At 48.7% G+C, this 115889-nt stretch overlaps 41 protein-coding genes across 41 annotated transcripts; 23 read left to right on the forward strand and 18 right to left on the reverse strand.

The window, feature by feature from the left end:
- The first annotated feature begins 5723 nt into the window (after positions 1 to 5723).
- Positions 5724 to 7205, forward strand: COCSADRAFT_42016 (uncharacterized protein). Its single transcript, XM_007707816.1, has 3 exons — positions 5724 to 6090; positions 6484 to 6626; positions 7080 to 7205. The coding sequence occupies exons 1-3, from the start codon at positions 6067 to 6069 to the stop codon at positions 7153 to 7155; spliced, it is 243 nt and encodes an 80-aa protein (XP_007706006.1). The 5' UTR covers positions 5724 to 6066; the 3' UTR covers positions 7156 to 7205.
- Positions 7206 to 9385: 2180 nt separating this feature from the next.
- On the forward strand, positions 9386 to 11562 carry COCSADRAFT_185915 (uncharacterized protein). Its single transcript, XM_007707829.1, has 3 exons — positions 9386 to 9720; positions 9771 to 10883; positions 10997 to 11562. The coding sequence occupies exons 1-3, from the start codon at positions 9673 to 9675 to the stop codon at positions 11342 to 11344; spliced, it is 1509 nt and encodes a 502-aa protein (XP_007706019.1). The 5' UTR covers positions 9386 to 9672; the 3' UTR covers positions 11345 to 11562.
- Positions 11563 to 14413: 2851 nt separating this feature from the next.
- On the forward strand, positions 14414 to 17289 carry COCSADRAFT_185916 (uncharacterized protein). The gene is made up of 4 exons (XM_007707830.1): positions 14414 to 14911; positions 14962 to 15045; positions 15106 to 15646; positions 16753 to 17289. The coding sequence occupies exons 1-4, from the start codon at positions 14813 to 14815 to the stop codon at positions 16953 to 16955; spliced, it is 927 nt and encodes a 308-aa protein (XP_007706020.1). The 5' UTR covers positions 14414 to 14812; the 3' UTR covers positions 16956 to 17289.
- Positions 17290 to 18523: 1234 nt separating this feature from the next.
- On the forward strand, positions 18524 to 20070 carry COCSADRAFT_42022 (uncharacterized protein). Its single transcript, XM_007707817.1, has 5 exons — positions 18524 to 18614; positions 18677 to 18889; positions 18952 to 19246; positions 19297 to 19455; positions 19518 to 20070. Exons 1-5 carry the CDS (start codon positions 18588 to 18590, stop codon positions 19919 to 19921), a joined length of 1098 nt encoding a protein of 365 aa, XP_007706007.1. The 5' UTR covers positions 18524 to 18587; the 3' UTR covers positions 19922 to 20070.
- A 129-nt stretch (positions 20071 to 20199) lies between these two features.
- Positions 20200 to 22121, reverse strand: COCSADRAFT_176742 (uncharacterized protein; the record flags this gene model as incomplete). The annotated part of the gene is made up of 6 exons (XM_007707831.1): positions 20200 to 20599; positions 20657 to 20745; positions 20798 to 21350; positions 21411 to 21471; positions 21518 to 21541; positions 22109 to 22121. 6 exons carry the CDS (start codon positions 22119 to 22121, stop codon positions 20200 to 20202), a joined length of 1140 nt encoding a protein of 379 aa, XP_007706021.1.
- A 752-nt stretch (positions 22122 to 22873) lies between these two features.
- COCSADRAFT_49934 (uncharacterized protein) lies at positions 22874 to 23086 on the forward strand (the record flags this gene model as incomplete). The annotated part of the gene is made up of 2 exons (XM_007707826.1): positions 22874 to 22984; positions 23045 to 23086. Coding segments are annotated over 2 exons (153 nt in total), but the record flags the coding sequence as incomplete, so codon positions are not given.
- A 642-nt stretch (positions 23087 to 23728) lies between these two features.
- COCSADRAFT_104187 (uncharacterized protein) lies at positions 23729 to 25302 on the forward strand (the record flags this gene model as incomplete). Its single annotated transcript, XM_007707832.1, has 4 exons — positions 23729 to 23843; positions 23974 to 24782; positions 24829 to 25002; positions 25057 to 25302. The coding sequence occupies 4 exons, from the start codon at positions 23729 to 23731 to the stop codon at positions 25300 to 25302; spliced, it is 1344 nt and encodes a 447-aa protein (XP_007706022.1).
- A 109-nt stretch (positions 25303 to 25411) lies between these two features.
- COCSADRAFT_154939 (uncharacterized protein) lies at positions 25412 to 27318 on the reverse strand. Its single transcript, XM_007707833.1, has 4 exons — positions 26363 to 27318; positions 26184 to 26310; positions 25937 to 26129; positions 25412 to 25890 (listed from the first exon to the last, which is right to left on the reverse strand). The coding sequence occupies exons 1-4, from the start codon at positions 27183 to 27185 to the stop codon at positions 25441 to 25443; spliced, it is 1593 nt and encodes a 530-aa protein (XP_007706023.1). The 5' UTR covers positions 27186 to 27318; the 3' UTR covers positions 25412 to 25440.
- Positions 27319 to 29092: 1774 nt separating this feature from the next.
- On the reverse strand, positions 29093 to 32509 carry COCSADRAFT_204499 (uncharacterized protein). The gene is made up of 4 exons (XM_007707834.1): positions 31159 to 32509; positions 30597 to 31108; positions 29969 to 30547; positions 29093 to 29908 (listed from the first exon to the last, which is right to left on the reverse strand). The coding sequence occupies exons 1-4, from the start codon at positions 32468 to 32470 to the stop codon at positions 29228 to 29230; spliced, it is 3084 nt and encodes a 1027-aa protein (XP_007706024.1). The 5' UTR covers positions 32471 to 32509; the 3' UTR covers positions 29093 to 29227.
- A 247-nt stretch (positions 32510 to 32756) lies between these two features.
- Positions 32757 to 34073, forward strand: COCSADRAFT_42025 (uncharacterized protein). Its single transcript, XM_007707818.1, has one exon. The coding sequence runs from the start codon at positions 32812 to 32814 to the stop codon at positions 33733 to 33735; it is 924 nt and encodes a 307-aa protein (XP_007706008.1). The 5' UTR covers positions 32757 to 32811; the 3' UTR covers positions 33736 to 34073.
- A 500-nt stretch (positions 34074 to 34573) lies between these two features.
- COCSADRAFT_280750 (uncharacterized protein) lies at positions 34574 to 35335 on the forward strand. Its single transcript, XM_007707835.1, has 2 exons — positions 34574 to 34914; positions 34975 to 35335. Exons 1-2 carry the CDS (start codon positions 34667 to 34669, stop codon positions 35228 to 35230), a joined length of 504 nt encoding a protein of 167 aa, XP_007706025.1. The 5' UTR covers positions 34574 to 34666; the 3' UTR covers positions 35231 to 35335.
- A 2454-nt stretch (positions 35336 to 37789) lies between these two features.
- On the forward strand, positions 37790 to 39166 carry COCSADRAFT_49663 (uncharacterized protein; the record flags this gene model as incomplete). The annotated part of the gene is made up of 2 exons (XM_007707825.1): positions 37790 to 38449; positions 38963 to 39166. Coding segments are annotated over 2 exons (864 nt in total), but the record flags the coding sequence as incomplete, so codon positions are not given.
- Positions 39167 to 41148: 1982 nt separating this feature from the next.
- On the reverse strand, positions 41149 to 42631 carry COCSADRAFT_104259 (uncharacterized protein; the record flags this gene model as incomplete). The annotated part of the gene is made up of 3 exons (XM_007707836.1): positions 41149 to 41345; positions 41422 to 41667; positions 41731 to 42631. The coding sequence occupies 3 exons, from the start codon at positions 42629 to 42631 to the stop codon at positions 41149 to 41151; spliced, it is 1344 nt and encodes a 447-aa protein (XP_007706026.1).
- A 762-nt stretch (positions 42632 to 43393) lies between these two features.
- COCSADRAFT_42028 (uncharacterized protein) lies at positions 43394 to 45376 on the forward strand. Its single transcript, XM_007707819.1, has 5 exons — positions 43394 to 43771; positions 43829 to 44077; positions 44147 to 44880; positions 44938 to 45067; positions 45121 to 45376. The coding sequence occupies exons 1-5, from the start codon at positions 43439 to 43441 to the stop codon at positions 45241 to 45243; spliced, it is 1569 nt and encodes a 522-aa protein (XP_007706009.1). The 5' UTR covers positions 43394 to 43438; the 3' UTR covers positions 45244 to 45376.
- Positions 45377 to 45654: 278 nt separating this feature from the next.
- COCSADRAFT_42029 (uncharacterized protein) lies at positions 45655 to 48017 on the reverse strand. The gene is made up of 6 exons (XM_007707820.1): positions 47727 to 48017; positions 47186 to 47671; positions 47098 to 47128; positions 46845 to 47041; positions 46230 to 46782; positions 45655 to 46157 (listed from the first exon to the last, which is right to left on the reverse strand). The coding sequence occupies exons 1-6, from the start codon at positions 47883 to 47885 to the stop codon at positions 45979 to 45981; spliced, it is 1605 nt and encodes a 534-aa protein (XP_007706010.1). The 5' UTR covers positions 47886 to 48017; the 3' UTR covers positions 45655 to 45978.
- A 798-nt stretch (positions 48018 to 48815) lies between these two features.
- Positions 48816 to 52151, forward strand: COCSADRAFT_104215 (uncharacterized protein; the record flags this gene model as incomplete). Its single annotated transcript, XM_007707837.1, has 7 exons — positions 48816 to 49004; positions 49070 to 49871; positions 49983 to 50272; positions 50322 to 50574; positions 50646 to 51310; positions 51377 to 51544; positions 51615 to 52151. 7 exons carry the CDS (start codon positions 48816 to 48818, stop codon positions 52149 to 52151), a joined length of 2904 nt encoding a protein of 967 aa, XP_007706027.1.
- Positions 52152 to 53392: 1241 nt separating this feature from the next.
- COCSADRAFT_176750 (uncharacterized protein) lies at positions 53393 to 55193 on the forward strand (the record flags this gene model as incomplete). Its single annotated transcript, XM_007707838.1, has 6 exons — positions 53393 to 53561; positions 53624 to 53709; positions 53770 to 53914; positions 53973 to 54037; positions 54110 to 55058; positions 55114 to 55193. 6 exons carry the CDS (start codon positions 53393 to 53395, stop codon positions 55191 to 55193), a joined length of 1494 nt encoding a protein of 497 aa, XP_007706028.1.
- Positions 55194 to 55406: 213 nt separating this feature from the next.
- Positions 55407 to 55859, forward strand: COCSADRAFT_165766 (uncharacterized protein; the record flags this gene model as incomplete). Its single annotated transcript, XM_007707839.1, has 2 exons — positions 55407 to 55743; positions 55795 to 55859. The coding sequence occupies 2 exons, from the start codon at positions 55407 to 55409 to the stop codon at positions 55857 to 55859; spliced, it is 402 nt and encodes a 133-aa protein (XP_007706029.1).
- A 433-nt stretch (positions 55860 to 56292) lies between these two features.
- Positions 56293 to 58270, forward strand: COCSADRAFT_185928 (uncharacterized protein). The gene is made up of 2 exons (XM_007707840.1): positions 56293 to 56562; positions 56629 to 58270. Exons 1-2 carry the CDS (start codon positions 56320 to 56322, stop codon positions 57958 to 57960), a joined length of 1575 nt encoding a protein of 524 aa, XP_007706030.1. The 5' UTR covers positions 56293 to 56319; the 3' UTR covers positions 57961 to 58270.
- Positions 58271 to 59179: 909 nt separating this feature from the next.
- Positions 59180 to 60699, forward strand: COCSADRAFT_42033 (uncharacterized protein). Its single transcript, XM_007707821.1, has one exon. It carries the CDS (start codon positions 59300 to 59302, stop codon positions 60482 to 60484), a length of 1185 nt encoding a protein of 394 aa, XP_007706011.1. The 5' UTR covers positions 59180 to 59299; the 3' UTR covers positions 60485 to 60699.
- A 47-nt stretch (positions 60700 to 60746) lies between these two features.
- On the reverse strand, positions 60747 to 62471 carry COCSADRAFT_185930 (carbohydrate-binding module family 35 protein; the record flags this gene model as incomplete). The annotated part of the gene is made up of 4 exons (XM_007707841.1): positions 62012 to 62471; positions 61608 to 61962; positions 61384 to 61555; positions 60747 to 61317 (listed from the first exon to the last, which is right to left on the reverse strand). The coding sequence occupies exons 1-4, from the start codon at positions 62360 to 62362 to the stop codon at positions 60747 to 60749; spliced, it is 1449 nt and encodes a 482-aa protein (XP_007706031.1). The 5' UTR covers positions 62363 to 62471.
- A 1053-nt stretch (positions 62472 to 63524) lies between these two features.
- On the reverse strand, positions 63525 to 64445 carry COCSADRAFT_104236 (polysaccharide lyase family 3 protein; the record flags this gene model as incomplete). The annotated part of the gene is made up of 2 exons (XM_007707842.1): positions 63525 to 63987; positions 64039 to 64445. 2 exons carry the CDS (start codon positions 64443 to 64445, stop codon positions 63525 to 63527), a joined length of 870 nt encoding a protein of 289 aa, XP_007706032.1.
- A 1308-nt stretch (positions 64446 to 65753) lies between these two features.
- Positions 65754 to 66661, forward strand: COCSADRAFT_280890 (uncharacterized protein). The gene has a single exon (XM_007707843.1). It carries the CDS (start codon positions 65806 to 65808, stop codon positions 66634 to 66636), a length of 831 nt encoding a protein of 276 aa, XP_007706033.1. The 5' UTR covers positions 65754 to 65805; the 3' UTR covers positions 66637 to 66661.
- Positions 66662 to 67624, reverse strand: COCSADRAFT_280891 (uncharacterized protein). Its single transcript, XM_007707844.1, has one exon. The coding sequence runs from the start codon at positions 67473 to 67475 to the stop codon at positions 66687 to 66689; it is 789 nt and encodes a 262-aa protein (XP_007706034.1). The 5' UTR covers positions 67476 to 67624; the 3' UTR covers positions 66662 to 66686.
- Positions 67625 to 67956: 332 nt separating this feature from the next.
- COCSADRAFT_280894 (uncharacterized protein) lies at positions 67957 to 68832 on the forward strand. Its single transcript, XM_007707845.1, has 2 exons — positions 67957 to 68328; positions 68466 to 68832. The coding sequence occupies exons 1-2, from the start codon at positions 68038 to 68040 to the stop codon at positions 68655 to 68657; spliced, it is 483 nt and encodes a 160-aa protein (XP_007706035.1). The 5' UTR covers positions 67957 to 68037; the 3' UTR covers positions 68658 to 68832.
- Positions 68833 to 69208: 376 nt separating this feature from the next.
- COCSADRAFT_54721 (uncharacterized protein) lies at positions 69209 to 69835 on the reverse strand (the record flags this gene model as incomplete). The annotated part of the gene is made up of 1 exon (XM_007707827.1): positions 69209 to 69835. A coding segment is annotated over one exon (627 nt), but the record flags the coding sequence as incomplete, so codon positions are not given.
- A 177-nt stretch (positions 69836 to 70012) lies between these two features.
- On the reverse strand, positions 70013 to 73860 carry COCSADRAFT_42038 (uncharacterized protein). Its single transcript, XM_007707822.1, has 3 exons — positions 73615 to 73860; positions 73321 to 73514; positions 70013 to 73257 (listed from the first exon to the last, which is right to left on the reverse strand). The coding sequence occupies exons 1-3, from the start codon at positions 73680 to 73682 to the stop codon at positions 70094 to 70096; spliced, it is 3426 nt and encodes a 1141-aa protein (XP_007706012.1). The 5' UTR covers positions 73683 to 73860; the 3' UTR covers positions 70013 to 70093.
- Positions 73861 to 74708: 848 nt separating this feature from the next.
- Positions 74709 to 77202, forward strand: COCSADRAFT_280921 (uncharacterized protein). Its single transcript, XM_007707846.1, has one exon. The coding sequence runs from the start codon at positions 74812 to 74814 to the stop codon at positions 77047 to 77049; it is 2238 nt and encodes a 745-aa protein (XP_007706036.1). The 5' UTR covers positions 74709 to 74811; the 3' UTR covers positions 77050 to 77202.
- Positions 77203 to 77312: 110 nt separating this feature from the next.
- Positions 77313 to 79203, reverse strand: COCSADRAFT_42040 (uncharacterized protein). The gene has a single exon (XM_007707823.1). It carries the CDS (start codon positions 78970 to 78972, stop codon positions 77356 to 77358), a length of 1617 nt encoding a protein of 538 aa, XP_007706013.1. The 5' UTR covers positions 78973 to 79203; the 3' UTR covers positions 77313 to 77355.
- Positions 79204 to 80180: 977 nt separating this feature from the next.
- Positions 80181 to 81568, reverse strand: COCSADRAFT_176763 (uncharacterized protein; the record flags this gene model as incomplete). The annotated part of the gene is made up of 2 exons (XM_007707847.1): positions 80181 to 80231; positions 80297 to 81568. 2 exons carry the CDS (start codon positions 81566 to 81568, stop codon positions 80181 to 80183), a joined length of 1323 nt encoding a protein of 440 aa, XP_007706037.1.
- A 677-nt stretch (positions 81569 to 82245) lies between these two features.
- Positions 82246 to 82569, forward strand: COCSADRAFT_31689 (uncharacterized protein; the record flags this gene model as incomplete). The annotated part of the gene is made up of 1 exon (XM_007707815.1): positions 82246 to 82569. The coding sequence occupies one exon, from the start codon at positions 82246 to 82248 to the stop codon at positions 82567 to 82569; it is 324 nt and encodes a 107-aa protein (XP_007706005.1).
- Positions 82570 to 83878: 1309 nt separating this feature from the next.
- Positions 83879 to 84676, reverse strand: COCSADRAFT_104241 (uncharacterized protein; the record flags this gene model as incomplete). Its single annotated transcript, XM_007707848.1, has 2 exons — positions 83879 to 84403; positions 84464 to 84676. 2 exons carry the CDS (start codon positions 84674 to 84676, stop codon positions 83879 to 83881), a joined length of 738 nt encoding a protein of 245 aa, XP_007706038.1.
- Positions 84677 to 85792: 1116 nt separating this feature from the next.
- COCSADRAFT_351130 (uncharacterized protein) lies at positions 85793 to 87331 on the reverse strand. The gene has a single exon (XM_007707849.1). The coding sequence runs from the start codon at positions 87290 to 87292 to the stop codon at positions 86147 to 86149; it is 1146 nt and encodes a 381-aa protein (XP_007706039.1). The 5' UTR covers positions 87293 to 87331; the 3' UTR covers positions 85793 to 86146.
- Positions 87332 to 88661: 1330 nt separating this feature from the next.
- COCSADRAFT_54926 (glycoside hydrolase family 18 protein) lies at positions 88662 to 90192 on the forward strand (the record flags this gene model as incomplete). Its single annotated transcript, XM_007707828.1, has 4 exons — positions 88662 to 88791; positions 88859 to 89610; positions 89763 to 89850; positions 89909 to 90192. Coding segments are annotated over 4 exons (1254 nt in total), but the record flags the coding sequence as incomplete, so codon positions are not given.
- A 3923-nt stretch (positions 90193 to 94115) lies between these two features.
- Positions 94116 to 96043, forward strand: COCSADRAFT_42041 (uncharacterized protein). The gene has a single exon (XM_007707824.1). It carries the CDS (start codon positions 94294 to 94296, stop codon positions 95854 to 95856), a length of 1563 nt encoding a protein of 520 aa, XP_007706014.1. The 5' UTR covers positions 94116 to 94293; the 3' UTR covers positions 95857 to 96043.
- A 1120-nt stretch (positions 96044 to 97163) lies between these two features.
- Positions 97164 to 99523, forward strand: COCSADRAFT_129961 (uncharacterized protein). Its single transcript, XM_007707850.1, has 2 exons — positions 97164 to 97603; positions 97658 to 99523. Exons 1-2 carry the CDS (start codon positions 97253 to 97255, stop codon positions 99422 to 99424), a joined length of 2118 nt encoding a protein of 705 aa, XP_007706040.1. The 5' UTR covers positions 97164 to 97252; the 3' UTR covers positions 99425 to 99523.
- A 2715-nt stretch (positions 99524 to 102238) lies between these two features.
- COCSADRAFT_204519 (uncharacterized protein) lies at positions 102239 to 104176 on the reverse strand. Its single transcript, XM_007707851.1, has 2 exons — positions 104040 to 104176; positions 102239 to 103985 (listed from the first exon to the last, which is right to left on the reverse strand). Exons 1-2 carry the CDS (start codon positions 104131 to 104133, stop codon positions 102445 to 102447), a joined length of 1635 nt encoding a protein of 544 aa, XP_007706041.1. The 5' UTR covers positions 104134 to 104176; the 3' UTR covers positions 102239 to 102444.
- Positions 104177 to 104492: 316 nt separating this feature from the next.
- COCSADRAFT_104239 (uncharacterized protein) lies at positions 104493 to 106476 on the reverse strand (the record flags this gene model as incomplete). The annotated part of the gene is made up of 2 exons (XM_007707852.1): positions 104493 to 106366; positions 106434 to 106476. 2 exons carry the CDS (start codon positions 106474 to 106476, stop codon positions 104493 to 104495), a joined length of 1917 nt encoding a protein of 638 aa, XP_007706042.1.
- Positions 106477 to 106970: 494 nt separating this feature from the next.
- Positions 106971 to 108729, reverse strand: COCSADRAFT_280969 (uncharacterized protein). Its single transcript, XM_007707853.1, has 3 exons — positions 108368 to 108729; positions 108121 to 108318; positions 106971 to 108074 (listed from the first exon to the last, which is right to left on the reverse strand). Exons 1-3 carry the CDS (start codon positions 108441 to 108443, stop codon positions 106978 to 106980), a joined length of 1371 nt encoding a protein of 456 aa, XP_007706043.1. The 5' UTR covers positions 108444 to 108729; the 3' UTR covers positions 106971 to 106977.
- A 1508-nt stretch (positions 108730 to 110237) lies between these two features.
- On the reverse strand, positions 110238 to 111265 carry COCSADRAFT_104266 (uncharacterized protein; the record flags this gene model as incomplete). Its single annotated transcript, XM_007707854.1, has 2 exons — positions 110238 to 110286; positions 110340 to 111265. The coding sequence occupies 2 exons, from the start codon at positions 111263 to 111265 to the stop codon at positions 110238 to 110240; spliced, it is 975 nt and encodes a 324-aa protein (XP_007706044.1).
- A 766-nt stretch (positions 111266 to 112031) lies between these two features.
- On the forward strand, positions 112032 to 113614 carry COCSADRAFT_351145 (uncharacterized protein; the record flags this gene model as incomplete). The annotated part of the gene is made up of 4 exons (XM_007707855.1): positions 112032 to 112078; positions 112147 to 112881; positions 112939 to 113008; positions 113048 to 113614. The coding sequence occupies 4 exons, from the start codon at positions 112032 to 112034 to the stop codon at positions 113612 to 113614; spliced, it is 1419 nt and encodes a 472-aa protein (XP_007706045.1).
- Positions 113615 to 115889: the final 2275 nt, after the last annotated feature.

Raw genomic sequence — 115889 nt, forward strand, 5'->3', positions numbered from 1 at the left:
CAACTATAGAGCTACTCAAGATCCTACCCACTATCCTCCTTAGCTGTACGCTATATAAGGAGGCTAGGATAAAGATGCAGGAGGCGAGCAAGGACCCCCTATCGCTAGCCTTCCTGCTAAACACGAGCGTAGGCATACAGGCTACTATTGCCTTTATTGAAGAAACTAGGGCTGCAACACAGGCCTGGCACAAAGGAAACCTCGAGAACTAGGGCAACACCTATACTAGGTGGCCTCGCCCTACACCCACCCTACCTCTCTCTTTTACCCGCAAGACCCCCTTCTACCTCCCTCTAGACTAGGCTACGAGCCTCACCTCGATTTAGATAGCCCCCTCCCCCACCTACACCAAAGTGATAGCACTACGTAGATACTTGCGGGCCTAGCCTGCACGTCTTATATAGCCCACCGGCTGAGACAGGACGTAAAACCAAAATAATAATAATAATAATAATAATAATAGATCTAGGAGACACCAAGATAATAATTAGCTACAATTAGTTACTAAAGCACAACCCTACCATAGATTGGCAAAAGAAAACAATACTTAGCAGAGAACCTATGCACAAGGTTGCTAGAGTACAACACGAGACACGCCCAACAAATCAGCGCGCAACCCAGAACAGGAGATTCGGCATGATCTCACCGCATAAGATCGCGAGAATCTATACAAAGAACCCTTAGAGCATAGAAGTCATTTAGATACGGTAGATCGCGACCACAAAGGAAGGATCGGTACCACAGTTAGCGATTCTAACAGAATACCAGACGGACGAGTTCAGGGAACTATTCGAGGAAAATAAAGCAACAGACTTAGCAGAACACCAGGATTGGGATCACGAGATCATCCTAAAGAAAGAAGCGAAGTTAAGCCCAGGAGGAATGTACCCTATAGCGCCCGAGCACGATACTAAGCTGCGGGATTACCTCCAAAAGAACTTAAAAAAGGGATTTATCCGACCGAGATCAGGCCCGATAGCCTCACCCATTTTGTTCGTAAAGAAGCCTAACAGAAAGTAGCAACTATATATCGACTTTAGGAGGTTAAACAGCGTTACTCAGAAGAACTAGTACCTCTTACCACTTATTACGGAACTTATAGATTAACTCTAGAGAGCTAAGTAGTTTACGAAGTTTAATATTCAGGAAGGATTTTACCAAATCAGAATTAAAGAAGGTTACGAATAGATAACAGCGTTCAAAACGAAGTACGGACTCTTTAAGTACACGGTTATACTATTCGGATTAACGAATACGCCGGCAACCTTTTAATTAGTTATTAACAACGCACTCCATAAGTATCTTAGAATCTTTATTACCGCGTATCTAGACGATGTACTAGTGTACTCCAGCGGCACACGCGAAGAATATATTAAGCATATTAAGAAGGTTTTACGAAAGCTTAAAGAATATAAGCTATACCTTCAACTAGGAAAGTATAAATTCCACACATAGGAAACGGAATTTCTCAGATTCATTATATCAACTAAAGAAGTAAAAATAAACCTAAAAAAGATACAGACTGTACAGGAATAGCCAAAGCCCAAAATAGTTAAAGACATCTAGTCCTTTTTAGAATTTACGAATTATTATCGAAAGTTTATTAAGGATTATTCAAAGATTACAGCACCCCTTATAGAAGTAACAAAAAAAGAAATAAGTTTTAAATAGAAACAGGAACATTAAGAGGCTTTTAATTAAATTAAGCAGATATTCCTAAAGGCACCAGTACTCGAGATGTACAGCCCTCAACGACCCACTAGAGTCAAGACCAACGCGTCTAACTACGCACTTAGAGCTATGCTATCATAGCAGTACCCAGATAAAAAATAGAGACTAGTGTTCTACCATTCACGAAAGTTCTTAGGAGCAGAACTCAATTACGATGTTTACGATAAGGAACTACTTAGAGTAGTTAATGCCTTTAAATAATAGGAAGTATACCTATTAGAACTCCCCGACTAGATTAAGGTTTTTACTAATTACCAGAACTTAACAAGTTTTATAACAACGAAAAAACTCAACCGACGACAAGTGCGATAGGCAGAGATGCTAGCCCAGTTCGACTTCAAGATCACGCACCGCGCGGGAACGCTTAATGAAGCAGCAGACGCTTTAAGTAGGAGGTCTAATTTGCGCGAAGAGGGTCATAAGAAACTACATAACGCCTTACTTAAGAAGATGCCCAATAGCAGTCTAAAGTACAACTAGCCGGAACTAGCTAAAGTAGCTAAGGTGGCCGAGCAGATAGAAACGCTACAACAGTAATAGCAGTAGCGAGCAGCTAGCTGGCAGTTTGAGCCCAACAAAGCAGGCTCCGACGAACTATTGAACGACGAACGAGAGTACTGAGATATAGTTTCAAAGAATCGAACATATATACCTCCACACATAAGATCGAGTCTTATATAGAAACTGCATAAGTTCTAAGAGTATGGACATACAGGAATCGAAGAAATAGTTAGACGACTAGCTAAGGTGTTTATAATACCACGTATACGTACGAAGGTGCAGGAAATACTAGGTAACTATTTAGCATGTCACTAGAACAAGCCTAAAAGACATAAGCCCTACGGCCTATTACAACCTCTACAGCCACCGTCTAGACTATAGATAAGTATAATGATGAACTTTATAGTAAAGCTCCCGAAATCGTTAGAACTAGAATTAGCCCGATTTTACGACACAATCTTAGTAATCGTGGACTAATTAACTAAGGTAGTAAAATTTATGCCTATAGAAGAGACTATTACGGCAGATAAATGCGCGTACGAAGTTACCAAAGCATTAGTATCAGAGCATAGAATACCTAAAGAGTTCATTACCAATCGTGATAAACTATTTACGTCTAAATACTAGAATACATTCCTAGTAAGGATAGATATTAAAAAGAAGCTTTCGATAAGCTTTTACCCCGAAACAGACGGCCAGACGGAACAAACGAACTAGATATTAGAACAGTACCTACGGATATACGCTAACAAATTATAGGACAACTAGGTAGAGTTACTACCAACAGCGCAATTAGCCTACAACAGTACGAAATCAGCAATAATAAAGCATTCGCCGCACTACGCGAACTATAGATACGAGCTAATTACTTAGCGAGATCTAAAAGATATTAAAAGTATCGCGATAGGAGCAGACGACAAAGCAAGGCTTATGCGAGAATTACACGAAGAATTAAGTAAGAACATAGCTTAACAGAACCTCACGACATCCAAAACAGCGAATAAACTAAGAATTAAGAGACTAACCTTTAAGAAGGGGGACAAAGTTTTCTTATTACGATAAAACCTAAAAACTAAACAACTATACAGAAAATTAGACAACCTCCAAATAGAACTATTTAAAATCCTAGAGGAAATAGGAAAAGTAAACTATAAGTTAAAACTCCTATAAGATATATAAATCCACCCTATCTTTCACAAGAAACTCCTAGAACCAGCACCTCTAGATACCAAGCTAGTAACAGACATAGAGCTCAAAGACAACGAGTACGAGGTCGAAGAAATTAAGAACCTGCGGAAAATCAGTAGTTAGTAGAAGTACTTAGTTAAGTAGTAAAGATAGCCCGAAAACCACAACACTTAGGAACCTAAAAGAAACCTAACAAACTACAAGTCACTAGTACGTGAATACCACTGAAAGCACCCAGAGAAGCGAGGGGAAGCCCCTTGAAGAGGAAGGAATAATCAAAAGAAGAATCGAAGAAGTCAGCCTATAACCAGCCCAGATTAGCTAATAGTTCGAATAGCAGTAGTTCGACGATAGGAAGGCCCGTACTAAGGGCAGAGTTCCCCTCGGCCTACTCTTTCACCCGGTCTTAAAGACTTAGGATAGCATGATCTCAATTAGCGAATTCCCGCTCCCGCGCCTTAACCTCCAGAAGCTTACGACGAAGACGGGCGGTCTCTATCGCGGCCTAAAGTTAACATTCCTCAGCACGAGCGATTTCGAGACGTTTTTGCCGCTTTTTAGCTTTAACCTTCTCCTACTCTTCCTCAGACACGAAAAGACTATACTTAGCAGAAATAGAAATACAACTAGTATAGCGACTAGTTACTATATCCACGAAATACTAAAGATTCTTCTCTTCACAACATTTACAATAGAAAGTTATTTCGCGACCTTATTCCCTTATACGGTCAGCACGGGCCCAACATTAAGAAGTTAAATTCTAAGTACAGACGCGGCGGTTCGACTAGATCTTTAGCATAGTTAGGAAGGCTACAAGGCAGAGACGGCTATAATAAGTGGACGGGCTCTAACCTTATATGCAGCCGGCGTCTCAACACGCGGTACGGGAAAACGATATTCTAGAGTATCGAGACAATAGCTCTAAGAGGGGAGGTAATGTTATAAGTAACAAGAAGGATTCTCTCCTTAACAAATAACGAGATAGCTGAAGGCCTAAGGACGTCCACGTCAGAAGGTAATGATCATCGCGGGGCGAAGATCACGTGACTAGCTTCACGCCAAGACCAAGTATCCCGCGCTAGTATGTGAGGACACCCTCACACGTGACTAGATGTCTTTAGGGACTTCAGAAGATACAGGGATTATTTCGTGAAGACCGTGAAGCCAGGACTAGAAGCAATGAGGATATAAGGATAGATGGATTTCATTATTACTCTCGTTGTGGTCAACTCAAATTGTACTTTCTTACTAGTTACTCAACTTCACAAGATTAATACTTGTTAGTCTATTCGATATAGATTAGGAATTGTCAAACCTATTGTTATCTATCTTACAAGCACGCCCACTCCACTGCATCGCCAGACAACTACCTCACGGCGCTATTCACATATCCTTACTCGCCCTAACCCGGATCGAGCTTAGAGAAGTATCAGCACCCAACCCCGTGTAACACTACTACTTTATATAGATAAGGGGCAAGTTCTTAGTGTTGGAATAAGGAGGGTGCTACTTGTTCTATAGCTAGCTCAGAGGTAGAGTCTGTAACGATGTTACACTCCGCCAAGTATCGGACCAATCCCAGAGCCGGATCGGAGGTAGTATTCGCCGCCCTCTTCATCAACCACTCGTTGTGAGGTCGGATCCGATTCGGATCCGACCAAGATAAGTATATAAGGAGACACTCCCTGTAGCTAGCTCTGTAGACTTTTGATATCCTTTCGTATAAGGCCTATAGGTGTCTACTCGAATCAAGGCTCGTTTGATGTCCCACGCACTCCCATATGCCTCTGAGTGACACTACCGCCGATACTGATCCGAGTAGTCTTGCCTGCGCCGTTACAGAGTCGTCTACTTGTCTAGCGATAGACTCAGAGGTAGCGAATCGATAGGTTCTAGGATGAAAAGAGAGAAATGCTAGGGGAGAGAGATTGAAGAATTGGATTGGTCCGATCTTATCTGGTTGTCTGCACTAGTGGCCTGCTCTGTGCAATCTGCTCTGGTTTCTATCTACTAGCTATTCTACTACTATAACGTGCGGGATCAGTAAGCTGGCCGGAACAGTAAGCTGGCCGCCCCACCAAACTTAACGCGACGCTCTACACAACAACCACAATGCCGCGACAACAACGTTCTATACAGACTTCTCGTGAAGGTAGAATAAGTCTTGCTATGGCGTCCTATCATAATAATCCAAAACAATCTATCTACTCTCTCGCGAAAGCGTACGACGTGCCAAAATCGACGCTCCAGACACGCCTCCGCGGTATTCAGCCACGATCAGAGGTTCCGTCTACTAGGCGTAAGCTATCACCTGTTGAGGAGCAGTCTCTTATTTAGTGGATTCTAGAGCTAGACCGACGAGGCTTTCTACCCTATATTATTGACGTGCGACGAATGGCAGACGCGTTACTCGCTGCGCGTGGCTAAGATCCACCTTCACAACCTATAGGCAAGAAATGGGTGTCACGCTTTATCTAGAGCCAGCTAGAGCTTCAGACAAAGTGGAGTAGGCGACTTAATAGCTAGCGTGCCTCCTGCGAGGATCCTGTCGCAATCGCAGCCTGGTTTAAGCTAGTAGAGGAGACGCGCTAGGCGTACGGTATTCTAGATCAAGACATCTACAACTTTAATGAGACTGGCTTCGCGATGGGCGTCGCTAGCACGTCTAAGGTAGTTACTAGCTCTGACAGAGTTGGTCGCGCAGTTATCGTACAGCCAGGCAATCGCGAGTAGGTGATAGCTATCGAGTGTATTAATGCATCTAGCTGGTGTCTTCCACCCTTCGTGATTCTATCTGGTAAGGTCCACTAGGATATTTGGTATCGTAACCTTCTACTAGACTGGACTATCGGCGTCTCAGACAACGGCTGGACGATAGACGAGCTAGGTATAGAGTGGGTGAAGCACTTCAACTAGTATATAGCCGCTCGTACGGCTGGAGTCTATCGTCTTCTTATTCTAGACGGCTATAGTAGCCACGCTACGCTAGAGTTCGACCAGTACTGCACAGAGAATAAGATTATTACTCTCTGTATGCCGCCTCACACGTCGCACCTCCTCTAGCCTCTAGACGTAAGCTGCTACTCCCTTCTTAAGCGCGCGTACGGACGCGAGGTCGAGGAGCTCGCCCGCCATGGCGTCTACTATATTGATAAAATAGACTTTCTTACAGCCTATGCACGGATCCGGCCGACTATATTTACGCAGTAGAATATCTAGGCAGGCTTCTAGGCGACAGGTCTTATCCCTTCTTGTCCAGATCGCATCCTATCGTCGCTAACTGTCGTCCGAACACCGTCTCTATCATAGACTACTGTAGATAACAACATTGTAGCGTAGACAGTAGCGCAGATAGAGACACCACATACAGTAGCAGAGGTTCAGCAGTAGCTACGCTATCTTCAAGAGTAACTACAGCGGCAGCCAGAGAGTCTAATAAGCGTCGCGATACGCCAGCTCGCGAAAAGCGCTCAGCTTGCGATGTAATTAGCAACAATACTTATAGAGGAGAATAAGAAGCTACGTATAGAAAACTAACGTCAACGATAGAAGCAGAGTTAGCAGCGTTAATATATAGCTTCTAGTAGAGTCCTCTAGGTGTAGTAGGCTCAGCAGCTTACTATAGAGGCAGAAAGGGTGGTTATGGAGGCTAGCTAGAGCCAGGCGGGTGAGAGACGCCAGCGCGCGCCGCCAACGTGCACGAAGTGCCACACTCAAGGTCATAAACGGACTTAATGTAGACTAGAACAGACTATCTTAGAATAAAATATAATTATATTATCTCTTATTGTTGTGGCTCAATTGTGCAGAACGTCGCGTTGAGTTTGGTGGGGCGGCCAGCTTACTGTTCCGGCCAGCTTACTGATCCCGCATGTTATATATTAGCTATACTAGATTCTAGAAGAATCTATCTAGTAGTAGATTACGTAGCTATAGACGTAATAGATAGATGAATTGTATAGGGATTGGTTGACTAAAGAATCCGAGTATAACGTGCGGGATCAGTGAGCTGGCCAGATCAGTAAGCTGGCCGCCCGAAAACCCACCAAAAATCGCAAAAACCGACCCCTGCAAATTTAATAACGCGTAGATGATAAACTCTATAAATCTAATAGTAGCCTTCTCTACTTACTTTAAAGCTTTAGGCTTAGTAGATAAATATATAATCTTGTAAACCTCGAGATCTAGTGATTTAGGGGCCAAAACTTAATAAAATCTTAATATCTTAATTTACTTAAGGTCTGTTTGTCGGGAATCTGAATAGGAGCTTTAAAGTAAGTAGAGAAGGCCACTATTAGATTTATAGAGTTTATCATCTACGCGTTATTAAATTTGCAGGGGTCGGTTTTTGCGATTTTTGGTGGGTTTTCGGGCGGCCAGTGTAACGGCGCAGGCAAGACTACTCGGATCAGTATCGGCGGTAGTGTCACTCAGAGGCATATGGGAGTGCGTGGGACATCAAACGAGCCTTGATTCGAATAGACACCTATAGGCCTTGTACGAAAGGATATCAAAAGTCTACAGAGCTAGCTACAGGGAGTGTCTCCTTATATACTTATCTTAGTCGGATCCGAATCGGATCCGACCTCACAACGAGTGGTTGATGAAGAGGGCGGCGAGTACTACCTCCGATCCGGCTCTGGGATTGGTCCGATACATGGCGAAGTTGTAACATCGTTACAGCCAGCTTACTGATCTGGCCAGCTCACTGATCCCGCACGTTAGTGCTGATTACCCGGATTATGTCAGAGATTAGCTGATTAGCTTATATCTCTAACACTTAGGAGTCTAGGTTAAGAATATATCGTATAATAGTTTGCTCGTTAGATTTAGTTAGCTTCTAGCAATTTAGCTACGTTATAGGTCGAAAGGTAATTTCTTAAAGCCGCTGAGAGATCTACTAATAATAGACGTTGTAGGCTGCTGCAGCGCGTCGAATGCTCTTAAACTGGCCTATATGATAGGCCTAAATAGCTAGAGTAATTCTACCTTCTTACTAAGTAAATATCACGTTCTATTGTTAAGGCATTGTCTTTCGTACGTGAAGTTCGCGATACCAAGAAAAAGTAGCACACTCGGTGGGGTAGCACACTCGGTGGTGCTTTACGTTATAGCTTAATTGCGTATAATATTAGGTCAGGTGGGGTGGGGTGGCCCACTTACTGACCCCGCACGCTAGTTAGTTAATCGGTCCGACTTACGTAAGCAGGGTAAGTGATCACAAGCGAGGCCTTAAGTTCGATTCACAGCTATTTTTGCCCTTTTTTGCCCCACTTTTCTTTTATCAATCTTATCAATCTCATCAATCAATCTGGCATATACTTAGCTTGATTGATAAGATAATTTATATAGACTGGATTGGCTTGATTGATCTATGTATTTAGTCCAGCTTAATTGTTGGTCTCAATCTGGATTGATTGTTGACAAGTCTGGTTCGCGTGACGCAAGCCTGGAAGAAAACATGCTCTATCCGCGCCGTCAGTTTGACAAGAGAGGAGGACTTGACCTTGCGCGTACCGATGAGGCTTTCGCACTCCTCTACCAATACGGAAAGGACCTGTTTTCGTTGAGGACATGGCCGACTGAAGTTTTGCCGGTCTGCAAGGTTGAATCGACCTTGTGCGCCGCGAAGTTTGGTCCGGGAGCGAACATGTTGTCTAGAAGCTGGCAACATTCGTCCTTCGTACCGGCTTGGCGTTGGGCACAAGAGATTACCTAGGTGTAGGTACGCCGATCGTGGGGTAGAATCGAGATAGAAGCTTGGCGTGACCGGATGGCTAGTAACGACATCCGGTTGGGAGCAACGGCGCGTGGCTGAGGACGGAAGCCGGAGCAGCCACGATCCGACCCTAGCATTCCCAGCGGAGGTTTTGGCGGATGTAACTCATCGAGGCTAGCGCCCCGCGAATGACTGAGATCCGACCGTTATGCCTGGTCGTCACCACTAAATCGCTTTCTTGTGCACTAATAGGGGTCCACCCAAGATGTCAAAGCGAAACGTTGGCAGACATCATCCATGTCTGTGGAAGCCATGGATGAAGAGACAGGGTATGAAGTCTAACTAACTACCCAGGGGGGTTTTCGTCGCGGAGTATCTATTATGTCGTCCTCCCGTGCGAAGTGATATGGCCATTATTCGACACACATCCGCATTGCATCTCACGCCGTGTATTCGAGGACCAAGATCCCCGTCTCCAAAGCAGCTCTCGAATAAACTCTACATTTACTTGCATCTTCGTCATTTCGATCGAGATGTCCTATCAGCAGGCAGCAGCAGCTGTGCTACTTTTACTCGAGATTGTACGTGTCTTCATTTCGATTATGCAGCTACCTCCTAATAAATTCCGCAGAGCGTCGTCAGTACATTGGGCATTGCAGTCTATCGGCTCTTCTTACATCCTCTTCGCAAGATTTCGGGACCGAAGCACCTTGCAGTTTCTGGAATCCCGTATATCGTTGAGAACAATCTATTGGGTATTTTCGCCAAAAAGGTCCTGAAGCACCATGAAAAGTACGGTGACATAGTCCGTACTGGGCCTAACTCGATATCCGTCGACGGAACTATTGGATGGCCTGAGGTCTATGGACACAGTCGTGGCGGTCGACCCGAATTTCCTAAATGGAAGCCCTTCTTCGAGCTCGGAGACGCGTCTTATACTTCAATCTTCACGGCCAATAGAGAGGACCACCGACGTGAACGCCGTATCGTGGCACATGCATTCTCGGATGCTGCAATTAAGGGACAGGAGGCGCTAATCATGCAGTACATTGACAAGCTCTTTGATCATTTCCGGAAACACGCCGAGCAACGTATACCAACCGACGTTGTCAAATGGTACAACTTTACGACTTTCGACATCATTGGAGACCTGGCCTTGGGGGAGTCGTTTCACTGCCTAGACCAGAGCGATTATCATCCGTGGGTCACGATGATCTTCGCTGGCATCAGAGCCAGTTCTCAAATGCAAGCATTGATGAAGTTGCCGTACCTGAGTTGGATCGTAAAGCTGCTGATCTCCAGGGAGGACATGCAAAAGCGACTTGATAACAGGCAAATGAGTCACGACAAAGTAGAGCGAAGGCTAGCACTTGGCCCAGCACCCAACGATCGGAAAGACTTCATGACGTACATTCTTCGTCACAACGACGAGAAGGGCATGAGTCATGCAGAGATCTTGGGCAACTCCGAAGGCTTCATTGTGGCTGGCAGCGAGACTACAGCTACTACACTTTCGGGCTGTACCTACTACCTGTCGACAAACCCGGTGGCTCTTGAGAGGCTTCAACAAGAGGTTCGGGCGGCCTTCCCTACTGAGAGGGATATAACGATGCTGTCCACTGCGCAACTCAAATACCTGCACGCATGCATTGAGGAGACTTTGCGAATTTATCCGGCCGCTGTGGAGACGCCTCCACGTGTGTCTCCGGGTGAATACGTAAACGGTCAATATATTCCCAAAGGCGTAAGTCCCTCCACATCACATTGTCTGCGGTCCGTCATCCAGGAAAGGATGTAATGGGCCGACTCTCAAAGCTATTTAGGACGAATTGAGCCATGGCTAACAACACCTTCTAGACTATCGTCACAATCTTTCAGTGGGCCACCCACCACAACCCCAACAATTTTGTCCAGCCCGACTCCTTCATCCCAGAGCGCTGGCTCGGTCCTGACCATCCTCACCATGACCCGCAGTTCAACGCCGACAAGAAAGCAGCACTCCAGCCCTTCTCTTTTGGTCCACGGAACTGCGTCGGCAAGAATTTGGCCTACAACGAGATGAAGGTCATTCTTGCTCGTCTCGTGTGGAACTTCAACTTTGTGTTACAGCCCAAAAGTCACGGCTGGCCGGATGAACAGAGGGCGTTCATCGTTTGGGAGAAGGGGCCGTTGTGGGTTCAGCTGAAGCAGGTGGAGAGAGGCTAAGGGCGTGTGTTTGGGGTTGCTCGGGATGTGGTATATTTGTTGTTGGGTGTCGATAAGTTATCTTTTGTTAGTAGTGCGACGTCTTATTCGATGGTGTGGTTGCTTTTGGGCTGAACCTCCTGTGCGAGATGCGCCAAGCTTGTATTCCACTCCTCAGGTTCTGTAGTAGAAAGCAAATGTACAGATTTTAGACTGCTACTTTCATTCTTGACATGGATCATAAGTTAATGTAGTTCACAAGCAATCGAGCTACCTAAGTGAATAAGGCAAGCAACCTACCCAAACGTCTAATGTCAATCCAAGCGTGCCGGGACGCAAGGTGTACCGTGACAGCTTTCGCTTTGGAGCCTCGCTATCTCTTATTTGAGAGATTATCGACCTATATTCGGCGTATTATATTCTGGGCCCAGTTCTCTTCCAGCGCATCTGCCTCCGGTACGAATTTTCGCGATGTTGCCCTGACAGTTATTCCATGGAGAACAAACCTTTGTTCCATTTGTGTGGCCCGCGCTCTTGGTTTGCAGGGGGCTATTATTATTATTATTCCATTATAATCCTGTATCAGCCGTTGGCTATGTAGGACTTTGGCCTAAGGCCGTTCTATCTAATTATTTATAATTTGGTACTTTATGCTGTATTGCGTGACTACGGTGCTTCGGCCTTTATCTAGCTGCGCTATTACTAGCTTTCTAGATGCCTAGTGCTAAAGAGTAGTTTAGTAACAGGGAGAGATGTAGGGCAGCTAGGCTGCCTTCTAGCGAGCTGTCTTAGGGGATAGGAAATAGTACTAATAAAATCCAATTTGTTCTTCTTCGTCTTTCTTTCATGTTATTTCTTTCTTATTTTTATTCTTTTCTAGCCTTCCTAGCCTAGGTGCTACTTTCTTGTTCCTATCCTCGTGCTAGTAATAAAAGCTAAAGTAGCTTCTATACCGCTCGTGGTATGGAGTAGAAGTGAGAGTTTAAGTATTTTTTAGCCTAGAGTCTATTTAAGCTAGTTTCTTTCTGCGCTATAGAAGCCGTAGTATAGAAGTAGATGCTCTACTATTTACGCTCTCTTATAGCTACAAAGATCTATCTCTCTTCTATTTACTCTCTTTAGATAGGAGTTAAAGTATCTATGTCCTATCTTAAGGGAGTAGAAAAAGCTTGAAATATCTCTTTTTGTGCCTCTAGAGATTACAAGTTAGTGTAACGATGTTACAACTTCGCCAGGTGCCGGAATAATCCCAGAGCCGGATCGGAGGTAGTATTCGCCGTCCTCTTCATCAACCACTCGTTGTGAGGTCGGATCCGATTTGGATCTAACTAACATAAGTATATAAGAAGACACCCTCTGTAGCTAGCGCTATAGACTTTTAATATCCTTTCGTACAAGGCCTATAGGCGTCTATTCGAATCAAGGCTCGTTTGATGTCCCACGCACTCCCATATGCCTCTGAGTGACACTACCGCCGATACTGATCCGAGTAGTCTTGCCTGCGCCGTTACAACTTAGAACTATGAACGTATGTTAATGCATACTCGTTCAAACGCCTTTTCACTCTTAATATGTAGCAAGAGTTTATACATATATAGTTTGTAGTAAACTTTTTTAACAATAAATGTCTACGTAGTGTCTTGAATATTAAGAGATCGTTCTTGTTTAAGAAACCAAAGGTTAAATTATGTTGTTATTCTAATTTTAGCGAAGTTCGGCCTATTGAGCATGTATACCGGAAACGCAGTCCGATGCTGTGGCCGCATATTAGGGCTGATACGGTATTAGGTCGGTTGAAGCGGAAATTGGGAGAGAGAGTAACCCTAAGCGATTGGCCTTTGAACGTGTTGCGATACTTTTTGGAGAATGGTGAGGAAGCTGTAAATAGTAAGGCGCTCGCATCACCGCACTCACACCCTCGTGACTTCTGCCTAAGCCAACCATATGTTCGCAGCGTTGCCGATTATTTTTGGCTGAAATTGGCATGCGTCCAGACTGTAGGCGTGGCTGACAGGAAGATTTCTGGTACCGTTTTATTGGTGTGGTGCTCCCAAGGTAGCAACTGGAACCACAGAATGGCTAGCTCTCTCCACCGAGATCCTTAGTTAGACAAAGAAGCAATAAACCTTGCATTTCGCATATGAGCCATCGTTTCTAACGATAAGATCTAATTAGCTGTGAAGTCGCTACCTGTGCATCTGGATGAGAGTGGCTCCATAACATGTCATCACTCAGGTGTGCAGCGGAATGCGGCACTGCATAGGCTGGAGGAACTCCAGCCCAATACTATCAAGCAGCTAGCAAAGAGCATGGTGTTGCCTATAGTGGACTATGCATCGCCGATACAGTATCCGCTGGCGACGCAGGAGCCGATGCAGCTCCGACTCTCTGCTCTCTGCCCTACAGATTCAAAGACAAGGGTGTGGTAGGTGTGGGTCGTCCACCCACCCTGCTTATGGTGGTAATAGATGCCAAGGGTTACTTTGGTCAGCTTGGTGCTATTTTGCATATGTAGAATGCCCCCGCATTCGACATGCGTAACTTCTACCATTGTCACATCATCTTCCTAGCCCCACACCTCCAGCCATGGACAACCGTAAGGGTGTTAGTGCTGGGGAAGAGCCAAACAAGAACGAGAGATGACCATCAGTTTATGAAGTTAACCGTAAGTCCGGAATCTCCATCAAAAGCTTGTAGTCAAAAAGCGATGGGCTAGCTCATACTTCTAACACACATCTTCTACAAAAATGATTTCTCCACTAGAAATTCTAGCTTGTACATAATATATGTAACTTCGTAGAGCTTTAGAATTTATATGGGCGGACATCCAACATCATGCGCCAGGTGGAGAAACATGTTACGTTAGCTGTGTTGCTGAGTCAACTACCGTATGAGAAGGAGCTGGGGGTACGCATCACGCGAAGGTGCGCATCACACGAAGGTAGCTCCACGTATTCTTCGCATCGCTGCTAAGTCTCGCGTATCTTTCGCATTGCAATTGCGAACTGGTCAGAGCTGAAGATTTAGAATATGCGGAGATTTAATTGACGGGATCCAAAAGACTGAGCTGATTGTTTAGAGGCTAGCCAGCTGAAAGGTTCAAGACCCAACCGAACGCGCGAAGGAATCAGGAATCACTCAACCTACTGTACGCTAGTAGTATGCATTGGATGGATTCCGACCAGACTAGAGTTGTCGTTCTATTCATGGAAATGTTATCAGGAACTTCCACTACTCCATGAAAAGTATGCGAGCGGACTCTCCGACCCAAAGTTTTGCAAATTAAACTAAACCTAGAACAGACCAACGTAAATGTTTTGACTCTCGCGTTGGCTATTCCAATGCGAGATTGTGGCTTCATGGAGTCTCTGGGGGCCCTTTATTCCTCGTTGAAAATCTATAAAGTGGTGCATTCGCATTGCGGTTCTCGATACTCAACTCACCTTAACATCCTTGCATCACAACCCAGTTGTAGATAACATCACCAAAATGCGCTTTATCATTTCCCTCCTCGCTCTTTCGGTTGCTGCGAAAGCAGCAGTCGTCGTTCCTCTTGAATTGAGAGCAGATATTAAATGCTCTACCGGTGTAAGGCACACAATCACACTGGTTAGACTTGGAACTCAAATATGCAATAGGATGGCGATGGTATCTGCGTGCAGGACGAGAGTACCTGCAAGGGCAGTGTCGTTGATGATGGTTGCTCCACCGCCGGATTTTCGGTAAGAATAGCAAACAAAACAACGTTTATCAGCAAACGCAACTGCTAATCCATCCTTCAGTGCTGCGTTCCTCCTGATGCCAATGATACAGGGGATGATGGCGACAACGATGGGGGAGATGAAGGCGTTGGCCCTGATGATGGCGACCACATACCCGACGATGATGACAATGAGCCGGCCATTACGGCTCGCGATTCCTCTCCCTTGCTCGTTCCGCGCAAAGACACTTGCAGTGTAAAGGTCTACAAGTTCGCTCTAAAGCAACGCGGTGTTCCATACAAATGGGGCGGAGGAGACTGCAATGGTCCTACCAGAGGCGGATTTGACAGCTCCGGTCTCACCAAGTACGCCGTGTGCCAGGCGACCAGCAAGAGGAAAGTCCTGCCGCACAGCGCCTGGCAGCAGTACAAGTCCAGAAAGTGCAAGCACATCAAATATGCCAACCGCCAGAAGGGCGACCTGGTCTTCTGGAGCACGAAGTCGAGTGGAAGGTGCACCAAGGATTCGTCGATCAAACATGTGGCCGTCGTGCAGAACGATAGGTATATTATTGTTGCTGGAAAGAAGGTCAAGCGCCAGAGGATGTGGTCGGGCCATGGCGGTTTGTACAAGTGCAATTATGTTGCGAGGTGCTGCTAGGTTTGTGATAGGTGAGAAGAGATTGTAGGGTTTCTGTTTGTTTTGGCTTCTTAGGGCGAGATGTTTACCAATCTTTTTTGTCGTCTTTTGTGGTACGTTCTTGTTACAAAGCTCACCTGCCACTCATTTAGCACTTATTCTTTAGTTTTATGTATAGCTCATGCGTCGTAGTATTTTAAGAATTTGATGTGTTACAAGCGCTTTACAACTCTTCATTTGTAAGAATCTTGACACAGATGCATGGCTCCGCGCTGCACAATGACGTCGCTGCAACTAAGATCTCAACATGAAGCTAAAGTTTCTTGTTGGGGAGGCATGTTCGGTCAGCTCCACCTATGGCTTCAAAAGCGGCCGCTCGCTACCAGCGTAATGCCAAGTACCATTGTCGGCGCCGTCCTTTCCATTGGCTGAAAGGGAAAATCGCTAGAGTTGCGGCAGAAATGTGGTTGATGAAGAGCGCTGCAGATATCCCCTAACTAGATATGGACCACAGTGTGTGGGCTGCTCTTGTTTGTGTGCTTGCTTGGCATGGGCCAAGGTTTCTCTGTGACTTCGGTTCGTCAACATCCCATGCCTTGTCATCTTTCGTACTGATCTGGCCATCTCTGATGGTCATCGACATGACGTTCATCGATTAGCGCCCCAAAGCCATTGCAGCTTTCTGGTCGATAACGGGCTTCATCGGCATCATTGCCTTATTCCTCGTCCCTCTCCCGCTCCCCTTTTGCCTCCTTCCTATCAATTGGCCACTGCAACGCCCAAATCCTCTTTTGCTTCCTTAACCCACTCATCTTCTGGGTCCTGCTCGCCTCCGCCTTCAGCTTCGCCGGCATGATGTCCATCGGCCCAACCTTCGCCCGCGTCCTTATTGCACCGCCCTGCTGATCCCTTCCTCCCTCCTCATCCACGTCAACAACGCCTCAGCCGTGGGCACCCTCCTCGCGTATCCGCCCGCCGGTCTCCCCGGCGGCAAACTCATCAAGCGCCTTGTCAAAATATAAAAGACGTGCTAGAAGTAGAACACTACCTAACCACCTACATCGTTCCCATTCTAACAGGCAACGCAAGCACACTCGTTTACGGCCTCGCAGTCCTACAAGTACCACTTCGCTATCTACTACCTCGCCTACGGCCTCAATAGCCTCTCATGGGCATCCCTCTCCATCGCGAATACAATGTGGGTCACCGAAGCGTTTCCGCAGTGGGCAGCACCCGCGGTGGTAGTCGTCGGTGGCAGACTTGCCAACAATCAAGCCATCAAGCCGGTCTAACCCAACATGGTAGCGATCTAATTTATACAGGCTAGCGACTTACTATATCCGGTTAGAATGTATGCACGGCTGCTAGAAGCTGACAAGGAAGGGTGCTTACATAGCGGCGAGATCAAACTTTGGGCCAAGCTACAGTGGGACAAGGTCGGTTCAATAGACGAAGGTCGCAAGGCCATAAACACAGTTCTAGAGCGTCGTTGCCGAGCATCCATTTCAGCAGCCTTATCTAGAGGTATAAAAATATTATTTTCTTCGTTAAAAGAAATTTACTTAGTAAAACACGTGATTGTATCACGTGTCCTCTTCACACCGCTTAGTCACGAAACCTTATTCGTACGAAGGAACCTAAGGCAAGAGTATAAAGCGAGAGACGTCGTACGATAGCTTTACTTTCTTTATCTTTCTTCTTCTATAATATAGGTTAATGCACTCTCGTTCGAAGGCCTCTTCGCCCTTAACAAAACTAAACTAGGTAATAATTAAGCTTAAAGAAGTAAGATTGGGTATCACTCATAGTATTATTGAAGGTTCTTTTTCTCTAATTATATAGTATAGGTAACTAATATCTAGTATAAAAGTATAAAAGTGCAGTATATCGAGTAGAAGGGTTACGATTTTTCGTCAGAAAACCGTCGACATTTTCTGCCATCTTGAATCTTGCTTCAGGGGTAATACAACCTATAACTGTGACCCTCGTAATACAAGTCGAATGTTTGCTGCGTTCGTGACAGCACCCTGGGGCAGCTTGGGGCCTTGTTGCACTTAGCTATCCACAATCCAAGTGCCTGGATACTTGGCGTGGCTTGCGTCTGATTAGAAACCTTGGCATCGCCTCCCTCTCTATCTAGGGGCTATCGTTACCGTGCAAACGTTGAATGTCATGCATTTGCATGACTTCACTGGCATCTGACGTGCACCCGAGCGGGCAGCTTGTGGCTTTGGCAGCGAGGTAATATTGCACTATGCTATAGGAGTTGAACTCAAGATCGCCATGCAGCTAGGGGCAATCATGCCAAAATCTGAGCCTGAATCCCATGTCCTGAATCTCGAGTCAGGAATCTCGAATGCTACACCTTGATTTCTAGGTCTCGACTTTGCCACCCGCCTTGGCATGCCCGTCCGTCTCAGGGGCTGGGAACCGCTGGAACGCCTTAACTCGTAAGATAAGGTCTCTTGCAAATGAAAGCAGGCGGGCTCATCAGGAAGCGTCGCAATACACTATAATTGGGCGCGCTTGCGTGCTCGGGTAGAGTAGCTTCCAGCTAGTATGGCGTAATCCACAAACTCTATTCCCCACTATCGAATCGGCTTTCGCGCCCAGCCAGATGCACGGCCGCTGCCTACACCTACCGTTGGAGAAGCGAAACACTAGGTTATTAGTAATTCTGCTATGGAACACAATCACCGCGGCTTGGGGAAGCGGGTACTGAGACCGCAAGGCCGCGCTCTCTAAATGGCTCATTCTTCGGCACCACCAGCGTGAATATGTGCTATATGGCTACCAATCATGCGTGCCCAAGTCGATCCTATGGAACCTACAAATACCCACTTGTTACCACCTCTCCGGGTGCAAGTGGCTCATTGATGGACACCTGATTGAAATAAGAAACCCCAAACTGGCGTCTATCCGCCATGTCGATCGACCCGACTAGTGTTATCGTACGTTTAATTATGCCACGTGTATCTAGCATACACTTTTTTCTATTTCTAATGCTGTCAAGGTCATTGAATGGTGTTTGTATGTGATAAGCATCATGCTTGCTGGTTGTCGGTTTGGGGTGCACATTCGGAATAAGACAACGTCAATGTTCATAGCCGACATGTGGCTTGTCCTTGCCGTTTTGAACTGCACTGCGTTGATTGCTTGCGACACTGCGACATACAGAGCAAATGAAATGAGTAACTTCATCTCACCTTCGGAAGATGTTCGCAGAGTGCGTGTTCTACTGCTTCTAGTTCGATCCTAAAACACACAAAGTGCTAAAGCTACGAGCAGCTCCGATACGCCACGATATACTTATTTGATGGCGGGCTATTCGTCCCTAAATTCAGCATGCTTGCGTTCTATATACGCATCATTCCCGCGACGTCGCCCAAGATGCGCAAAGGGCTGTGGGCAGTGGTATGTTTTGTGACAGCATCAGCTATCGCAGCTTATGTCGCCATTACTTTTTGGTGTGGTACTGACATGGCCGTCAACTGGTCCGACAATCCTGAAGCTTGCTCTGCTTTCAGCGCAAAGCCACTGGGCCAGCTGACCTGGTCCCTCAATATCATCTCCGAGATTTTCAGTAAGTATGCACCCAGACACTTTGCTATTGACACTGATGTTCGATGACAGTATTCTTCTTGCCACTCCCGGTCATCCAGAGCCTGAACCTCAGATATCGACGCGAGAAAGCGGGTTTGCTTTGCATGTTCATGCTTGGTAGCTTGACTATCACGTCTAGTATTGTACGCTTTGCCGTGCAGGATCTTGTCGTGAACAATCTGCCGATGTGTAAGCGATGCAAGGTTTCATCTTATAGAATCCTGAAAGCTAATTCTCCTGGGTTGATAAAGACATTCTCGCTATGACCGAATATACCATCTCCATCATGATCATCTCGTGCCTCTCGCTTCGTCCTCTTCTCCGCAAGATCCACCGCATTGCCACCGACAGCGGCCAAGGTAGCTCCCGAACGCCACCCTTCTCCCGCTCAACCAAAGTCTTCTATCGTAGCAACGCGGAACACCACTGTGGCGTCACTAGTGCCCAACTCTCCTCAACCTGGCGAAAGGGCCGGCCCAAAGGCCCGGTGTACATCGAAGGTGCGATAACGGAGAATGGGTATGGTAGCGAAGTGGAATTGACGGAATTGGAGACAGATCGAATATATAAAGCTGGAGAAGTTATTGCAACAAGTGAAAGAGATAATCTTAGCGTTAGCGACAACGAGAGGAGTAGCGTTAGGGGTAAGAAGTAGCCTAGTTTGGATCCTTCAACGCTATAGTTTTAGCAATATATAACTAACTCTGCTACTAATAGCATTGTTCTTCAATTATCAGAGTTGTTATAGAACATTTGCTTACTGGAATATTTCTACTAAATTTTATTACTACCTAGCTTAACAAGCTAAGTTAATACCTATATCAAATCATGAATGCTAACTTTGTGGTATTGGTAGCATCTTTCTCTAGTAAAGTATAATTGATTTTAATATACCTAGCGATGAATAAATCTGTCTAGTTCTTATGCGGATACCTACGGCAGATCAAGTACTCTCATTTCCTCCTCTCGTTGAGTTTGCCGATTAAGATCAAGTTCGTCCGTTTTATACCACTTTAGCCTATCCAGCGTCTTCGAAAGAGCGACAAAGTCATCGCTTGTACGAACCCACATCCGGCGATTGATAAGCTTGAAGATGACGAATAGCACAAAGAAGATGATGGGGCTCGCGTAGCCAATCGCGACTTTTGAAAATGTGACATCTTTATCCCACCATGTCGCGCTGCAGAAAGCGAAGACGATAACACAGCCTGCAATTGCAGCGATGGCAGGAAGCGGTTGTAGGAAAGCAAGTACCGTGAATGGTCGGTAAGAGCCGTCGCTACGATCGAATTGTTGGTACTTGTCGACAAGATTCTTGTCGCAGCGTTTGAGCCTGTGTAGATTGTTAACGGAGCTTGAGATGTGGTGAAGCGTAATGGGCTTAACGAACCAGATGTAGTAGCGCAAATACGCAAAAGATATGGCAGCCCAGACAATCAGGCAGCTGACACTCGCAGAAATCTGGAATATCTCGATGACCTTGGTTAATCGTCAGTCTAGTCGTGTTACTACCTGACTGGTTGTAACTTACATATTGTACTGCATATCCGCCTTTCAGACTGAGAAATGGCAACCATATAAACGCGACTGCTGAGAAAACCAGGGCACGAGCTGGGACTCCAGTCTTTGGCACTACCACAGAAAAGCTATGCAAGAACCTACCCAGCCAGTTCGTTGTCGGCACATCCCTCGCGATACCGTAAAGTGTTCGCGATGCGACGTAGAGTGAGGTATTACCAGCTGATATGACGCTAAAGATCATGGCACCATTCAAAAACCCTGCTAAACCTTTTTGCCCATAGTTCCAGAGCGCAATTATGGCGAGACTGCTGGAGGTCGGATCCTTGAGGTTTTTAGTATCTCTTGCATCGTCCCCTATGCCGGCATAGATCAATGGGAGATGCCCATTTTGCCATGAGACGTTGAGGCACTGTCCAAGTAGACATAAAAAGTATAGCAAAAGTACAATGTAAGCGATTGACTGAGATGGAAGCCTTAAAGAGTGAGATGTGCGTGCTTCGAATGCGGTTACGGCGACGGTTTCGATGCCAAGGAAACCAAAAGCGATCATGGGAATCACATAGCTACCTGGAGTTCAGCTCTATAGATTCATGATACACATTATCAGACTCTGGAACACTTACGCGAGGGCGCGGTACTTGTTGGTAGTGAAAGTCTTATTGTGTTCAAAGCCGGCTTGTATCGCTGCTCTAATTAGCACCCGCTTATAATACTGAATATGGAGACATACGTCCATCTCCAGACCAAAAGCTTTCTATTGTATGTTAGACAATGTGAGATTGGCTGAATATTTTTGACGTACGTTGCGCAGCAATAACATAAAGAACGATAGTGGCACCAAACACAAGCATGATCTTGAGGATGCCACCAATAGCCTCTATCCATCCGAAAGTCCCAACACCGACGAGGTTTATGGCGACAAGAACTCCAGGTGTGACAAAATAGAAAATTATGATCTGCCAGACCTGCTTCAATCCCCAGTATACAGCTAAGTTCGCCGCTGCAAGGTTTTGCGTAGCAAAGATTGAGGAGTATGTGAACCTATACAGATATCAGCGCCTTGTTCTAGACCAAAGCTTGTTTAATCTCTACCAGTATGCGATACCAACCGCCCATGCGAGGTCCTCATCTACGAAAGCTCGCACGTATTCGACGATCGCGTTTGGGGCGGGAAAGAGCTGGGTTAATTCGCTCAAGCCTTCGGCAACACAGATTGCAATTACTCCTGCCATACTGAGTCAGGTTTCCATGGAGAAAACGGTATTTGCGGAAGAGGGTGCCACACCCATAATGACCAGAGCAACCAAAGCTCCGGCCGGGCCAGCGACCTCCATCGCAGGACCACCATTACTGAAGATACCGCTACCTATTACGGCGCTAATAACAATGAACTGTTCGTAGTTATGTCAGCCGGAGTTTCAGAGCGATGAAAATCTAAACAGGTATCGTACGAAGATCATCCATCCCTGGAGATTTTGACTACGCTACGTCAGCCTTTTACTTAAGCACTAAACCATCTACATGAATGCAACTAACTGTAATTTCGGCTGATTGTCCTGAACAGGCATGATTGCAGCTCCTTGCACCAGCTCCAGGCGTCAAAAGAAGCTGCTGGGAAGTAGGGTTGATATCACGCGCATGAAATTGCAGGGCAGTCTGGTTATCTAGCAGCCTGGTCGTCAGACTTGTCAACAAGCAAGCTGAGCCAAGCTGAGCATCAAGCTTAGTTTGGATTGATACCACAATAAAAGGGTATCAGCGTGGCTTGACTTGGCTCAGCTCGATCAGCTCAGGAGCCGGCTTGCTTGTTGACAAGTCAGCTGGTCGTCCTCAGCTTTAGAGGGCTTGGCCAAGCTGAGAAATGCTGAACTCGTGGAGGGCGCAATGGCAACCTCCACTCGGCTATGTTAAGCAGCCTTTCCAATAGTATGGCTCTCTTCCTGCAGCCTGCTAGGAAGGACTCCGCTACGGAAGTCATAAGGCAGACAGGATATAATACAACAGGGCAGTCATGGATACCACACGCAAAACCATCCGAAGCACTAAGGCGCTTTCCTGAACGATTTGCAACTTTTTTCGCACTATGGTCCTCAACATCATCGAGCCTGCCCAAACGCGGTACATTCTGGCCGCAGAGGATTTAGAGAACTTCCTGAAAGAAAAGTTTGGCGAAGGGAATCCGGACTACGACTTTAAAGTTGAGGTATGCGATAAGACCAAAAAAGACAAACCAGGTTCATGGCTTACTGTCGCGCAGCATGTATGTGATAGGTGGACCTTCGAAGCGCCTGAGAAAGTAGACCCAGTATGTATAGTTGTCTGTTTCTTTATTAAATTCTAATCAAGCCTCAGGAAGACATCTTGTACGTATTGCATTGGAAGAACATCAGTTTGTTCCACTAAACAGCTTTACAGGAATCTCATTGATGAAATCGAAGCAAGAGGGTAAGAGCTGATGGGCAGCGGCGCAAGAGTTTGTGGCTGAAGTGGATCTGCGATAATGCCTGAAAATCGAGTTGCTTAATTGTTTGTTTCCCCGCTGAGATGGTGTGTGTAATGGGCCCATCAGAATAGTTCTACCTGTTAGCGAAACATAAACTTTTAGTGCGGCTGAGCTGCGCCCACCATCTGCAAAACAGAATTCGCCCCTGGGCTAGGCCATTATGTGATCATGGACCTATTAGAATGGTTATACTTGTTATCGAAGCATGAAATTCTAGTGCAGCTGAGCTGCGCCCGCCATCTGTGAGACGGGCTTTGCCGCTGGGCTGGACTACCATGTGATGATCATGCTGCGACCAAGCTGAAATCATGATTTTGACCGCGGCATTGCTGTGCCTTCTTTCTTGACTAGTTTCAGTGCACTTTGCGAGTTGAATAATTGGACTATATATCATTTTTTAGCTTCAAGTGACGACTGCCTCATCCAATTTTGTGTATAATGTCACCAGCCAGATCACAGCCGCGTGTCTGGCCGTGGAATTTCTCAAAACCGAAAGTCCTCTTGAAGGATGATTGTACTGCGGTAAAGATCAGAATAACAGATATTGCGAAAGGTTAGGAAATGCAAACGTTAGTAGATCGTAACAAGCTTACCCATCTCAGATTCGTATATATCAATACTTCATACATCACCAAGCGAGGCTGAGAAGGTGCTCAGTCGTAAAGCCCTCAAACCAACGCGAGTCCGTATCATGTGCGTTGACCTAGAATTTAATAACCGCCTTCTCATAATGACAACGCACAGCTCAATCTACTCACGCAAGACTATATCAGCTCTGGACATTACAAACAGTCTTCTGGAGCATATCTTCGAACAATACCGCATTCCCTACGATTTCGCAGACGTTGTAGCCTCGTTTGGACAAAATCCAAACATTGCAGAAGGGAGTAGTAGCAACACCGCTATCCGTGCCAAATCCCCAGGTGATTGTAACCTGAGTTACCAAATCCGTTACGTAGAGCAAAATCAACGTGGTGGACAAGATCCCTGGTCCTTTCGACATACAGGGGTATTCCATCGCTACGATGAGGTTGACACTATTGTTTTATTACATCCAATTCGAGCTCCACCTGTCGAGACAGTGATAGCAGCCATGGAGACGGATCCTGTGGCACGAGCAGAGTTTTGCAGTAATCCTTTCCTCCTGCACACCTGGCTCTTTCGACAGTATTTCGATAACTGGCGCTGGTACTTTCGCTACATCGGAGAACTTTTCGCAGAGGAGAATAACTTAGCCATGGTCGTGAAGCCCGAGCACACCGAACCGAGCTCTAGCTTCCTTCGCGTTCAACAGTTACGCAATATCAACGACTTCATCATCTTCGCACGCGCGTGCTGTTCTGGTAATTTCGTTTTGATGGAACAATTTTCAATGGCATCGTTTGAGCCGTTGAGCCAGCTGGAGAACCTGAGCGCGCACAAGTGTAAGATGAAAGGATATATCGAGAGCGCAGACGTGCTTAAAGGAAGAGTGCAGAATTTGATCGATCTCGTTAGTACTGTGAACACATTACCTAGACAAAGCTAAACGTAAGCAGATTGGGTATACTCTGACATTGCACAACCAACTCGAAGCCGCGAAAATAGACACCGAGTTACGGAACCTGACTGAGGGGCTGAAAAAGCTTACCGAAGACACTGTTGACGATAGTGCGACTGTGAAGATTATAACCTTTGTATCCGCTGTCTATCTACCTGGAAATTTCATTGCCGTGAGTATTGGACCCACTTTGTATATCTGAGACTATTTATTAACATCGAGCTAGTCAATTTTCGGTATGAATTTGTTTCTTTTCAATCCTGTCTCTAAGAGGCTCCAGGTCTCTCCGGACTTTTGGATCTTCATTGCTACTTGGCTACCACTCATTGTCATGACTGGCGCCGTATACGTGTTCATCTTGTACATCGATTCTAGAATCAAGCGCAAGCCATTCCGATGGCCTTTTCAAGGGAAGCCACGTAGCAATTATACGACATCTTGTTCAGAGAAGGGAAAGACTCAGTCAGGATAGGGGGTTATCCACGATCTCTCGTGATCCTTGTGTATGCAAGTCGCCGGCTCATTAACATCTATCAATATCACATATGTAAGAAGGTATTGTAAATATAGAAAAGCAATTTGTGAGAATTTGAATTATATGTTTGAAACCCTATCTCTGGGCTTGGGTTTGTACTCCCCTAGCGACAATTGGGATGAAGATGACTTTGTTCTCCAGCATACAAAGAATGATCACAAGATTGTCAGTATCCGGCACTGGCACGACTCTCATCTGAGTAATTTTATCAGCAGATAATCTCCACTCCAGAAGGGGCTTCTTGGCTGTATCTTCGATGGCTTGATTTCCACTACCAGCAATACGGTACTCTCTGATGCGAGTATGCCAATAACCTTTTTCCACCACCAGCAGTGAATGATCCCCAAAGATGCAAGCTGCCACAGTATCTGCTATTATCTTTTCCATCCTGGGAAGTCGTTCGTTGTTTCCGCGCTGCGTGCTTCGGATTTGGGCAGGAAAGAAAGTACTCCCAGGGACATGGATAATGCAGCCTTGGTAGCTATTGTATGGGATTATCTTTACTTCTGAACTTCCTTGCTGTCTCTTGAAACTGTTACTATTTATCTCTTATGAAGAACTTGGGTCTTACTGATGCATAGCTTCCTTGAGAATCTGTGGGTTGAATCAGTTCTCTTGTAGCTTCATAAATCAGCCAAATATGTAAGCGGTCGTCTGGTCGACCAAATGACCATGCGTAGAGAACACTCCCATCATCATTGAACCTGGCATCAGTAAACGTTTGGTTCCCTGTTGACAAAATGGTCTCGCTGCTTGAAGTATCACTATAATAAGTCAGATTGGCTGTTAGAATGGCATTCAGGATAGGGACAGCTGACTTCAAATTGAAATAACATATAACCTTGGCACTCACAAGTGCTACCGAGCCATGATAAGAGATGGCTACACTAATAAGTGAGGCAAGCCATTGTTTCATTGTCGAGTCCCAGACCTCATAATCGCGGTCTACTCCTCCGATCAAGACCTGCATTAAATCGTCAGCCTGGATCAAAATGACTCAGATGTGGTACAACTACATGTTTTATCCCTCCAGTTTGATTACCCCATACCACAAAATTATAGCCTGCCTGGACGATGTGTTTCCACACCGGGACTGGCGGGAGTGAAAAACAACGGTCAAATTGAAGACTTGAATCTTTCAAAGATACTTTAAAGAGAAAAACTGTCTGGTGGGCATCTTTTGGCTGTGTGACAAGGTAGGCCAAGCATTTCCCAGATGTGCAGAGTGAGATAGAATGAATTGTTGACTTTTGTAAGTTAGGAATGCCAAACTCTACGAGATTCTTTACGTCACGCTCTTTGTTTTGATCGATCGTGACTCCGTGAAGGTCGGCTCTGGATGTTTTACCAATAGACCGATAGAACCTATCTGATTGATTGTCGTAAGAAAATTCACTTGCTTCACCAGGGCTTATGGTGCTAGCTGATCCTCGGGTCGAGTCGTTGCGACGAGGAGTCGAATGTTTCTGGCCATGAACATAGTGTGGACGAGTTTTTTGTCCAGCAGGAGGAAGAGGAGGTGATGGCCCATGCTGTTGCGTTTGAAGCGAACCTATCTCGTGAAGAGGTTGTTCTGGGAAGTTTGGAGTGCTATTGTAGGGCATGGCTGCACCGTTATCGACCGATTTGTCATTTTTGCCCAATACGGGTGTGATCAGTTGGATGGAAGGTGACCGCTCTATTTCTCCTGGTTTTGGTGCATCAGATACATCTAAGAGAGGCGGATCGAAAGTACGCTGAAGTTTTGACTGTTCTAGTGGACAGTTTTGGAGGGTATTAGGTTCACGAGCATGGGCAACGTGATATGCGACATGCTTCATCTTCTTGACCAAATGTTCAGCTCCAATCCTTCTTGAACCGTCTACCTCGAGAATATCACGAATGGTCTGAACACAGCAGTCGATAGTGCTGTTTAGATGAGTAGATATTGTAGGCAGCTTGCGCAACCATTTGTCAACCCCAGAACGAAGACGATAGGACTGTCGGATCTGTGCACCAAGTTTCCCGTTCACCTGCAAAATCTCTGTACACTCTTCGTAGAAAAAATCGTTTTTGGGTCCGTTTTGTCCCCCCCGAGCATCATCCATGTTCGGGGTTTGCTTCCGACTGTTCCGGAACTCTTCCACAGCAGCTCTTCGACCTAGCGCAAAGCTAAGAACCTCGGCAAAGATGCAACCAAAGGCCCAGATATCTCCTCTTCTTCCTGCGCTTCTTTGGTCCGTCTTTTCTGTCTCTGGAGGTTGATAAGCTCCTGGCGGACGAGCAGGAGTCGCTCTGAATGTAAGATTTTCAAATGACCCAAGGTCGGCAGAGGCTGCCTCGTCATCTTCCGTAAAGGTTGAGATGCCAAAATCTGTGAGTATCCACTTTCCTACAGACGAATTCTCTTCCCTATCAATGAGAATATTATTTGGCTTCAAGTCCATATGCGCAAAGTGAAAGTGCCTTTGAGGGTTCACCGCAAAGCCCTTATGAAGCCATTCAAGGGCATCGGAAATGTAATACATTTGATCGCATATATCTCGGAGTATTGTTGCTGACTTGATTTTTGGGAAGAGTAACTTGAAGACGTATAGTGCTTCGCCCGAATATGAGTAGCCTTCACGAAGGAAGAAGTCGAGGTCAAGGTGGTCGGCCCATGGCAATAGAATGTGATGTTCCTCCCTGTAAAATAGAATCACCTCATGTGTCCGGATGTGACCATGGGATCTTTTGCTACTCTTCAAGACTTGCAAGTTCTCCAGCTCGCGCTTAGTCTCGCGATCTGAGAGATTTGAGGGATGGAATGTTTTGCAAGCGACGAACTTGACCTGCTATTGTTAAAGGAGCCTCAGGGGTGTCTGATAATATTCTTACTTGGTGATTCTGATTCCCATTCAAGGTATTGAAATAGAATGGCGATATTCCTTTCTTGTCGACTTTTCCATATGCACCCCCAAAGACACCTTCGGAAATTACTTCGAAAGGAAGTCGGCGCTGGTCGTCGATAGTTTTTATGTCTAGGGACTCGAATAGCTGCACCTGCATCTCTTGTGAGTATTCCATGCACTACACGGAAAGGTACTTTGGCGCACCGGTGTGAACAGAAATTGGGAGTTGTAGAAGTTTCGGCAAAGAGCAAGGTCTCCAAAGGGTGGTACTTGGTTGCCCCTAAATGGTAGGCTCGAGTCGTCATACAACAGGTCTCCTCCCTTATTAAAAAAACTGCCCGGGAAGCCGTCCAAGAAATCGTCAGCATGGATGAAAACAAGGATTGACAGGAATCGCAACAAGTGTCCCATAATAAGCTCGACTTGTACCGGCGTCAAAATGGCCTGGAAGACACACTTGAAGGTGTCGTGGCCAGACCAGACTTGCTGGATGTCTTGATATCGAACATAGTCGTTGTTGAAGCTGCTATGGTTTTGAGTGTTCTTGACAAGTTGATTCCTGATCCAAGTACGCGTTTCCCTTGCGCTCGGCATCATACTCGGTCACGCTTTCACGTAATACGGACCGTGACTGAGGAAGGATGAGGGGATTTAGAGAAGTATCGCTATCAGCACCTCCCAGGCAGTGGATTAGGCATCAGCTCGAGCTGAAACTCCTGCAGCTTGTGGCGTCCAGCTGTGTGCAAACATTCGCCAGAACCCTAGATCCGGCTAGATCCGATAAGTATCGATTGCGCCACCTCGGATAAGGATCGCGTCGCCGATATATAGCTCGTCTTGACGCTACGTGATGATTTCGATAGGTGGAGCTGAGGATAGCTGCACGTCGTTGCTGTTTTTATTATCTGCTAACTATACTTCGTGGTTTTAATAAATCACGGATAACTATCTTCATACAAATACATGTTTGAAGACTGAAGCTGGAGTAACTTTCAAGACCTAAAAACTAATTTCCTCCTGGAAATCAGTTTGTTCGCCACGGTCACGATGATGTCACGTTTAGCATCCTTGTCCTTACCCTCACCTTCCCTTGGTGCCGTCTCGAAAGTATTCCAAACCTCAATATACTTATGATCGCTGTCCTTGGTGGTATAGATTGCATGAAACGCTTCCGCCATGCGATCACGCGTTTTCATAGCTTGGAAATCCTCCAACGTGATGCCCTTGCCCTGCTGATTCGTCACATTGCGATGATAGACCGAAAACTGCACGCAATATAGTACCAGAGCAGCCAAACCTGCCGCCAATGCTGTCGCGACGCTCGAGCCGCTGACTAGGCTGCACTTCTCAAATGGCACATTGCCAGGCCGGTCTTTGATGACCCGGTCGCCAGGGAAGATGAAGTCGACATGCGAGGCCCGAGTCCAGCGCCAGGCGGTGCCCCATGCTGTCGCGGCACCGATCTTGAAGCGTGTTGGGTTGGCAGCTGGATGGCTCCCATCGGCGTCGGTAGCCTGGTCGTTGGCGGAGCAGAAGAGGAGAATGTTCTTCTTAGCCGCTTCGTCGAGAGCAAATTCGAGCTTCCTGATGTCGGCTTCGTTGTCAACCGTCTTCTCAATCGTCCACGACATAGAGATGATGTCTACGCCTCGGTCGATAGCTGCGCGCACGGCCTTTAGGAGGGCGACTAGTTAATTGGTGCAATAGAATATGCTCACGGGTGTTGAACGTACCTTTTCGGCGCTCTTAGCTGTGATTTGCCGTTTCCCTTGCTCTTTGGCACTATACTCATCGAGCCGAAGAACGTAAAGCTGGACCTTGGGACAAACTCTGCAGATCAGGCTCGCCATGACGGTGCCGTGAAAGCCGCTAGTTGCCCAGTATGGCGCGTTAAGATTATTTTGGTTGCGGAAGCTGCGGCCTCCAATCACTTTGTCGACTACAGATTGCTCGTTGATGTCTAATCCATCGTCGATGAGAGCTACCGTGATTGGCCTCGGCTCAACGCCATTCAAGCGCGAAGTATCCAGATCGACGTTCTGAATGAAGGTTGCGAACTCATCCATGCACGTTAGCCACTTATGTTGATCCTTATGTTGCTCTTGTGCGGCCGTCAGTCCCTCCCCGAATTCCGTCTTCTTCAAAGGCAATGCATCTCGCTGGACTTTGATTGTCGGTGGGAGTGGTTCTTGGTTCTTGGAATCTTTGGATTGCTTGCTTTCGACGCTTTCGATGAGTAGGCTTCTGTTGTACTTCAGTCTTGCGCAAAATGCATCTAAGTTTCGTTTTTCCCTCGCTCTTGTCTCCAAACCCTGCATACTAGTCAGCGTTTGAGCCTTTCTAGACTCTGAACATGCGCACCTGATTCGCATACAGCACAACTGTGTCAAGCTTTTTCAGTTGGTTGAGGCCCTCTGACTCACTCCAGCTGCGCAAAACAGCATTGTTTCCGCCCCAGTAGAGGTTCACTTGACTGACACTCGGGGCAGCTTTTGCTATGACCTCGGAGCTGAGATCAGTTCTCTGCCAATCCCAAACCTTGAGCACCTCAATTCCCTGAAGAGCTTTTTCAATGGTCTCGTCACTATGAGACGGCTCTTCGCTATCGTCAATGTACAGATTGAAGATTCGCTTTACGCCCTTGCTACGAAGCCAGTCAAAAATAACCGTGTAGTCATCACGACCTTTGCCCGTATCCTTGGTAGTAGACCTTGAGAGAAATTTGGAAACCGCAGCTGGAGGTTTGTCTACCCGGATGTTGGGAAGCAACACGTATTTGAGAGTATCTTCGAAGTTGACGTAATTCATCTTCTGCAGCCTCTGCAATGAAACGAGGGGAGGCCCATCAGCCAATGACCAGTATAATTCCTTTTCTGTCGCGCCTTTAGTTTCATCCAATGTTCTTCCCCACTGATGGGCTTACCTTGGACTGGTCCGTAGAGAAATGAAACAATACTTTCATGATCTTCTTGTGTTCCCATATAATATAGCTTCAAGAAGTCTCGAATTGCATTTGCCGTCGCCTCTGTGACCACTTCTTTATATTTCGATATCTTGTTAGTGCCCAAGGCCGGTGCCTTGGATAGGGCAGGCGACATTGCCACAGATAATTTTCCGCCTGGCTTAGATTCATCCACATGGGTACTTCTTGCGCCAGTCGTGTCGAGCCTTGTAGGCTGGCGCTGAATCCCTCGCATTGGAAGATCTTGCTGCTCAACCGCTGGGTCCTTGTGTTTGCCCTGCGGCTGTTCCTTGGAGCGATTGAGCTGGTACGTCGGGACTGGACGGATTTGATCTGGGGCTTTTGGCACCTGTTGTCCTCCTGGTACACTTTTAGAACTTTCCTTCGCGTTTCGGCTGCTGGTTACGGTCTTGTCGCTTGGCCTATTGCCGCTTCGTTCTTCTCTTGTGTCTTTAGCCCCAGCTTCAGCCTTCTTCGCTGCTCGCCTCGTCTTCTCGTGGTATCGATACACTGAGAGCCGACACGGATCGACGTCGGCGCCCACGTTGACGTTCAGAGCAGCGTCGCAAGCGTTAACTAGTGCGCGCACGACATCCATTTGCGATTCTGTGCAGCGCTCCCACTCGACGGCAATATGAAGTGGGGTTTTGAATTCGTTGTTCTGGGCTTCCAGCGTCTTAGGATCGCGCACTCGTTTGATGAGCTTGAGGGCAATTCTGCGCGCATATCTATGCTTGCTGAGCATGGCTTTATGAAGGCAATTGTTATTCTTTGAGTCCAAAAGCGCCAGAACGACATCAATATTCCCCTTGGCGTTACAGGCATCGCACATGTACTCCACGAGTTTAGTGATGCCGCCTATAATAGCCGCCTGCAGTGGCGTGGTGCCCGCACCGTCCGTTTCTTCCATGAGGTGACAATGTTGCTTGATCACATGTTCCACGAGCGGCTTCAGCGCACTCGCACTGTCCTTTCCTGCCTCTACAATCATGTGCAAAATGTTCCTCGGATTGTGGTCGTTTGTCCTTTGGTCAAGGTAGTTGTATTCGTCCGACTTGCTGGTGATGGTTTTGACGTTCAGCTTGCCTTCTCTGAAGCCGGCGATGATGCGCTCGAATTGGACTTTGATGTCTTGTTCATGCTCTTCTTCATCCTCACTTCCTGACTCACTGGAATCCCCCTCCTTGTCAGTCTCGCTTTCGGCAGCCTTGTCAGTATCATGTTCCTCAGCTATCTCCAATTCATCAGGTTCTTGTAGGTTTGTGCTTTCCATGACGGGCAGGATACAGCCTGGTATGATGGAAGTTTTGTTGTCCTACTGGCAAGCAGATAGATGGGCTGGGAAATGGGCGCATGCACACATTAGATGGCGCACTGCAGAGCTTGGCCCGATGCAGGCAGCAGGCGAAACAGCTGCCAAAATTGTGCTTACGCTTTAGCGGCGGGGTAATCCTCGGAATGGGGCATAGCTGATGTGATAGGGCTTATGACTAGGAAAACGGCCCCCACACAGCACAGCTTCCTTTGTAAGTATAGTTATGACTTGATTTGACATATTTATCTCTGTTTCCTCCCGGAAGGAGCCTTGGCCTTCATAAGCATTTTAACGCGACCATGGCACAAGTTTCCAACAACGACCTCGTGCAAACAGAAGAGGAGTACGAGGATGACGATGACGACGACGATGTTTTTAATATTATGTTAAGTCCTGGCGGCGACGAAGGCAGCTCATTTCGCACCAAAAACGACCCGTCAGCGCCTTACCAGCGTACCAATGTTACCGAACGTAAAGGGGCATTGGACATCCGCTGCACCTGTCTGGACGTGATTCATGGCCTCGTAAGCCCCGATGCCGACGAATTTGCGACACTGATTATTCTCAACTTCCGGTTCGACAGCCGCAAGACAGCAAGGCGCATTTTAGCTGTGAACATCACCCTCCAGTTTGCACCTGAGAAACACGGTGACCCCGAGCCCGAAGTGTTTCAGATTGAACCCTACGATAGTATGGTTATGGTTCAGACGACACAGACGGAAGAGAAGAAAACCACGGCGGGCGTCAATCTGGGGGCACCTCCGCTTGTTGGTGTAGAGTTGGGGGCGGAGTTGGGCTGGGAACGCAGCGTCAACCGAGAAACCACAGATGCGACAAAAGTGATCGGTTCGATTGATCTTTTGGGAAGAACTTATGGGAACGCGGACAGCGCATCTTGGTCGCTTATTGAGAATAGTACTACCAAGACTGGCGTACCGTCAACAATGCGTACGGCAATCTTGTTGAAAAGGCAGGACAAGAAACCTTTTCGTTGCGATTTCAAGATAGAAGCCAAGGTTGACCCTAAAAGTTCTATGGAGAGGAGCTTTCAACGGCTGTTTGGGGGACGATCTAATGATGATCCTCTACTCTTTGATCCACAGCTGCCTCCTACCAACAAGTTGCAGACGTACGATCTCACCGCACTTGGATCTGTGGACCTGGGCAGTCTCTCGGGCGTGACTTTCCAAAGTGTGCTTGACTCTGCAGTAAAGCATATTTAGAACAGTTTGACGCACAGATCCAACGTAAATACTAGATAAGACCTTACCAAAGTTTAAAGGTTGCAAAAACATGTTGGCTGTATCAAGTGATTCTTTCCTAGTCCTGTCTATACATCAGTAGCACTGTTTGGGTTTCCTATTTTTAGCATGATCACACACATCTGGTTCATAGTTCGGGTTATGATTTGCGTTATGAGCATACTTGCCATACTTCTTACTTTTTTTCATCATTAATAGCGCTGAAATAGCTACATACAACACCTGGAGCCGCAGCTGTTCCCATATACCATTTATGTGGTTTAATGGTGACCGTGGAGATTGGGAGACGGAAATACGAGCTTCATGTAATCGAAAGCAGGCCAGGAATCGTAAATCGGTGTGTTGAGTATATATCGTACTGAAAGTGGTGGGGGGGGGGGGGGGGGCGTTGCCAGCAGCCACAGCTTGGGGCGTCAGCAGTAACCAAGTTGAGATGTGCCGGCAGGCGCAGACTTCCTTGTATCACCCACTAGATAATGACTCCATGTGCTCTTTACGCATTCAAAGTGGGGGGATGCTGACATATTAATCGCTTACATGACCATTTCCCCTCACGAACAGGTCTTCCAGCTGTGGGCCGAATTCGAAGTAACTTAGGGTGCTGTAGGTCCAGTTAGATCCTGCATTAGGCATCACGCGCTGACGAGTTTCCGCCCCAAACGGCCCCCAACGGCCCCCCGCCTAGGCATGGCTGGATGTAGATAAGGTTCCACAGGTGTAAGTGCGGCTGTGCTGCACGCTGCACGCATGACTCCTACCAAGTGACAAAAGTTGAGCCTGGAGGCGCACATCAGCCCCTCGCTTCGCGCTTCGCTGTTGCGATTCCCAGCACAATCACGCCTGTTGGACCAACGACCCCCATTCTGCGCGCGGAATTTGGATCGGGGAGAAAATGGCCAGCATCGCATCAGACGATGATGGCCATTCTTCGGCAACATCACCATCATCGTCATCAACAACAAGCGACGAGCACGACACCTCTCCTGCTGAAGATTTTGACCCCGTGCCAGGCACCGATGCCAACGGGCGGCGGAGCAGCGTTGCAGATGTAATCGACCCGGTTGTCGCGGAAGAGGAGGAAAGCAGCAGCGACTATGGGCTTGATGTCAGGAAATATTCTGTATTTGAAAACGAGTTCGAGTAGGTCAATTTGGCGAGGCTTTTGCATGATGGGCGCATATCCATGTTCTAACTAAGCAGCGTTGTCACTATCCACGGTCTTCACGGCCACCGCGAGACAACTTGGCAAGCGCGGGATGAATCAAAAAGAGATACAGTCCTTGGACTGGCGGGCTTCCAGTACGAGCAGAGCTTCCGTTTGATGAACTATGGTTACGATGCTTTCAAGACGCTTTCGAAAGAGGGTATCACTAAAGAGGCATCAAAGTTGCTGCGTGCGGTTGCAGGGGCAAGGGAAGAAAAAGACAAGGTATATATCTTTTCTGGGAGGGGGTAGAGTGAGGGACGCAGGCGCGCATTTATTGATAATCTTCTTGTAGGATTCGTTCCGCCCGATAGTCTTCGTTTGCCATGATATCGGAGGCACGATTGTCAAACAAGTAACAAAGGCCCTTCACATGGAAAGTATCAGCCAAATGACTGCTTGTAGGCTTTGTATCAATCCGTCATGGATCCAGAATATGCCGACATCGCCGAGTCCACCAAATGGATTGTATTCAACCCCTTGAGGCTAGTCAATTTTGTGGTACTTGGCTGACTACAGCAACTCAGATATTCATCGGCTACCCACACAGATGGTATAGCGTCTTGGACATGGAAGAGAAGATTGCACGGCTCTTCTTCTCGGGTCCAAAATTACCTAAGGGAAATTCGCTACTTCATGTCAAAAGCCTCGCAAGGGCCGTCATCGAATGCAACCTGGCTTTCGTGGAGTCCAAGATTCTTCTAAACACCGAGATCCTCAGTGTCCGATCTACCCTCACGGACCTAAATGAATGTGTAAGATGCTGTACATATGGCACTACTGAACCATCTCGAGTTGACTCTGAGCTTTCCAGATTTTCAATGAATTTGACGCGACACTCGGGACTGGATTTGAATTTAAATACGAATTTCCTCAGCCACATGTAGCTTTAGCCTGCGCAGAGCAAATTTCGGAGTGGAAATCAATATTTGAAGAATTTAAAGATCAGCTCAAGCTAGGTAAGGTGAATGAAAGCTGCTGAAGGAGGGAAAATGATGCCAATGATTGAACTAACATTGATCAGATCAGGGAGTGATGGAACGAGCAGAGGTATCATCATACATGAACGCACTTGTGGCACAGGCGCCTCCGGTCCGACCAGTCGTTTTCAACCGGTATCCGAGAAACCCTCTGGCCAACAACCAACAATACATCAACTGGCGGGCGAGCACCGATTCTAATGTTTTGATTATCCATGCGCAAAGGCCGAAGCCAGGGCTTTCTGGATCCGTCTTCGAAGAGATTGTGAAGAATTCGTCAAATGGCGGAATTTGGAGCTACTTCTCATTTGATGAGGGTGATGACCGGTACAAGGATACATGGGCATTCCTTTCGGCCATAGCCGCACAGTGGGTAAGGGCTGAGGAGGTTCTCAAATCCAGCTTTGACTTCCAAAATGACATGTCTCGCTTTCTGGAACAGCGCACTCTTGGCGAGAACGACTTTCTTGTGTTATTGAGCAGGATTCGATACTTCTATAGCAGTGGAGAGATGGTGTTTGTGCTTGACAACGTCGATGAATGCTCGGACAAGCTCTCATCGTTCTGGCGTTTGGCAGCCGAAATGTCCGAATCACGGGAGAAGCGATGGAAATTCCTGATCATAACCAAGTCGATTGACTCGCTCGATGAGTGGCTGAAGGGCTCGCCGACAATTGTACTCGAAGATGAATTCTCACTCGAAGATGTCGATCCCCGTGTCAGGGATGAGATTGACTACACATTGCATCAGCTCAATGCCAGATACGCATCAACACTACCAATCGGTAGATACCGAGACGATCTTTTGAGGAAATGCGGCAATGATATTGGTCTGACCCGGCTACTCGTTCAAGATGTCCAGAACAGCCCATCTTTAGATACTCTCACCAACGCCTTGGAAAGACTTCCAGAAGTGAGTTTGGGAATTCTTTTCCGGAAGGCTATGGGCGCCATACCTGAAGCCAAGCGCAGTCTCGTGGCCAGGGCTATTACCTGGCTCGTATTTGCCTTCCGGCCGCTTAGTATTGGCGAACTGCGCTCAGTACTTGACATATCTGAACAGACGCAAGATGCAGATGGTATGGGGGCAATGAATGCGCTGATTGGCATCCCTATCTTTGATTTCTCCAACCCGCACGAGGTGCGCTTCCAACATGCAGAGCTAAAGAATCTGATTCTTCAGTGTGACAGCGAGGAGTGGTATCATGTCCAAGCCAATGCACACGAAATGATGGCAGAAGTCTGTCTTGCGTTCCTTGGCACCACTGGTGCCCATGATAGCTTGAACACGCTGTGTGAGGTTCGACATGGCATTCTGTCAACACCATGTGTCGGACCGCGGGTAGATGTAGCCACTTACGCTGTGTGCTATTGGAATCGGCATTACCGTCTTGCATCCAACAAGAGCCGGTTGATAACGCAAGTGGTCGAGTTTTTCAAGAGCAAGGCAGCTTTCCGGGGTTGGCAGATGGCACACTGGTTCATGTCGAATCCATTTTCTCGGGTGGATCGCACCTATGTTTGCCCCCTACCGCTCGTGGCTTCCATGGGCCTTGAGGATGTATATGAGCGATGGATACAAGACAACAACATGTCCGAGGCGGAGCAAAAGCTGTGGCTTCCGTATGCTGTGGCCGAGGCGGCAAGAAATAGACATGGCAGTTTGGTGCTCCACTTGTTACGGTCAGTGGAACTGGACAGGGCAACGGCCGAGTACGTGCTCGACGCAGCTTGTTCGGGGGGAGACGAGGATGTGCTTGTGAAGGTTGTGTCGCACATTGGCAAGACGAGAGTGCCATCATTCACATGGCCGGCCTTTGTCGTCCGGCGGGCGGCATGGAATGGCCATGCCAAGACTGTGCAGGCTCTGGTTGATGAGGGTGCCGACATCAATGGCAGCGAGGGAGCGCCGTTTGGGCAATGCTCTCTGTACCTAGCAGCACGCAATGGCTACGCCGGGGTGTTCAAGCTGCTGGCCATGCACGATGAAAGCCTTGTGACGGCGCGCGACGAGTACAACAATTCGGTGCTGAATGCGGCGGCGCAGCGGGGAAATGCCGACATGGTCAGACTGCTGCTCGAGAAGGGGGCTCCGCCCAACGCAGACGACAGCGTAGCCCTCAGCAGTGCATGTAGCATAGGCGCGCACGCCACGGTACGCGTGCTCCTCGAACACGGGGCGCAGACGGAAACGAGGCGTGACGACGATGAGATGTGGCCGCCGCTGCACACGGCGATCCAAGAAGGCGCGTGGCGGTGTGTTCAAGAGCTGCTTTTGTTCAAGAGCGACGCGAACCACGAATGCTCAGGCGGCACGCCGCTGATGTTTGCCGTCAAAGCCAAGCGGCTCGACATGGCGAAGCTGCTGGTGGAGCATGGGGCGGATGTGAACAAGCGGCACGACGAGCAGACGGCGACGGCGCTGCAGATGGCTGTGGCGCAGGCGGGCGGGCTGGCCATGGTGGAGTGGCTGGTGGGCCAGGGCGCCGACGTCAATCTGCGCACCAACGAGAGCTCGCCGCTGTTTGGCGCGTGCCTGGCAGGTGACGGCGACATGGTGCGGCTGCTGCTGGACAAAGGCGCGCGGGTGAATGAGGTGTGCAACAGTGTGTGGACGCCGCTGCATGGCGCGTACAAGAGTGCCGCCGTGACGCGCCTATTGGTCGACCAAGGTGCCTCGGTCGATGAAGTCGTGGGCGAGAGCGGGCGCTCGCCGCTGTTCCTCGCGGCCGAATGGGGCCAGACGGACGTGGTGGCGGTGCTGGCCGAGCACCATGCTGACCTCAACCTGCCCTATCGGCCCGCCGCTGCCGCTGACGATGCCGACGTCGAGCTGCTGTCCGGCTTCACGCCGCTGCTCGCTGCGCTCAAGGCCGGCTATGGCGACACGGCCAGCGTACTGCTCGAGGCCGGCGCCGACTTCAGCATCAAGCCGACAAGCGGCATCCATCCCGTCTTATACATCTACACGACGGAGCTGCTGCGCATGGTGCTCGAGTTCCAGCCCGATCTTGCCCTGACCGACCGCGACAACGACACGGCCCTCAACGCCGCCCTGGAACGCGACACAGTCCTGCTGGCCGACGTCAAGCTCCTCGTCTATGCCGGCAGCAACATTGATACCACCAACGCGGCCGGCTTGACGCCACTGCACAAGGCCATTGACAAGGACAAGCTCGACATTGTGCGCTTCCTGCTCAAGCGCGGCGCCAATGCCAACATCCCTGCCCGCAACACCGACGCCCCGCTGCACCTGGCCTGCTCCAAGGGCTCTCCCGCCGCCGTCCGCCTCCTGGTTGACGCTGGCGCCAATGTCAACCTCATCGCCTCCTACTATGGCTCACCCGCCCAGGCCGCCTGCCGCCGCTCGTTGGCTGTCGGTTTGCATCGAGAGGATGCAGAGCGCACTATTCTTGATGTCCTGCAATGCCTCGTTTCCGACACCACCAGTACATTCGATGTCAACGCTACCGGCGGGCTCCACGGGTCGGCCCTTGCCGCCGCTAGCTACTACTCCACCGCTCCAGTCCTGCAGTTCCTGCTCCGTCTCGGCGCGACGACGGACACGTGCGACCAGGCCGGCCGCTACCCCATTCACCTCGCCGCTGTTGGACCCACCACGGCCAACTTTGCCGTCCTGCGTGACGCCAACGCCAATCTCTACACACGTGACAACGCCGGTCGCACGCTTGTGCATTTCGCCGTCGTGAGTGGGAACCTGGATCTGCTCCACTGTGTGCTGCAGGCTACCGATAGCCTGCTCCATGAACCCGATGCCGACGGCTGGACTCCGCTGCACTACGCCGCTAGGGGCACCTACCACCGCTTCTCCGACCTCGTCGACCAGGACATGCGGGAACAACGCAAGCATGAATTTGTCGCCTTCCTCATTGACCAGGGCGCTGATATCTGCGCCCTCACCGTTGGGCCTGATGGCAAGCAATCGTCACCCCTCAAGCTGGCCAACTATCATGGTGCCAAGCAAGAGACTTTGCACCTGTTAACGCCCCAGAACAACGTCAATAACAACAGCATGGCATGGGATCAAATTTCTCACCAGTCAAAAAAGGCCTTTGATATATGGCCGTATTGTTACTGCGATGGTTGTCTCTACGTAAGTTTAGTCCTTCTTTTTTTTTATACAAAGACACTCATGCCTAGCTACAGAAGGTCAGCGGCTTCCGCTACAAGTGCAGAGACTGCTATAATTTCGATTTTTGCTACAAATGCTACGCCAACAGACATGTGCTGCATCCACATCACGAATGGAATACCATGGGCCAGGAGTTTGAAGACGAGCCGGATGCTCAGCCCGACTCAGCTAACCAAGACCCGGACACCGATGACGACCACACAGACTCGGATAGTGATGGTAGTTCTAGTAAGGAGTCCACTACATAGAGAAGAAGAAAATTGAATAAATTGTACAGAATAACAAATATTCTATATTGATAAGTTATTTGCTTTTCCAAGTACCTCAAGTATAAAATGCTAAGTCATCATCATGCTAGTGCCATGTTTAGGTATTTGAGGTAGGAAATGAAGTCGCCGTGTTTGATTCTAGATGCACCCTCATAAATCTTCCAGAGGCAGTCCATGAGTGCTGCGAAACACATGCCTGCCGCAGCTTCAAACACTTGGTCAAGGGCGTCTTGCGATATCGGCAATGCACTCTTTTTCAAGACAATCACTGCGACGTCCTCATGAACGTTGCGTAAAGCTGCTTATATAGCCGAGGTGATCATGTCAGCTGTGAGGGTTTGCGATGGGAAGTCAATGATGAGCTGCGCAATGTGTCCATGGCCGTTGGCACATGCAGCTTGCAGTGGAGTAGTATTACGTCCACCTTCAATTATGAGATCAGCGCCTAGCTCCAGTAGACTATCCACCACACGGATTTGACCTGCAACTGAGGCCCGGTAAAGACCAGTATGTCCACACACATTTTTGGTTGACGTCAAAAGATGACATTTTAGACTGAGTTTCGATGGCAAATTCGAACCCATACAAGCATGCAGTGAAGAACGGCGTGGCGTTTTCGCTACCTTCCACTCACGCATGTTGTTAACAAGAAAACGTACCTACGATCCCAAACCTATTGCCCAACGTGGATATGCTAAGATTATTACATGGGTCGACCGGTGAAGGAAACACGCTTTATGCAGCACTGAGATATTGCTAGTCAGATATTTACAAAACCTTTGGGCTCAGCAAGTCTAATTCCTCTCGTCTTCTCTTCGCTTGAATTTTATTCGCTGGATTGGCAATGAAATGCTGCTCGTACTCGATAACAGGTAGTCGACTTGTTCCTGGCTCATAGCGGAAATCATACTTTAGGATATAAAATGCTATCAAGACTTTCAGCTGATCTGAGACGAAGAATCGACCTATGTATAATCAATTAGACCCCACGCATGTGTTGAAGAGAGAAATTGTGAGGTTGTGAGTCCTGAATCTACGTACCTGGACACGCATGTTGACCATGACCGAACTGGAGATGCTCCGCCGACGTCGTGACGAAATGGAGCCCGCTTTCTTTGCTGGTTTGTTCATGTCGACGATGGAATCTGTAAACATCGAAAGTCTCGGGATTAGAGAATGCGCTTGCGCCTCTCGTGTGGTCGTCGGAGATTAAGATGAGACCTCCAGCGGGGAGAGTAGTTCCGTCAGAGAGGGTGATGGTTTTGGAGACATAGCGTGTCATGGGCGCTATCGAGAACATTTAGTAGAGAACATTTTGTATGTTCCATCGCATGGATTTTGTATGCATACCTGAAGCTAATGGGTGAACACGTAGCACTTCTCGGAGAAACGAATCCATTAGTCTGAGCCTCTGCAGCGCCGACCTCGTCCACCCATGTTCCGTCAAGACCTCAATGAGCTCACCGCGCAATGGCTGTAATATTTCTGGTGTATCGCAAATTTGTAGTAGGCAACGAGTTATTACCTCGGTTGTAGTGTTCATCGCAGCGAGACTGAGCAAAAGCTGGCCGCCGGTGAAATCCAATGGCCTACCTTTGGCTACGTCGAGCATCCAGGCAAAGCAATTGCTGGCAGCATTCTCCGTTAATTTTCCCGCCTTGTTACTACCCTCTTTCCGCTGATTTATTATCTTTTGAGCTTCTGGCTCTAGGAGTTTTCGAGCGTCCTGAACCTGCTTTCGCAATTGTCGACAAGGCGGAAGGATCTGATACATGAACGCCCGAATGAAAGTCGGGAAAAAGTTCAGCACAACACCATTTCCAAATATTCGTATGGTATACTCTTTCGATATAGCAAGCCAGTTATCGTTTCTAGCGAGTTGTTCTCCAACAAAAACATGCCCCGACACGCGAGCGGCGATATCTATCGAAATATCCTTAATGTCGAAGCTCTCCCAGTCGCTTTTCTCCCCCAAAGTATGTTCGACAGCACGCGAAGTCTCGTGCACAAGAAGTCCGGTCAAAAACCCTAAACTCGGCGTGAGCTTGGCATTGATGACATCCAGCATCAACCTATCATCTCTCAACCCCTCTCTCATGCCTTCAAAGCCCGCATACTGCGTGGGAAATTCTTTCTTCTGGCCCTTGGAGAGGCTGAGGGCAGGGTGATTACGCAGTTCGTGGGAGAAGCGATTAGGCACGACAATTTTGAAGCCTGCTCCCGAATGCACTTGGAAGCAGCCTGTCGTCATGCGCCGACCTTCCTGCATGAGAGAGTTGCCGTAGCGCAGAAATTCGGGGGGCTTCAATTGTCGTGGAAGACATCTCCACAGGCCTTTTTCGAGCGAGGCAATGGGTATGTCTGGAAATGGCCGTTGTCCAGATTTGGATAAGACGTAATATAAGATGATACCAGCAATAGCGATACTGATGGCTGGCGTAAGTTGTAGCTCAGAGGTGACAAAAAATGATTTTAAGGCCATTATCTTTTGGGAGGCGGATTCAAGAAGCAATGGTTTCTCAACCGTGGGAAGTTGTAGGGTTATTTTAATGCTGTAGCTATGCGTGATGCCTCGAGCGTCCTGTTCCGCCGTTGCAAGTCCGTAATATCAATCTATTTATGAAGGGTAAGTTCACCACAGACTAACGCAAGAGCTAAAGTTAGCAATGCTACCGGTGACTCGTTAGTTCCATCTGTGGATTCGTATCGTCGAATCACCGTACTCAAATAATACTGCCGGGCTTTCAACTGCCCCATGTCTGTATTCGTAAAAACTTGTTCCAATAATCAGAGAGCTCTAACTGGTAGGGATCTTAAATGATAAAACACAAAGAAGAAGTAGAATAACGCCGTCGGAGTCCGTAATCGTCGTGCTAGTGTCACAGCGCGGAAGTAAACTAACAACTTCGGAGTCCGTAATTAAAGTATTAGCGTCACGGTGCGGCGGTACGCCTCTCATAACCGGCCCGAATCGTACTACACAGTTACTACTACAGTGAAATTCTTTACTTCTTCCAATCTCTATTCCCACGTAGAGCACTTCGCGTACAATGCTATTATGATTGTTACTAGGGTCGCAAGGCCATTCCTATTACAAGGCCTTCAATCTTTCTACAGCTCCTCAAGCGCTCTACCTCCAACGAAAGCAAGTTACTCAAGCGCAACAATTAACAGACTCTGGAAATCAAAGGGAGAACTCTCCGCCCGAGTACCAACAGACCAAGTCATTCCATTCCATGCACTAGACGATGGGTATGTCAACCGCAATGTCGTCATGGAGGCTAGTTATCGTTTTGACGATGTTCTCGACGTCAATCGACTCCGATTGGCCTTGCACCGTCTGATGCAACGAGACGGTTGGAAAAAACTCGGCGCCAGGATCCGCCAGAATGCAAGTTCTCAAAGCGGTGTTCCTTCTACTCCGTTACGTTTTGTTGATCGTATCTAGAAACAAAAGAAGCTTGAATACATTCTCCCTTGTAAATATGACGACAAACGACCCCCTTTTTTATGGTTGCATGAAAAGTTCGAGCAGAGCATAGCTGAACATCCAAAGGCTTCACAGCTTCCGAGAGCAAGTCACACGCCAAAGATCCATGAGGATCCGCATCTTATGCAGTCGTTTTTGCACCATTCAGGCCGTCCAAGAAAGCTGGCAGATTGGCTCAACAGCGATAATCCTCCATTGTCGTTCAAAGTACGTATCTACTTGGTATCGCATCGTTCATATCACGCTTGCATTGATTCTGAACAGTTTTTTGTCTAGATTCTATCCTTCCAAGATGCCACTATTCTTTCTATCAGCTGGCCCCATTGTGTATTTGACGGTATAGGAAGAGCGGCATTCATGAATGCATGGCTTGCTGAGCTGAATGGCCTCGCAATTCCAGAGTTCGTCGGCTTCGATCACGATCCTATGAGTCTGTTGATTGGAGAAGTTCCTGGAGAGCGATACGTTCTGAGATCTCAAATGCTGACTGGCTATCGACTATTTTTCTTCGTGCTTAGGACGATATTTGACCTTATACTGCAGCCAAAATCTGAGCCTCGAATCCTTCAAATCCCAGATCGATTCTTGCAGAAACTGAAGCAAGAGGCTGTTGCAGACTTGAGTAAGGAACGCAAGGGAGGCGATGCTGTATTTGTGAGTAATGGGGATGTTCTGTTGGCTTGGTGGGCACGCACAGTGGTGTCCTCACAAAATCTGGCTGTTTCGCGTCCTGTCGCAATCGGGACCGCGCTGAACCTAAGAAAGGCTCTGGAAAAGGACCTTCCAAGCGGCACTTTTGTAGGGAATGCTGTCAGTACCGCCTTCGCGTTCCTGACAGCCCACGAACTCGCAACAATACCGTTGGGCAGTATTGCACTTCGAATACGGCGAGCTATCCAACAGCAGCGAACCACTGAGCAAGTGAAAGCACAGTTGACTTTGATGGACTTCTATGGCCGCCAGCCGCTTGCAGGGCCGTGGAATATGTTGCCGCTAGTTCTCTCTCAATCGTGAGTCTTAATCCACCTCAACTTCTTTCTGGGCACAACTAAGACCTGGTATTACAGAAATAGTCTTGGTTTCTTCGACCTCGACTTTTCGTGCGCTGTTGTTCGACAAGGTCTTCCCAATGATAGAAGGAGGAATCAGGTGGGAAGACCGTCGTATATTCACCTGACTCATCAGCTGAACGGTATAGTAAGTTGGTCAACCGGAATATGTTACTTTTCGATGCTGATCATCCATAACAGCCTGGAAGAAATGCAGGAAGTGTCCTGGGCAAAGACGCAGGCGGGACCTGGTGGATTTATTTCGACCTTCCTGTTAAAGCTTGGAAGGGTGTGTATCAGAAGCTAAGAGCGCTAGAAGGCTAGTGTACGAGAACAGTAATAAGCTGAGCATCCCTTAAAGCCCAAAGTGACGCTCTGCACAACCGAGCCCCAATGACACAATAAGATTAATAAGATTAGATTTGACTGAGATATATAATATATTGGTTACCCCTCAACCTCGCGTCCCCTCGTCAAGGAGAGAAACTTTCTTGTAACCTATAACAATTTCTCGGACTACTGCATTTAGTCAACTCGCTCCAATCTGGGCTGACTTAAGAGAAGCAGCTCCGCCCTACATAACGTCCAGAAGCATTCATTTCCATGTATATCAAATTACTACATGCAAACAACTCTCACATAACTAAGCTTGGTGAGCGTGAGGAGGCAGCTTCAAGTGATCACGCAGGCACAAAATATAGGGTGATTCGATTATCCGCGACTTCTACAATTGCGTGCGCTGCGTCAAGACTTTCAATTTCAGGCATGAAGCGAAAAGCTGGCATGTTAAGCTCAGTAGAACGATCTGTTAAGATAGTGTCCCAACTACCTAGTCAAGATGTTATGCACAGTTGGGATAAAGAGAAGAAGAGCATTTGAGGCTATCCTACTTTGTAGAAATTAGCAAACAACTTACATACTCTCATCGAATGGTAACCCCAGCACCGTTCAGTTATGGTTGCGGTTTCCCATTCTTTAATTAAGATTCCCGGCTTATGCAGGCAAGGAGCAATCCGCAGCAAAAATAGCTTGAAATAATCCCTATGAACCATTGTGGAATCAGGTTGCCCAGCTGCTCTGCACCGGCACCAGCTTCACCATGAAAGGTGGCTTCTCCCAGACCATATAGACCTTTTGGTCTGACCAGTTCGCGTCGAAGCATGCTTCCAAGTTGAAATGCCACACCAATCGCGCAATCACCAATTTCAGCTCAGCATATGCCAAGTTCCGCCCGAGGCCTGTAAAAGTCACATTTAGTACATGTTTATCGATCAATAGAAGGAGAGGTGATTTTGAACAAAGCAACCTACAATCACGTGGTCCAAGTGAAAACACTCGCGCAGCTTCCCTGAGGTCGTGACTATAGAGCGGATCTTCTCCAGTCCATCTCTCAGGAATATAGCTCTCCGCATCGTAGAAATTGAGGGCACTTTTGCACGCCGCGTAAATGGGGATTCCGACTGCCACATTCCCTGGCACCTGAAACCCATCGATCACTGCGCCAGTAGCATTTGTGTATCGAGGATGTGTGGCGGGAGAAGGCGCTTGAATCCTCATAGTCTCTTCAACACAACCTAGTAGGTATTTGCACTCATTGACGCTGGACATAGTTATCTCTGCTGAGCATGTGAATTTAGTGCGGATTTCTGCCGTAAGCTTCTCTAGCGTCCTTGGATTTGTTAGAAGCTGGAAGACTGCATGTGTGAGAACTGTCGCTAGTGTTTCACTTCCTGCTGCCATAAGGAAAGAAGCGTTGGAGTCGAGTTGGTACATGGTCATTCTGCCATCTTTATATTCGTCAATCAGCTTTTCCATAAAATCTGGAACCATTGGTCGTGAGTTTAGGCGGTAATCCACTTTTTCCTATAATGGGAGTGTAGGTATTAGTGATACAGCATCCTGTGCAAAGATTTGAAGTTATGTACCTTGCTAATTGCTTGAATGGTTCTCACATTCGACCGCAGATTCGTACTGATACCGTAGAGCAAGAATAGAGGTTTGATGAAGATTGGTAGCCGCTGTGCTGCTTGCATAAGAGCCATGAATCTAGCGAGCTTGGGGACTAGTTCGATCCAAGAGTGCACATTGCGCGACTCTAGACAATTGAAAGATTGTCCGTATGCTGGGTGTCGTTAGACTTGGTCACTGTTTGAGTAAAGAGTCTTGTTTGTGACATACTCAAATATGCAATTACATCGAACACAAAAAACTGCAAATCATTGTTAGTCAATACGACAACCATTCTGATAATATCTCCTTAACCCACATTGACCCAGTCCTTGAGGTCTAAAACAGACTGCCCATCTTGACACTGGTGTCTGAGGGTATTCATCAAGATATCAAGATACTTCTGGATTACAGCTTCCTGCTTTTGCAACGAAGAATTAGAGAAACCATGTGCTAGCAGTTTCCGAAGATGGGCATGCTGTTCCTGGTTTGAATGAAGTAGTGTCGGCTCACCCATTCCTGAATAATACTTCTTATCCTTAACGAGCTCGTCCTGACCGCGTCTTTTCTGTCCATAAATTTCTGTCCAGGCTGCAGGACTAACGAAGGTGAGTTCGTTGGGCGCTACACGCACTACTCGGCCATATCTCTTATGCATTTCCAGCATGTCCTGCGGTGAGGTGCCTCGCAGTAGGGAAACAACATACGGCCAGTCCGACGCAGCTCTCAATTTGGGGCCTGGAAACTTTCGAAGCGGGTGAAGGTAGATGTTGTATATAGCGAGAATGCCATAGTATAAGACTATCTTTAAATAATTTGTTATCTACGGTGCGATCAGAAGCGCAGTATTCGAGACCTACGATAAGCGTTGCGTAGATTACAGTACTTTTCAGAGCTGAGGTCAAACGCACGACGTTGGACAAGTTGTTCGGACCTGCTAAATTCACAGTAGCGAGATTTCGTACAGGAAATTTGCTGTCAAAGTTAATCGGGTCGTCGATATGTGTACTTTGTTCCATAGTTAAAACCTGACAGTATGTAGAGGTCAAGTCAAGTGGTAGGGTACGGGCTTGAATAACTTCTATTCTAGCATTGACGTTTATCAGCTTCAATTATAAAGCGACAGAATGTAGATTTAAGCAAGAAAAGTATGGTAATGTGGCGAGTGGAATAACTTTGATGATACTTGAGTACTGGATGAAGTAGTTTACAAAGTCACATACCTTAGCTTCTTTCCTAAGAATTAGCGTGCAAGCTAGATTCCACGATATTAGGTAACAGCCTAGCCACTTTAGAGTAAATACTAGGTACGTTGATAAATGGGCTAGGCATACCCAAGCTTGGGTAGCGGTTAGAGTCAGGGTTATATACAGGGGTGGTGCATGAATGGACGACTAGTGGAAACCTTTACATTAATTAGCTCAATGGGTTCGGGATCCGTAATTATATGGGGAACACCAAAGGAGTCTAAGAGAAAATATATCAACAGCTTCGGAGTCCGTAACCTTATCGCGGATAGCAAAGGGAGCTAGGAAGTAGACTAACAGCTTCGGAATCCGTAATCTTAGTACCGGAATCTAACTACACGCCCGTCAACAGCCGAAGATGCTATTCTCTACCAGGGTTACGTGTGTTGAAGGGGCTTTTTACTACCTCGGCTAAGAGTTTGTTGTCGCACTTGTTCTTCTGCGTTAGCTCGAGACTTTGAAGTATTCAGAAACTCCCACACCGCTTCACTCGCAATAGGGTTCGGATGTTAAGGCCCGCCTCCGTTCCTATAAAGCATATAAATCCTAGCAGCATGCAGAGCTAGCAGTGAGAAATCTTTAATCAATACACTCACATGCTTATCATATGCCCATAAACTTGAATTAAGTTTCGTGTTACTATCTGCCACTCCGTACTAGGAACGAACTTAAACACTCTGGCATACTTTCTCTTTACACATGATGGCCAAGGCACTTTCTGAAAGTTTGCCTGTGGCAGAATCCTCAACTAATGGTTTCCACTCAAACCAGGCACGGGTAACGCCTGCATTGGCTCGAGGGCTAGTCGAACGGGCATTCGCATCTTTCGACACTAAGTATGGTTTTTCGACTGCAAGTTGCCAGGTGTACGACACCGCTTGGGTTTCAATGGTATGTGAAAACATCTGCGTTTCCATCCCAATAATTCAAACGCTTCTTCTCACAGCATCTTGTAGGTCAAGAAGACAACAGGTGCAGATGAGACATGGTTATACCCTGAATGCTTCCATTATCTCCTCCGAACACAGAGTAGTGATGGTAGCTGGGGGACCGATCCTGTGTCTCAAACGGCTGGCATTCTAGATACCGCAGCTGCTTTACTAGCTATCCTTAAACACGCTTCAAAGCCACTGCAAATTCATGATTACTCCAGTAGCGACCTCGACAGTCGGATATCTCGTGCTACTCAGGCCCTCGACAGACAGTTGAACGCTTGGAATGATTTGGTATCCACGAATCACATTGGAGTAGAACTGATCGTGCCTGCATTACTCAACTATCTCCGCGGGGAAGACAGTCGATTGCAGTTTAAGTTTCAGGGCCAAGACGCACTTACAAGAATGTATGAAGAGAAATCCTCCCGTTTTCGACCGGAAATGCTCTACAGCACGCGTCCATCGTCAGCTGTCCATTCGCTTGAAGCTTTTGTCGGACGGATTGACTTCGATAAAGTCTCGCACCACCTATATAATGGGTCTATGATGGCCTCACCCTCCTCGACTGCCGCTTATCTGATAAACTCTACAAACTGGGACAATGAAGCTGAGGCCTACCTCCGACATGTTATAAAATCGGGCATGGGTCATGGCGATGGCGGAGTTTCGGGCACCTTTCCCATTCACTACTTCGAATTCAACTGGACCTTAGCAACGCTGTTACACGCTGGGTACAAAGTCTCTGATCTTGGACCCGTTGTGAATGATATTGCAAGCGTCATTCGAAATGGCTTTGCTGAAGATGGTGGAATTATTGGTTTTGGTGAGACTCCACAATCTTTCCGCAACAGATCAAGTAACTAACCCTTACAGCACCCGTAAGTCGCTAATCTTCACGAGCATGGTAAATGAGAAGAATTTAGAGCTAAATTAGTACAGCGTGCTGTTGACGTCGATGACACGGCCAAAGGTCTCCTTGCTCTGAGTCATCTGGGCCAACTTGAAGGGCTTACACCGGCTGCTATGGTAAAGTTGTTCGAGAAAGAAGATGCTTTTTGCACATTTGCTGGTGAGCGCGACCGAAGCTGGAGCTCGAATTGCCACGTTCTGCTAGCGCTCTTGCAAGATGATTTCAGACAAAGCTATGCTTCGCAAATCCGCAAGACGGTAGACTTCATTATAGAGTTTTGGTGGAAGTCTGATGGATTGCCTAGAGACAAATGGGTGAGTCATGAATCCTTACAACAAAAATTGCATACTTACGAAAACGCAGCATTTAAGCCATTTCTATCCGGCAATGTTGATGGTGCAAGCATTGGTAGCTTTCCTACGTAGTCTTGAAGGTGACCACACCTTCGCTCCTGCGGACCAAGAGCTCGTATTGAAAGTCTCGATATGTTTGTTCCAGGCATGCATACGTACATTACATGAGCAAGGGTCTGATGGTTCATGGGGACATTCTGCTGATGATACTGCTTTTGCTATCTTGACTCTGGCAGAAACACGTCAACTGTGGATTTTCAAAGGTACAATTCTATACATGAAGCGGATATTCATTTTCTCAAGACTTCGAAGAGCATTTCTAACAAGTCGACAGACTTCCAATCTCAACTGCAGAGCTCTATTGACCATGGAATTGCTTACTTGGATATATGTGGTGTACGCACACTATCGAGCTCCTGGACATCGAAAACCAAGTACTCTGTCAAATTTGTCTCGGAAGCCTACGTTCTAGCCGCATACCGGGTCTCACAGCCAATCGAAAAATTTGAGGGTGTTGGTCAGTCTTTGCTCGTCAACTCCGATGTTCCACAGATCGGCCAATATGCATCGCTTCTAAAGCAGACAAAACTTTTCTCCTCCTTGCCGGAATGGCATATTCTGGCTTCGTTGGTAGAGTCCTCACTCTTTATACCACTTTTGAGAGCTCGACAGCTGGATGTCTTCGCACGGGATGATTACAACCATTTTAGCAAAGGCAGTTATCTGAACCTTATTCCGTTTACATGGATCGGCTGCAACAACCTATTGAAAGTCTATGTTCCCACAAACTTTCTCTTTGATATGATGGTCATGTCACTACTTGGCTTTCAAACGGACGAGTTTTTCGAAGCTTTTGCTACGCCAGCGTTCTCCGACAACCCGGATTCGTTAAACTCCATTATCAACTACGTTGTAAGCAATACTTTGGGCAAGGAATCAGAGACTTCGAAAGTTTTCTTACCTCCTAACATTGCTGATATACCGTTGGAACATCACGAGGTTTGTACCATTGATCCATGAATTATCATCATCATTCTAGAATAACATTTAATTGACCTCTTCTAGATCTGCGAAGCTCTCTTACGTCTTTCTACACACGTGCTACACCATGACCGTGTTTATAAAGCAAGTGCCGTGGATCGCAAAAATCTAGAGTTCGAGTTGAGGAATTTCTTACTTGAACACGCAACACAAATCAAGGATAACACGGCATTTGCCTCCCAAGTAGAAGATGTGGTATGTAAAAATGAAGACCTGCTTGGTATTGGTCCATAAAAACGCATTTTAGCTCACTAGACGATAGGGCCACCTCTACAAAACAGAAGAGCGATTCTTCCACTGGGTACGAACAACATCTGCTGATCACGTTGCTTGTGCCTACTCTTTCGCTTGGGCTTGCTGTTGGGTTTCACAAACCATGGGGGATGGAATCGAGATGTTCGCGACGCCAACGGAGAAATACCTCGCGGCCGCCATGGTACGACATATGAGCACTATGTGTCGTATGCACAACGATATTGGCTCAATCCCAAGGGACTCATGCGAACTTAACGTTAACTGCGTACACTTCCCCGAGTTTCACAGCATGGCCACCAACGACCCAGCAGCGAAGAAGCAGGCGCTCACCACGATGGCAGAGTACGAGAAATCTTGCTATGAGCACAGCCTTCGCTTGCTTGAGAAGGAAGTGCTTCGCACATATCCTGATGATCAGAACGCAGCTTTCAGCCGCAGCAAACTACGCATTGTGCAGCTCTTTGGAAATGTCACATGTTTATATGACCAGTTGTATGTACTCAAGGATATGTCGAGCAAAATCGGGTCGCGTCAATCCACGTAAAATGAGAGCCGGAGCTATCGTAGGACAAGTTGTTGAGTGCAAGTGTTGAGGTAACTAGTACTGCTGCAACCGTTGTGTATAAATTATTTACTCTCTATATACTTTGATATCGCTGCAGAATGAGGATGAGCGCTAATCTAGCGATTGAAATGTAGGCAAAGTGCTGAAGCGCAAAAATCGGACGAATAATTTACAAGTAAAGCCCAGAAAAGATAAGTTATTTGGATAGCCTGTGTGGTTACGGTAATTGCGCTTGTATGGTAGCGAAGAAGTTATTATACAGCGCATTTAAACTAAGCTTTCTTAGTTCTTATATTAGCCCCAGTAATCTCTTCTGATAATCTACTTATCAACCCTACTAAATATGCTTCATAAGTAAGCCACACTGCTAAGTCTCCCACCAACGCGTCGAAATTACTACAAAAACGCGTGCTGTCTTCACAAGAACTTATCCCAAAACCCCATAATAAATTAGATCGACAATTTACTATCTCCAATATCAATAGTAGAGACCACAGAATATTCAGTACGTAGCAAGATTATGCAACATATGGAAGTAAACAATCTAAACCTAACGCGCCAGAAGGTGCAGTGAACGAGACTGCGGAGCGAACTAAGAGTGCCTAGATAAGCTAGAAGATATGGTAATACTTGGTTTACTATGTTCTTAAGAGGTTTCATTGTAGATTTGCGCTTACAAAGATCAAGGTTCAAGCTAGTTATACCTAATAAATCACTAAGCGAGCGGGGCGACAAGCCTATCATGGCGCTAGGATTACGGATTCCGACGCCATTAGTCTACGTTTCCCAGCTTTCTTTACTATTTGCGACAAGGAACTTTGTTAAATAGCTTAGTACTAAGATTACGGACTCCGATTACGGACCCCGAAGCTATTAGTCTACTTTCTCCTGGCCGCTTTTGCTCTTCGCGATCAGGTACTCAGTTGATAAGTATTGCCGACAGGGTACAAAACAGTTAGGCTGTGACGTAGAACCGCCGACTCTAACCCTCGATTCAATGCGTGGTTAGATTACGATTCATGGACACAATCACGGTGCAGGGTACCCCTGCAGGTTCTTCTAGTCCCGAGATCATCGCTAGAATACAATGGGGCCGAATTGTTGTCCTGAGTCCAGAGCCTTGAAAATATCCGCGAATAGAAGATGTGTGCGGATATTTATACTACAGCCAGGAAACACTAGTTGTGGTAAGTATTGCATAACTTGATCGCACCCGTAGAATGTCTATACCCCAGCACGGCAACAGTTCATCGAGACCATCGATCTCGTTCGATCTCAATCGGTACCCTATTCCTAGCAAACTTTTCATTGACGGACGATGGACGACAAGTAAGAGCAACAACACACAGTCCTATGCCTCGGCTGTAAATGATCAGGTGATATGCGAAGGTGGGTGACACAATTGATTGCTCATTCCCAATACTATGCAAGAACTGATTTGGTCTTGTAAGATTTCCAATGGGCTGGCAAGGACGACGTGGAAGATGCAGTTGAAAGCGCGGCTACGGGTCTTAAGAAATGGCAGTCCTTAAGTAAGGTAAGGGAAATCCAGTTCTGTACGCGAGGTGAGGTTGACTAACAATGTATCTTTTGAAAGGCCGAACGTCGAGATGCGTTGCTAAGATATGGAAAATTGGTTAGAGAGCATGCGGAGCAGATCTTCTGGCTTGAAGCTATACTTGTTGGGAAAACCCGCAAATTTAGCATGTTCGAAATTGACCATGCTGTAGAAGCACTTACTTGTAGGTGTAAATTCTAGGGCAAGCTATGTTTCTGATGCTGACTGGAGTGTGTCACTAGATTTTGCGGGCTTGACATTTGCTCTCGATAGCAGAGTCGTGGAAAGGGAAGAGGATCATGTACAAGTAAGTTCACGCACGTCCAGCAAGAGTTGAGGGCATCAATTAAACCATTTACTAATGGGCTATTTCTTCTAGTACATGATTCGACAGCCTTATGGAATCTGCGCCGTCGTGCTCCCATTCAACGGCCCTCTAGTGTGCTACTGCATGAAAGTTGCAGCAGCCCTAGCAGCCGGTAACGCAGTAGTGGTGAAAGCCAGCGAGCTGAATCCTTTCTCCACTCTTTTCGCTGTATCGCTAGCTACTGAAGCTGGAATACCGCCTGGAGTCATCAACTGTGTCACGGGAGACGGCTCCGTTGGCAGGGCTCTTGCCGAGCACATGAAGATTCGCAAGATCAGCTTCACTGGCTCTCTTGCTGTAGGACGTGAGGTTCAAATTGCAGCTGCTCGCTCCAACCTTAAAAATGTGACCCTGCAGCTCAGCGGCAAGTCGCCTATTATTGTCTTCCCGGACGCGGATCTCGACAAGGCCGCGAGACATTGTGGGATGTTCCTCGCGCTCAATGGACAAGGTTGTACATTGGGCACGCGAGTTTATTTACACAAGTCAATCTTCAAGGAGATGCTCCCTAAGATTGAGTCGTTGGTCCAAAGCTATGACGACAACCTAGGTTCAGATCCGTTAAAGGCCGATACATGGAGCTCACCACTCTTCCATCATCGTCAAAGAGAAAGAGTATTGCAGTATATTGAGCAAGGAAAGAAAGAGGCAACCCTGCTCCGTGGTGGAGAGCCTATTCAAGGTCCAGGCTGCTTTTTGCGGCCGGCGATATTTGTGGATCCTCTTCCAGATGCTCGAATTCTAAGAGAGGAAATATTTGGGCCTGTGCTGGTGGTTCTTCCCTTCGAAGACGACGACGAGATTTTGAGACTCGCGAATGATACTGAATATGGGCTTCGTGCGTACGTCTGGACGAAAGATCTTGGAAGAGCCTTTCGGTTTACCAATCTGCTCGAAGCGGGTTGTGTAGGTGTTAACGAAGGGCCCTGGTCCCTCCATACCACGTATGGAGGATGGAAACGTAGGTCTTACCCTTTTTGCATCAATAAGTTATTTCTTGCTAACCTGTGGGATAGAGAGCGGCGTGGGTCTCGAGAACGGAGAGGCCGGACTTCTGGACTGGGTTCAGACCAAATCTGTTATGATCCGCGCGTAGCGAACTGTTGCAAGTGAAGGTCCAGACTCTGCCCTGTGCACGATAGTGCCGATAATCCTTGTGTAACTATTCTAACTAGAATGGGGGACAAGAGACTATATAAAGGCATGGTTAGCACATGCGATAGAAGAAAATAAAATACTAACGATAATCCTCTCTACGAACATAATCGTTACTTCTCATTTCCAATCTTCTAAACAATACCAAATCACTATGCAGCTCATTCGATCGTCACATTTGCCCGAATCCTCTTCGAAACAGCTAAGCGGGCCGTTCACTGGATCAGTTTACTTTGATCCAATTTTCTTTTCGAAAGACGGTACCGCATGTGGCAACGTCAGCTTCGCACCCGGCGCTCGATCATACTGGCATATCCACGAAAAAGGCCAAATATTAACGGTTATTGCTGGGACTGGACTTATATGTTCTGAAGGTCAGGAGCCTAGAAGATTACAGGTTGGAGATGTAGTCCATATTCCAGGCGGAGAAAAGCATTGGCATGGTGCTACTGGAAATACGGTTATGGTTCATACAGCAATTTCGTTAGGTGGTTAGTTATTCACTTGGTTATATAAATCTAAGGTACTAATATGTTATCTAGATTGCAAATGGCATGAGGAGGTATCTGAGCCCGACTACGAGAAGGCAAACCAAAGCGCTATCTGAGTGAATGATGTTTTTGGGTTTGATTAGCAATAAGTCCATATCTCAAACGTCTTTATCGTTCCATATGTAGCACTGTTTCCTGAACTTTATTTTTATTGAGCCAAAAGTCTACTTCCTCGCGTCCGGTGCTATTCGCTATAGTACCATTGGCCACGGTGCTATTCGCGATAGAACACTTGGTTAATATAGCCCGGCACTAAGACTTCGGACTCCGAAGCTGTTAGTCTGGTTCCCCTCTACTTTCTTTGCTAGTCAATATGGTGCTATTCGCGACAGGATACTTGATTAATATAGCCCAGCAATAAAGTTACGGACTCCGAAGGTATTAGTCTACTTTCTCCTAGCTTTCTTCACTTTTTGCGCACGGTGCTATTCGCGATAGTGCTATTCCAACCTTTTTAGCGATTTGAGTTTCCAAAGATTCTTACTTGCAACTCTACTAACTAACAAGTAGAGAACTATGAATTATACACTAGACAACATACGAGCTATCACGGCCCCAACGTTGGCAAATGGACATTCTCTTCTTTCTTTCGTTATAGTACCTACTATATGCATTTACTTGGTATACGCTCTCAGGACAAATCGCACCAAACTTGGACTTCCTGTTGTTGGACATAGAACCTTCTGGGAGCCCAAATGGCTTGTACGATTGCGTTTCATCCGCGGGAGTAGGTCGATGATCAAGGAAGGATACGAAAAGGTAAGCGGATTTTCCGGCCGGCCAGTACTGGCATATATTATTGAAACTCGCTAAAAACTGGCCAAGTATCGAGATTTGTTCGTGCTCCGTCGTGTGGGAGCAGACGTGGTTGTCGTTGGCGATAACAAGCTTCTTAATGAGATTCGAGCCCTCACAAATGATGCTGTGCGCTCTGTGAAGCCTTTTCTCGACGACTTCACTGGAGACTGGACGGAAGGAAACATCTTTGGGACAAGCGACGTGCAGACTCGCGTCTTGCAGACGAAATTGACACCAAATCTCAGCACCTTGGTTCCTATCGTCCGGGATGAGTTGCAATATGCTTTACAGAAAGAGCTTCCCTCTTGCGATGGTGAAGACTGGATAGAGCTAGACTTGATGACTGTCTTCCCACGTATAATTTCTCGGCTGGTTGCACGCGTGTGGATAGGTCCGGATCGTTGTCGTGACGAAGACTGGCTCTCAACAACGGCACAATATACAGAGAATCTATTTATCACGGGGACCATTTTGCGATTTGTTCCAAAGATTCTACGCCCAGTCATTGCTCCGATGCTACCGACATATCGACAGCTTCATCGCAACGTTAAAGACGCTGTGCGTATCGTTGGAGAACTGGTCGCAGAGCGCGAAAGGATCGATGCGCCAACAGCTCACCAAGATGTCCTGCAATGGTTACTCGAAGCGGCGAATGCCAAAGAGCGGAAGATTGAAAATCTGGCCCAACTGACTCTAATTTTGAGTTTGACGGCGATTCATACAACAGCATTGACAATGGCCCAAGCACTCTACGACTTGTGCGCTCGACCTGAACTCATCCCTGAGATTCGTGCCGAAATTCTCAACGCCCTTCAAGGGCCTCAGTCGCAGGGCAGCAGCTGGACCAAGGCCGCACTTGACGAACTTCACCTTTTTGACAGCCTGCTCAAAGAATCGCAGCGACAAAGTCCCGTTTTTCTCATGACCTTCAACCGTATCCTTCCAAAAGCCCTCACTCTGTCAAATGGAGTGCATCTCCCAGCCGGTACCCGCATCGCAGTACCACAGAACGCAATCCTTAACGACCCGTTACGGGTCCCTGGTGGGGATCCAGCAACTTTCGATCCCTATCGTTATGTAAAGTTGCGTAAAGACCTTCAAAATACCCAGCGGTATACCTTTGCCATGAGTGATGCCGAGCACATGGCGTTTGGTTACGGGAAATATGCTTGTCCGGGAAGATCTTTTGTCGCCAATGAGATCAAACTAGTGCTCTCGCAACTCCTGCTGTTGTATGACTGGAAGTTCCCATCAGGACAATGTCCACCACGCCCGAAGAATTTTACTGTGGACGGAGATATGTATCCTGACATGCAAGCCAGGATTCTTTTACGTCGCAGAAAGGGTGTTGATGTGTGAGGCATATAATCGGGGTTATGGTGTGGCAGACATGCGGCATTGTGAAGGGTTCTCTAGCGCGAGATACGAGCCCAATAGGATATTGGGCTAGGAATGAGAAGCAGGTGCCTGCTTAGGAAAAACATGTAGCATCCCACTGGATTTCGCATTTCGAAGTGGAATTAACACTACAGATCAACGGAGCCCTTAATCATATGTATCGCTGCTATACCTTTTCTGTTATCCAAGATGAGTGATACTTTTTTCACGAAAATAATCCATCTAAAGTCAACTGTTGAAAAAACACCTCAGAAGTATGTCAATATCAGCCATTACGATTGTGACCGTGGCTTTGTCGTTCATTATTGCCCGCAAATTATCTATCAACGGATACACATCGATGAGAATGAAAATCAGTAAACCGATTCCGTTTCTTTTGCTGCCAAAGATGCTGATCGAGCCTATTCGATGAATGAAGATTACTATCACCCAATTTCTTCTTCTTTCCAACCCAATGTCTTATAATTACAATAGGATCGGCAACGGAGGGCAATCATTGTCTTGTAGCGATGCTGTTATCACTCCCTGAATTAAACTCGTGAAGGACATCTAGTTATCGCAGGTATATCCGGGATGTAAGCAATAGGATCCTAGTCCTCATGTCGGATGCTGGGGACTTCGGCCGTTCTATATAGCATAAGCCTTCCAAGCCACTAGCGCTGCAATCCACGGACTGTTGACAAGTTCCCAATCTGGCATACCAAGATGTTTCAGAAACCTTTTCCCGTTCCGCGACATTATCCAAATGGCATTCGCCGGAGTTGACCGTACATTGGTAGGGGAAACCCATGGCTGCAAGCCGTTTGGACCAAAGGGTCTGTGTGCGCTAAGCGAAGTCTGGAGTAGCGTCGATGAGGCTGATCTTTAGCGACCCACGTGGCGATTACCATTTGACACGAAATCCTATCTCACTCCAAGCACACATCGTGAGAAAGAGCCAACAATTCACTGCGTACATGTTTCGAAAGCTATGTAGATCCCTGGACCAAGGGGGAATGCCACGCCGGATTCCTCATTCTAATCCTTCTCAAAATAATGCATCGTGATCCACACACACGCCCCCGGTGCAATATGACAGGCGGTGAAAACTTCCCAAAGTAGCGGCATTTGTCCGAGCGTGAGGCTAAACCCAGTATTATCGTGTTATCCTCCTTATCGTTCGCTTTCTGATCCACGATAGACCCTTTTTTTTCCCCGCGTCGTCTCCGGTTCTTTTCCCTCTCCACATTCTTTCCTTTTTGTTTTCCGTCTGCGCGCGCGTTACCCTCTTTGTCCTTCGTTCCTTAGCGAGAGCCGTCAAATGAGTGGCAGTCTCATAGGCAGTTGTCTGCCGCCTTCAAGCAGTTTACCACCCGCTCGTTTGCTCGTTTCCCTGCCAGAAGTCCAAGTCACCTCGGCGCTGAAGCATTTGCGAGCCCTGTATTGTCCCGTACGCTTACCGACTGTCATTTCCACACAGGTATCCAAGCGAGATCAGCAATCAATCACATCGCCACCAGCTCCTGTTGATTCCGGCTATGCTTCTCAGGACGAGGACGGAGACGACCAAGAGACGAATCTGGAGGAGCTGACCACCGCTCTACGTGCCGACCCATTCGAACGCACTTTCACCACGCAATGGCTAAATTCGCTTCTCGCGCGTTCGGAGGAAATGAACATGGACGAAGAGGCTCGCGAGAGGATCGTCGACGATGCTGCCTTTATTCTTTCGAGTTTATTCGAATCCAGCAACAGTGACGAAGACGAGGCGCTAACCCGCGACTTCAGCTTTTCCATGCCCTCTGGGGAAGCAATCCAAGTCACACTCAACGATGCGCCGCTCTCAAGTACGGACCACACTGCTGTTGGCCTGCAATCCTGGGGTGCTAGCATCGTCCTCAGTAGCATGATGTGCGCCGATCCCAAGCGGTTCGGACTGGATCCATCAGACCTCGCACTCGCGCCCAAGATCACCGAGTTGGGAGCGGGGACTGGTCTCGTCAGTCTAGTGCTAGCAAAGCTCCTTCCCACCATCAACATTCACAATGGTGACATAGCAGCGACTGATTACCACCCAGCCGTCCTGGAGAATTGCAAAATCAACATCAAAACTAACTTTCCCTCGAGCTGCACTGATGCATCACCGCCTGTGTCGACTGCAATTCTGGATTGGGCACAGCCGCCTCAAGGGCTGAAGGCAACTTCCGATCTCCTCATCGCGTCTGACGTCGTCTATGCACCCGAGCATGCTGCTTGGCTACGCGATTGTGCTGCGCATATGCTGACTCTGGATGGCACTTTTTGGCTAATGGTCACGGTGCGCAAGACGGGCAAGTTTGAAGGTATCCCCGAAACTGTCGAGTCCGCTTTTGTTCCTGAAAAGTGTCCCAAGAACACAAGCGGTACGGTTTTCCGCATAGTGGAAAAGGAGTTCGTTGAGAAGAGAAGCGGTATTGGAAGGGGCGATGAGAGCGGATACAATCTTTATCGGATAGGATGGGCATAGATTACGATGAACATAGATGGGTCATGCGGCGGCGTTCCGGGTCATCCTGTTTTGCGTGCGTAGACCGACGATGCCATGATCTTTAGAAATGAGTGAGCGCTTTCAACATTTTGTTGTTTGGCAATTAGATCGGTGCTTGAGGGATTAGATCAAGACAAACGAGAGAAGTAACTTGTGTTGTCCATCCATAACCTTTGATAGAATTTCATCAAAACATTACATTTGCAGTATTCATGACTCGTCAGTACTTGAAAGCCCCCAATCACTCTTCGGGCGGATAGACTACAATACGGTCGATATCTGCACCCTTGTAATCTTTGCCGTTGTAGAGACCGCCAATGGTAATGGTGTTGTGGCTTCCCTTCTCCAAGTCAAGCATCAGCGGTGTGCTCAGAATAATTCCCTTATGGGTATCTCTTTGGTACAATGTCTGAAGCTCTTCAGTCTTGTTGTTGACAATGACGCTGGAAATGCGACGAAGTTGCCAAGTTCCATTGATACGATCGGGAGTGCCACCAGGTTGGTCACCAAAGCCCATATCGTCTGTGTTTTGATAGTAGAACGATACCCACTGAGGTTTGCCGCTGCCTTCAATGTTGTGGAAGGTGACTTTGCTGTCGTTGCCATAGATGCCAGTGACAATGACTTTGTCGCTTGCGAATCTGGCTTCCTGGTGCCATGCATTTCCAGTCGTGGTTGCATCCTTGTTATAGTAGGTAGTGCCTTCGATGGGTGTGACTTCCCCAGTTTTTACATTCAGATCGTAGACATCATGCCATACAACTTCAAGGGATTTTTCTTCCTCATTGATTTCGAGTGGAAGCCAAATGTACCTGTTCGTTGTCAGCACTCTATCCTTCTGTATTTACAACTTCCAAGTTTCTTGCCTTGATTCCCACAGCGAGATGGAATCCCATTGGTCTCCCATGTAGATGTAGGTTGTCTTCTTGGTACCGTTGATACGGAGATTGAAGCCTGACTGGGAGTTGTACGTGCGTGTATTCAATGGCGCAATTATGAATGGCTGCGACCAGGGACCAGAAAGAGAGTCTGCGCGGAATGCGACTACATCTTGGTAGAGTTAGTGTTTTTTTGCACACTTCGACAAAGACTTGCATCTTACTATTTGGCCGGTACCCCGTCTTATGCGACATGAGCGCAAAGTAGCTCTGATCTGTCTGTACAATGTTGGGAGCCTCCAGATCGTACTTATCGAAACGGTGGATGACCTCGTCAAGAGCAGTTATATTCTCATTGTAGGATGTGAGATAAACGTCGCGTCCTTCGCGGCGGTCGCCATTGGAGTAAAGGGCGTATGCACGTCCATCCTTTTGGTCTACAAACATGCCAAAATCTTGCGACCAATTTCCAAGAGGTGCCGTAGCATCGACGAAAGTATAGGGTCCGGTGATGTTGTCGGAAACGGCAAAACCTTGGAGTAACTCGCCGTACGTCGAATTGTCGGCATGCCACCACATCTACGAATTATCAGTTGAACCGCCGAGAGAACATATGTCAATGTCGTACATGATACTTGCTGGTAGCCTTGCTGTATGCAACTTTTGGTCTCTGGATGATGTCCTTCTTCGAAATGTAGGGATGGTCTTCGATTGGGGTCAATGCTAAACCGTGGGGTTCCCATGTTGCAAGATCGTCGGAACTGTAGACGCTCACACCACCACCTTCTTCTTGGCCTTGAACTTTGTATTCTCCAAACAGAAAGAACTTGCCGGTATCAGGATCCACAGTCACACCGCCTGCGTGCGCATTGACGAGTGAGCCATCTGTTGCTCTCCATCGAGCTCCGGGAACAATCCATTTAGCAGACGTAGTTGCAGAAACCAACACAAGACGGCACAATAGCTTGTTGAACCCCATTGTGAGGTTATGGTAGGGAGACTTGGATAAGGACGCTGCTGGGTACAACGGCTTGCTTGGACTTCATATAATAGCCGGTCAAAGTCCACAACTATTTCCCAGCCAAGCGACTACGGGGGTTAATAGCCCGAATCCACAACAACGTGAACCCTGGAAGATGTTGTGTGGGGCTCCGCACTTCTTCCGGTAAGAGATCATCGTATTTCTCCAGGTTTTAGTATTGCGCTATTACCGCATTTCGGTATGGCTGACTGTGGTGTCGGAAAAACCAAGACGACAAGCCCTTTGCCCAGTGAGGGGATGCGAGAATAGCCAGGCGAGCCACAGATGGTACCAGTTCAAGCAATCGTTCCGTATATAACCGGGTCATCGTTTCTTCGGGTATACGGGCCAAATAGTGTTGCTACAATCCTCTATGCAAAAGGCAGTCAACGTGGCTCGGGGTAACTCGAAGGTGGCATTCGCTTGCCAATTATTGACGTCATGTTTACCACCGATGACTTCCTTCACTTGCACAGCTGCATAGCCAAGAGTTTGCACCGTTTTTGAGTATAGACTGCGAATCGGACTGTTTTGTTCACATTTCTCATTCAAATGCTATGATGGGCTACTAAAAAATTGACTATAACGTTCATAGTGTATGCGTACATGCAGCCAACCGGCAACTATTCTTTGTGAAGCACATGCCTCCATTTAGCAGGCATGCAACCAACATCAAGTTACAGGGATCACGTGAAATCAACGCTCAACGGCGGACAAGCAACACCATAAGTGAGCAACATAATAGTAGCATCATTCCTGCTGTAGATGGTAATTGATTGGTCGGCAAGTAAATATGTATGTACAGTGAATAAAATATAGTCAGAAGAAAAGAAGCCGTGAGGGAGCGAACCCCGGCATAGGCCGAACCACATCATACTGTCTAAAGTCCGTCGCACCGGCACTCTATACAGCTCAGACACACATGGAGAACCATGGGTTGAATGCGACACACCTGCCGTAACGGCAAGTAGTGGGTCCAGTGTGACCCTTACCGCCACAGCGTCCAAATAGCGAGACACTGTTGCTGTTACCGTGGCCATCGCCGTAGCTACCGTCGTAGTTTCCGCTGCCCCTGATGGTTTATTAGCTATGCGAAAGATATAAAGGTTACGGACATGTCTTACTGAGTTGGGGTGGCAATGACGGAGGTTTTAGTGATGAGGGTGGAAACGGTCAAGGTAGGAAAAGGCACTGTGACGTTGTAGACTGGGGTGCTGCTTGCTGTGATAGTGGTAGTTGGTGCCTCAACCGCACCACACTCTGGGAGTTTCTCGAGCTTGCCTTGGGGACCATCGCAGCTCTGCTTGGTGTTGAGCCTCTGGCTCTTGCCGTTACCCTTGTCAACGCCCTGGTAGTCTACGCAGACTTCCTTGGTCTGTCCACATGAGCCGCTGATAGTCGCACTGTCACCAAAGTTGGGGTTGATTCCAACCAAGTCAGAGGTCAATCCAAAGGCCTTGACGTTCTCGACAATGACTTTTCGGGGAGACTTCTTGCTGTTGTTGGTGCAGTCACCGCATGAGCGGTAGAGTTTACCGGCATTGACAATGGTATAGTCGCGGATTGTCACAGTTCCAGGGCCGCTACAATTATGTTAGCAGGCTTCCCATCTGCATTGGTAAAAGGGAACTGACTTGTGCTGAACAACCTTGTCAATAGCATTGGTTGCTCCACCACCGACAATGAGAGCGTCACCAGTGCCAAGGACAGAAATGGCATCTTCACAGACGTCGCGGAACCAGACGTTGGTCAGCGTGCAAGAGCCCAAGCAGTGGACGCCCTCGAGCGCATCGGTACCAATGATAACGTTGGAGATGGAGGCACCGTCTTGCAGGACGAAGACGGCATTCTGGCTGCCAGTGTCGTCGTCCGTGTCACACTTGTGGCCACGGTCAAACTCTTTGTTGCCGAAGTCGACGGAACCTGTGATGACGCTAGCTTCTGGCAACGCAATGACATCGCCGACACGAGTGGGAATGTCCAGAATGTGCGCAGCGGCCATGTTGGCGACGAGCGAGAAAAGAGCGACTTGAGAGATCATGTTGAAAAAAAAGTGGCGAGTTGCCAATCAAACCGACCTCGGGAAAAGGTGCGATGGATTAGAGGGATTGGAATTTGTTTCCCGATTAGGCACAAGATTAGAAGTGAGAAATAAAAACAGTGCAACACGATGGCATAGGAAGAGGTGGGAAGCGTGCTGTCTTTAATGAATACATTTCTAATTTTCTATGCATAAGCGCTCGGGTTGCGAACACATGTGGATACCTACATAAACGGGTGGTGGAGTATGCGAAATTACCGCAGATGGACTTGAGTGTCCAAAGGCCAAGACGACGCCGCTGGGGGCACATTTTCTGCATGGGCGGATCGTTCAAGAAAAACGTGTGATGGTTACTATTGTAGGATAAGTGGCTGGCAGTTGGTAGGGCTAGGCCTTGTGTGGTCGAGTGACTTTCCTCGTCTATATTACACTTAGAAAGACTACGTAGTGACGGAATAATTATCAGATGCCTGCATAGTACGAATTATGTTTTTGAATATTCCACAAAGCACTCTGGGCGAGCGGTAAGGCAAGGTTATTCAAGTGAGTGGGTTTTGCCATGACTGCAAACGGTAGGAGAAAATATCATCTTCGCCACAGATCAGTTCCAAATTTGTCGTTGGATCTCAAAGGGTTTCTTGGCTTCAATTTAACATAGACTTGGCGTCTCGGCCAGACCTTTAGGCCTCGTTTCCGAGTACGGGCGGACAGGTACGAAAACCACGGTCCCCGGAAGGGTCACTACACTGAAAAATGACTTGATGGCTATCACCAATTTATGGAGAGTCGTCATTTCGTCGAGGACCACATCTCATTTAGCACGCTCGCAGACAGATAGCTGCGGGCCTAAGAATGGGGTCTCCTTGTATACGTACATTCTTGCATGCCAATCCGCGTAATTGTCGAATAGCCTTTGCCACGATGCAAAGTGCTTACGCGCCGGGAATGAAATCTCATATCATGTTTGAGACTATTTCTGCAGGCTGTCATGTATGTACTTACATACTTCAGGTTAGGTGCAGGGTAAGGCATGTCGAAGCCAACAGACGAATGAAGACACTCCTAATAGGATGCCGATGAGGGAATGATGTGCAATATGATATGTAGAATAGGCAATGCGGGCCCCGATGTGGTTCTCTTCCTGTGCAGAATCTGTCATGAGAACCGTTCAGGTTTTCCCAGTAGGCCTCGAACTGGCGGTTAGGGCGAGGGCGCGGACATGCGGCGGAGCACGCACAGACGCCCGAAGAGAAGAACATTTTAGCGGGTCGGAATCTTGGCGCCTGGAATAATTTCCAGCAGTTTCAAGTCAACACCAGCGAACCGTCAAGGCCGACACAGACCTCTACGCCGCACCAACATGTCATCAATGCGAAATGCCGTCCAACGGCGCAACCACAAAGAGCGCGCGCAACCCCTCGAGCGAGAGAAATGGGGTCTGCTCGAGAAGCGCAAGGACTACAAGCTGCGCGCTGCAGACCATCGACAGAAGAAGGCCAAGCTCAAGATCCTGAGCCAGAAGGCTCGCGACCGCAATCCCGATGAGTTTTCCTTCAAGATGATGTCGTCCCAGGTGGACAAACATGGCCGCAAGGTGGCAGACCGGGGCAACAAGGCCCTGAGCGTCGACGTGGTTAAGCTGCTGAAAACCCAGGATGCAGGCTACATCCGCACCATGCTCCAGGTCACTCGGAAAGAGCGCGAAGAGCTCGAGAAGAAGTTGGTCATGGAGGAGCAGGGCGAGGTCCGGGCTATGAAGGACGGGGAGGAGGCAAAGCATGGCAAACATAGGGTCTTTGTGGAGAATGAGGAGGAGCAAGAAGAATTCGATCCGGATGCATGGTTTGGGCGTGGCGAGAAAATGCCTAGCCCAGTAGACTCACCGACGTTTGGTGATCTCCAAGATGAGTCGGAGGAGGACGAGGACCAAGCCATACAGCAGCCCAAGACACTGTCCAAGAAGCAAGCAGAGACAGAGGAGCAGGCGCGGCGAGAAGCCAGGAAATTCCGTAAAGACAGGGAGCGCGCGCTAGAAAGGACAGCCTCGAAATTGCAAGGGATCAAGAAACGAGAACGCGAACTGATGGCTGCAGAAGAGGAGCTGGAGCTGCAGCGCGCAAAAATGAACAACACAGTGGGAGGAGTCAATAAGAACGGCGTCAAGTTCAAAGTCCGCGAGCGCAAGCGTTGAAGACACTGCGTTGATTTGGAAACAAACAAAAAAGTAATCAAACATCAAAACTATAGTCTGGCCGGCATCCTCATTGCGCCGTCCAACCGCAGCACCGTTCCATTCAACATGTCATTTCCAATGCATTCCACCACCAATCTGGCAAACTCGTCCGGTTGTCCTGGCCTCTTTGGGAACTCCATGCTGCTCTCCAGGCTCTTCCTGACCTTGTCGCTCATCATGCGCGTCATGGCGCTGTCGAACATGCTGGGCGCTATGGTCACGGCTCTGATACCATACCTTGAGAGATCGCGCGCGAGGGGGAGAGTAAGAGATGCGACTGCTCCCTTGGAGGCTGCGTATGCGACCTGGCCCATTTGGCCGTCAAAAGCAGCGGAGGAAGCAATCATGATGATGACACCGCGGGCGCCGTCGGGGCCTGAAGAAGGTGCAGTGGTCATCTGTGGCAGTGTCTGACGGATCAGATCCAGCGTTCCTCGCAGGTTGATGTTTAGTACGAAATCAATGTTCTCAAGGCTCAACGGCTCATTCTTCTTGTCAATGATTAATCCTGGCATTCCCACACCTGCGCCAGCGACCACGCCTCCAATGTGCTTTCCCGTTTCCTTGACCCAAGCCACTGTTCCTTGTACTGCAGCAGCAATGGCCTGGGTATCCGAGACGTCAGTTTCAAAGAACTTTGCGCGAGAGCCGAGTTCAGAGACGACTTTGGAACCATTTTCGGCATTAAGATCGAGCAGTGAGACGTATGCGCCTTGTTGGTGGAGTGCGCGTGCTGTTGCCAGGCCGAGGCCAGACACGCCGCCGCTTATGAGGAATGTTCGGTTCGCGATCTTCATTTTGTGTTGTTTGACTGCTTTATGCTTGTGTCGAGTGTGTAATGTAGAAGTGTGGGTAGACGAGGTTAATGACTACCAAAGAGAATATGAAATGCGTCGAGTGTAGTGTTGATTTGTGTATGTGAATGTACGTGAGAGGTCTCGTACTGCATGTGAACTGTTTCCCTAGCTGCACTGCCATGTGCCTCGGTTCATCAGCCTCCCCCCATCGGTGCCAAACGTACCCAAAACACCGACACCAGCATGCTCCACTCCGTATCCGCAATTATAATGCCTGCTCCGAATCATACCAATCTCGACTTTGGAATCACGGTATTGCGGAGTGACTACCATCCAAGCCTTGCAACTCCCAGCGCTCAATTCCCCCAACGACGGCTGCTGCAGCACGTAGCAGATTGACCACACACTCGAACACGATACACGCATATCCCCCACCACGCTCGCTTTCCACCCACCACCATCATCGAGGTGACACAGCAACCTAGAAATATAAAGAGAAAGAGACAAGCCATTCCATCCAGCGCCCCCTCTGCGCAACCCCCCTCCACCACCAGAGGCAAAAATGACAGACCGTATGATAGTCGGCAACAACCCGCTCCCCAGCAACCCGACGCCGCTATCCGCCCCGCAAGAACAACAAGTGCGCGACCTGTACTACAAAAACGTGCGAGCCAAATGCGCCCCCGAAATCGAAACTTTTGCCTCATGCGCCCTCGGCCGCACATTTACCATGATCTATGCGTGTCGTGATGCGCGGCTCGCCATGAACAGCTGTATGCTGCAGTATCAGAATCAGGATGAGCTGGACAAGGCGCGGCAGGAGTGGTTTGCGCTTGCGGGGGAAAGGAAAAAGGTAAATATCTTTCTTATATCTATATCTATTCTCCTCCTTCTTTACCATGTTATTATGGTGGGAATGGGGGAGGGAGGACGAGCACAACTGGGGAGTGATTACCAGGTTTAGGATATTATTGTTTCTGACGATGGCAGGCGAGAGAAGAACATCAGAGGAAGCTTGAGGAGGCGCGGACGAAGCATAAGGAATGGTGGAATTTGGATGAGCAAGGGAGGACGGTGGGGAAGAGGGCGGAGCAGGTGAATGAGGCTGGGCTGGCGAGGCGTGAGGAGAACCGTGTGGATGATCGGGGTGTTACGAGGGGAGGGATATATAGAGGGACGTGAATGGGTGTGGATGTGGAGCGGAAAGTAAAAGAAGGAAAAACTCACATTGCCCATTCTTGTACAGGAACAGGACAAAACCCACTTTGTATGATATTGTAACATCATCTTGGAAATTATCCATATATTTCTTTCTTTTTTTTGCTAAATAATGATCGCATGTAGAACTATGCAGGACTGAGCCATTTGAAGCTCTGGTATATATAATGTAGAAAGACCAGGCCCATACCTCTCTACCTCTCTCTCAACGCCATAAAATGCTAAAAGATCCACCGAACGCCTTCTCTTCACTCTTCCCACGACCATCCCCACCGCCAACCTCATTACCTCGAACAACAATTGCCTCGGGATAATTAACTGTTATTCTCCTGGTTGATCCCCATGGCCTCCTCGAACTCGTCATCATCCTGCTCCTCATCCTCCATACCACCCATAGTCGTATCCCCCGCTTCGCCCCCAGCATTCCCATTGACACCGCCTACAGGGCCCCCAAAGCCCGCTCCACTAGCACCCACATCATCATCCATATCGACATCCTCGTTGGTCTCCTCAAGCTCCTCTTCCCACGCGCCCTTGACATCCCATCCCACACCCGTAAAACAGTACCGCTCGGGCGGCAGGCGAATTCCAAACTCGCGGTCGACACGGGGTAGCGCAATGCGGTTCCGCTCGAGCGCCACCTCGCTCATGAATTCCTTGCCCAGCGTACCTTGGAAGGTGCTTGCAGCCCGCGCTCCGACTGCCGTGCGCAGTGCATTCAGCGACACGCCGTCTTCGCCCGACTCGGCGTTGGGACCGCTGCGTTTCTTCGACGCCGACGTCGTGGGTAACGGTGGCTCGTATGACAACGCGTCGGAGAGGATGGACGAGGTGTATCGGTAGGCAAAGTCGAGGAGCTGTAGCGGCACGCGCTCCGTGTAGGCGTGTACGCCCATGTTGGCTAGAATTAGATGGATGAGGCGTGCGTCGCGGGGGCGCTTGCTGGTTCCATTGTCCTGGAGTGAGCTGGACGGAAAGGCGGCGTTCATGCTGGCTGTTGGGTTTGTTGACGCGCCATTGGATGCTTGCGACGGTTGCGATGCAGGTGGTGGCTGTGTGGGTGGGCTGAGTGTGGGTGCGTTTGCAGTAGCTGGTGGGGTGGAAATGCCATTAGGCACATTTTCTGCGGCTGGCGAAGCCATGGTGCCCGTGACGTAAGGGGGAGACGCGGGGTTGGGTCGTTGGGTTGTTGGTTGCTCGTCTGAAGTCAAAGTGAAGTTGCCCAAGTCGCGCCGTGCTTGGCGTGCAGCATGTAGAATCCGGGGAAGAACGTCACACCAGTGAAGCCTACAAGTGGACAACGAAGTAAGTTCACAATCTTACGATGCGATATGAATTTCATTCCTTTTTGAACGCCATTAGTTTTTTGTTACACTTGTATATCAAACAAGTACTACAAGCTATGCCTTGATATTCTCCTCAGCCATGTCCTCCTCGTCACCGGTAGCCTCACTAGCAATGCTCTCATGCAAGCTCGGTGTCTTGTCCTTCTTGCCAATACGCTTAATAGAGCCCCAAACACTCGCCTTATCTTTTGGAGTACCAATGCTTGGGCTATTTCCTACGCTGTCTGCGCTTTTACCCAACCCAAAAAAGCCGCTAGAGCCTTCCTCTTCAACCTCATCTGGAGTTCCGGGAACATCGCCAGCCTTACTCTTAGAAAAGAGGCCACTCTTCTTTCCAAAGGTAAGAAATTGGTTGGTGCTGCCTTTGCGCGTCAGTTTCTGCATAAAAGACTCTTTGCCTATAGACCCTGCAGTGTCTGATGCAGCGTAAGAAATGCTATGCTCCAGTGACTCGCGTGGAGACGACTCCGATGCATCGGCCGTGGAGATGGAGGGTGTGTCTCGGGACATACGAGAGTCAAGGTGGGGTGAGGTTGCTTCTCGCGAGTCGCCAGCTTCTGACGGCGTATGCTTGTCTTTGCGTGATGCTTTTTCTGCCTTGTCCGCCTTGGCTTTCTTCTCCTTTTCCTCTTTCTTTTCTGCTTTTCCAGCCTTCTTAGCTTCCTTCTCAGCGGCCTTTTCTGCAGCACGTTTAGCCTTCTCAGCCCTATCTTCCTCCGTCTTCTTGCCCAACTGGAACATAGTGAAACTAGCAGCCGCTGGGTTCAGCTGTTTGGGTGGAGTCGGCGGAATAGGTGGTAGGGACGAGGCCGACATCTGACCCGGCATGTGCGACGCAGACGACTGCGGTCGGGTGCCAATTGGTGCTTGTGTAGGTGATCGTGTATTTGAAGGAAAGTCGAGGACATCGTCGTGCATGATGTCCTCATTGATCAAGTTGGCATTGGCCGTATGCTGGATTGATGGCCGCCTAGACCCCAACCGGGACCACGAGGCGGTATTAGTGTTGTTGACACTCCAGTCGACTCCGAGAGGGCTAGACCTAGCACCGAACGCGTCCACATTCCAACCAAAGCGCGTTTGGCTTTCTGTCGAAGGCCGTGGTAATGCCGTGCCTTCTCCAGAATTCGTGGACCCCTGGCGAGGTGACTCTGGCCTCTGGTGCATTCCCAGCATGGAGCGGAGCCACGGATCCTCTCCTTTGGCACTACCAAACATATTGAATGGCCGTTTGCGAGTAGCTACATGCTTGGGACTGCTCGAAGACTCTATGGGTTGCGTCTTGGTGCGTATGAATGCATCGTACCACGAACCTTCTGTGAGACTACCACGGCGGCGTGGAGCGCCGAGGCCATCCAGACCGTGCTCCTGACGTGGCAGAGATTGACTTTGGGATGGCTTGAGGGATCCCAAGGCCGGGCCGTCGTCTGAGAATGTTTTGCCACGTGCTCGATTAAGGCCAAAGAGTCCGCCGAATCGACTGGCTTGAGGGTTAGCTTGGAACGAACTCGAGGCTGAGTGGATGGAGCGTCTGTCGCTATCCATATTGTTGTCGTTGCTCGACTGCATTTGCAGTTCGCCGGCACTATCTCTGGGACTTGCAAATCCAGTGGGGGACTGAGCCCGTGGTGAGGCTGGCAAGCTCGAGTTTTGTGTATAGTGCATTGTGCCAGGCGCGCCCAAGCCGGGTAGAACGTTTCTCATGTTTGGCGAGGGGTTGAGAGAAGGTGCTTGTGGTGGGCCCGGGTCGTCGTAGTCTTCGTCTTCTGTCAAGCCCAAGTCGTCTCCAAACAGACCAGCTGGAAGCAAAGAACCAGCTGTGGGACTCATTGGGGCCCCTCCGGTCAGGCTCTCCATGTCGGTTTGCGAAAAGGATGTGCTGTATGTACGCGGAGGTAATGCCATGCCGTTTACTGGGTTGAAATAGGGAGTTGGGTTTGCGAACGACGGAGAGGCGGTGGTTGGGATGCTGTTGAAAGGGACCGAAGAAGTGTGGACAAAGCCTCCAGTGGCAGCAGAAAGTAGGCCTTCGCGCATGCTAAGCGGTCGTGCCCGCTGGCTGTTCCTCCTCACTGGTCCTGGTCCCATATCCGGAACAGATGGTCCTGAGAAGAGCTGGGGTTGACTTAAACGACGTTGCTGCATGTACCCGAGTCTGTTGACCGCATCTTGGTGAGCTCTCTCTGCTTCTGCATACAGGGCCCAGGCCTGGGCATACTGCTGTTGCAGCAAGCCAAGAGTCATTTTCCATCGGTTGTCCTCTTCCCTTTCTGCGTGATCGGGCCCGTCTGTCGCTTCTGCACCCTCCTGGCCAGCCTCGAGCTTCTTTCTCTCCTCCTCGAGCGCCTTGATGTGGATTCCCTTTTCACGAATGGCATCCTCCAAGACCTTGTTGGCCTGGGTCTCTTCGGCGTATTTATCCTTGAGTTCCTGGATGCGCTTCTCTGAATCCGCTTCGTACTCAACCTGCTCTTGTTTGATCTTCTCTGCAGTTTCACGAAATTCGACCGCTTCGCGAGTCCATTTGGCTACGTCGTCTTTGAGCTTCTTTCTCTCTGCTTCTTTTTGGCGGAAGATTTTTTCTTGATGAGCGCGCTTGGCTTGGGCTGCCGCGTTCTGGCGCTCGAGACTAGCCACTTCCTTGCGCAAGTCGCGACTGGCATCTTCTTTTTCCTTGAGCGCAGCCTTTTTCTCGTCGCGCTTGTCGGCGAGAATAGCCTTTTGGCTGACAAATTCCTGATCCTCATCCTGCATCTGACGCTCCACGTCATCGAGTTCGCGCCGGAGGGCGTCGAGTTTTTCAGTCAATTGGCGGATAGAATCCGAACCTTCTGATTCTTGGGCATTGCGAAGCTGATCTTGCGACGCAGGTGAGGTCCTTCTGCCGACATCTGGGCGGCGCAAGCGAGAGGTGCTGTTGCTGTGTTCGCGGGTCATGGGAGGAGCAGCGACGGCGGTGACGACCTCTGCGAGTGTCTTGTTGGGGCGAATAATTGGGGTCGGAGTGTAGTCATTGTCGTCGGAAGGGGGTACGGCATCCTTGGGCGGATGGGGCGCGTAGTAATCGTCCGAGTCGGCGGGGAGGGTACGGAAGCGGATGGGGACACTGGGGGCCTGGAAGCTGGACGAGTTGAGGGTGACGATGCGGATGGTGTAGTGGCAGTCGGGCAAGAGATTTTCAATAGTAATGGAGGATTCCTGGGGTGAGATATCGCCGACTGGGAGGGGGGGAAGTGGGTTAGAAGGTCGGGTTGGAAGCGGGGCAAAGGGCAACGACGTACTGTCTATGCCGTTGATACGAATGACATATTTGAGGACCGAGGGACGCTGGTCGGGGGGCTTCCAGTGCAGCAGGGCGCCGTCAGCCTTGATGCCGGCGAGGGAGACGATGGGCGCGACGGGGACTTCGAGGCCGAGAACGTGGATCAGCTTGTCAACAGGCTGGGTGAGGACTTGGTATGCGCGAAAGGCGACCCTGGGCGCGAGGTCAACACGAGCGCGTCAGGGAGGGAGTAGCCAAGTGCGTTACGAGGCACTTGTTTATTCAGTCATTGATTGATTGATTGCATGCGTACCAGAACAGGGCCAAGACGACGCAGGCGGTTCGGAGCCATCCAGACGACGAGAACAAGAGGGCCTCCATGTTGTAGTGGGCGACGTCAGGCGGCCAGTGCAGGGCGGCTGCAGGGTCGGAGAACATGATGGCTTGGGCGGCGGCGGCGGCGGGTTTGTTGCTTGTCGGGGCCCAGAGTCGCCGCCTGGGGAAGAGAAAAACGAGAGGTGATGGGGGTGGTTTGTCCGTCTGGGTTGGGAGAGTGAAGTGGCATAATAGTATGGAATATGGCCGAGTGCGGCCGGGGCGACAAGCATTTGGTGCTCGTCTTGGCGTGTCGACAAGCCGCCGCTGCCCTGCAGCCCTGTGGTGCGAGTGGTTTGGCTGTGCACGTGAGTAAAGTACTATACAGTGATGTACCACTACTACTATTAATACAACAATACATTTACATATTGGGTATGTATATATCTAGAGTATAATATCCAGTAGTAGTAGTAGTATATCATGGGACTCTTTCAGACTCGAATATATGCCAAGCCAGGGATGCTCATTCTGATGGCGCACGTGGTCGCTCAGTGACAGCTCCCAACACCCCCCCAAGCACCCAAGCACCCGCTTCTCCATGCTCCAATCCCCATCCCCATCCAAAGCCCATGTCCTCGTAAGCGCATGTGCACTGCACCGCCATGACAGCCATTACAACATCCGGCCATGCAAGATGCAACATGTCCATGGCCACGCCATGGCCTTTGCCATTGCCATTGCCCACCTGATGGCCGTGGGCCCCGCCAGCCTACCAGCCTACCAGCCTGCAAGGCCGGCCGGTGCTGACGTCGCAAAGCCGCCGACTGCCCGTGACATGACGGTATACGGCCATATCGACTCGCACGAGCGCTCTGTCTGGCCGCTCTCCAATCTATCGCATCGCATCGCATCGCATCGCTCCACGCTCCGTCTGCCGCTGCTTCGTCTCCGTCGGCCTGCTCGTCCATGCGCCAGTCCTGTGGCATGTGAAAGCACGCGGCCTCGGATCATTTGCATCATTCCACCCACCTCCACTGTAAAACCCATCTGACGTACATTCCCCGACACTTGCTGCCTCCCACCACGCCTACGCCCACGCCCACGCCCACCCCCTCCCGGCGCAACTGGGGCCCTGCTGCACCCTCTCCCCCTCTCCCCCTCACACACTCTCGCACCCCTTCCTCCATCCACCATGAACTACGTCCGGTCCATCACCGGCAGCGTCTCAAAGGGCTGGAACTCGATCAATCCCGCTACCCTCAGCGGCGCCATCGACACCATCGTCGTCGAGCACGAGGATGGCACGCTCGCATGCTCGCCCTTCCACGTCCGCTTCGGCAAGTACCAGATCTTGCGCCCTTCCGACAAGAAGGTCGAGTTTCGCGTCAATGGCGAGCTGCAGGACTACTCGATGAAGCTCGGCGAGGGCGGCGAGGCCTTTTTTGTCTTCGAGACTTCGCGTAGTATTCCCGCTGAGATGCAGACATCGCCCATTGCCTCGCCCGCCGCCAGCCCCGACCAGAAACCCACCGAGCCCTCCTCGGACCGCCCCTTTGACGAGCCCGAACCCCTTGATCTCGACGAGACGGCCATGGCAAGGAGGAGAGGGCGAATGTCCATGTCGGTGCCCCCTGCCGACTACCTGCACGCAGACGCCGACTACGCTCGCCCAAAGTCGGGAGACTGGTCTGGCTTCCACATGCACAGGGCTAGCACAGACGTGACGGTGCCTTCTGTCAAGGACAGTTTTAGCAAAGCCTTTGATGAATCTCAAGCACATGAGAGGGGGCCACTGCAAATCAGCAAGGAAGACGCGACTGCGTGGAATAGGTCTACGCGCTCAACAAGTCCCCCACCAGTCTCGCCCAGCGAAGCCCTCGCTCGCGCCATCAAGCTGTCCAAGAAGCTCTTCACCTCAAACATCCCTAACAAGGTCACCGAGACTGGCGACTTGGAGCTTGACATGACGGGCTACAAGAGCAGCGAAGAGGACGCATTGCGCGCAGAAGTCATAGCCAGGCGCATCCTCTCCGACGAGCTTGCAGGCGACTATGATATTGGTGCCCTCATCGGCGCCGACGAAAATGGAAATCTGTGGATCTACAGCAGTGAGGAGGCCAAAGCCGCCGCTATGGCAAAGACCTCTGTTAACGTCTTGAACGAGAGTGCCCTCCGCTCAAGTGACGCCCTGTCCGACCCTGGCTACCAGAGCGACAGCGGCCGCAGTGATGACACGGCCCAGTTCCCCCAGATTCGCAGGGATTCGGATAGTGCCCTAGGCATGTCTGCGCCACACTCGCCTGAGTCGCGCAAGAATGAGACCAAGACGTATGCAAAGACGCTGCGCCTGACCAGTGACCAACTCAAAGCCCTCAATCTGAAGCCGGGCGCAAACACCATGAGCTTCACAGTGAATAGATCAAAGTGTGAGGCTTACATGTTTTACTGGAAGCACGACGTGCCCATTGTCATCTCCGACATTGACGGAACAATTACAAAGTCGGATGCCCTTGGCCATGTGCTCAACATGATTGGCCGTGACTGGACTCACCAAGGAGTTGCCAAACTCTACACAGACATTGTAAACAATGGCTACAACATCTTCTACCTGACGAGTCGCTCCGTCGGACAAGCCGATACAACAAGAGCCTACCTCAATGGCGTTGTACAAGACAACTATCGTCTGCCAAAGGGCCCCGTCATCATGAGTCCAGATCGCACAATTGCTGCATTGCGCAGAGAAATCTACTTGCGGAAACCAGAAGTCTTCAAAATGGCCTGCCTCCGAGACATTATGCAGTTGTTCAACAAACCCCCAGGCCAAACCCCCTTCTACGCGGGATTCGGCAACCGATTTACCGATGCTTTGTCCTATCGTTCCGTCAACATCCCATCCACACGCATCTTCACCATCAACTCCAATGCCGAAGTCAGTCTCGATGTCTTGTCTCTGAATTCTTACAAGACTGGGTATGCCAGTATGCGAGAGATTGTCGATCACTTCTTTCCCCCAGTCGGACTGCTCGTTCCAGCAGGTGGCGAAGCCTACACAGACTTCAACTACTGGCGCGATCCACCTCTCGACATTGCCGATTTCACAGACAGCGAAGACGAAGACGACGATGTTGACACGGAAGCGGGTAGCATCCGTAGCGAAGATGAAAGGTCAGATATTGGCGAGGATCTCGAAGGAAGCTACATGTCACGGGATTCGCTCGACGAAACAGGCATGGGCGACTCAATCATGGAGAGTGTTGAAGGTGGGGACTATGCCGAGGGAGAGGAGTATGTTGAGGACGGCCATTATACCGACGATGACGAAGGCACGACCCTGACACACGGAGTGAGTGGTGATGAAGGAGATATTATAGACGGGGCGGCATCGTTGCATGTCAGGGACTCGACGCCTACTTCACGAGCCTTTTCGTAAAGACAAAGTTCATTTTCTGGTCTTGATTGCATAGCATGGCATTGTTTTGGCGTTGGGAAAGGAGACCACTATAGCTCACCATCGAGTGATGAATGCTTCATAGCATGTTTATTTAGTTTCAACACTGTCCATAATTTTAATTCTGAGGATCATCATGACCTGGCCAACAACACGTATGCTTACTTGTAGTTCAAAAAGCCATGGGAATTGACTCTGCAGCACATTGATAAGGGGGTAGAAAAGGGAATTATTGGAAATATTTCAATTCAGCTTCTAAAATGTGACTTATATTCGACGCAGCAAAATTCATCCGTCTCTAATACCCTCTTCCTCCATTTCAAACTCTTCTTCAATCGTGGGCAGCACCTCATATCTGCCCGTCTTGCCTATTCTCTTAAAGCACCTATCCGTATGTAGCAAATGGCCCCTCTTGCGCCGTACGAAACCCGCAAAACATGCCGCACTCGATACAATGGCGCCAGCGCTGATGAAGACGGGAATCTTGAACTGCTGCGGCCGGTAAAAGACCATTGTCGTGGCAAAGGAAACCAGCTCAAACAGATTTTGCAGCGACATTTCGACGGCGGAAAAGGACCCCCGTGTGGCTTCTGGCGTATCTTCTTGCACCAGATACTGCACGCTGAGATCAAACCCCCACAGCCCTAGGCGGGAGAATGCCACGCCGAGAACCAGGACTCCGCCAGCGAGCATGGGCTTGTTGTCTAACCAGAGAAACACGCCGAGGGCCAGCGCAATCGAAATAAGTTGCTCGTTGATGAACCACAGTCCGGCGCGCACAGCGCTGATCCGGCGCGTAAGCCAGGGAGCGACGACTGTGGCGCACAGCTCCAACATAACGGAGCCAAGGCGCATAAGCGAAACGTGGGTACTGGTAAATCCAAGTGATAGCAGGTATGTGGTCATTTGCGACGCGAAGCTCAGAACGGTCAGGTAGAGGAGGGAAAGCGAAAAGGACGCCAAAAAGGCAGGGTTTTGGATATAATTCTTCCACGGCCGCAGGTGGGATGCCACCATGGTTTTAATGACGGGCGGCGTGCGACGACGCGGGGCTGACCCGGAAGTATTATTGCCATGCTGGTGGGACGACTGTCGCATTGGCGTGTCTGCTGTTTCAGAATCACGCTCATGGTTCGGCGGCGGAGGCGGCGCTTTTCCGAGCGCGAGGCCTGGCACCGCTGCGTAGACGGAAGCAATGGCAAAATACTCTACCACGACGCTGATGGCGTTTTGCAAGAATACAATCCAAATGGCCAGTCTGGTCGAGAAGTAGCCCTCAACAAGTCCAATGCCGACGGGTGCAATGAGCTTGCACACGAGATCAATCCGTCGCATCGTGCTGTTCAAATCCTGCCGGTCGATGCTCAGGCTCTCAGACACCACAATGACCCAGTCCCGCTCCACGGAAATGGTGTTTGCAATAAAAGCCAGCTTCTCGACACACGCTAGCATGACACTCCCGACAAACAAGGGATATGTCATGAATCCCTTCTCTTTCCCATGGCCGCCGGCGACCATCAAGACCAGAATGAGGCACGACCCGGCGACTGACAGTCTCTGCCACACGATGCTGTGCCTTACAACATCCAGTCGATTTCTGCAGTCCACCTGATGCCCTATCCAGGACCCCAGGACGGCGGCTGCTCCAGCCCGGAAAAGCGCATAACAGGAAGCGAAGAAGAGGGTTCCGGGGAAAATGGCGGCGAGGAAAATCACCGCGCCAAACTCAAACGTGCGTGCGTTCCATGTCGAGAGTGTATGTGAGACGTAGAGGCGCCACAGTAGCCGTTGCGCATTACCATCTTGACATCCTGTGTCGCTGTGGGCTGTTTCTGGCGCGGGGTAGGCCCTGTGTGGCGACGACGATGGCGATGGCGATGGCGATGGCGATGGGCTCTTCATCATGTTGGATGTGCAGTGTCGTTACACGAACGACCGGTGATTGTGTATCACGGTAGGATAAGGACCGATGACATGCTTTCCCTTAGTCCACGGCCAACAATGAAGAAAGATAAATGGGGGAGAAGGAAAGAGAAGAAGAAGACCACGCGTGATGGTCATGAGACGGGGGTGGCTGGCTGGAAATACGGACGTCTGGGCTTTCCGAAGTCGCGCCCCCTCTCCCGTCTCTCCGTCTCTCTCTTTGCGGATTAATTGATTCAGCCAGGCGAATGTTTCCCCATGTTTAATCACTTGGACCCTTGCACACTTGGGGATCTACTTGCAGCTACAGCTTCCGTTTCACATGATCAAAGGGTCCATGCTACTAGTCCTCTTTTGGCAATTTCCACCAAAGAGCTGCGCGCGCAATACCTAGACCTTTCTTTTCTCTCTCCTTCGTCTCTCCTCGGACAACGCAGTTTGTTGATGATGAGGTCCCGCAACAAACATCTACGTTGTAGTAGACGCTTATCTTGACGTTAGCACAGGCTCTTGAAACGGCCGGTAAACTAGTTATCCGCCATCAAAGTAAAGTGATTCGCCCCCCCCTCTCTTTAGCGAGAATGATCTCATACTCCACACTTCCACACTCGTCAGGCCTGAAGTCTGTGCGTTTGTGCAATGTAGTTCAATATTTCCCCGGGCCGTGGGATTGTGTCATCTATCAAAATACTTGAGTGCACTTATTGATTTTGATTGATCTGCAGATCGGCTGCCACGAACGCGTACGCACACCCATAGGATCACGCACCGACTTCGTTAATTTGACCGAACCAATTATGTCACTCCAAGAATATCCAAAATCCAATTGAGAACTGGCCATGGATCTGGATCAGCTTATTCAAAGCCGCCCGTTTTGCTGGCCATCTTCGAAAAAGTAGCATACACTGCACAGAAGCAAATCGTAGGGTCACGTGATCAACATGTATTCACTCGTTCATGTCACACATGCTCGCATAGTATACTCGGATGATCACCGCTAGAATTACTAGATGGTATCAATTCCACTGCCCAAATCGAAGGCGGTGGGCCTTACACAGACGTTCTGGTCAGAACCTATTGATTTCATTGAGCACCAAAAACACCATTCCCTCTGGGGGATACCATACAGTATGCCATACCCATATACCTCTGCATCTATGCAGCCTAACGGTTCCCCATGTATGCCTGGCTTAAATGTGTAAAGAAATATCTCTTCCGTGCATCACCTTCTGCACTCGACACTGCATTGTGTGGTCCATGTAGATAATGGATTATCGTTATGCGCCCCAAGCCGCGCATGGCATACTGCAAAAACATAGCGAAGATGAGCTCGCAAGCTGTGCTCAAGTTGTTGAAGCATTGAGGCAGGAAATGGATTCCGCAACTCATTTCCTGTAAGTCCTCCTGGCCCAGCATAGTCGTTGGCAAGATCACCTTCCGGCTCTGTCTGCTTGAGACGATCAGATAGACGAGCCAGAAGTTGCTGTATGCGATGGAGTCCGCCGAGGACCATGTGAGCTGCCATTATCTCGGCTTTGGAATCACCGCCTTCTACGTCTAGTGCGCTTCGCTGATGGTCGTTCGTGGCATATGAGTCGCCGGCTCGCTGTGCATCCTTGAGACACTCACGTCGCATTGCTTTGAGATAGAAAGACATGACTTTCGAGGTGCATAGTCCAACAACGAATAGCACGTGGATATCTTGGCTACACTCGCACTCGAGAATGCTATTCATGGCTTCCGACATACTCTCATTGCTGGCAATGATATTGACCAATGATTCGCCTTGCGGCTGGCTGCGCTCGCATCTGCTGTCAAAGGAACAGAAAAGTTCTGGGAATAGCCGGGAGATAACTTCAGTACAGCTTTTGTTGCATGCCGGCCTAGATGAGGATGTATCTTCGGCCTCGTAGCCAGTCGGGTGGGTATCTCCTGCAGTGCCTGGCCATGTCAATGGCAATCCAAGAAACTCAGAGCCTAGGTCGAGAGGAACTGGACCCCTACCTGAATCATCCAAATTGAGAAATTCATCGTTCAGGGTTGTCAAGTCCTGCGATATGTGCAGGGCAAACTCGGCATCGTCTCTGCGCATGAGCGGAACCGATTGGATACAGAGAGCTTTAAAGATCTCGTTGGAACACCATTCTGTCGACCCAGAAATATTGGGAAAGGATTCCAGGGGGGAGAAGTTTTCCGAAACTGCTTGACTATCATTGGGGCCCATTTGACTGACGGTGGTGTTTGGTGTGGTGTCGGATCTGGGAGGAGATAACTGCAAGTCATTGTTTCCAGTGTCGACTTCCCAAGTGTATGAGCTTGATACATCGTTTAGGGTATTCGTGGCAGCTCGGCGCGCTTGTTTGGCTTGTCCGACATATGTAAGCTTTCTTCCAGCACGCCTGGATTGTTGGTAGACACAAGGCGTGCCTCGGCGAGCACAACGCGCGCATGTCGGCTTGTTCTTACTGCATCGAACCTTTGAGTCTGCGCAATTCTGGCAAGACTCTCTGAAAGCTCGTTGCTGCTGTTGTGGTTGCGAAATGGGTGAACGCTGAGAGTCAACAATGTCTCCAATCATGGTTAACAAAGCTAGGAGAAGTGTCAATGTTTAATGCTAGGTCCACCATCTCCTGGTAATCATCATTTTTTCAAAGGATACCTGACATCGAACAGTGCCATTGTTACAGGTCGCAGATAGAACGCAAAATCAGTACGTACGTGAACTCAGCCCCTCAGAAGAAACTCGAGGGGTACATATGACTTCCAATTCTCTACATAGAGTCTATGCAAACAGATATATATCCATGTGGTAAATGTCCCTGACTAGTTTGATCCCAACAATTTAAAGTCCAACTCTACCTTACTTGCACATGACCCTGCAGGTAAGACGGTGGTTCGCGCCGGGGCGCGCCTTGAACACCGATACGTACGCCCCCTTTGCCCCACCAAAATCACTTCAAAGTAAGGTCGCATGGATGCACCACGTAGCTATATCTCTGAGGACCTCTGGTGGAGTAAACAAGATACTATAGAAAAACTCGGTTTCTATCTTATATCGCACTGTTACTCGAAAATCTCGACCTCGCGAAGTCACCTGCCATGCACCCATTTATTTCTCATTCAAGCATGCTGTTTGATTCACGAATATTAATTGCCTGCACCTTCTATGGAAACCTAATGTTATTCTGAAAAATAAATTGATAGCTTGCATTAGATACGAACAGCTCGCCCTGATAACACCTCACAGCAAGAAAGATGAAAAAGTCTAGTCCAAGGAACGCTACGCCAGAAATCTGGAACAGCATCGACCGCAACACGCATATCGACTACAACTTTGAACATACACTTCCTACGGCGTGCATGCCAGCTCTGCTCACTAGACTCAAGATGGAGCATGTTTCCCTTGGTTATACGAATCCTTGGGATTGCACTAACACATGTTGGTGTACAAGGATCTTGCGAGATACATGTGTAAACGGTTTCGCATTACTGGGTGGCCTCGCATTCTCGACTGGAATCATTGTCCCCGCATCGCTTGAGACAGATGGAGCTAGCAAATTACTCGATGAGGTTCACTAGTCTTCGTATAAAGCTGGATTCAGCATGTCAGCATCATCCAAGGATCAAGCTTCACAGACGGCTATCGCGCTAACTCGATCATTTCATAGGATGCATTGCCAAAGACAAAAGCTGTTCGCTTCGTAGTACTATTGGTCCGCTGAATATAGATGAGGTCATGAAATATCTGATGGTGGACGTTAGGGAAGTTGCTGCCACATTATTGTCATTTACCCATACTGATGACCCGCGCACGTCGAGTAAGTATACTGCCCTTGCTATTCTCTCAAATTCAACATGTTCTGTATCCACGGCCGTCCTTCGGAGAATTCCTATTGGTAGTTAGTTAATAAGATGTTACTTCGATCGATGATTCGGCGCGTCCATTGCTGCGGTCGACCCAATGGAGAAAGATAGCCGATCTGTTATGCAGTCATTCTCGTTCTCTTTCTGCAATCCACTCATACACTGACGCTACCATTTCGCGTCAGGTAGCTGATTGCTTTCATACGCATGCTAGAATTCTATAGTATAACAGCGATGCAAACCTACGTAAAAGCCCTGGCAACACCAAGTTCTGCAGCTGAAATGAACTGGCACAAGCACGTAGCTCACATGTCCCACTTCAAACTGTCGCATAGTATATGTACCGCTTGACGTCCTTGAGCTCCGCTGCATAATTGACAAAGCAATACGAAACGTTGGAGCTAGTACTCTCTTTGCCAATCGCGATCCCATACATAAGCGGTGTTCTCTCGAGGTCTTGCACGTTTGAAGATAAGAAGGGCCTTTTTCCAACAAGATTCAGAGCAAAGTTCGGCAGTACTACAAACTTAATGCATGGCGACCTTGACCAGAGTACGAATATTCGTTCGAGACAACTGAATTCGAGAAGAGGATACAAAGCACATATGTGTACTCTGCGAGGCATCCGAGCTGAGAGCGAATTCCTCCCCTAACACTAGAAGGTAACATGTTAGATATTGAAGCCCAATTCAGTATTGAACCCAATTTCTTTTCGACGCACCTATCGCAAAAAAGAAATCTCAAGTCTTTAGTGCCGCAGAAGCTTTCTTGTTATTTTCTCCTTCTCGGACTCCTGCACCAATTCTAGAACCAAAATGAATACCTGTATCTAGCCACTTTAAATAGCCTGTAGAAGCAAACACACCAACTGTTAACAAAATAGCTAACGAGACCTAATAATCCTCAAGACCTTCTGAATCATCGTGGTAGTTAAAACAGATTCGATTTATTCTCATGGGGTTCTTTGAAGAGATCCCTAAGGCAATAGCAGTACCCATTTGACGGAATCGTCAAGGTTCCTTCTCTATCGAACTTCTTCAGCGTAGACTAACATGTTTACTATCGGCTCCTGCGCCTCTTTATCGGCTTTCCAGAGCTTGATCTTGTTGATCCTCTTCTTGCCAAAAACGGCCCGGTATTGAATGAACAAGTATGCAGGACCAGCAGCATGAGAGCTTCCGAGCAAGCCCATAAAGGCCTCAGTAGCTGGCTTCATCGGTGTCTTGGTGGGGTTTTTTCCAGGTGTGAAATCAATGCCAGGCCATAATGGCAGGTCAGCCAGGTCACCACTCTTCCCGACCTTCTCCAAGGCTGTTTCCATAAGGTCTCTCGACTCAGCGTATACCACGTTAGATCGGTAAATGCGCTTGATGTTGCTTCCTGCCACATACTGGTTCCACTGAACTGCCACGATGTCGGTCCATTTTGTATCAGGGAGCATCCATACTGGCACATCTGTAGGCTTTGATACCAAGGGCCCATAGTTTGTACCAGCAATTATGTAGCCATCCTCGCCGTTGACAATGTTGCCCATGACAGCGTCGCTGGGCTATAACAACCAAGTCATGTTGGTCAGTAAAGTAGAAGTAGCATGACTGTGAGCACCTACTTGTCTAACCCTGTCCTGATCGTCCGTCCATAGTTCCTCATGATCCCACTGTGAAGGGAACTCGTTAGCCGTATTTGTCAGACCATCGGCTGCTCCTAGTGACTCGTGCCAATCATTTGATAGCTGTTCAGGAACTTGATCCAATTCTCGCCACCCTGTATTCTTGAGTGTTTCTCGCGTTACAGTTCCGGCTTGCACGTTATCCGAGTTCATCATGCACCAGAGTGCTGTTCTCGTAGTCAGCAGATGGTAAGGAGAAGAATCATTTCTTGTTCGATCCGCTTACTACATTCATGTTATCAGTGAGTGGACTTTTGTAAAAACTGTCAGGAGATGGTCAAAACATGGAACAAAAAGGAAGGAAAGAAAGTTTGCAATGTTTTGGTTTACCTTTTGCCACTCAAAACCTTCCTGTCCCATAATTCCTGGCTGGCTGCACGAGAGACAAGTTCAGGCGAAACATATTCCTGCGGCAGCGAAATGGGCAAGTCATTGAACTTTAGGGGCCCGTCTAAGACACTTCGTTGTTGTACGTCGGATAGCTGTTGATTGTGCACACCGTGAGAGATGTACGACCCAGTGAACACCGCAATGCAGACGGCTACAATAAGAGTCAAGAGACGGTATCGAGGACCATGTCTCCTAGCTTCGGTTGCCCCGGCGCCGTCGAGGATGCCAACAGAAATCATGACGAACAGCTAAAGAAACGATATGAATAGCGACTGAAGAAAGACGCCGACATAGCAGAAGTCGAGGCGTATCGATATATACAAGATTTGCTTGGTTGTCGAGACGAGCTTATGAACCACTCGGTCTGGTAATACATAATCTATCATCCCGAAAAGCGCCCACATGAGTCAATCGTCCACATGGGTAAAGAACGCTCTCCGGGCCATGTTAGCCCCATGATCTTCGTAGCGTCGCAAAGGATCCATGTTTCCGTGTGTGCTAGCAGTAGACCCGAGGGAGACGGCAAGATGAGTGGAGTGATTTCATAGAGATCCAGGGCTAGGCGAATGATAGCTGTGGAATGGGCACATGAACCCTGGCATAAGCTAATATGAGTATACCTCGATGAACAAGGTCGGCTGTGAGCTAACTTCTTTGGGCTGGATGTCTCACGTTTCCGTTCGCTAGGTGCATCCACCGGGCCTACTTTCGTGTTTATTCGCGTTTGCCATGCTGATATTGCATTGAATCCTTCTGTGGAGTTCCAACAGCTCTACAATAGTCATGTAACACTTGTGGACCGTGAACGTTCTATATTGGGTAATGATCCCATCCGGAGCCAAGAAGACGGATCCAGGATGGACCCAAGTTCAAGGATCTGCCTAAACTTTCATATTGCAACTTTTCTCCAAATTTTTCTCCACTAAATCCGCCCCAACGGGCCGAACCGAATTGTCCAGAAAACTTCTAAAACCCCATATTCCCTAGTGGATGCGGACATCGGTCTTTTCTCGCCATTGCCAAGCTGTCCAATTGGTACATGCATGAACCATGTCCTCTATCACGAATGCTTACTATCAATAATATCCACCCTTGAGTTCTCTTACTTATCTCATTCGCTGGTTCAAATCAAATGATTGATCATCTCTTTATGTTACCTATCTGAATCTCGTACCAACCACACCAGGCCTTAATCTCGGCGGATAAACGGCTCGACTATTGATTCTACATACCCTAAGGCAGATCCTCCTCAGATAAGATACTAAACCATCGAAAAGAGTAAGCTAAATGGTTCCTGGTGAACGGCTTGCGTGATAGGTCCCTCATGCCTAAGTCGGCCATGCGTTTGTTGTCCCATATGGCGAACCCATATTTGCGCCAGGGGTGAAAAGGAAGCCCCAACAGAGGCGGTCGCCCATCGAGCCATTGATCGCTGGACATGACGGAATGAAAATGGTATGAAGTTTGCGTTTTGTCGAGGTTTTCTGGGCCCTGATGGAAGGTGTCCTCGTTACGCTCGAATGAGGGTAGCTCGGTACAACAACACCTTGACACTGTCCCTTCAATCAAATGTATTGTTGGCAAACCATAAGTGTTTTCGTAGATAGTTTCCACCAAAGTAATAGTCCCAGAAGTGACTGCGTCGAAAAAGTCGCAGGCAGTTAAGATCTGCTCCCGCTCAAAGTTAAACACGTTGTAAAAATCATCCAGGCTGCTCTTGGACAACACATCAACTTCTTGTCTTGGCCAATAGGTACCTAGGCGGCCCTTATTACCAGCACCTTGGAGCTCCAGGAACAATTGCAGTCGCCAGAATGCTTTGATCATCCGCTGCTCCTCCACCCACGAAGGCGAGCCTGTATACTGTGGAACATAATCTTTACGGCTCTCGGCCCTTTCAAATCTTTCCCGAGATGTACGGCCAGCTCCATTCTTAATCAGCGTAGAGGGCCGCAGCTCCATTGTTCTTCGTATCAGATGTTCCAGGCATGCATAGGACCAGGTATGAACATTTTCGGCGCTCGCAAGTAGACATCGTACCGCCGTGGCGGCCCTGTCCACTCTTGAGGAGCGCATGTCGTCTGTAACCACAGGCGAGTCAATTTTAGCCACATCTTGAGCCTCGAACAGGGATGCTGGAAAGCGCGAAAACCGAGCTTTGAGAACCGCGCCTATCAGCCGACGAGTCTCCAGAGGAACGGTAACGTCTAAGACTACCTCCACAATTTCGAGCGGATATATGTCGAGTACTCTGCCTAGGGCCGGCGACGCATGGGCTAAGTTCCGTAGTGAAAAGAGGTCCGGTGATAGTTTAAGGATCTTGATCCTGAGCTCTACGGGAAGTCTGCCGAACGCGTCTCCTTCAGTATTCGTTGCCATGGTCGCTTGTAGTGCTCTCGGTGGGACTTTCGATTTGAGTGTCTGGAGAGAAGATGGAGTCACGGACTCAATAGAGATAGTGGTATTTATGCAGTAGACATAACCGAGAACACGTTACGACGCTAGCAGAGGGATTTCCGTTAGCCGAACCATGGTTCACGAGAGAAGTGCACATATGAATACTCGAACTCAAAGCATACATGTAAATGCGTAAATACTGTAATTGCGTGGGAATTGAGAGAAGTCCAGCTTTTCTTGCAAACAGTAATGGAACGAGATCCGCACCTGTTCGTAATCTCTGCAAATATTCCCTGCCTCCTGCATCTCTATCTTCGCCATCAATCCCGGTCGTATTTTGAGCTATTTGTTTTCCTTAATCCTTTCATCTCCTGTCTCATATCTTGCTACTTAGCTTTTCACGTTCTAAGCACATTTAACCTTTGTCCGTTTCTCGGCAGTTGCTCGCGCACTGAGCCGATTGCCCCGAGACCACAAACTCCGGATTTTGCCTGCTAGACTCGTTGCATTGCAAACCAAGTACAATATAGTGATCAGTCATACATGTCATGGGAACTCGGCGCTTCTAGGAGACTTGGCACGCGAAGGATCAGTCCTGCAAATATCACACGTTCCCCTAACTGTGCCACATGCAAAAATCGTATGTTTCCCTAACCGTGCCACAGGAAGAAATCATATGCTCCCCTCAATGCGCTAGAAAAAAAAATCAGATTCCCCTAACTGTGCCACAGAAAAAATGGATCACATCCTTGACTGCGGGTTGACGATTTTAGTGGGTTAGTAAATTCATGGTTCATTGCATGCTACGGAGATAGAGAGTAGGAAGCGCCGTTAGACTTATAGACTGGAGAATAGAACCCTGGCATGAGTAGAAGAGCGGTATCAGTGTATGTACATAAAACCTATGGTATTCTATATGAAATACAGCCCTTCCACAGAACTTCTCCCCCTTTCCTCAAGGCAAATGTGCCAGAGTCGAAAATGGCACGCTTCCAAAGATCAGCGTGTTTTCTTGGATTTGCTCTGATTGCCCTGCAGGGCGCCCTGGCGGTGGAATCCCCGGATATCACCCACCAGTCTCCGGAGCACGCACCCCCCATTCCGTATCTCAACATTATGTCCTTGTTTACAACAAGCCAGATTAATAGAAGCGATTCATCCGTGGAGTCGGGTTTTTCGGGCAGCATCTTTCACAAGAGACAGCGCGAAGAGGACGGAAATGGAGGCCTGTTGTGCAAAAAGGCCCCTTGCCCCGACAAAAGGTCAGTTCTCACGCTTCAGTCCTTGTAAAAGACAAGAAAGACTTGGAAAGAAACGGAATTCTAATTGTACCAGTTGCTGCGGTCCTAAGGGAGTATGTGGCTACGGTAAAGATTTTTGTGGTGTTGGCTGCACCAGCAACTGTGATGCTGTTGCCATCTGCGGCAACTTCTCCGAAGGTGGAAACACAAAGTGCGGCATGAACTTATGCTGTAGTTGGGGTGAGTGATAACAGTGTCTAATAGTTTTGTAACTTGCGTTTGACTCTTACTAAGCATAATATCTCAGGTGGATGGTGTGGAACATCCGAAGTTCACTGCATCGGGCCAAACAAGTTCACACCGTGCCAGAAAAACTTCGGCTCATGCGAGATCATCAGACCAAAGACATGTGGCGAGGGCTCTGGATCGACAAAGGCCCGAACTATTGGGTATTACCTAGCCTCCAACAGTAGAGACCGCCTGTGCAACCGCATCTTTCCCAACGATATTAAGGCTAAGGACTACACCCATCTCTTCTTCTCATTTGCATCCATCGACCCAAAGACCTTTAGAATCAGGCCCTGGGATGACGCTGATATCCCACTGATGAAGGAATTTACGGCCCTCGACACGAATACCTGGATTGCAGTTGGGGGCTACACATTTAGTGATGAGGGCAACACACACACGACTTGGAGTGACCTCTGTTCGACCCGTGAGAATAGAGCTGCGTTTATCCAATCCACGGCTGAGTTCATGGATAAGTACGGCTTCACGGGAGTTGACCTGGACTGGGAATACCCTGTGGAGCCGAAGCGGGGAGGCGCTAAAGGTGACACTGAAAACTTCACGAAGCTCGTCAGAGAGATGAGAGAGGCATACGGAAATAAGTATGGCATTAGTTTGACTCTGGCGCCAGACTATTGGTATCTTCGGTACTTTGACGCAGAAGCCATGCAGCCCTATGTCGACTTCTTCGGATTCATGGCGTACGATTTGCATGGTTCGTGGGACTCTGACGTCGAGACTTTGGGATCTCTAGTGCGCGGCCAGGCAGATGTACGCGAGATTTATAATGGTGAGCTATCATAAAATCATGTTGTTCACGCCGTTTACTAATGCCTCATAGTAAGTATTCAGTTAGCACTGGCTTTGTCGTTTCTGGACATAGACATATGACTGCGGGATTTCACTGATAGGCTGTGACTTAGAACACCTTGCCCCTCTGGTATGCAAACTTAGATCCGGCCAAGATCAACTTTGGCCTTGCCTGGTATGGAAGAGGATATACATTGTCAGGTACACTGATCCGCCGTTCAGTGATTGCTAGTGTATGCCAACTAACAATTCATTACAGATCCCAGTTGCAACAAGCTCCTATGCCCCTTCTCAGGCCCCAGCAAGCCGGCCGAGTGCACCCGCCAGGCGGGAGTCATGTCGCTCCTTGAGATCAAGAAGCTTATCAAGGAGAATAACCTTACGCCGCGCCTTAACACTGAATCCATGATGAAGGAGCTCATCTGGGATGACCAGTGGATTGGCTACGACGACGAGGAGACACATGAGATGAAGCGCAAGTTTGCCAACAACCTCTGCTTTGGCGGCACAATGGCATGGTCTGTCGACTTTAACTCGGGCACCGGTGACGGTGACAGTGCCCCCATTTCCACTGATGGAAGATGTGGTCCCAATAATGGCGGCTTCAAGTGCGAGGGCAGCACTTTTGGCAACTGTTGCTCGTCATACGGCTACTGTGGCAGCAGCGAGACACACTGCGGCTCTGGATGCGTGAGTGGAAAATGTTTGGTGGGACAGGAAACGACTGATGGATCCTGTGGCGCCTCGGCCAACGGCATGTTCTGCGGTCTCTGGCCCCAGGGAAGCTGTTGTTCCTCGTTCGGCTACTGCGGTGATTCTGAGGCTCACTGCGGTAAGGGTTGCCAGAGCGGCGCCTGTCTTGAGGCGCCGTCAAATGGCAAAGGTTCTGGGCCCGTTTACATTGCACCCGAGGTCTACGACGATCCAAACCCAGTCGCTTCGTGTTTCCCGCCGTGCACACTAATCATGCCCCCGTGGTCCCTTGACAAGCCAACGACCATCTCCCGACCTCCCGCCACCATTTCATTCCTCGACACTTGGGACACAACTGTTGTGACGACCAGCACCGTCATCACGCTGCCCCCCGTCACCACGACCCTGATCGAAGTGTGGAACGTGATATGGATCAGTGGCAGGAATGAGGATGAGAAGAGTCGGACTACAGTAAGCCTCACTTCGAGCGTCGATTTTCCGCCAGTCACTCTCACTAAGACTAGGACAGGACAGCCACCCGTCACATGGACATATTCGCCTGGGCCTTGGCCTACCATTAATTCAGACGATAATAACCCTTTCCCCCCTCCACCACCACCTCCTCCAGGTAAGCCATCATCTGTCACTGCCATCAGGGGGCCGCCAAAGCCGACCTGCAAGCCTGGACAAAAGTGTGGAAGCCGTTGCAAGGTTAATTGCGGCGGTGGAGAAGACGATGATAATGGTGGAGGCGGTGGCGGTGGCGGTAGAGGCCGTGGGCGTCCTTGCTTAGGTATCTGCGGGTGCATTGGCCCCCTTTGTAACACTCCTAATCTTAACTGCGTTGGACCGGTCTGTCCACACGGTAGTGGTGGGGCAGGAGGTGATGGCGGCGGTGGTGGTGATCCCAATGATCCAGAAGAGGAAGAGGAGGAGTGCACCACGAGAACTGTTACAGACCGCTGGGTCTCTTGTGACGCACAGCGCACGACGGATTGCACTACTTACTCCACATCAATTGTCAGCGAATGCTCAGCTACTGGAAAAACAACGACTACCACAGGTGGAAGCTGCCCAGCGTAAGTTTCATGCTCTATTTCAACTCGACTCTGTACAGCATGTTCACAAAGTTACAGGCCTACGTATGACCCCAAGTTGCAGGACACGCATGAGCAGCTTCCAGCCGGCATAAGCCACACGAAAGGGACAACAATCTATTCCGGAAAGACAATAACTACTTGGGGATGGAATCGCCCCCCATTAGGCGGCACTAGAACATCCAATGGAGGCAATGGTAACGGAGGACAGGGAGCGCCTACAACAACACGTCAGAATCTCCCAGGGGCGCCCACTCTCACGACGCTCGAGCCGCCTTATAGTGGCAGCGAGTGCAGCTCGTATCTGCACACGACCAGGTGTAATGGCTCTGGTGGCAAGTCGGCTTGCGTGACTCAGGATCTCTGCGTACCAACCAGGCCCTGCTACTCTACATACTCTGCGACGGGTACCCCTTCGTGTTCAGGCGAGTACTCCATCTGCCTGAGTACCACTGTCATAGCCAGATGTGCTCAGGCAGGTTTTATTGATGCTCCGGCTGACGCAACCGCGCCCCCTTCCCTTATCGACGATGCAAGCATCACAGTAGACCCATCGGTTCCAACACCTGAACTCAGTTTAAGGCCCGAAGAGGACTCCCATCGCCAGGAGGAGCCGGCTGATAATGAGCCGGGCGAGCAGGAGGTTTCTGTTCCGAACACCCCGCAGAACCAGAGCAGCGTCGCAACAAGGGACATGAGCCTCATCTCTGCTCGACAGAACGGGTGTAGCGGCAGCATCAATGGTGGATGCGACTACATCCGCTTCTGCGCGTCGGGCATGTGTGCCAAGTCAGAGAAAGTTCCCTGCCTCCAAGCACATATCAAGGCTCATATGGGCATTACTTCCGGCATCGAACTGGAAGCTTGGGTCAAGGAAGATGGTGTCGAAAAGTGTCGAGCCACGCGAAAATGCCCTCTTCTATGGGACAAGGACTGCAGCGGCGTCAGCACGTTCGACTGTGGCGATGGCAACTTGATGGGTTTCAGATACAACTACGTCGAATACTACAGTAAGAAGTACAACCAGAAGTACCCCATGTACCTCGAATTGTCTGTGGATGCGAAGCTGGTTTTTTGCAGTAAGTTACATCACTCCCCAACGATATCCCTCACTTTCCTAGTGTGAAAGACCCCTCCTTCTTTTTACCTTTTGCGATCAGCGACTAACATGTCCTACTCCGTTACAGCGCAAAAGATTCTCTTCAGGGAGATCCCGTATGTGTGTTGGGAGGATGAGTATTCGTGGAAGGACGGACCTTGTAAGGGTATTGGTCTTTAAACCAGTTATGAATTTATCAGGCTACTATATGGAAAGTAATATAACAAAATAGAAAATCATGGCACTAGCTTGATGACTGTCATACTAGTATGTAATTCACAAAAATATGAAGAAGTCTTAGAAGAAGTCTTTGTCTCTTTTAGGAAGATTTTTATCATATGACTAGTTATACTTAAAATATCAACCTTGATTTTAGACAGATGTTGTAGCGGCACTAGCCCCGCCCGGCGATGGCGCATTAAACGCGCTTCGCGTGCGCTTAATACAAATAGAGAGAGCCGCAGAGCAGATACAGGGAAGAATCAATCCACTCACATACGGAATGAATCCTTTATGTGTAGTGATCGCTATTGCAATTTCTACTGACACTAATTTACTGCAATCTTGGTCATCCCTAGATTGAATTGCTATGTAGTTCAAGTCGCAAATCAGTTGCCATTTGTTGTGCTGGGTCGTGCTTAATGCAATTCGCGCAAAACGTACAATAAGAATAGAGGGTAACATATGGTCTCAGACCCATTGGGGGCACATGATACGGCAAGTACATGCCACACCTAATACTCGACTATCTGCTCAGTAGCATAGTCTGTAGAGCTTTGACCCCAGTTGGTATTCCCAGGACTGTGGATAGGGTCCCTGCACTCCCCGGTGATTGAACGGTTGCTAGTACTCAAATTTGGCTGGCTGGAGCGTAACGAAAACCCCACATTTATTATAGGGCGACAGATCCTTTAGTATCAGGTCACACCACTCATTGATTTCCTGCATTAAAAAATTCCTATGTTAGGTCGTCTCCTGTTGTGAGCCAGCATGGCGCATTGGATTCGGACGCTTAAAATTCTTCAAAGGTCCTTATGATGGCCATGTCATTCATGTGTAGTTTTGGAAGAGTCGCCTTTCAGACCTTGCACATAGTCGATTATTCCCGCTCCAAACACCAAACATAGGCTGTAGGAAACTGAAATGCTATGGCGACAAAGTTCACCACAACGTATGATGTGCTGCCCCCCTCGACATATGCACAACCATGACGTATACATAGTATATGCGGGGTGTGGGACGATGGCTAAGTTCGACAGCGTTGTGGCGCATGGGAAGTGTGGCGCATTTCCCACAAGCACCTGCTTACTGCTATGGGCACTAGCATCTTCCCTATATGTTCCGCTTCCTACTCCGCATCAACATCTACGGGGACAAGGCTGCTCTATTGCCTATCGTACCGTGGGGATTGCGAGAGGGTGGCTAGCCGCCCGATGTGAGGACAGCTGAGGGCGATTGGTTAGGCAACCAGTGTCCCGCGCTGGGGGCTGAGACGCGCCAAAACAAAGGTTGATACTGAGTACTTCCCACATCCCGCAGTATCACACACTGCATACATCACCTTCCACCAACAGGCTTACCCGTCTCCGTCCAGAAAGGAGCTCTGCAAAGTATCGTCTCGACTGGTTGTTGTGCGCACATGATCGCGCACTCCTTTGGTCGGACCTCTTGGGCACGAACTGGCCCCTTCATTGCGCGCAAAAAATCGAGTCCCCTATCGCAACCAACAGTACCAAGTTGAACCTGCAAAGAGTCATGGCATCACCGAATTTCAATCCATATCAACAGCCCTGGCAGTCGCGGCAGTATCAACAAACGCCGCCTTCACCGGCGCAGCCTGTATACCATCACACACAAAACCATCACCCCGAGTACACTCAATATGCGCTAGCTGCAGGATCATACGTTCAACCTCACTACGGCAGCACAGAGCCAGCTCCAGTAATTGCAGAATTACCGGCACCATTACCATCAGCCCCACCAACAACCATACATGAAGAGCAATTGAAGCAGGATGAACTCCTCGCGCGTAGGATGTCGCAACTAGAGGTCACAAACTCTACACCGTTGATGAACCCGTTTGCTGGAAACCCGCAACACCTGACGCCATCACTGCACCAACACCTGTCTGTACAAACGCTGCGACCGCATTCTCGAAGCGTGTCCTATTCCAATAATCAATCTCCATGTGGTGTAGCACCTCGAAACTCGGTTTCAATACCGATTACCCACCACCGATCTGCGCAGTCATTACGGCCCCATTCAAAGAGCATAGGGACACATGCTGCACCATGGAGTCCAGGATCTCTGAATCATGCTCAGAAGATAGATACGACTAGGTTTAGCACATTACCAGAAGTTGTGGTGGAGCCTTTTCCCATCACATACTCAGGTCCCAAATTCTCGGAGCAAACTCTCCCGATACCAGTCTATCCAGACCAGCAGCCCGTGAGCCAACCACCCGTTGCTCTGGATCATTCTTCGCTGCCTCCCTATGTAGAAAAACATCGTCAAGCACCTTATCCTCCACAATGGAGCCCGCCACCCGTACTTCAAACACTGTACGCCGGTCGGGGAGGCAAACATGCCTCAGGTTCTTGTTGGCTCGACACGCCGACATCGTCGACATGGAGCGAGAAACGGCCCTCAGACAAGGCACAAGATTCTGTACCTCCAGCCTTTTCTTTCAAGTTCAAATCTGTTGGCGGTAGCTTTCGTAGCCCAAAGCTGTCCTGGACTATGACGTGCAATGAGCAACTTGAGAATCTTGGGACGAAGGCTAGCAAACAGCAGGCCACTACGTGGACATATGAGCTCAAGATAGATCCCAAAACCAATATGCGAAAGTCTGAAGTTCTAACGCCAAGTGGACCCAACTCCAGAGACATCATGACGACATACGTACATGCGCTGAATTACGACTCCTTAAGGTTTATCGGGACCGACCGACGAGCCTATATGTGGGTGACGAGCAGCAGAGTTTCCTCCATCGATGGCGCAAGGTACGACACCCTCAGACATGCGCTGTTCGTCGCTGCAGGATACAATCCGAATCCGCTGTATGGCCATATCGTTGCGGACCACTGCTTTTGGGACGGCGGAGTCGATAATACTGCAGAAAACCTGCCTGATGAAGCAATTTATATACGATCTCCGGAAGTAGATCAGGCACTCGTTATAGCCACGCTTCAGGTCTTGAAGGACTGGGAGAAACATACGCTGAGGGACGAGAAAAAGAGGAAACCGGAAGCTTTTGCTGCAGCGGAAAAGGAGGCCAGAAAACATACACTCGGAGCAGCGAGTCATTGGAAAGCTTAGCGTAGCGTGCGAAGCATTTTTGCGCTTTCAAGGGCACATGGTTATGGCGCTTCGGGAAGCATACTTTTGGGTGGTGTTCCGGTCTTGGTGTTAAAGCGCGAATTCAACTTGACGATTGCGCAACTTAATTTCTAGCCGAACATGGAATATAGAGGAACTCGAACCAGATGTGTTATGAACAACCGAAGTTGCTGTCTAACTACAATCTATCCTCACCGCTCATCCGTGCTTGAGTTCACGGCATATATCAACTAACCAGAAATCACAAGCGTAAAAGCACACGGCATGTCACCAATGTCGAGGGACGGCAGGCAGAATTCGCTGCTAGGCTTCATTGAGAATGTGGCGGACCCAACGCAGTGGTGCATGACTTAGTTAGTCCCTGCCAAGACCAGCTCGACCCTGAAAGCTGAGCTCTTAGCGTTACGATACTTTCCCCGAAGAGCAATGGGGCCAGGCTTCGTATTGGCTGTGGCTGCAACAAGCATGTTCGGCAACCTGACTTTGAATCTTAAGATTTCCGGAACAACGATTAGATCACATGGGAGATCCTGAAGCGAACACGTTGGAGTTAGTGTTCGTTCTGTCACCGTGACTTGTAACCTCTAGAGATGAAACTTCGGATCTCGTCAACAAAAAGCCTGGCTATCGTCTGTAGACAGCGGTGACGATGCAACGGTCAAATATACAACATTCTTTTCGACTACTATGCAAAACACAATGACGATAACGTTCCATGTGTCTGATTATAGCCGGTACAGTACGCTATAATCATGACTTAAGGCTACATTCATTAGAGCAGTAGTACGTTCAGTTTGGTCTTCTCTTGCCTAGACCAAGATGTTGACCCAGTAGTCTCTGTTCTCGATATAGTCAAGCATGTTTAGAGTGAGTCTAGGGACCGGTGACTCCGGTGAACTAAGAGAAGACGTGTTCCCAATATGGGTGTAGACTAGTACTATTCTCGACTAGTACAGAGCATGGCTTACTAGCGACGAAGCGGGTTATCAGCCACACGATTTCCAAACGCTAGTACCAGACGCCTGGGTGGTTGATTCATGGCAATTCGGAGACAATTCTAGTATCCATGTCTAGATGAGGTTAACCTGTTGTGTCCAGACCTTTGGAAAGCATCCACTATCACTATTGTCAAGTTTCCTCAGCCCTTGGCATCACGACGCCACTTGCTGAAAGTATCTCAACCTTTCTAATGAAAAGCCACGATCGATACATGAGCTGAGACGCCACCAAGATCCCGCTGCAGATAAATTGCCCTCGTTCTCTCGTGCATGACCACAACAGCAGTGCTTGTTTACGATCAGTCACAGCACCCACTTACTCCTAGTGGAAATTTATACCCCAACTATATTCACACATCTCATACCTTCTTCTATCCATGATGAGAAGATCAGCTGGGCTTCTTGCCCTTATAACGCTCGCAGCAGCAACTCCGATCCCTCAAAAATTAGATCTGAGTGGTATGGTCAAGTCCGATGACGTGGCGCCTCCGGTAACTATCCCCATGGGAGTAGGAGCCAAGAATGATACCACAACTCTTCCTGCGAAATTTTTGAAGCGCGAGTGGGATTGCTCAGACCAAGCGCTCGGATCAGGCCCAGTGCCTTCCTCAGATACCCCAGAGGCATTCCTGGCTTTCTCCGAGCTTTCGGATGCCGCCAACGGTGCGAAAACTCCAGAAGGATATGTGAACGTATTCCAGAACAAAAAGGCATCCTCGCAGACATCAGTGAGTCGTACAAAACTCGGAAGATTTTCGAGAATACTAACAAGATTTGATTAGTCCTACATGGGATACTTTTCCCTATCCAGTTACGACACTGAAGCTTGCGCTGCTAAGTGCTCGACTACCAAAGGATGTCTTTCCTTCAACATCTTATTCGAGCGTGATCCGGAGAAGGTTCCTGCTACAGCGTGCCCTAATCCTGCATCAACCACTGTTATCAAGTGTGTTTTGTGGGGCACTGTCCTTTCCACGGAAACTGCTACCAACGATGGTCAGTGGCGTAACGACTTCCATGTCGTAATCGCTGGCTCCAACGGCTACGTTCGTAACCCATCAGCTGCTGAGTCTATTTCCGGGTACGCTGGTACCTTCGTTGGCAACAAGGCCGTCAACGCACCTTCAGACTGTAATGGTCGCGACACATATATTACCTACAAGGAATTCAGCGATGGTGCTCCGTTTGATCCATCCCGCTGCGCTACCGCTTGCGAGGCCGAAACCCAGTTCAACATCGGCCATCTCAATTCCAGGAGCATCTGCCGATTTTTCAACACGTACATCCTCATGAAGAATGGAGTGCCGCAAGCTCAGATATGTTCAATGTACAACACCACCTGGGCAAACACACCAGATGTCATCTCCAACGAGGGACAATGGCGTGGCAGCGATCACTATACGATAGCCTATTCAGAGATCTACTCGAATAATGCCAATCCCGGCCAGCCTATCTGCGCTTCTGATATTTCATACTTGAGGCAACCCGAGAATGCTGCCTTCTGCTCATCCTACATCAACTATGTTGCACCCACTAGTATAGTGTCCGCGGTTTCAACTATCAGCACTGTCACTGTCACCACTGTCGACTCCACCGTTACCTCGACTCCCGATCCAGTTACAACCTCTACCACTATTACCTCTTATAATCCAACTACAGTGGTAGAAACTGTTACCGCAACTGTTACCCAGCCAGCTCCTGCACGTTTACGACGGTTCGACAACAACGCCACAACCACAGCCTCCTCTATCAACACCGATATTTGGCCTTATGTAGTTCTTCCAGCCTCCGTTGTGTCTTCTCTTGTCGCTGCTAGTCCTGATCTGGCGAAACGTGCGGCATTGCCTACCCCTGCATCTGTTGCGAACTGGCCGGGATCAGTGCTATCGGCCGCCTGTTCACAAGTTGCAACTGGCACAATAACAGAGACCCAAATCACGGCAACTTCAACTGTTTTCACCACGACTCAGACTGTGATCAGCACTACTACTGATGTCGCACCGACTCCCACTACTACCATCGCCACAACGCTCCTCATAGCTACCACTATCCGATCGACTACGACTTCCACTACTACTGTCCAAGCCGCTGCCCCAGCCAACAGTTGCGCACCTATTGCTGGATGCTTTGTAGTCAAAGACACAAACTTCGGAGGCTATATGGCCGTGGATCCCGGCAACTTTGGAATAGTGTCCACTACCAACAAAGCTATTTTCAAGCAACACACCGTGGGAACCAACAACTGTTTCCTCAGAACTTCCACCAACTTTGTGTACTCCAATATAGCATACCAAGCCTCATCATCCGTTTGGTCAACTGGATTTCTCAACAGTAATTATTTTCCAGCCGGGATATCGAGCAACTCTGCGTTCGGACTCACGCCCTGTAGGCCAACAGCAAACGCTGGCTTGCAATGCGTTCAGGCGGGCTTCGAGTCAAGTATACTCTCACCCTCTAACGGGCGGCTAACTTTCTACCGTACCCTTCCAGCATCACAGAGACCTGTCAACCTGGTTAGAGAGACAGTCGCTTGTCCCGCGGGCTTCTGATGAGATTCAATAATGGCAAGGGAGTGAATACATTAATGTAGTCTTAGATATCTTCGCACATTGTGCTTAATGCAGTCATGTTCATATAAACTGAAGGGGAACAAGTGAGGTGTGTTTCAAGAATGTGTACAACTGTGCTTCCTCCACGTATAATTCTACAATACAACTAGAACTTGTGGCTTTATTACTTTAGCAACCGATAGGCCCGCATTAGCAGGTAAGGGATTCCGTTTGGGCTGGTAATGCAATGGCCGCCCCCACTACCACAGTACACGCTGCAAGAATCCGGGTCGCAACCTGCGCTGACCTGTCGTAATTGTTAGACACTTGGACGTATAGAGAGACAGTTTGATTTGCCAGAACAACATTGGCTAAGAAGACGAAAAGGTCAAAACGGCGGCGTACAAGATATACTGAAGGGCGGATTACAAGGTGATAGTGAAAGTGAACAGTTGTGTTAACAGGCCTTTGTTCTGTCTTATTTTAGTAGATGAGAAAGAAAGCCCTAAAGTATTGTGAAAGAAGCTATCGTTCAGTGGGTCCAATAGGTAGTATGCTATAATTTGAGAAGTGCGGAAAATCGGGGGGGGGGAGTCCGTACGTCATGGATGAGTGAACCTTAATAGGAAGCTGTAAGAAAGTAAGCCAACCCGATGTACTCATCTGCGTCTGAGTTGAAATTACTTCATTGTTCTCGATCGACACATTTAGTATTTAAACGAGGATTAACACGGCAAACTGAAACTAAATAGCAAAAGATGGCTCGTGTGGAGTGTACGGAGACAGACACAGATGTTAACTCTGCGACTTACCTATAGCATTAATGCTCAAATCAGCTAGAGCACAACAAATATAAGTCTGATTTCGTGACTGATTCAAGGCAGACGTCGAAAGCCTTGAAGCCTGTCTGTATTCAGTGCTACTCTCCCGCAGAGAACCAAACGATTCATATGATTAAAATGAAGAAATGGCTTCTCTTGAAAAAGATTATGTGAAAGCAAAGATTTTAGCACTTGAGCGATGCGGACAGAGGACTGAATTCAATTTCTGAGGCCATAATTGCTATAAGAACCATATAGATATCTATAGAGCGAGGGGAGTAAGCGTAATATGAAGGTAGAGAAAGAAGAGAATGAGTTACTTCTGAAATTATATTAGGCTTTTTTGAGAGGTGCTACACTGGAATTTCATCTCCAACATCTATAGGACATCTGTACTAGTGTAGATACATATAGGTAGATTCTCGGAATGTGCAACAGTTACATTAGAAGAAAGTTTCAAGGAAGCTTCTTCTGCACCAAAACTTGAAGAATCTCCTAGCTGCGACATTTGAAGGCGAAGGTAAACGGAAGGGACCACCATATATCGTGCCTAGCGTCTAGTTATCTAAGCTCAATTCATGTATGAAGGAATCTCATAGTTACTACTAACGAACTTCCTTGATATTCTTGTTGAGTTTATCTACAAAGGGCTCCGTAGAAGCTTTTCTGTCTTTTGTTAGAGTGGTATAATTGTCAAGGCACCTGAACGTACCGTGCAACAGAACTTTCATAAGCACCTATGTTAGCAAAAGTCTGAGAATAAGAGGAGCTGAAGGAAATCCATCATAATTGACCCTGAAGGATGAGTTAGTATCCGCTGACAGACAAGAGAAACAGAGAGAGGGAGAGATGTTAATTGAGCAGCTCTAGTTGAAGATAACGTACACTATTTCCAGTCTATATTATTATAAGTCAGTTTCAGTAAGGTACAGTAAATACATGGTTAACCTACCGCGCCACAAGCACCGCAAGCATCAGGGGTGCAAGGGTTACAAAGTTGCCGAACCAACAATGGATTGGTGGGGTGATCCTCAGTTGAAATAACAGTAGGGTCAAACTCTCGTTTAGCCAACTATGACCGTGGAATATCGCGTGTTATAGGCTTTGAAGCCCCAGTGAGTCCATTGGAAACTAAGATGCCCTCTGGGAAAGCTAGAGCAGTGCTAATGAAAGCAAAGAAGAGAGTCTTGATAAACATCATGTTGGATTGGATGAGCTGGAAAGGCTGTAGGGTTGAAACGTAGTGATGAAGTGAATGCGATAGATGTTTTTCTAGACATTTTATCCACCTGTTGAGCTTTATATATCTCGATCGTATCTGTCTAGATTCGCGCTCTGCATAGCTGATGTTCCATCTTTCATTGTTCTAAAGTCAGATCCTACTAAGCACGAAAGCACTCTTACGATTCTTTAACTCGTCTTAGACTGACTTGCACTCATTAAAAATTAATCTCGAGGATGTTTCGCACTGCAAATCCTTGGAGTGGTCTTTGAGGGGTCGCAAGTGCTAGTTTTTCGGCTATCTGTAACATATTCGGCCGTGTAGTTTGCGGATTCCCCAACTCTTTATGAGCAAAATCAACTATCAAGAGCTGGTTTTGGGCATAGCTCACAGTACAAACATCAAATTACGTACGAGCGTTAAGCTGGATAAGAATAATTCGGTCATCCAATAAGATATTTCTGAACTTTTGCAGAGCGAAATCAGTTCCTATGAGCTTGTTTTTAGTGAAACCTATAACACATGGACCGCGCCATATAGTTAAGACAAGCGCTCCAGACCAGCGAAAGGCGTCTGGCCAAAATATTCGAGCATATTTTATCACCACGCCATTTAAGCTACTCGCTTTCTGGCGTAGTGGAGACGACCCAAGAACTTCCCGAGATGGTGGAACAAAAGGGTCCTGGCGACAGCATATTCTACTTCTCAACAGCCACTCACCTAGCGCGCATAGTAGATGTAGCACGGGTCCTTACAGCAGCAGCCCGCATGCCCAAGTCTGCGAGTCTTGAAGTAGCAGGCGATGTTCGAGAACCTAAACACTACGTAGGTCCATACAACGTAAATTCCATCACTAACATTGCGCCAATCGGTTGGACAAGCGATCATACGTCACACAATCGAGGTAATACATACAACGGTACTTGTGATACCAGCATGGATAACCCCCCTACTCCCTGCCATCCTACTAGACCCCTTCACAGCTTGGCACAATACGTTTGTACAGGAACAATGCCTCCGCTCCGATCAGGCAGCTTTCTCACCGCAACTTCCCTTGTCCGCGCTAAACTCTCCAGCTCATCCAGCCGATTGAGCGTTGCTTTCAGATGCTCTTCGAAACCAGGTTGCTTGACGACATCTCGAAAGGCGTTTTGCATGGGGACGGAATCTGCACGCACCATGCCGTGCGCATCGATGTGAACAATGTTGATGTGATCGAAAGGGTGCACAAAGTCCGCTCGTGTAATGATTTGTCGCGCTTCGTGTAGGGGTATCTCGGGGAGCGTGAATTCCTCCCCGTCAGAGTCTTGTTCACGGAGGATCAGGGCGCGCGCCAAGACGATGGCTGCGGCACAGTATTTCTGCTGTTCCTCGACGTCGTCGTCCATGGAATCGCCTAGAATCCAACAATTGTTGAGGAACCACGACTTTTCCCTCCGGTTGATTTGGCGACAGGTTTCCAGCATATCTTGTGATTTTGCGACCTGATTCAAAAAGATGAGGCGACCACCAACCTGGGCAAAGACTTCATCAAGAACGCTTTTTGGCGTGTCCTCGTTGTGATATCGAGCTCTGTATCGCTTGAGCGCGTTAATGACGGTGTCCCTGTGCACATCTCTGATACTCATAACCCCCATGTTGGTCGCATGCGGTGTTAGCCGTTCGAGCGTCCAAAACTCATCCGACGTAAAGACTGTTGTGACAAGCTCGTTACCCGCCCAGATCTCGGCCCGCTGTTGGAGAATCTCCAACAAATGCTTGCCTGGCTCATCGTCTTTGAACAAGTGGATGTTGTTGATGATCATGATCAGGGGCTTTCCACGCCGTTTTCGCATCGACCAGGCTACCTTCTCCAACTGGTTGAGTGCTCTCTCAATATCCAGAAGCGGCGAGCTATCCCTGGGGCCTCTGATGCTGAACAAGCCACCAATATAGTCTTCATGAAACTCGTAGTCGATAGCTTTGCCGAGGCGTAGGCGGAACACTTCCAAATCATTATGAGCTTCCAGCATGGCAATACCATCGCCGTTGACCTTTCTCATAGCTTCCAAAAGCAATGCTCTCTTTCCGGTACCTCGTTCGCCAATAACGAGGTAGTATTTCCCTCTTGCTTTCCCGTTTACGATGTTGTCAATGGCCGGCTGTTCGGCTCTTGGGACCCAGTATTCTCGCTCTACAATCTCTCGTATCTTTTCCGGTTCAGTGCCGTACGCGACGCGACCAAGAGCTACCCGCTCTTGCGAGCTGTACCCTGGATCAAAGGCATTCTCAATCTTCTTCCCTACTGTTCTCTTGTAGAACAGGCTGTATGCGTAGCCGCCCAAGCCTAGACCAAATAACGATATTAGAGCAACGGTGCTTCCTTCAAGGACGCTCCGGGAAAACTTGCTCCTTTCTTCATTACGATGTTCGTCTTTTGATGGTTTGATTCCTTGCGCATTGTTGACTGGTTGTTGCAAGAGGAAGGGATAGGATCGCAAGCGAGAGGAGTGTCTGCCGAGGGGTAAGACCAGCCATCCTGTACGTAACTGTCAGCTCGCCAACTTTAGCACCTGTATGGAGACATGTTTACCGCGTGTAGCACGTTGTAAAGAGCGCCTCATTCGGCCGGTATGCAGCAAATAAGGATCTCGTGTATATGTTACTAGTCGCCACGCGTTTGGCATGTGAGAGTACGACCATCGTGGAGACGCGTCTTGGCTATGCGCTCGATGTGCCGCATAACCGAATATGAAAACGACACACAATGGGGTTGGAGCATCATGTTCGAAAGTCTACCCATAACGAGAAAATCCGCCGACAGGGACGAGAATAGATGCGATAGACGGCAGAAGGGGTGTGATCTGGTGGTGTGCGTCATGCGGGAGCGAGAACCAAGGGTCCGTGCTAAATGTTCAACCCATTGCATCCAGTCGAGTTGACGATCGCACCATACTCATGCAATTGTGTGCATAGCTTTACAGTCTAACCTTTATATTTGTTTCTATCACAGTAACCATAAACACCCTGTCTATACACCCCCACTCTACAGCCCATATCCTCTCAACCACCTCAACTCTCTCGCTTGATGCTCTAGCGCTCTCCTCATCTCAGCACTGTACTCCCTCTCTCTTACCTTTTCCCCTGCATCATTACCCTGCTGCTCAAGCGCGTCTTCAAACACATCCCTTTCAAATGGTGGGTCACGCCCAAAGCCCACCATGCCTAGCTTACCGTCCCCAGTCCACAATATCAAGTTGTCGAGACCAAGTGCTTCGGTTGATGAGGAAGAGTGGGGGCAAAGCAAAGATGGATTCACAGTGGGCAGAATCTTTTGCACGATATCGCCCCAGCCGGCTTGTGTATCTGGCTGTGCACTGACAAGTTGAGATTGTGGTGCAGGCTCGGAGGATGAGCGTTGAAAGTCGTTAATGTTGAATTGGCGGACGGGTGTTGAGCCGTCACGCTCGACCCACTTCATGTTGCCGTCGCCATCTGAAAAGACAAGTCGGGTACCATGTGGTGCAGCAGAAAGCAGCTTCGAGCTACTGGCCGTCTGCCTGTTCTGATAGTACGCATTCCTGTTACTTGTTGTGCGGCTATCGCTTGAGTTAATGGATAATGATGGCTCATTTGACAGGCCGTACAGCTCAAGTGAGCCTTTGCCTTTATACTCCCCTGCTGCAATCAAAGTGTGGCCAGAGATAGCCTTGACTTCGCGCAGCAACGCGGGCGATGGGTGCGGTCGGCCAAGTCGGAGGTCTTGCGGTACAAAAGGATATGGTATAGCTGTTATGCATGAAAGTCGGGCGCCAGAGTGCACGGTACCGCGAAGCCGGGGGAAGTACCTGCGGTCAAAGTTGAGCATGCTCGTAAATCGGCCGCCGACCCAGATATCTCCATTGCCGTCCCACTCGCGCGCTGTAGGTAGGTGCAGAATGGAAAGCGCGCCTGGTTGTGAGAGTGAGACATGACCGCCAAAGTCCCCCGTTTCAAGGCGGGAAAAAGAGATATCGGTCGCGCCGCCGATAAGCTCACATCGTACCGAAGATGCGGCCTGGGGAGGCTTTCGAGTGTCATGAAGATGCAGCGTCCAATTTGTTCCAACCGTCAGCGGTGTCTGGTGATGAGATTCGGACAGAGCTGTTATAGGAAACGGATACGGGGTCCTCGACACTATCTTGAGAACATTGAGGTCAACCTCGTTCAACATGTTCTGGACAGCGAAGAAGCCCTTGTGCAGCTTGCTATCGATGCTCACACACTCGACAGCGCCTGTTTCCGTCATGATGGCTTGACTTTGTGTAACCCTCGTATCATAGTCCAAGTCGGAGCTCTTGTCGGGTAGCAAACCGATATCACTCTTCGCAACGACCTTGCCGAAGCGTTCGCTACTTGCCGAAGCATCCCAGATGCTTATACTGCCGTCGTCGAGGGGTGCAATGAGGTGTTCCGCCAGCCCATCATGGTCGAACAAAATGCCTGCACCCGTAGCATCTCTCCTGATCTCTCCATCATCCTTACTCTCACTCCCTGCATCTTGGAACCAACCGATTTGCTGTTCGGCATGCCTTTGTATAAAGTCCTGGTACCAATTGACTTTCTCCTCGGGATAGCTTGGATCCCAGTTGGTGATCAAGGCCTGTCGTCTCTTCTCTCTGTCCCTCTCCTGCTGTATCTCAGCGCTGGGAGCATCGGCGTTGTGACCGGACGTGTCAAACGTAGTCGAGAGCGTGTCGGCAGCGCGGATCAGCTCAGCAAGTCGCGGGTCAATGTCCGTCGACAACTCGAGACGGCGACGGCGGCGCTCAGCAGCAGAATGCGCGAAACACAGGGACCTCCATAGATTGTTATCGCGGCAGATGCTGAGGAAACGGCGGGACACGTGCTGGAGGTTGGCGAGTTCAGAGGGTTCGAGGTCTAGGTAGTTGGTCGGTCAGAGTGGGGGTCGGGATGGATGGTGCGTATGCTATCTCCGAGCACCTACATGAGATGATATGGAGCGCAAGTTCATCTGGCAAGTATTCCATGGTGACTGAAATATGCTTGAATATACGAGGATGTGTAAGACAACATGAGGAGGTAGTAGAGCGAGCACCTGGCATGTAAACACCGGATGCGACACGGTTATCTGGCAATATCGTTGAGCGCCCTTTCGAGGGCTGACGACAGGGCCGAGTGACATGACTCGCTCACCCCCATACATACTGAATATGTACTAGTACTACACACCGCCATACTTCAGTCACGTGAGCCAAGCCACATCACGTGGTATACTCTCCGGACTTGCTCGTGCAATCAATCCAAGTCATGGTATATAGTATCTATGCCAGCTATTATGAGCAAGTGCTGTCTCCGTTAAATACTATCCAAAAGTCCAGATATCCAGCCATCATATCGGCCACGTCCTCATTTACACGTGCCATTTCCCCTTATAATATATGTACAAAAGAAAAGTTTAGATCTGTATCATGCAGCGCACCATGTGCATGCATGTTCTCCATCAAAAGCATCTAGGCTTTGGTCCTTCTTTACGGACGCAAATTCTTCTCCACATCCTCGGGTGGAGTCGTTATAGTCGGCATCTCTGCTGCTGGTTGCGGTTTGTATGCCACATACTGTTGTTCTCCCTTCTCATTGACGGTTGGTCTGATGCTTGTATCTGCTAGCTCGCTCGCTGCTAGATGACTAAAAGGCGCTTGGCTTTGCCCCGGCGAGTATCGGGGTGGCACACTATTCCAAGTGTTTCGATCTGGATGGAGATTTCCGCCACCGATGCCAACTGCATCTGGTCTGTAGGGCGTGCTGTGTCCTGCCTGGAATCCATTTCCTGATGCCAGTTCTGCGTGGCCTTGAACAGTGGAGACTGGTCGCCCAACGCCTATAGGGTTTCCATCTATTTCAGCAGCAGACGCGGAGTTACGGTACATATCCTCCTTTGTCAGTTTGGCGCCAGCAGTACCTGCAATGTTTGAGTTGTCTTCATCCGCTCCATCAGCTTTGCTGTAGGGGTTACTCTTTTGTTGGCGCCTCTTCCGGAAAAGTAAGAGGACGATGCCAATCAAAGTAAGTCCCAAAGGAATGCCCACTGCACAGCCAATTATCAACCCCAAGTTCGAGTTTGATCCGCCCTCATTACCGCCACCGTTTGCTGCATTGCTAGTGCCCAAAGTAGGCGTGAGGACGCTTGTGACAGGGACACTGACAAATCCAGTAGACCCTGATGAAAGACTGAAAAAGACCGAAGTGAATGGTGTAGCAGATGAGCGCGCATCTGCCGATACAGATGAATCACGTGAGGGAGGAGACGATAGGGTATTTGAAGTCGGCGGCGAGGACGCGGGTGAAGATGGTGAAGAAGACTGGGGCGCAGATGTTGGCGATGCTGACATCTGATCTCCAGAGCCACTTCCACTTGCTTGGCCTGTTATGCTTGCAAGGTTTGGTGCGGTTGATGCTGTCATGGAGCCAATAGTGGCATATGCTGCTGGATTCTGTAGGGCAAAGAAGGGTCGCGGAGATGGAGACTCTTGGCAGCAATTGACATGCACAGCATCAGCGTTACAGCACCACTGGTCGTTGTGGTCGGAGCATTTTGTTATCGACTCGCCGCCAGCAGCTTTGAGATCTGATGCTTGTTAGCCCTGTCCAAATGAAGTTGTCAGAGACCTAACCGTAAGTGCACAAGTTGGAGGGACAGCCTTCCGACTTCCAACTCTTGTCAGTACAGCTATATCTGCCGTACAAATTATTAGCAGGATAGTGACAAAGGCCATTGTCAAGGCACTGCCATTTTTCCGGGCAGCAGGCTGAGCCTTCTGCTGAGGAGCAAGGCTGCTCAGTATCGGGGGCCTTGTCGCCATTGGGGTAGTCTGTTGTCAATTAGTGAGGGTGCATAAGAAATAGTTGAAAGTATCCTACAGCACTGTTGAGCAGTCGCACAAGCTGCCAGAGCAGTGACAACGGCAATGCGCCGCAGCGCCAGCGCAGATGGCATAATTGGCTAGGTAGATGCTACGAGGGAAGGATAGAGGGAACAATGGAGCGACAGATGAATGCACAGTGATGGGGCAAAATCAGGTCTGGTGAGGCTCGAAAGTTGGCGTGAAAAGCCAAAGAGAGTGAGGTGAGAGTGAATGGGGGCTCACGAGGGCGCAGAGGTACAACATGTTAGAGAAAGAGAGACATGGCTGAGCACAACTGCACAACCATGGCGCACCCCCAGCGCTGTTTGACAGGACAGGCTGATACAACACGCGAAGCTCTAACCGAGCTATTTTTTTTTGCCCGTTGAGCCAATTGACTGCGCTTCCATCCCATGGCCGTGTAATCGGTTGGTTAGTTGCCGGAAAGCTGACGGTCACGGTGAGGTCATCGTAGTATACCCGTTCGCATTCCTTGCACAGGCACTATTCCAAGCCGGGTCCACATTCGCTTTCGCTCTCAAGGTTGCCCCAACCTAGGTCGTAGCAAGCTGTCGATCTCTTGTGCTTGACAGCACTCTCGTGTCGCGAAACCAATGCGCCGGCCTTTCATTGCGCCCGGAAGACCAACCACGTCTATGTAACCTCAATGTCGTCTGTCATGGACTGCCACGCCGCGACACGAGCTATCTTCGAGACAGCTGCGGGCAAGTAAACTGTGTGGCTTGGACCAAGAAACCGGCTTTGGCAATATCCCGCTGCGAGTGGCACACGTCGTGCAAAGCCCCATGCAGTTATCCAACTCTTTATATGGTGACCTGTGCCTGTTGCACCCAATTGATTGCCTTGGCGTCTTCGTCTCCGCGGACCCCTTTCGCCCTGGGCTCCCAGCGCAAGCATGGCCATGAGAGCAACGGCTGCTGGTCTTGCCACAGCAAATGTGGGGAACTAACCGTGTCTGAGAAGAATACGAGGGCGAATGACGCTCATGGCTGTCTGCTCATCATCGCGCGGGTCAGGGGCGAGGGTGGAGGAAGTGCAAGCGAGAGAAAGCTTGCAACCCTCTCTCCACTTGTGGACCCGCCCCTCTTTGTCTCCCGCCGCTAATTCACCACCACTTTACCTGCGTCACGTCACCAATGGCCTCTCTGCACTCGACTTGCTGCCCCAGCAACTCTGCAATTCTCCTCCATCCGTGGACCCATCAAACATTTCGTCTCGCACTTTCTAGATGCACTGCACAAACACACAACCTTGTGGACTGGTAACAATCAGCCTGGCATTCGCTCACCCATTGACAGTCTTGCAAAGTTTCCCTCGGCGACACCGTAGTACATATGTATGTACTAACCCAAAGTATTGCACATGCCCAGCCTCTAATTACGGCAACATACAATCCACAGATGCGTGATACCTACCAAACATAGCCAGACCCAAGATCCACGGCCCTGCATGCGCTTCTACCTCGGCACAAACTAGCAGCTCACTAACTCCATCAACACGAGCCTAGTACCAGCAGAGCCCTCGGGCTGCTACTTTCTACGTCTGCCGAATCTCTCGCCACTCGTGTTGATCCAAATCGTCGACCCGATACCCAATCTGCTGCGCTAGGCAGGTCTTACCCGACATACGACCGTCCGGTCCGTACAAAACCAAAAAAGACTTTCGGTCTTCAAGTCATGGCTTCCATCTAGTATGAATAGCATTTCCACGTGCCATGCTTTGCTGAGAATGATGACGGCGCGTTGCATCTTCACGCTAGGAACTTGAGCGCATGTTCACATCGGCTTCGATCTTTCAGTAAGATGATTGATCATTTTGCCGACAAACACCCAGGCTGTGCAGATCTTACACAGAACAAGGATGCTTCAACATTTGTTGTACACATCGCAATAACACTTCTCGTATGCAGAACAGCTTAATCAAAGTCAGCAACCGCGCATCGCAATTTTGGTTCACTGAGTACTTACTAGACCGGCGCTTGGCCAAACAAAATATGCCAAAGATACTCGAACACCCGTCCACTGGTCTCATCCTTTAATGGGGTTTGCATCAACCACGTATAGTACTTTTTGTATTCGTCCAACGGCCGCCTCCGCACTTGCTTGCTCGACACGGCAAACTGTGCACAGCAAGGAGTCGCCAGTATGTGTGGTACATCTGTGTTGTTGAACAAATCTCGCCACGCATCTGGCATCGCTGCTTCGATTGTTCGATGTTCCTCCGGCGGATCTCGGAACGGCATTACCTCGTGCGGGCAGCCAGGATCAGGAACGCACCGCAGATTCGCATAGCCGTTACTTTGGATGAAGTTGATGTTGAGGGTTTGTAGAGAGACTACATTCGAATGTTCGCTGTTGTCAGTATGCCAGGCGATTGGGTAGCCGTCCTTGTGTGGATGAATGAAGGCGATTGTTGAAGGGAGGTTATCGTAATTTTGCACAATGTATGCGAGGTATGCATTTGCTTCCATTCCTTTGTTCCGAAGCGTATGCAGCGTACTGTTTGTGAGCGGATCCAGATTCGATGTCTTGTGTGGAGTCTCAGTGTCGATGTCGTAAATGGCTGATTGCCAGTCTGGTAGGTCGGTATGTACCCAGCGTGTGTCGTCTGTGGGAAGCTTTGCCATCACTACAACGCGATCGGGTAGAGATGGGCTGGGAGTCGCGACCGCATGACTTTGAGTCGGAGTACTCGAATGCTGAGGGATGATGGAAGCCAATGACATTTCCTGCTTCATGACACCATCGCCAATTTCCTGATCCACTATTTTATGCTCTTCTTTTTCTTCTTCTTTTGCGTCATACCGCCATGGCTTCTTAGTAACTCTGGTCCCAATAGGGTCTTCTCCAAAATTATTGAAATGCGCATCAACGAGGAACCATACGCCGAGCATGAACATTGCAACCACCATGAATTCGATTCTCCTGCGGGAATGCATCATTTTGTGATGGTTAGTGCTTAAGTTACTCCAGAGGCGATCGAATTTGACATGTGATTGATTGCTTCTGTAATATTTTCGAACGGATATCGTGGAATCTTGGTATCTGCTTCACACGTACGTGCGCAGGTGATGCAAGGAGAGCAGAGGAGATGCTGATTACCAGGACATGAAGAGAAAAAAATGGGGTTGTGAGGCCTAAAATATTTCTTTTGGAAAATGCGAAGGGCGCTTCTTGCGACAAGCATAGGAGAGCTTTTGTTGTAGCCTGCAATCTCGCAATGTGGCATTGCGGCACAGCTCAGCTAATATCTAGATTCGCACAGGGGAGTGGGGCTAATCGACATTGCTGCAGAGAGGTCAGGGTCGGCGCTAAGCGGAGTTTGGCAGCGCATAGCAATGTTCGCTGGTTGGTGGACGGGCATAACCTGGCTACAACATAACATCGAATTCGAATGAACATGCTCTGCTACTCGTTTAAGCGCTATCGGCTGGGAGTACCTTGCCGCCTTATTGTTTCCCTATACTACTAGTCACTGGCCCTTGAGTACTTCTCTGCGTCGTCATCTTCAACATCACCATTGCAATGGGCATGTTCCTGTCGACTCTGGGAGGTTTGCATTTCGTCACCTTTGTTAATAGCCAGTGCCAACCATAGCCCACTGTTGCACCTATTCAGAATGTATCTTTGCCAAATGGAGCCTATGTGAGGGGAATCTCTATGACTGTCGGCTCCAACAATCAGAAAATCTCTTTCTTCGCCAGCGGGTAAGTCTTACAATACATGTCCCAAGGAGTGTTAAAGATTCTGCATAGCTAACAAGTGCGGCGTACAGAGGTTACAATGAGACCTATGTTTACGGAACGAATGGATTCTGTACAGATTCCTACTCATCGGGAGCATGCGTAACATTCCGTGGCGGAGCGTACGATGCATCGAAATCGTCTACAGACAAGTTGATCAGCAGTCGAAAGGATAGTGATGATTTTAAAGCGGAGTGGATGGAAGATACTCTTAGCTTCGGTATAAACACATCGCTTTCTTTGTTTGGATTCGGCGTTCCGAAACAAGACCTCAATCAGGCCTTCACCAGCCAATCACAGCTCGGCTTGGGCAGGAATTCATCGTTTTTACAAGCACTTGTATCTGCCGGCGACATAGGTACGAAAGTATACTCCATATTTTGGGGACTCGTCGGTGGTCCCGCCGAAAAGCAGACTGGAGGGTCATTGGTTCTCGGCGGTCTGGACAGATCGTTGATTTCAAATCCAAATGACAACTCCACAGCATCACTGTTCCGAGGCAGCCGCTGTAGGACGGGCATGGTAGTAATGATCAGCGACATCCTTCTGAACTGGCCAAACGGTACCGACATGAGCGTCCTTATGGGGTCACAATCAGCGGCGATACAAGCATGCATAAGTCCTAGCTTCGCGGGACTAATGACACTTCCACTAAGCTATTACAAAAACTTCAGATTGCTCGCGGGCGGAACACTTCCAGATAACATGACTGATGCAAGAAGCCTTGGTATTAACTACTTTACAATGCTGTTTGATCTGAGTAACGTGTAAGTGCCATAGCTATCCATGTTCAAAAGATACACAACCTAATGATCATGAGGTAGTTATTACGGAGGTCTGACGATCCAGCTTCACAACAGCATCTCAGTGAAGATTCCCAATACCGAACTCGTTGTTCCCGACACATAAATTGCCTCCAATGGCGCAGTGCAGACGAATACATCGGTGCGAAACGTCGTTATCAATTCCCTTCAGTCCTATAATGGCAACGATCTGCCAGTCCTTGGCCGACTGTTTATGAGCTCAGCCTATATAATGGTCAATCAAAAAGCAGAGAGATTTTCCGTCTGGCAAGCGAACACAGGGTCGAGAACCCCTAATGTAGTCGCAGTCGACAAACAGAATAACATGATTAGCGAGTTTTGCACGAACTCGACGGGTAGATCAGTCGATGCTGCACCTTCGCCAACCTCTTCCGTCAACGTCCTAGTGCCACAAAATGAAGCGTCAGAGCTATCAGGTGGCTTAATCGGCGGTATAATTGCTGGTGCATTGGGAGGTCTAGCCCTACTTGGTGCCATCGGCTTTATTCTGTATCGGAGACAAAGGCTAGGTAACGCGGCAATAAAAGCAGTACGAGAACCAGAGTTGCAGACAATACTAGATGTAAAGTCGCCTACACTTGCTGTAGTTCGAGCGGTGCCTCAGGAACTTCCTGCAAATCAGTACGATATAAGAGAGCTGGACAGTCGGACCGTCGGTAAGGGCAGAGAATATTAGTGTGAGAGATTATTGATTAATGCATAACAGAATCAATCATGATCTGGGTAAGATTAACAAAATGTAGTCCTCCTAAATGATGCTGTGATGCATTAATTAAATAAGAAGAAAGCTATTTTGCTTCTTCTAACGGGCTGGAACTATCTTTTTGACAAAAAAAACAGATCAAAAGATTGCCACTCCAACTTCATGATCTTACTTCCACATCGCTTTGCCGTGCGATCAAACGAATCAATAGTCTTTTCGAAAGTAGTTTCCATCAACATCATAAGATCGTTTTGATGGTTCGTATACCAAACATGCAGCCCCAACCGATAAGTGATCCAGAATTTCCTTATTCATGTTAAAAGCTTGATGTATCTGGTGAGTTTCTCTGTGCACAGACCCCCTGCCGACCTTTTTCAAAGTTTCTAGAACCATACTTGAACAATGATAGGTGGCCAGTGATGTCGAGACGGAGGAGGCATTCTGCTTTTGAGTGGCCTGATACGATTCTTCAAGTCCTGCTTAGAAAGAGCCAGATGTTAGAGGCATTCTATGAGTTGATTCTGGGATTATGTAGAACACCAAGAGATCATGCGCATTGTTGGAGATGAGGTCTGTTGGATGCGTTGCCTGTCCGAGTGCTTTCTCACCATTTCTCATTGAGTTTTCAGTGGGGATATTCTGCTCAAGACGGAAGTCGTTATATTGGCCATCTGGTCCATAACAGAGTTATCTGGTTACAATGGAACAGTAATTGAAACTGTTCGTTAAGCGGAGTGTAAGTATATCCTCGAGAAGGGAATTTGTTCTGTACTTTGAAGACGAGCTTCATCTTTGTTTGTTGAGCTGTTGCTTGAAATTGAGAGAAGTGTTATAGAGTCAATATCTATGTTCATTAAATTTATGGAGCTGTCCCCGAATATCTCACCTGCTGTTCATTTCAATAAGATTGTTCATTTTCCAAGTTTAAATGTAGAAGGCTCACTTTCCAGCGGCTCCCAGTAGTGTTCAAAATCAAACGTGTCAGATAGATCCAGGAACTCTTCATATATGAAGTTTATGGGCTATGGATTTGTGCTCTCAAATCCAAGCCCTGCCTCTGCTGTATGGCACTCTGGTTCAGGGCGGATTTCACCGCCAGCACTAGAAACCTTGGTCTTCGCTACGAAATTCGATTCATCTCGAGCCCTGTTCGTTTTCCAATTCCTTTTGGAATCATAGTTACCATTTCGAGAATATACACATTCCAGCTGCTTGAAGTTACATTGGTCGCACGTTGTCTTCTGGCCCTCGCATCTGAGCTGTGGATTGTGTTAGCAGTGCACAAGCAACAGCTGCAAGTTCCAGAAAGTAGTGAAAGAAGATACTCACTTTCTTTGCACGACAATTCAAGCACGCTGTTTTCTGGGCACTTTGGGGGGTGGAATTGGGCGCGTGAGGAACAAATGCTCTTTCCGCGTTTGGGTTCAGTACTAAGAATATGGAACCTGACGGTTTCGAGGCTACGTTTTCTCATATGCATGGCAGGCCTTAGACTTTCGGTATTCATGAGGAGAAAACCTACGTGTCCATCTATTGCAGAACATTCCTAACAACAATTACAAGGTCTCGGTCGACGGGTGAACTCGGAGAAAGCATTCGCCGAGCACTGACGGTATACTAAAGCCAACTTGGAACTGATATTCCTGCTGCAACCCTACTACTAGTAAATTACTTAATATCTACTCTGGTAAATCAAATATAGAGCTTCTGTAAGTAGATAGACTTGTTTTCATGAAAAGATACAGTGGGGTGACAAAAAAAAACGTAGAAAAAAAGTTATTATTTTTAAAAGATAATTACTCAGCAGCTATAGTGGCTATAGATATAGAAGTTAGTGCGTTTTAAAGCTAAGATCTTCTAGTCTTTTACATAGGTGTCACGTGACATTCTACTGCAGCTTTAGGTAGATCTATAATAACTTAAATACTTGGAAAAATTCTAAAAGATTTTGAACTTTTAGAACTCTATAGTAGATAGAGCTATATAGCTAATAGTTATATATATAGTAGTAGTAGATATATAGATTACGTGATAATGGTCTTGTAAAGGGCTGCGCCCGTGATCTCTACTGAAGAGGATCACGTGATCTTCGACCACGTGATATACCTTCTGTACGGACACGTGATCAGAAGCGAGCAGGTATAAGAGAAGTCTGTACTTAGTTATCTTCTCTTTTTCTTATCTTTTAGCTTCTGTATGATAGGTAGAAGCATACTCATTCGCTAGGCCTCTCCGCCCATAACATAAG

This window comes from Bipolaris sorokiniana (assembly GCF_000338995.1).
Source record: "Bipolaris sorokiniana ND90Pr unplaced genomic scaffold COCSAscaffold_22, whole genome shotgun sequence".
In the NCBI taxonomy this organism is placed as follows: domain Eukaryota; kingdom Fungi; phylum Ascomycota; class Dothideomycetes; order Pleosporales; family Pleosporaceae; genus Bipolaris; species Bipolaris sorokiniana.

Coding starts and splice junctions, on each gene's coding strand:
- COCSADRAFT_42016 (XM_007707816.1), top strand. CDS start 6,067: ATGGGCGTCGCTAGCACGTCTAAG. Junction 6,091..6,483: donor GCGTCGCTAGCACGTCTAAG/GTAGTTACTAGC, acceptor CACCTCCTCTAG/CCTCTAGACGTAAGCTGCTA. Junction 6,627..7,079: donor CGGCCGACTATATTTACGCA/GTAGAATATCTA, acceptor GGCTAGCTAGAG/CCAGGCGGGTGAGAGACGCC.
- COCSADRAFT_185915 (XM_007707829.1), top strand. CDS start 9,673: ATGTCCTATCAGCAGGCAGCAGCAGCTGTGCTACTTTTACTCGAGATT. Junction 9,721..9,770: donor TGCTACTTTTACTCGAGATT/GTACGTGTCTTC, acceptor TAAATTCCGCAG/AGCGTCGTCAGTACATTGGG. Junction 10,884..10,996: donor GTCAATATATTCCCAAAGGC/GTAAGTCCCTCC, acceptor AACACCTTCTAG/ACTATCGTCACAATCTTTCA.
- COCSADRAFT_185916 (XM_007707830.1), top strand. CDS start 14,813: ATGCGCTTTATCATTTCCCTCCTCGCTCTTTCGGTTGCTGCGAAAGCA. Junction 14,912..14,961: donor ATATTAAATGCTCTACCGGT/GTAAGGCACACA, acceptor AATATGCAATAG/GATGGCGATGGTATCTGCGT. Junction 15,647..16,752: donor GATGTGGTCGGGCCATGGCG/GTTTGTACAAGT, acceptor AGGCAACGCAAG/CACACTCGTTTACGGCCTCG.
- COCSADRAFT_42022 (XM_007707817.1), top strand. CDS start 18,588: ATGTCGATCGACCCGACTAGTGTTATC. Junction 18,890..18,951: donor CTTCGGAAGATGTTCGCAGA/GTGCGTGTTCTA, acceptor AGCTACGAGCAG/CTCCGATACGCCACGATATA. Junction 19,247..19,296: donor TATCATCTCCGAGATTTTCA/GTAAGTATGCAC, acceptor GTTCGATGACAG/TATTCTTCTTGCCACTCCCG.
- COCSADRAFT_154939 (XM_007707833.1), bottom strand. CDS start 27,185: ATGAAGCATGTCGCATATCACGTTGCCCATGCTCGTGAACCTAATACC. Junction 26,130..26,183: donor ATATGTTATTTCAATTTGAA/GTCAGCTGTCCC, acceptor GACTTATTATAG/TGATACTTCAAGCAGCGAGA. Junction 25,891..25,936: donor CTCAAGGAAGCTATGCATCA/GTAAGACCCAAG, acceptor AACAGTTTCAAG/AGACAGCAAGGAAGTTCAGA.
- COCSADRAFT_204499 (XM_007707834.1), bottom strand. CDS start 32,470: ATGGAAAGCACAAACCTACAAGAACCTGATGAATTGGAGATAGCTGAG. Junction 31,109..31,158: donor TCTCTACGGACCAGTCCAAG/GTAAGCCCATCA, acceptor AAGGCGCGACAG/AAAAGGAATTATACTGGTCA. Junction 30,548..30,596: donor TTGTGCTGTATGCGAATCAG/GTGCGCATGTTC, acceptor ACTAGTATGCAG/GGTTTGGAGACAAGAGCGAG.
- COCSADRAFT_42025 (XM_007707818.1), top strand. CDS start 32,812: ATGGCACAAGTTTCCAACAACGACCTCGTGCAAACAGAAGAGGAGTAC.
- COCSADRAFT_280750 (XM_007707835.1), top strand. CDS start 34,667: ATGGCCAGCATCGCATCAGACGATGATGGCCATTCTTCGGCAACATCA. Junction 34,915..34,974: donor GTATTTGAAAACGAGTTCGA/GTAGGTCAATTT, acceptor CTAACTAAGCAG/CGTTGTCACTATCCACGGTC.
- COCSADRAFT_42028 (XM_007707819.1), top strand. CDS start 43,439: ATGATTGTTACTAGGGTCGCAAGGCCATTCCTATTACAAGGCCTTCAA. Junction 43,772..43,828: donor GCGCCAGGATCCGCCAGAAT/GCAAGTTCTCAA, acceptor GATCGTATCTAG/AAACAAAAGAAGCTTGAATA. Junction 44,881..44,937: donor CCGCTAGTTCTCTCTCAATC/GTGAGTCTTAAT, acceptor CTGGTATTACAG/AAATAGTCTTGGTTTCTTCG.
- COCSADRAFT_42029 (XM_007707820.1), bottom strand. CDS start 47,885: ATGGAACAAAGTACACATATCGACGACCCGATTAACTTTGACAGCAAA. Junction 47,129..47,185: donor ACCTCAAGGACTGGGTCAAT/GTGGGTTAAGGA, acceptor AATGATTTGCAG/TTTTTTGTGTTCGATGTAAT. Junction 46,158..46,229: donor TTCACTTGGACCACGTGATT/GTAGGTTGCTTT, acceptor TGACTTTTACAG/GCCTCGGGCGGAACTTGGCA.
- COCSADRAFT_185928 (XM_007707840.1), top strand. CDS start 56,320: ATGAATTATACACTAGACAACATACGAGCTATCACGGCCCCAACGTTG. Junction 56,563..56,628: donor TCAAGGAAGGATACGAAAAG/GTAAGCGGATTT, acceptor AAACTGGCCAAG/TATCGAGATTTGTTCGTGCT.
- COCSADRAFT_42033 (XM_007707821.1), top strand. CDS start 59,300: ATGAGTGGCAGTCTCATAGGCAGTTGTCTGCCGCCTTCAAGCAGTTTA.
- COCSADRAFT_280890 (XM_007707843.1), top strand. CDS start 65,806: ATGTCATCAATGCGAAATGCCGTCCAACGGCGCAACCACAAAGAGCGC.
- COCSADRAFT_280891 (XM_007707844.1), bottom strand. CDS start 67,475: ATGAAGATCGCGAACCGAACATTCCTCATAAGCGGCGGCGTGTCTGGC.
- COCSADRAFT_280894 (XM_007707845.1), top strand. CDS start 68,038: ATGACAGACCGTATGATAGTCGGCAACAACCCGCTCCCCAGCAACCCG. Junction 68,329..68,465: donor TTGCGGGGGAAAGGAAAAAG/GTAAATATCTTT, acceptor TGACGATGGCAG/GCGAGAGAAGAACATCAGAG.
- COCSADRAFT_42038 (XM_007707822.1), bottom strand. CDS start 73,682: ATGGAGGCCCTCTTGTTCTCGTCGTCTGGATGGCTCCGAACCGCCTGC. Junction 73,515..73,614: donor GTCGTCTTGGCCCTGTTCTG/GTACGCATGCAA, acceptor CCTCGCGCCCAG/GGTCGCCTTTCGCGCATACC. Junction 73,258..73,320: donor TCGTATCAACGGCATAGACA/GTACGTCGTTGC, acceptor CCCCCCTCCCAG/TCGGCGATATCTCACCCCAG.
- COCSADRAFT_280921 (XM_007707846.1), top strand. CDS start 74,812: ATGAACTACGTCCGGTCCATCACCGGCAGCGTCTCAAAGGGCTGGAAC.
- COCSADRAFT_42040 (XM_007707823.1), bottom strand. CDS start 78,972: ATGATGAAGAGCCCATCGCCATCGCCATCGCCATCGCCATCGTCGTCG.
- COCSADRAFT_351130 (XM_007707849.1), bottom strand. CDS start 87,292: ATGGCAACGAATACTGAAGGAGACGCGTTCGGCAGACTTCCCGTAGAG.
- COCSADRAFT_42041 (XM_007707824.1), top strand. CDS start 94,294: ATGGCATCACCGAATTTCAATCCATATCAACAGCCCTGGCAGTCGCGG.
- COCSADRAFT_129961 (XM_007707850.1), top strand. CDS start 97,253: ATGATGAGAAGATCAGCTGGGCTTCTTGCCCTTATAACGCTCGCAGCA. Junction 97,604..97,657: donor AGGCATCCTCGCAGACATCA/GTGAGTCGTACA, acceptor AGATTTGATTAG/TCCTACATGGGATACTTTTC.
- COCSADRAFT_204519 (XM_007707851.1), bottom strand. CDS start 104,133: ATGCCAAACGCGTGGCGACTAGTAACATATACACGAGATCCTTATTTG. Junction 103,986..104,039: donor TTTACAACGTGCTACACGCG/GTAAACATGTCT, acceptor AGTTACGTACAG/GATGGCTGGTCTTACCCCTC.
- COCSADRAFT_280969 (XM_007707853.1), bottom strand. CDS start 108,443: ATGCCATCTGCGCTGGCGCTGCGGCGCATTGCCGTTGTCACTGCTCTG. Junction 108,319..108,367: donor TGCGACTGCTCAACAGTGCT/GTAGGATACTTT, acceptor AATTGACAACAG/ACTACCCCAATGGCGACAAG. Junction 108,075..108,120: donor CTCCAACTTGTGCACTTACG/GTTAGGTCTCTG, acceptor AACAAGCATCAG/ATCTCAAAGCTGCTGGCGGC.